The sequence below is a fragment of the Podarcis melisellensis genome (assembly GCF_964234715.1).
Source record: "Podarcis melisellensis genome assembly, chromosome: 18".
Classification (NCBI taxonomy): domain Eukaryota; kingdom Metazoa; phylum Chordata; class Lepidosauria; order Squamata; family Lacertidae; genus Podarcis; species Podarcis melisellensis.
The window spans coordinates 1,576,444-1,719,551 of NC_138536.1; the positions used below are offsets into that span (position 1 = coordinate 1,576,444).

Here is a 143,108-nt window from a genome sequence, read left to right on the forward strand (position 1 = left end):
TACGGCTACCTAAAAAGGTAAAGGTAAAGGGACCCCTGACCATTAGGTCCAGTCGCGGACGACTCTGGGGTTGCGGCACTCATCTCGCTTTACTGGCCGAGGGAGCCGGCGTACAGCTTCCAGGTCATGTGGCCAGCAGGACTAAGCCACTTCTGGCGAACCAGAGCAGCGCACGGAAACGCCGTTTACCTTCCCGCCGGAGCGGTACCTATTGATCTACTTGCACTGTGACGTGCTTCCGAACTGCTAGGTTGGCAGGAGCAGGGACCGAGCAACGGGAGCTCACCCCGTCATTGCGGGGATTCGAACCGCCGACCTTCTGATCGGCAAGTCCAAGGCTCTGTGGTTTAACCCACAGCACCATTCGTGTCCCACACAGCTACCTACCTGTAACTAATAATAATAATAATAATAATATCATCATCATCTGCCTCTGGTTCAAAGGATGTAGTGCATTGCCAGCATTTACCCATGTTGCCTTTGATTTTTTCATTTGCGATAACATGATTTTGTTGTTTTGTCGTTTAGTGGTGTCCACCTCTTCGTGACCCCCTGGACCAGAGCACGCCAGGCCCTCCTGTGTTCCACTGCCTCCCGCAGTTTGGTCAAACTCATGCTGGTAGCTTCGAGAGCACTATCCAACCATCTCGTCCTCTGTTGTCCCCTTCTCTTTGCGCCCTCCATCCTTCCCAACATCAGGGTCTTTTCCAGGGAGTCTTCTCTTCTCCTGAGGTGGCCAAAGTCTGGGAGTCTCAGCTTCAGGATCTGTCCTTCCAGGGAGCACTCAGGGCTGATTTCCTTCAGAATGGAGAGGTTGGATCTTCTTGCAGTCCATGGGACTCTCCAGAGTCTCCTCCAGCACCAGAATTCAAAAGCATCCATTCTTCGGCAATCAGCCTTCTTGATGGTCCAGCTCTCACTTCCACACATCACGACTGGGGATAACATGATAGAACATCACAAATAGCGCTTCATCATCATAATCAAATAATATAATAAACTTGTAGAATAGTGGGTAGACATGGCAGACGACACAGCGATTTCTCCAAGCAGCTCTTTATTTTGTAAGCTGGAACAGAAAACTGAACGGCAAACAGCTCAGCCGGCCGGCTTTTATAGGCAGCCGGCTGTCAACATTGTAGCAACAACAACCCAGGGTTTCCTGCCTAAAATAACTGACGTGGACCTGAGTGAAAACTATCTACAGACCTGAGTGAAAACTATCTACAGTATCCCCCTGCTGGCCCAGGGTGAAACTACACTACATAACAAAACCCAACTCAAATCAAAGCATGCTAGGAATATATTAGCATTCTTGGAGTGCTGTACATCAGTCATGGACTTTCAGACTCTGCCTGTAGTAGTAGTAGTAGTAGTAGTAGTAGTAGTAGTAGTAATAATAATAATAATAATAATAATAATAATAATATTTATTATTATACTGCCCTATTCCCCAAGGTCTCAGGGCGGTTCACAAGATAAAACCACAATGGAGATTCATTGACATTGTCTGGGGATTGTTGATGAATCCCAGGCAAAAATCTCCAAAAACCAAAAACCACTCAGTTTGGCAGCAAATGCCCCAAATCTGGCATTCCTTTGATCTGAATGTTAGACGCTTTTAAGTATTTCTAAAATGCAAAAATATACGTTTGCCGCCTGCTTTTTAGTGAATGGGAGAGAGAGACCGCACGCAAATATATATATATACTGTATCTATATAGATATATTTTAAAATCAACCTCGCAAGAAGACTGTAGGCGCGCGACTCTACATTAAAAAATGATCTATGGTCAAGCATTGGCCGCTTTGCTTTAACGCGCCTGCGCGGCGCCGGCTTTCTGCCTCATTCCATTGCCCTCCCCGTCGAAGGACCCCCGCCAAGTTGTTTTGTTTTCAAGGCGAGCGGGGAGTGAGCTGTCCTCTGCAGTGCCTGATTAATATCAGGGAAAGGCTCCCTTGAGATATAATAATGTTGAATTTCAGCTACCAGTCAGAGGAGCTGTGGCCACCACCTCAAACTCTTTAATGCAGTATTAAGGGCAGCAACACTTCACAAAATGCCTGCAAAAGTAATGCACCAGGCATAATTCCCCAATATCCTTTTGAGGTTTCAAAACAATGAGAGCAGCCAGGATCCCACCAGCCATTTCAAAAGCTCCACATTTGGAAATCGCACCAAATGAACTTGTGCAAAGTGAACCAGTTGCACTTAACCTTGTGCAGCTGGGCCACTATTTAATTTAAATAGATATTGGTGCAATACACACACACACACACACACACACCCCTTGTGCAGCTGGGCCACTATTTAATTTAAATAGATATTGGTGCAATACACACACACACACACACACACACACACCCCTTGTGCAGCTGGGCCACTATTTAATTTAAATAGATATTGGTGCAACACACACACACACAACCCCTTGGAGCTCACCCCATCATTGCAGGGATTCGAACCGCCGACCTTCCGATCGGCAAGCCCAAGAGGCTCTGTGGTTTAACCCACAGCACCACAGCAGCTAATAAAAGTTTGGGTTCTCTTTTGTTAATTAAATATTTAAATTAAATTAAATAGTGGGATTTTACTTTCTTAACCAATGTTAAACCTGTCTCCTTCTGATACCTCTCTCTCTCAATCGGTGTTAGATTTTTCTCTAAAACCTTAGTTTTTAACTTATTCAACTTGAATCCTGCAACCTGACCAAATTCTTGAATCAGTTCCAATACTCTTTTAGTACTAGATTCTGGCTCCTGTAATGTCAATACTAGATCATCTGCAAATGCTTTCAAATTGTACTGTTTGGCTCCTGTTGCTCGGTCCCTGCTCCTGCCAACCTAGCAGTTCGAAAGCACGTCAAAGTGCAAGTAGATAAATGGTCAGGGGGACCTTTACCTTTAATCCCCATGCTAGGTAAAGATAAAGGGACCCCTGACCATTAGGTCCAGTCGTGGCCGACTCTGCGGTTGCGGCGCTCCTCTTGCTTTACTGGCCGAGGGAGCCGGCGTACAGCTTCCAGGTCATGTGGCCAGCAGGACTAAGCCGCTTCTGGCAAACCAGAGCAGCGCATGGAAACGGTGTTTACCTTCCCGCTGGAGCGGTACCTATTTATCTACTTGCACTTTGAGGTGCTTTCGAACTGCTAGGTTGGCAGGAGCAGGGACCGAGCAACGGGAGATCACCACAGCACCACCCGCGTCCCTTCCAATCCCCATGTTACACCCCTCCAAACTACATCACTCATACATCACGGTTACATCATGAAAGGGGATGTCTGGTGGCCGTAATCTGAGCATCCTGGACCCTGCCCCATGGTTCCCCTTGCCCTCCACCAAACACCCATCAAGTGGAACAAAAAAGATATTTACATTTCCCTGTTTCCCAGCCAAGTTCATCACACCCTTTTGTCTTCATCTGGGTTCATTATTTCTGGAATGGCTACCTGTCTGGCACTCGGGTATCAGGATGCCAGGAATTATCACTCAGGCAGAGGGGCTGCGGAGGAGCTGAGCTCATAGGTCTATAGGAATTTCTGAAGTTTTCCCAGTGAGCCAGTACACAGATACATTGATCAGCGAATTCTTACATTTGGTATCGTGCAGCAGAGGCCCTTTGAATAGACAGGAAGAAACTGCGATGAAGTGTTTTGTGGGGACAAATCGCAAAAGTCACAAAAGCGATTGTGCTGGTTTTGGTTGTGGGTTGCATGCGCATGGTATCTGCTGGAGGGGCAACCCCCCCAAACCTATACATAAATTCCTGCAACAGTGGGAAATTCCCTTATTCCAAATAGGATCCCTTGCAAGAAAAGGGAAAAGTTGACAGCTATGGGGGGAACCGTTTATCCTAGAGCAAACTGCCGGTTTCAAATGGGATGTTAGCAGCCGGGAACCCTTGGGTCCATCTTAATATGGTCTACACTGACTGGAAGCTCTCCAAGCATTCAGGAAAGGAGTGTCTATGAGTTGATCGCGGGAACTTCTGTATTTAATAGGTCTTGCTCCCAAGTAAATGGGAGTCAGGGCTGCAGCCCTCAAAAGTCTCTTAAAATACAGATTCTTTCACAGACAAAAGGAAATCCTTCTTCTTGAGTTGCCAAATAATGTCCTGGATTAAAGCAGCGAAAATAACGTTCGGGTGATTTTTGGGAAATAAGCAAAACGAACTTTTTCATTTGTAAGGAAACGCAAAGTTGTTCGAGTTTGCTAAACTCAGCTTTGCTGAACAAAAGTGATTGCAAACAACTTCGAAATCCGGGACATTTTGCCGATTTAACAGGCTGCTTTCGCCGGTTAAATCCCAGACGCATGGCAACCTTAGATAAAAACTCCCCCAAACATTATCTACTCAGGAGTAATTCCTATTGAGTTCAATAAGTGGAATCTAGGATGGCAGCCTTTTATTCCCACCTAAAAAATAAAAGGAAGAACTCAACGTTCCCGTCAAGGTTAGGAATGAGAGGGGTGGTGGAGTGAGAGAACCAGGAAAAAAAATGCGATTTTAGTACAAGGTAGAACCTTTATTACAACTTTTTCATTGATAGGTATACAACATCTGAGAGACAGATACGGGGAGGGGGGGGGGAAAGGTAATATTGTTATAAAATGTCAAATTTATTGCTACATTACTGTTATATACAGGACAGTTCTCAAAATTCTACTTTTAAAAAAGTTAAGGATTATTTAAAAATTCCAAATAATCCAGCCAGCTGTGTTTTTTTCTTGACACTTGTATAAAATTATTATTATTATTTTTTTAAAAAATGAACACAATCCATATCTTGAGGCACTCGGAAACACAATTTAAAACCCCCGTGCTACCCCAACCCCAACCGCCCGATCCCAGAAATTTGTGATTTCAGTCCAAAAATGTGGGTCCATCCCCCCTGTGTTGCCCTCCCCACCCACCAAATACTCTTTTTTCTTTCCATTTTCCTCCTCCTCCTCCTTTTTTTTTTTAAACGGGGGTTAGGCATATATATATATTTATACCATATATATATCTTTCAAAACTATAATGTGTATCTGATTTAATAACAAGGATTCTCAGCCACTTACGTACAGCTGGATTTTACAATGTAGGCAGCAAAAGGAGGGGAAAAAACAACAGCCCATAGCGGCCCCCGCTCCCCAAATCCAAATTTCAGCTAGGCATGACTTAAAACCGCCCCCCTTGTCCATTGAAAGCAAAAAGAGAGAGAGTTTCGTCGAGTCCATTCATTTCCCATTAAGACTTAAGTCATGGCTAACTGTACCTGAATCGGGGCCACTCACCCCTCCCGCCGCCCCCCCCATGAAAAAGCAAGGATCCATTTTTATCTTTTTTTTTTAATATATATATAAAAATCCCCGATAGCAACAAAGAGAGAGAGAGAGAGAGCCCCAAAAACAATCTAAACAGGCTGAAAAGGATACACAGCCTTGCCCATCCCACCTAAAAAAATATAGCTTAACGGGAACCAAGGTACAATTTGTTCTCGGCAGTGCGCAAACCTCTTTTTTTAAACAAAAAGTTAAGATTCCCCCCCCCCACACGGTGCTGTTTCTCCTAAAACGCTCCCCACCCGGCACAAAAAAATTAAAAAATATGGGGTTCCTTTTCCCCCCTCCTGTTTTGTTTCGTTTCGCTGGTTGTCCCTTTCTTAAATTTCCTAACCCCCGCAACAAAAATAAATATCCCAAGATCATTTGGGACATATCTATATTACAAACTTTAAGAAAGAAAGGAAGAAAAAGGAAGAAAAAAAAAAACAGTTTCAAACCCGTTTTTAAGCTATCGTAGCGACCCAAATGCAGAGGGCGCTTGGGGGGTTGCAAGGAGCGGGGAGGGGGGGGTGTGATGAGAGGAAAGAGGGGCTGCTCCTCCGGCCAAAGGATCTCTGAGCGCACCTCGCGGAAACGGCAGGGTTCCTTTTTTAGATAGTTAAAACCGGTCTGAAACTGGTTTAAGAGTTTGTAGTGTAGACACGCCCCGGCCGAAAAGGCGAGCTTCTCTCCCCCCCCCCGCCTTTTCCCGAACGGAACAAAAACACAATAAAAACAGAACCAAATTGTTCAAACAAAATACAACTTTGAAAAGGAAGGGAGGAGGAGAACGTGTTTGGATCCGGTGGACTGGAAGCTTTTTTCCCCTGGGGGGGCGTTTGAACTGGAAAAGGAAGTTGTGGCGACTCTCTTTTAGAGAGAGATTTAGTCAGGGTGGGGTGGCAACGAGGAGACGCCAAAAGATATCTTGTCCTCGGCTCCTGCAAAGTTGCTTTGACCCAGGCCGACCCCAGAAAACATCCCCTCCCCAAAAAAACTCCCAGTTTGGCACAGAACCGCCAAGTGGTTCTGCCAGAAATCAGATTTGCAACAGGAGACGAACCAAGCTGGGAGATGGGTGGAAAAGGGGGGAGGACTGTGGCTGAGCGGCGGGTGGCACGGGGACACCCGCACCGCAAAAACAGGTGCCCTGTCCCCACCCTAGCAAGGACCTTTTCCCACCCCCCTGCATGGCTCTAGCAAGGACTTTCCCCCGTCTCTGCTGGTAAAGCGCCGCTCCCCCGGATGCCACGCTCTCTGCCGTCGGAGTTGTGTGAATGTGTGTGTTTCTAGCGAGATTTGCCCAAAGTCAACTTGCTGGGATATTTGAAACCTCCCAGGTTGCAGCACCCATGGGAGAGTCTCCAAAGACTTGCCACAGCCCCCCCCGGAGGGCAAATTTGGGAGGACGAGATACCAGGACAAGTCGACGCACCCTCCCGAAATCCGAGACTGCGGCGGCCATCTCCTCTCGCCGGAAATAGCGCCCTTCTCCGGAGGGGCGCAAAGTTGCTTTCCGTCCGCAAACTGGCGGGGGACTGGAAGTATTCGCCCCACTGGCCGGCAGCAGTTCATCCCGTGCTCGCAAAATGCAAAGCGGGTCCGTCTACAGTTTGAAGTCCTGTGACTTGGGGGGCTTGAGTGTCTCCGGCTTGGAAACCTTAGCGTCTCGCGCATGCACCCCGCATCCCACCGCAAAATCTCGCCGTCTCGCCTTTTCCTCGTTGCGGCTCGTTTGTTCTTCGTTCTGCCTCCGGCAGTTCTTTTTAACATTTTAAAAAAATCGCGCCCAACCTCCCTCCTTTTCCGTTTGTTCCGCGCCGGTTTTGCTCAGGTGCTTCCTTCGAAAAATGGAGAAGGAATCGGTGGGAACGTGAGCCGGTCCTCCCGTCGCCATCCTGCTTTTCAAAGACGGCGCTTTCTTCCAAAGGTCTCCGCTTCCCGCTGTCTTGAGATCCACGTCTTCCATAAAGAGGACTTCTCATTCCTTGTAGTGTCTTTGCTTTCCATTAAAGGGGGACCATAGATGGCGTTTTTTTGGGGGGTGAGGTTTAAGATGGAAGCCAAGGGCACAATATAAGACTTTTTGAGAATCGTGCGGGATGGAGGAAACTCTTCCGAATCGCTTTGCCGTCTCTTCCCCCCATCCCCTTTCAAAATTTGACAGAGACGGTTATCAATACACCCTTCGCCGTGGAAGCTCCTAGACAAACAAACCTGCCTATTTCAATTCACGTTTGTGACATTTTCGCAACACTTGCACCGTCCGTGTCTCTCCCCCCCCCCGCAATTCCGTCCTCGAATTTAGTTTCCGTTTTTGTGTTTCGTTTTCAAACATCCAGTCCTCTTAATACAAACTTTTAATATTTCTGGTTGATCTTAATTTTTTAAAAAATAATATGCAACATTAACTATAGAAACAGCAGCAGAGAAAAAGAGATAGAGGGAGGGGGGCGGAAATAAAAAGCGGTTCGATGGGGGGGGCAGAAACAAATCTCTTCGTCTTTTTTTTTTTTACACGTCTTTTTCCCTCCCCGTCGTTGCTTACAAAACATATACGCAAAAGCTAAAAAAAACAACCCAAAAACGAAACGACAAACCCCCCCAAGCTCCACAAAAGGCATTACTATGTTTGTTCTACGTTTAAAAAAAATTATTGTAACTAATGTTCTCTTTTTTTAAAAAAGAAAGAAAGAAAGAAAGAAAATAAAAATAAAATGCGTAGGCACAATTTCTTTTTGCTGGCCTTATGTGAACACAAGCCATTTGTAATGTTACACATCCCCGCAAACAACAACTCCCCCCCCCCCGAAATTCGGTAACTGAAGGATATGCACTGAAAGTTCGAGAATATAGACTTAAGGCAATCTTTGCTGTTGATTTTTTTTTTTCGTTTCGATAAAACTTGTTGCTTTTCCTTTCCTTTAGAGAGAGAGAGAGAGAGAGAGAAAGAAAGAGAAAAGTTCCTTCTAGCACGCTGAACTTTTCTCTGCCCGTTTCCCCCCCCCTCCCCCAAAAAAAGACCGCACGTCGGTATTTGAAACAGGACTACAGTTTCTGGTGCGGACAGGCGGTGGTTGTCGGGGAATGGAGGAGAGGGGGATGTGTGAGAGATCCAGCTTTCTCTTCTTCCTACAGACGTCTGCTTGCAGGGCGAAGAAAAGAAATCACCTGCGGAGGGAGAGAGAGAAAAGGTGAGAAGAGAAAGGGTGCAAAAGCCCGGAGGTTCGTCGCACAAAAACACAAGTCTCATAAGCAACGTCCGCAAACTCCACCATCCTAGGCTGCGTCCGACCCAGCCTTGAATCACTTAACCCAGGGGTCAGCAAACTTTTCCAGCAGAGGGCCGGTCCACTGTCCTTCAGACCTTGTGGGGGGCCAGACTGTAACCCCAGAAGTAAGTGTTCCAGTTTGCGACCTTTTTTTGGAAGCTGAACCTGCTCCGTTTTGAGTGCCACACTTCCGTTTTGAGCGTTTGAGTAACGTTTTGCTTTTGTGACTGTGTGGAACCCAGTTCAGCTACTGATCCATTTTACGGATCCATGGTCTCATTAGATAGTAAAATCCATGTTCAATTGCTGTGTTAGGGGTTGTTTTTAAAAGTCTGGAACGGATTAATCCATTTTGCATGACTTTCTATGGGAAAGCACACCTTGGTTTTGGAACACTTTGGTTTTGGAACGCAGTTTCCGGAACAGATTAAGTTTGAGAAGCAAGGGACCGCTGTACTTGCTTTGCACAGGAAACTACCAGAGAGATGTAAAAATTTTTCAAAAGTAGGGGGGTCCAGGGCTTAGCTTTTGGGGGAAAATAGGAGGTCCACAGTAATTCTTTTACATGATATGGTACCAGGTTTGACCAAAGCCCACTATTGAAGGACCAACCATCTCCAGAAGAAACAAATAGAGAGAGAGACTACCTTTACATGTGCCCCACGGGGTTGTGCCCATCTCCTAGACCCGGATGAGATGCCGAGAGCGCCATCTGAGGGTCCCCGACGACGCCAGACACTTTCTCCTCTTCGCGGCGCTTTAGGCAGGCTGCTTTTGGGTTCAGGTTACGTTCTGAGACGAGAGGAGAGAGAGAAGAGGAGGGGAGGAGGAGGAAATCTGGAGGTTCGGGTCCGGCAAGAGCCACCTGCAACCCCAACCCAACCCAACCCAATCTAACTCAACCCAACCCAACTCAACTCAACCCAACCCAACCCAACTCAACCCAACTCAACCCAACCCAACCATCTCAACTCAACTCAAAACAACCCAACCCAATCCAACCTAACTCGACCCAGCAAAACCCAACCCAACCCAACTAACCTAACCTAACCTGATCCAACTCAACCCAGCAAAACCCAACCCAACCCAACTAACCTAACCTAACCTGATCCAACTCAACCCAGCAAAACCCAACCCAACCCAACTAACCTAACCTGATCCAACTCAACTCAACCCAACCCAACCTAACTCAACCCAACCCAACTCAACCCAACCATCCCAACCCAACCCAACCCAACCTAACCCAACCAGCATCCAAGGAATAGAGGCAAGACGGAGAAAAGGATAAGGATTGCACAAAGTGCGAGAGGGTTGGCATCCGTGCGCTCAGCCCCCTCCCCACCTTGCCGCTCAAAAGCCGTAAGCCCCACCGCTGCACCCCTCTTTTATGGGGGATCATCTCTGCACGGACCACGAACCAGAGAGCAAGGGGAGAAGAAGAGAAGCGACGCAAAACCTGGAGCCCCAAGCAAAGGGCAGAAGGGAGAGAGGCAGAGATACTTGTGCGAATGAGCGAGCGAAAGAGCACAGACGGGAGATGTGCACAAAGCGGGGGGGGGGGGGGACGAGACCTCGGGGTGTGTGTGGGGTGAGCCCCCCGGCGCCGTACCTCGTACTTGCTGCTCCAAACCTAATATGACTTGCACAGCTTGCTGGAGGATGATGAGCTTGGTCTGCGCTTTGTCTGTTTTTAAGTGAATTTGGCACATGCGTCCCAGCTCTTTAAAGGCCTCGTTAATGTCCCGGACGCGCACCCTCTCCCTGGCATTATTGGCCATGCGCCTCTCCCGGTCCCTCAGGTCCTTGTCTTCCAGTGAGAGCGCCTCATCTGTACTGCTGGGTTCACACAGCACCACGGGGAGGGTTAGTCTGGGGAGCGGCGGAGGGACTCCGTGGGGCGGGCGGGTTCGGGGGGACGGTGCCAAGGTGGGCAGCGGGGAGGAAACGTCCATGTCAGCGGCTAGCCATGGCGGCACGGCACAACTGACGGACAATGAGGAAGAGGAGAGCCCTTTCGTTCCACCGCAGAGACAAGGAGCTGCCGAACGCTGCCCGTTTCGCAACACGGGCAAAACCAAACTCGAAAACCTTGTTGTCCCCCTATCCTCTGGGACGATACTGTTTTGGCACTTTGGAACCATGGAATCGTAGAGGCGGAAGGGAGCCCCCCCCCCAGCGGTCATCCAGTCCAACCCCCTAGCAACGTAAAGATCTCGGCTCAAGCACCCGGGTAAAGTAGGGCACCCAGTTTCCGCTCGGATAGCTCCAAGGGAGACTGTTCCTCTTGGGGTAGCCGATTGCAGAAGCGGCACAAGCAATGGGGGATGCCTTTGGGTGTTTTACACAAGTAGAATGTGTGCTTTGGACTGGGGAACTACCCGCTACTAGAACATGGGTAGGTAAGCTAAGGCCCAGGGACGCATCTGGCCCCATCGCCTTCTCAATCCGGCCCGCGGATTGTCTGGGAATCAGTGTGTTTTCACATGAGTAAAATATGCCCTTTTATTTTAAATGCATCTCTGGGTTATTTGCTGGGGCATAGGAATTGGTTCATATTTTTCCCTTTCAAAATATAGTCCAGCCCCCCACAAGGTCTGAGGGACAGGGGACCAGCCCCCTGCTGAAAAAGTTTGCTGACTCCTGGACTAGAACCTTTCTGTCTTATCCATATTGAACTTCAGTTCAAGCAAGCAAGCCTGGGGAACCACCTGCTACTAGAACATGGGAAGGCAAACTAAGGCCCGGGGGCCGTATCCGGCCCAATCACCTTCTCAATCCGGCCCGCCAACGGTCCGGGAACCAGTGTGTTTTTACATGAGTAGAATGTGTCCTTTTATTTCAAATGCATCTCTGTGTTGTTTGTGGGACCTGCCTGGTGTTTTTACACGAGTAGAATGTGTCCTTTTATTTAAAACGCATCTCTGGGTAATTTGTGGGGCATAGGAATGGGTTCATTCCCCCCCTTCAAAATACAGTCCGGCCCCCCACAAGGTCTGAGGGATGGTGGACTGGCCCCCTGCTGAAAAAGTTTGCTGACCCCTGGGCTAAGCCTTGTCCCCGGAGTCCCTATTTGGTGATGTCAATTTTGGATGTTTCAATAACAGCCCAGCCCAACTGTGCCGACCTTTGGAAATCTGAACCTCGCCGTTTGGAAGGAAGGAGATTGTCCTGCCGCCAGGGAGATTGGGGAGCGAATATCCCGGGGGGGTCTCTGTTCAGAGCTGGAAAGGGTGGGGTGAGATATGTCAAGACTGGGCAATGTCTCACATCCGCCCCCCCAACTGACAGGTCTACTGTGACTGGAGGAGAAGCTCAGCTAAGACCACAACCCTGGTTGTGGTGGTACGTCCATCCTCCAAGGTTGCGGTCCCTCCCTAAATATCCACCATAATAAGCATTGTGCGGGTTACTCGTAGAATTGTGGAGTTGGAAGGGACCCCCAGCGCTCATCTAGACTGACCCCACGACAGATGGCCACCCAAGCTCTGCTTAGAAACCTCCAATGGGAGGGAGAGCTCGCCAAATCCCAAGGGAGCCTGTTCCACTGTTTAATGGCTCTTAAAAGATAATAATAACAATTAATTATATTATTTATAACCCGCCCATCTGGCTGGGTTTCCCAGAAGAAGGTTGTTGGGATAAGTATTCGTATTATTAATAATGATCAGTGCTGTTTTTCTAGAAAAGGGTGCATGAGTTTACCTTGTTCTCTTAGAAAAATTATTATTATTATTATTATTATTATTATTATTATTATTATTATTATTTGCAATCAAAATCATCCAACACCCCTCCCATTGCAAACCACGTTTATTCTCAACATCTGCAAACTTCCAGCTGTTTGCAAGGAGCGGAATCCCACAAAAGCCACGGAAATGGCTCCGCACAACGTATGCTCTCAGCGGTTTTCTCCCCAAATTCGTCTGAAAAAGCAACTTAAAGAGAAGCCCGTCAAAGTTGCCTTTCTAGCGGAATTTCACCTGATTTGCAAGCGGGGGGGGGCAGGTTTGGAACAATTTTGACTGCGCCTATAGGTGTTGCCTAGAATCAATCTCTCCCGCCTCTTGGCATTTGATATCCGGACCAAGGCAGAAAAAACGACCTACGGCTACACTCAAAAGGTGTAAAGAGCATCAGAATTTTGATGCTGGATCCGGCCCACAAGCGGACTAGACTCCCCTCACCTGCGATGTGCAAAAAAGGGGTACCCAAGGGCATCTCCTGCATCGGACAAGAGGATGCGGACTGGTCCCATGTGGTTTAGGTAAAGGTAAAGGGACCCCTGACCATTAGTTCCAGTGGTGGCCGACTCTGGGGTTGCGGTGCTCATCTCACTTTACTGGCCGAGGGAGCCAGCGTACAGTTTCCGGGTCATGTGGCCAGCAGGACTAAGCCGCTTCTGGCGAACCAGAGCAGCGCACGGAAACGCCATTTACCTTCCCGCCGGAGTGGTACCTATTTATCTACTTGCACTTTGACGTGCTTTCGAACTGCTAGGTTGGCAGGAGCAGGGACCGAGCAACGGGAGCTCACCCCGTCATGGGGATTCGAACCAACGACCTTCTGATCGGCAAGCCCAAGAGGCTCAGTGGTTTAACCCACAGCGCCACCCGCGTCCTGTCCATGCGGTTTGCATGCTTGCAAATTTTCGCTCAAAGCCGCCTTCTGCGTTGGCCTGGGACAGGCATGCCCAACAGGTGGATCGTGATCTACTGGAAAATTGCGGGGTGTTCCTGGTAAACCTTTGACCCCTCAGAGATCTCCCCCCCCCCAAAAAAAGGGGGGAGGAAGCTGAACAACTGTGGCTTAAAGCTCAACAACAAATTTGCCTTTCGCCAGAAATGCGCAACAACTTTGGCCCATCCAACGACAATGGGTAGATCGCTGCTAGATTTTTTAATACTGCAAGTAGATCACAGTCTATTGGGAGCTGGCCTAGGAAGTTCATATTGCATTGGGGGGCAGCTGTGCCCCTACTGGAACTTGAGCGGGGCTGAATTTGGACGTGGCACAAAGCTCAGACCCGTGCCGACATCGGACTCAGAACCAGCGCTGTTTCGGAGTCCCCCTGGTTTATTTGGTGGGAGGGACTGTTTGGGGGAAAAAAAACCCCAAACCTGAAGCAGGATTTGAGACAGAAGCAGCGGAGGGGAAATATTAGAGGGGTATATTAGACGAGAGTTTGATATATATATATATATCAGCGATATATACAGCGATGCCTCGGTTTCCGATAGTCTCCGTTGACGAACGTTTCGGAACCTGAATGCCGTAAACCCGGAAGCAAACGATTCCGTTTTCGAACGTGCATCGGAAGTCAAACTTCCATTGAGTTTTCCGTTTCGAGGCTCCCCTATCGAGTTTTCGAACCCGAACGGTCTTCCAGAACAGATGACGTTCGGAAACCGAGGTACCGCTGTATATAAGGCAGCGGGAAAGGGTTCGAACGAAAACACTGGGGAGGTTGGGGGCAGGAAGCCAGCCCACGAAACTATTTAATTTGAAGTCGACTTGGAAGTAGGATAGACATTGTATTATTAAAGAGAACGCGGTGGTTTTGAAACACTAGGAATCTTAACATTTCCCTTTATTTCCAGGGGGAAGAATTTCCAGGGGAAAGGTGAGCGATGCATGCTTTTTAAAAAATAAAAAAAGGCTGCGATTCATTTTTAAAGTTACGCAGCAGGTGGAGAAAATGATTAAGTCTTTCTGTGGCTACCAAAGCGACAGGGGTCATCCGGCGAACCTTAGAAAACTACCTTCCACCATCGGCAAATCGAGACCAGTATCGTCTGCACAGACTGGCAGCAATCGTTCAGGGTTTCAGAGAGGAAGTATGTGCCAGCCCCCAGCAGGGAATCGAACCTGCGACTTTCTGCAAGGCAGCTGTCCTGCCGCTGTGTCCGTTCCCCAGAAAGCTGGATGCTGGGAGATTTGGAGAAAAGGAAGCGATTCTCCACGTAGCAACATAGCTAGCTAGACTTTGGGATGAGCTACTCCAGACAAGTTATTTTAATTATTATTAGAAAACCTGCGGACCTGAGATTACGTTCCCCGTGCTTTCCCGACTGAGCTATCCCAGCAGATGGACGGGTCTTGGGTCTGACACCGCTTACAGATCGCTCCTGATCTTCTTATAAAAAGGTAAAGGACCCCTGAACGGTTAAGTCCAGTCCAAGGCGACTCTGGGGTTGTGGCGCTCATCTTGCTTTCAGGCCGAGGGAGCCGGCGTTTGTCCGCAGACAGCTTTCTGGGTCGTGTGGCCAGCGGGACTAAACTGCTTCTGGCGCATAATGGAAACCAGAGCGCACAAAAATGCCATTTACCTTCCCGCTGGAGTGGTACCTATTTATCTACTAGTGCTGGTGTGCTTTCGAACTGCTAGGTTGGCAGGAGCTGGGGCAGAGCAATGGGAGCCGGGATTCGAACCCAAGCCCAAGAGGATCTGTGGTTTAGACCACAGTGCCACCCGCGTTCCTGGTGTTCTTATAAGGCTATTGATAACTACGAGTTACGCCGGCTGTCTATTCCTTCCAGTATCAGAGGCAGTTTTGCCAGTTGCGGAGAGCAGGTGGGGAGATTTGTTGTCAAACTCAGAGGGCTGTTCACTTTGGGGCACCTGCAAGAACAGGACTGGTAACCCAGTCCTTCCTACACTCTGCACATGCTCAGGAGACACACCCACCCAACACAGTGCAATGTGATTTTCTAAACATGTACGTGCCCTTCTAAGGAGAGACATTCCCTTCATCCCCTTCTTTTGTGTTCGTAGGGAAAGCTGCTCCTTCGACTGGGGCTGCCTGCCTGTGTCTGGACTTCAAAAGCCCACCTCTATCTGGAGGGCATGACATTTGGGACAACCGGGTCACGGGGGGGTTGGACTGGATGATCCTTAGGGACCCCCTTCCCAAATCTACGATTCCACAGGCGACCCGTCTGCGCCCAAAGGCTACAGCCGGACAGTGGGCCAAATCGGAGAGCTCTTCAGCTGGCCAGGTTTCGGCTTGGGGGACGCCAGCGGCCGACCCGTCCCAAACGCGTCGCCTTCGGGAACGTGGCGAAATAATAACTTTAAAAAGGAGGTGCGCCAGAGACTTTAAGATTCGGGGAGGGTGCGCCTGCCTTTCTGCTCGTAGGCTATTCCTTCCCCCACCCCGCTGCTGCCCGCCTGGGTTTTCCTGTCTCTCTAAGGACGCAGCAAGTACAAGGTACAGGGTTGGAACCACCGAGGGGGTCACGGCTGGGGTCTGTCTGTAGGAAAGCAGAGGGGGGTGGCAGAGAGGGTGGCGGCAGCAAACGAAGCGTATACATGAGAGAAAAAGACACCAGGGGAAACAAAATAATAGAGTTATACATGTCGCGGCAGACGAAAAGGGGAAATTAATGGAAGCTCCAGAATGGAAGGGGGAGAAGGAACAGAACAGAAGAACGGGGCACAGGTTCTGTACGGACGAAAACCAGGCGCTGCCCCCCCTGCCCGCCCACCTCTGTCGAATAGGAAACTGCATTGAACTCAAGATGCACCCATTTCGCAGATTGCGAGGAAGGAAAAGTTAAGTGCTTTCATGCATGCATGGCCAAGCAGGGGGGAAAGACATTTGCAGAGAGGAAGGGAAAGCAGCCCGACTCTCTTCCGCGGGTGCCCGCCTGGCAGAGAAGTGGGAACGCGTTTTTGCCTCTGGCCAAGCTACCCTGCCCGGCTCCCCAACTATCTCTGCGCAGATGATTTCATCCCTAACTTGGCAGCTGGGACGGAGGGACAAAGGTTGCAGAGAGAGAGAGAGGGGTGGTTTTCAAAATACAGCCGTACCTTGGACTCCGAACGCCTCGGCAGTCGGGACGTTTTGGCTCCCGAACGCCGCAAACCCGGAAGTGAGTGTTTGCAAACGTTCTTTGGGATCCGAACGTCCGGCGCGGCTTCCGATTGGCTGCAGGAAGCTCCCACAGCCAATCAGAAGCTGTGCCCTGGTTTCCGGACGTAAAACGGAGTTCCGGAACACATGTTCAAGAACCAAGGTACGGCTGTAATAATAAAAGACCAGGCTCATCTCTCCAGAGCATCTTTCGTTGGTGCAAGATGTGGGGGCGCCCGCTATGACTTGTTTAGGGAAGCTTTTAATGTTTGATGTATTCCTGTATTTTAATATTTGGTTGGAAGCCGCCCAGAGTGGCTGGGGAAGCGGAGCCAGATGGGTGGGGTATAAATAAATTATTATTATTATTATTATTAAAGCAAAAACCCAGCAAAGCTCAGACCGAGTGGCTTTCCCGCAACACAGGGGGTCCCACGTTTGAATAGGTCTCCTCTCGCGCGATGGATCTTTCCCTCTCGCACACACACCCCAAAATTTTTGCAGTGGGTTCTCCTAACTCTGGAGGGTACAGAGGGAGGACGGGGAAGTTTCACCCCACAAGAGTAAATCCTTGTGCGGACGGGAGAACTTGTTTGGATTAGCATTGTCGTTGATCAAATTTGTATTTATTAAATTTGTGGCATGTTTGTGCAGCCACCCCCCCCTCCCTGAAGCTCAGCGAATCGCCAAGGGCACTCTAGTAAGGAGGGCTACCCCCCATCCTCTGAGTCCGAAAGCCACGAGGGATGGAAATAGTTTTATTATTTATTCCTATCCCCAGTAACGGAACGAACAGCAGGCTACGCATAGGAGCTGGTCTCAAAACTCACTGCCGCAAGGCAAGAAACACAATTAAGTACCGTATTTTTTGCTCTATAAGACTCCCTTTTCCCCTCCTAAAAAGTAAAGGGAAATGTGTGTGCGTCTTACGGAGCGAATGCAGGCTGCGCAGCTATCCCAGAAGCCAGAACAGCAAGAGGGATTGCTGCTTTCACTGCGCAGAGTTCCCTCTTGCTCTTCTGGCTTCTGAGATTCAGAATATTTTTTTTTCTTGTTTTCCTCCTCCAAAAACTAGGTGCGTCTTGTGGTCTGGTGCGTCTTATAGAGCGAAAAATGCGGCATTTATTTAAAAGCAAGCCCCTGCCCTGTGCAAAAATTGGATGAAAAAAGCCAACAGTTTTTTGGGGAAAATACATAGGATTTGCTGGAAAGGTGTCCGGTGGGATCTGCGCATAACCTGCATGATCTTTCCGCTTCTCTGGAAAAACAAAAAATAAAAAACACCTCCCGTCTTTGATACGCAGCAATTTAGAGCCCCAAAGAGCTGCCCTTTAGCGCTGCAGCTTTCCACCCTCTCCTTTGCAAATCAGGTTTATTATCAAAATCTGCAGTGTTCTTCAGGGGTTTGCAACAGGCATTTTCAGCTGAATTTTGGGGGAACCGCTTGGTTTGCAAACCTTTGCAAGCCGCCGGAAGCCTGCAAATGTTGATTGATCAACCCGATTTTGCAACGGTTGGGGTGTGTGGAAGGATTCAGACTGTAGCTGTGTGTGGCAGTTTGGGACAGAAGAAAACGATAAATGCGGAAGCCCCCCCGGCAGAGGCGCGAGGGTTGACGGCATGCAGGAAGCGCAACGCTTGCTTTCCCTTATTTCCAGCGCGGGAAAACGAAAACGGGGAAAGCGAGGGGTGCGAAAAGCCAGCAGAGAGAAGCAAAACGGCGACGACGACCCGCTAAAACCCCACGACAACAGAGACCCCAAAACGGCAAAATAAAAGAAGGCGTGAGAGTTTCAAGGGGTTGGGAGGCGAGGGGGGAGAACGTCAGCAGGATTCGGAGAGGTGCGCCAGGGACGGATTCGGGAAGACGAGACAGACAGCCCCTTGCCGCTCGGAAAACGTCACCACATCGGAAGCTTCCACTGACCTCTAACTTGTTGTTCCAGATTCAGGATAACCGAGACGGCCTGGTGTAGAATGAGCAGTTTGGTCTGTGGCTTTTCGCTGTTTAGGTGGAGCTGACACATACGCCCCAGCTCTTTAAAAGCCTCGTTGATGTCACGGACGCGGAGGCGCTCTCGGGCGTTATTCGCCACCCTCCTCTCTTTCTCGCGCTCGGCTTTTTGCTCTGGGGGAAGCAGGTCATCATCCTCTTCCTCATCTTGACTGATGGTTGGAAAGGAGAAGGAGACAAGGGGGTGGGTGGGTGGGGGGCGTTTTTCCCCACGCGGGCACACACCTCGGCACCGGAACACATCGTGCACAAATAGGGGGAACGGGGATGCACAAAACACACAGGGCAACCCACCACCCGCCACAATAATATTATATATCTGTTTTGCAATAACTGGAATGACCGTAAACCCAACATTTCCCACCCACCGACCGCACTTCCCAGGGCCGGGTGGTTTGCAAAGTGTGTCCCCGAAATTCACCGCCCCCCGAAAGGAAGAAGCTGACTGGGTAAAATTGCAGTAAACCAAACGCCATAGATTTCCCCCCATGGTGTTTTGGTCACTACTTATTTTTTTATTCCTCTCCCACACTTCATATAATGTCCTTCTTACAATCTGATTTAAGAATCCTTTGTGGGATTTAACCTCGTCATGGCCTGTGTAGCTATGTACACAATAGGAGAACCCTCCAATTTATGCTTGAGCCTGCATTTTATATTCGGCGGGTTTTGTGTACAGCCGTACCTCGTTTCTCAAACGGAATCCATCCCACAAGTCTGTTGGGCCCCCAAAAACTGAGGAGTGGCTTCCGATTGGCTGCGGGAAGCTCCTGTGGCCAATCGGAAGCGGCGTCAGACGTTCGGATCCAAAAGAACATTTGCAAACCAGAACACTCACTTCCAGGTTTGTGGTGTTTCGGGAGGTGAAATGTTTGGGTCGCAAGGCGTTCAGGAACCAAGGTACAACTGTAGAAGTATTTACCGTATTTTTTGCTCTATAAGACTCCCTTTTCCCCTCCTAAAAAGTAAGGGGAAATGTGTGTGCGTCTTATGGAGCGAATGCAGGCTGCGCAGCTATCCCAGAAGCCAGAACAGCAAGAGGGATTGCTGCTTTCGCTGCGCAGCGATCCCTCTTGCTGTTCTGGCTTCTGAGATTCAGAATATTTTTTTTCTTGTTTTCCTCCTCCAAAAACTAGTTGCGTCTTGTGGTCTGGTGCGTCTTATAGAGCGAAAAATACCATATTTTTTTCTGATAGGGTTTATATGGTTTTGCCATGGCCTCTGGCTAGTACAACAAAGCTTATTTATGGTGCGCGCCCACCCCCAAAAAGCCCCCGGGAGATGCTCGGAAGGGGGGGGGTGTTTGCTTTGGGTGAAGCGTCCGGAAAATCTGATTCCCACCAGTGCTGCGGAAAGGCTCTTCCAACAGCTGTCCACTTTCCCCTTTTCTTGCGAGGAATCCTATTCCGAATAAAGGGATTTCCCTTAAAAAAAGGAAACCGTTGACAGCTATGGCTCGTCCATCCACCCTAGAATTCTCCCCCGGGACAGGAGACGGGGCAGTTACTCCCGGGACACAGTTTGGAAACCACCGAGCTCGCGGCTGCGGCGACAAATGCAGCGCCTTTTCGCCACCCTACCCAAACCGCCCATGAGCAGGGAGCAAAATACGAAACACGGACACAGGCAATAAATAAATTTTGAACACACATGCAAACATCTATAGGTTCGTCAGCAAAACGTCATCACCCCTAGAAAGCTCGGAGGGCGACGTTGCTCTTCCCCTTTTCCCAAAAAAGCGAGTCTCTCCTGGGGGTGTTGGAAGCGAGCTGGTTTCCTCGCTTTTCCATCCCTGCTCACCAAGTTGTCATCCACCCTGACCTCCCGTCTGTCAAGGGGCTTTGCTGCCCGGCCGCCCCAAAGACCTAGGATCCTGGGGGTCTCCCCATGCTGCCGCCCCCCGGAAAGGGAACAGAGAAAGGGCTGAGACCTGTTCAACGAGCACCTTGTTCGGTTCCGCGACGCCTTCAGCTCCTTCTTCTCCTCCTCCGAGTTGTCGGCCACCGACGTGTTCTCGTCGTCTTCCTTGTCCTCCCGCTTGATCTCACTGGTGCCGGACGAGACGCTGGCCCGTCCCAGGCCCCCCGTCAAGCCTGAAGAGGGAGTCAGATGGGCAAAAGTGAGAGACAAGGCAGGGGACCGGAGCCTTCGAGATCTCGGCGCGTCTGCTGCAGCGCAAGAGCTAGAAATTTGCCTTTCTTTACGAAATTTCTCCCTCCAAACCTGAAACTTTTATTTCAATGGGTTAACAGGGATGGATGTCGGAGAATCGTAGCGTTGGAAGGGACCCGAAGGGTTAACAACAACCTGTACATCAGTGGTGGCCAAACCTGGCCGTCCAGCTGTTTTGGGACTACAACTCCCATCATCCAGTGGTCAGGGATGATGGGAATTGTAGTTCCAAAACAGCTGGACGGCCAAGTTTGGCCACCACTGCTGCACATAATGCGTTTGGGGTCTAGGGACCGCAATAAAGCTCTGTGTGTTCGCCCAGCCTCGTAATATACCGATATATCGTGACATACTGATGTATCGTGACGTCCGAAATAAGGATGGAGCTACGAAGAGTGCTGTATTTACATATAAGCTAAACAAGCTATAGCCCCGCTCTCTTGGGGCCCCCCAAAAATTGAAAGGAAAATACCACTGGGTGTACATTTCCAAAATATAAGATAAAAAACAAATAGAATAAAACCTACTTACAGCAACAGTGTTTTGTATTGTGTGGGCTCCTAGGAGGTAAGAAATGGCCCCCGCCTGCTAGCCTGCTCCCTAAAATATCACCGGTTTGCTCCTTTCTATATATGGCTTGAGATTCCCATTAGGTCCATCAGTGACCATACAGCATATATTCAACACAAAAAACAGTGGCAATTTGTTGTGGACAAAGGACAGCTGGAGCTTAAAAGGTAAAGGGACCCCTGACCATTAGGTCCAGTCGTGGCCGACTCTGGGGTTGCGGCGCTCATCTCGCTTTACTGGCCGAGGGAGCCGGGGTCCAGCTTCTGGGTCATGTGGCCAGCAGGACTAAGCCGCTTCTGGCGAACCAGAACAGCGCACGGAGACGCCGTTTCCCTTCCCGCCGGAGTGGTACCTATTTATCCACTTGCACTTTGACGTGCTTTCGAACTGCTAGGTTGGCAGGAGCAGGGACCGAGCAACGGGAGCTCACCCCGTCATTGCGGGGATTCGAACCACCGACCTTCTGATCGGCAAACCCAAGAGGCTCAGTGGTTTAACCCACAGCGCCACCCGCGTCCCTTCCAATCCTCATGTTACACCCCCCCAAACTACATCACTCATACATCATGGTTACATCATGAAAGGGGGGGTCTCAGAAATCTGAGCATCCTGGACCCTGCCCCATGGTTCCCCACCTTTGAACCGCCAACCTTCCAATCGGCAAGTCCTAGGCTCCGTGGTTTAACCCACAGCGCCACCTGGGCATCTTCACCCGGTGTGCAAAACATGCCTGGTGAATTCCGGCCAATGTTTGAACAATATATCGCCCGCCCTAACGCTCCTCCTGGACCAGAACACCGATTTAGCTGCAATCCCTACAATTCAAGGCGGTTCAGATAGATGCCCCTCCGTTGCCCCGGCAAGGACGCCAGGACTTTTGAGCCCCGTGGGGATGAAAGAGGACGGTGTGGCGAAACCCGCCACTCAATCTTACCGCTGAAGGCATCTGAAGACTGGCCTCTGTTGAGGTCCGGCAGCGAGCTGGGCTGGGCTGGGAGAGGGACGTGATTGTGGAGGAGACTGGGGTTGCTGGGAAGCCCATCTTCCGAATGGCCCCCCGCCACCTGAAAGAGCAAAGGGAGAGCCACGCGTTATTTTTTAAAAATTGTTTTTATTTATACAAAGCTGAGAGTCCCATGGACTGCAAGAAGATCAAACCTCTACATTCGGAAGGAAATCAGCCCTGAGTGCTCCTTGGAAGGACAGATCCTGAAGCTGAGGCTCCAAGACTTTGGCCACCTCAGGAGAAGAGAAGACTCCCTGGAAAAGACCCTGATCTTGGGAAAGATGGAGGGCGCAAGGAGAAGGGGACGACAGAGGACGAGATGGTGGGACAGTGTTCTCGAAGCTACCAGCATGAGTTTGACCAAACTGCGGGAGGCAGTGGAAGACAGGAGTCCAACCCTGGCGTGATGTGGTCCGTGGGGTCACGAAGAGCCGGACATGACTAAACAACAAATTTATACTTCTCAAGTTTACACATTTCGTGACAGTGGGACCTTGGTTCTCAAGCGCCAAAAACCCAGATGTGAGGATTCTGGTTTTCGAACGTTTTTCAGAAGCCGAACGTCCGACGCGGCTGTCGGTTATTGTTTCTGGGGCGCCTGCGCCAATCAGAAGCCACCCCTCGGTTTCTGAACATTTCAGAAGTCAAACGGACTTCCGGAATGGATGAAGTTTGGCGCTTTTGTTTTTGCTCTTTATTTTGTGTTTTTGTTTTTGAGGCTTTTTCAGTTCCTTTGTTTTTGTGACACTGTGGAACCCAGTTCAGCTCCTGATTTTGTGACTGCGGAAATGGATAAAAGCCCCCCCATCCAAGCAATGACTGTCATCAGTGCAGGTAAAGAGAAAAAAAATGTAATTTTAATTTTTATCATCTACAATACTGTCTTATTTATTTAATAGTACAGCGCACTGATTATTGCTTTCCTTTTGTGGATCAATGGTCTCGTTAGATAGCAAAATCCATGTTCAATTGCTGTTTTAGGGGTTGTTTTTAAAAGTCTGGAATGGATTAATCCGTTTTGCATGACTTTCTATGGGAAAGCGCTGCCTCAGTTTTGGAACGCTTTGCTTTTGGAACGGAATCCATATTCGATTGCTGTTTTTGGGGTTGTTTTCAAAAGTCTGGAACGGAACAATCCATGCTGAGTTACTTTCTGTGGGAAAGCGCTGCCTTGGTTTTGGAACACTTTGGTTTTGGAACGGATTAAGTTTGAGAACCAGGGGACCACTCTATAACGGTTTGAGCAGCCCAACTTTCATTACAGGGGAAAAAGAGAGAATAAAATATTATCATATATCGGAAATCCCCCGCAAGAGCTTTCGAAACAGCAAAAGGATGGGCTGGCAGCCTTGCCCCTTACCAGATTTGAGTGCCGATTGGCGATTGGCAACACAGAGGCGGGAGGGAAGGATTGGCTGAGGCTGCCCACCGTGGTGCCATGAGCCGACGCCGCCGACGCCAGCAAGTCGTGGATATCCCTGTGGTTGCTCTGCCCCACCGCGTGGTTCCGGAGGACGTGGATGGCTTCGTCCAAGTGGTCTTCCATCTTGTTTTGCTGGGGGGAGAGAAACGAGAAAGGGTGTCAGCCAAGCTGGTTTCCTCCTTGCTCTGGAGGGTAGGACTCGAACCCATGGCTCCAAGGGACGAGGAAGGAGATTCCGACTCAACGTGGTGGGGGTTTTTAAGCAGAGGGTGGGTGCCCATCTCTCAGCGGAGATTGCTGCATTGCAGGGGGTTAATAATAATAATTATTATTATTTCCCCAGCCACTCTGGGCAGCTCCCAGCAAAATATTAAAATACAATAACCTATTAAACATTAAAAGCTTCCCTAAACAGGGCTGCCTTCAGATGTCTTCTAAAAGTCTGGTTGTTGTTTATTTCCTTAACATCTGAAGGGAGGGCGCCCCCACCGAGAAGGCCCTCTGCCTGGTTCCCTGCAACCTCACTTCTCGCAGGGAGGGAACCGCCAGAAGGTCCTTGGGAGATGGACCCCGGTGTCCGGGGTGGAGACACTCCTTCAGGGATACTGGGCCGTTTAGGGCTTTCAAGGTCAGCACCAAGACTTTGAATTGTGTACGGAAACGTCCTGGGAGCCAATGTAGGTCTTTCAGGACCGGTGTTATGTGGTCTTGGCAGCTGCTCCCAGTCCCCAGTCTGGTTGCCGCATTCTGGATTAATTGCAGTTTCCGGGTCACCTTCAAAGGTAGCCCCATGTAGAGCGCATGGCAGTAGTCCAAGCAAGAGATAACCAGAGCATGCACCACTCTGGCCAGACACTCTGTGGGCGGGGAGGGTCTCATCCTGTGTATCAGATGGAGGTGCCCTGGACACAGAACTGACCTGCGCCTCCATGGACAGCTGTGAGTCCAAAATGACCCCCAGGCTGCACACCTGGTCCTCGGGGGCACAGTTGCCCCATTCAGAACCAGGGAGTCCCCCATACCCACCCACCCAGATGGGCAGGGTATAAATAATAAATTACCATATTTTTTGCTCTATAAGACTCACTTTTCCCCTCCTAAAAAGTATGGGGAGATGTGTGTGCGTCTTACGGAGTGAATGCAGGCTGCGCAGCTTCCCCAGAAGCCAGAAGGATTGCTGCTTTCACTGCGCAGCGATCCCTCTTGCTGTTCTGGCTTCTGAGATTCAGAATACTTTTTCCTTGTTTTCCTCCTCCAAAAACTAGGTGCGTCTTGTGGTCTGGTGCGTCTTATAGAGCGAAAAATACGGTTATTATTATTATTATTCCTTCATCGGAGTGGGTTTGGACCGGATGACCCAACTTTACGATTCTAGGAGTCTACGAATCACGTCACGAGCTCCCTTTTCCGGAAGCGGAGGGGAACCGGAAGGAATCTTACCAAAGTATGAAGTGTCCCTTCATAGCCTGGGGATAAGGCACCTTGTCCGCCAGCCCGGGGCCACTGCGAAGAACCTAGGGTAGAAGGAAAAAAAGAAAATTGGTGCCAGGGGCCCAGGACAAAACACGGAGGATGCTGGCGAGATTTCTTTCTTTCGTAAAACACTTAAAACTTTAAAAAGCAACCTCCAGGCCACTTGCGAAGGCAGCAGAGCCACGACATTGTCGGTCAAATTAATAAATCAAAAGCCACAGTGTAAAACCGTGCAAAAATAATTAAATTTAATGGGGGGAGGAAGAGATTAAAATGAACGTCAGCACCCAACAGGTCTGAACGTTTTGCCTGAGCAAAGTCCCCCTTCTAAAAAGCTGTTACAGCGGTCCCTTGGCACTCAAACAACTTGGAACCCAAACACTGCAAACCCAGAAGGAAGTGTTCCGGTTTGCGAACTTTTTTCAGAAGCCGAACATGCTCCGTTTTGAGTTACAGATAGGTAGCCGTGTTGGTCTGCCATAGTCAAAACAAAACAAAAATTCCTTCCAGTAGCACCTTAAAGACCAACCAAGTTAGTTCTTGGTATGAGCTTTCGTGTGCATGCACACTTCTTCAGATACACTGAAACAGAAGTTTCCAGACCCTTCTATATAGTGAGAAGGTGGGGAGGGGTATTACTCAGAAGGGTGGTGATTGGCAGATAGCTGTGATGAGCCTGTTGAGGACTCTTAACGACTGCAATAGGTCTTACAGGAAAAAGCAAGGGGTGAGAAGGTGAAAAATGGCTTTGTCATGTATAATGAGATAAGAATCCAATGTCTTTGTTCAGACCAGGTCTCTCCATGGTTTTAAGTTTGGTGATAAGTTGCAATTCAGCAGCTTCTCTTTCCAGTCTATTTCTGAAATTCCTTTGTAGTAAAACAGCTACTTTGAGATCTTGTATAGAATGTCCTGGGAGATTGAAGTGTTCTCCTACTGGTTTCTCTGTCTTGTGATTTACAAGGGTCTGGTGACTTCTGTTTCAGTGTATCTGAAGAAGTGTGCATGCACACGAAAGCTCATACCAAGAACTGACTTAGTTGGTCTTTAAGGTGCTACTGGAAGGAATTTTTTTTCCGTTTTGACTGTTAGGCTTCCGATTTGAGTGCGGTCTGTCTGTTTTCGCTTTTTAATTTGCGTTTCTGTTTTTGCGGCTCTTTTTTTGTGACTGCGTGGAACCCAGTTCAGCTACTGGCGGACTGATTGCATGACTGCAGTACACTGTTTTTTTATGGATCGACAGACTCGTCAGATAGCAAAATCCATGTGTAATTGCAGTTTTAAGGGTTGTTTCTAAAAGCCTGGAATGGATCAGTGGCGTAGCGTGGGGGGTGCAGGGGGGGCCGGCCGCACCGGGCGCAACATCTGGGGGTTAGGGTTAGGGGGCGCAAATCCATGGGTTAGGGGGCACAAATTACTTGCCTTGCCCCGGGTGCTGACAACCCACGCTACGCCACTGGAATGGATTAATCCGTTTTGCATGACTTTTTTGTTTTTAAAGAATGTTTATTAAAGTTTACAATAATAATACAGTAAAAAGAAAAAAGAAAAAAATAAATAACAAAAATACAAAAATAAAAATGTTTAAAAAACACATAAGGTTTCCAATGCTTATTTTCATTAACTTATTTCCCAGACCTCCTCATACCTCCCTTTTTTGTATTCCAGTTCAAATTGTTAGTTCAGCAAATCCTTATCTATAAATTTTAACCTGTTTCTAAACCTTTTTCCCCCATATTCTCTTAAAGCATTACAGCTGGAAACCACTTCATTTCTATCCAACATCATTCTAACATTCATTAATTTTGCAATATTTCTGTAAATAGTCTTTAAATTTCTTCCAATCTTCTTCCGCCGACTCTTCTCCCTGGTCTCGGATTCTGCCAGTCATTTCTGCCCCGTTTTGCATGACTTTCTATGGGAAAGCACACCTTGGTTTCGGAACGGACCTCCGGAACAGATTAAGTTTGAGGACCAAGGTACAACTGCAATAGCCTTTTTCTTTTTTAAAAGCCTGCTTCTGTTCTAGGGTTGCTACATAAACCCACCACCCCCTGCAAAAATAAATAAATGCAAAAAGCTCACCTGTTATTCCCTGAGGGGAGCCCACCGGTGTGGATGGGTTCGAAGAGAAATTATTGCTAGAGTGATCTGGGGAGTAGATCTGAAAAAGGGGGAAACAAAATCATCAACAACAAAAAGGTTTTGTCTTCTTTCCGGGAGCCAGGAAAAGAATACGGGGTGAGCCCTTTTATTCCCCCCAAAAGGGAAAGCTTCTCTTAAAATTTTCGGAACTTACCGAAGCCAATGCTTTCCCAAGCGCATCTCCTGAACTTCCAGCAGTGGTTCCTCGGTTACCTAGCACAAGAGGAAAGGAGGAGGGTGAGGGAGGAGGAAAACAAGCGCGCACACGAAAGGGGAATTGACTGCAGAAATGTGGAGCTGCTTCGATCAGGCCCAATTCATTTTAAATACTCAAGCAGGGATAGATTTATTCAGTGTTTTTTTTTCCTGGGGGAATACCTCTAATCGTTTTGTGAATCTCTGTACTTTTGTCCATTTACTGTATTTATTTCCCCCGATTTGAACTATAAAAGGGTGGCTTTCTTGAGTCAAAACGAGAGTACCCCCCAAGCATTTTTTTAAGAGAACCGGATTTAGGAACACCCGTGTCCCAAAGGCTAAAAAGGGAGGTGAACATTGCGGCAAAACCAAATGAAAACTTAGGTTGCCGAGGGAAAATAGGTCTTCTTGCGATAGGAATTAACTAAAGATGTTTCACAGTCGCAATCGATAATCGCCATCATTATTACTGTATTTTTCGCACCATAGGGCACACCGGACCATAGGGCGCACCCAGTTTTTAGGGGGGGGGGAATCAAGAAAAAAAAATCCCCCCCCCAGCCCCAAAGAGCAGCGTACAGGCTGCGCACAACCTCTCCCTGCCGGAGGGGTTGCACGCGGCTATGGCACAAGCCAAGGCAGCGAGCAGGATGGATCCCGCTCCCTGTTTTGGCTTCCCCTTTAGCCCCGTGCAGCCTCTCCTTGCCAGGAGAAGCTGTGCAGGGCTTTCCTGGCTTTCCTGGGAGGTGGGGGGGATTCACCCACCTCCCGCAAAACCGGCAGAAGCCGTGCAAACTCTTTAAAGAGATTGCGGCTTCTCCTGGCTTTTCTGGGAGGTGGGAGAAGGGACTGATGCGGCCAGTCAGTCCCTTCTCCCTCCTGTGGAAAAGCCCGCAAGAGCGCACAGAGCTTGTGTGCAGCTCTTGGGGTCTTTTCCCACCTGCCTCCCCCCCTGCATTCGCTCCATAGGACGCACACACATTTTCCCTTGCTTTTTAGGAGGGGAAAAAGTGCGTCCTATGGTGCGAAAAATACGGTAGGTTGTTGCACCGGTTGTCGAGCCAATGGAATATTATAGGGAGAGAAACGAAGGTTCGTAACCGGAAATGCAAAAATAAAAGCCGAGAAAAGAGAAGAAGAGAGAGATTAATAGCCACCGGGGTTTTGCAACAGGTTCATTGTAGGGTGAGGGAGATTAGCACGTCCTGCGTTTCCAGACCCTTCACCCGTGTGTGTGTGTGTGTGTGTGTGTGTGTGTGTTTTCTCACAACAGAGCCCCTGGCCTTTCCGAGCCTTGATCTGACCACGACGCCCCTTCCCGCCCCGTCCTAGTAATCCCCTCCTCCTCATCTTGTGCAACGCGTTTGCATTTCATCCCACGATGCTTCTTTATTTTCGGGTCTGTGTATGTGTGGAATTTGCACGTTCAGAGACAAGCACCCTCCACCGTGCAAAAATAAAAACATGCATCGCTCTCCCTGCAAAGATGCCGTCCGGTTACCCCATGGCAAAGACAGGCGTGCTGAAAGCACAAATCATATTATATATACACCGTATTTTTCGTTTTATAAAATGTACTTTTCCCCTCCTAAAAAGTAAGGGGAAATGTGTGTGTGCGTCTTATGGAGCGAATGCAGGCCGCGCAGCTTTCGCTGAAGACAGGAGAGCAAGGATAGGTGCGCACCGATCCCTCTTGCTCTCCTGGCTTCGCTTCGCTGGAGAGGGGCTGAGCAGAGATGGAGAGAATATTTTTTTTCTTGTTCTCCTCCTCTAAAACTAGGTGCATCTTATGGCTGGGTGCGTGCATCTTATAGAGCGGAAAATATAAAATAAACCTTCTGTTTCTCCTCCCGCTTTGCTGGAGAGGCGCTGAGCAGAGGGAGAGAATTTTTTTCTTTTCTTGTTCTCCTCCTCTAAAACTAGGTGCATCTTATGGTCCGGTGCATCTTACAGAGCTAAAACTATGGTATATAAAATAAACCGGCTTCCGATTCCAAAGCACAGGGAGGCTGCGTGCTTGTAGCTGCCGTACAACAGGGAGGCATTAGCGTCGGACGGCCCCTAGACAGCGGCTTAGACCCAAACGCATCTATTTCCGTAGCACTAATGGCTTTCCGACACTCCCCAAGAGATTAACCTACATCCAGCAGGATAGGATGAGAAAGGGAGGGGTGGGGGGGCGGAGTGCCGGCAGAAAGAAAAGGCCGGAAGAGGGGTGTGTTTTTTTGCACCTGAGACAGGTGACGGAAGGGAAATAAACCTGCGGGGAACCTAGGTTTATAATTGCCCCCCCAAAAGATGTTAGATTGTTTTTCTGTGCCACAAGTGCAGCTAGAATTTTGTTAGCCAAGAATTGGAAAACACAAGAAGTCCCAACAGTGGAGGAATGGCAGATGAGGATGATGGACTTTTCGGAGCTAGCCGACCTGACGGGAAGAGTCCGCGACCAGAAGGAGGAGGAGGACCAGAAGGAACGGATGAAATTCAAAGACTATCCAAATATGCTAAGATAACTCAACTGGAAAAACTTGCAAATATCAGATAAGCTTAGGATTTAAATACGCGACGTTAGAGAATAATATGTTTAAAGTCAAAATGGAAACAAAGAAAGATGTTAAGTGGTTAAGCTACTTTTATGAGAAAATTGGTTTTGGAAAACGGTTACAGTGATATACACTGAAATTCAGCCAGGGGGATTACTTAACAATGTAACTAAGATTGGATCAAGTACAGTTAAGATGTATGTATGTTTGTTTGTTTAATTTTTTTTTGGAAAACCAGTAACTTTTTTGGGGGGAAAACAAAACCTGTGGAGGACCGCCCCCTCCCCGATTCCTCGCGGTCATCGGGGCAGCGGGAAATTCGGTTTTCTGATCGCGAGATTTGCCGGTGCACATTAGCAATGCTAAGCAGGGTCCGGTCCGGTTTCGGATTGCATAGCTGTCAACTTCCCCCTTTTCTTGCGAGGAATCCTATTCAGAATAAGGGAATTTTGCTTTTAAAAAGGGAAACGTTGACAGCTATGTTGGATCGTACCAGATGATATCCTAAGAGTCCCTTATCCTGACACTATGATTCGACGGTAGGCGTCAGAAGGGATCTATGGAAGCGGTCCAACCAAAACCAATTTTCTCTGTCCCACCCTGTGTCCCAAACGCATCATTGTCCTAGAGGCTAATCTCCCCTCAGTAGAAATATGGATCTGGCGCAGGATCTTGCCTTTGCCTAAACTCAAATCTCCCCGGTCTAAGATCCCAAAAGCGCCTGGTCTAAAACTTCACTCTTGTGGTTTATCACCACAACAGCTACTCACTTTGGGTTTTAGAAAAGCAAACAGACTAATTTGTCAGCGCCTAAATGATCTCGAGCGTCGGAACAACTTGGCCACAATAAGGAAATTTTGCCCACGGTTTGGCTATTTTCCACCTTCCCCTTTCGACTCTCCGGTACCCTCTCTGCATAACCGATCAATTCCAAAATATAGATGCGCTTCGACTCTCGCGAGATTGAATGTCTTGCCCTCATCTGGACTCGAGGCACGATTCCAACAGATGCCACACGAAAAATGCAAGCGCCTCCAACTTTGGCCTGCAAATTTCTGGAACGCAATCCTCGATTATCCGCAACAACAGGAAAAATGAAATAAAAAGGAAAAGGTTTGGATACGAACCCATGACACTCTCTGTCCCACTGATGGGGGGCGTGTGGCTGGAAACTCCATACTGGTTGGAGGCCGAGGAAAAGCCCGAGACCGAAGGGAGTCCGCCGTTCACTTCTCCTGAATGCATGGGGTAGTTCTGGAAGGGGACAAAGGAGTCGACTTGTTTCCTTAGTAAAATTGCCCCAGAAGATTCCAGGACATTTTAGCTGCCATTCGATTATTTTCGTCAGGCTATATCTGGGAAATTTTGTACGTACGGCCTTCTGGTGGTTCCCTCCCTGCGAGAAGCGAGGTTGCAGGGAAGCAGGCAGAGGGCCTTCTCGGTGGTGGCACCCTCCCATCAGATGTCAAGGAAATAAACAACTCTCTGACTTTTAGAAGACATTTGCAGGCCGCCCTGTTTAGGGAAGCTTTTTATGTTTGAAGTTTTATCGTGTTTTTAATATTCTGTTGGGAGCCGCCAGAAACCCAGCCAGATGGGTGGGGTAAAAATAATAAATTGTGATTATTATTATTAGTAAAGGTAAAGGGACCCCTGACCATTAGGTCCAGTTGTGGCCGACTCTGGGGTTGTGGCGCTCATCTCGCTTTCCTGGCCGAGGGAGCCGGCGTACAGCTTCCGGGTCATGTGGCCAGCAGGACTAAGCCGCTTCTGGCGAACCAGAGCAGCGCACGGAAATGCCATTTACCTTCCCGCCAGAGCAGTACCTATTTATCTACTTGCACTGGCGTGCTTTCGAACTGCTAGGTTGGCAGGAGCAGGGACCGAGCAACGGGAGCTCACCCCGTCATTGCGGGGATTTGAACTGCCGACCTTCTGATCGGCAAGCCCTAGGCTCTGTGGTTTAACCCACAGCGCCACCCGCATCCCTATCCCCCCCCCAAAAATCTGTGCCATTACCATCCTTTCGTGCTGATGAAGACTGCTGAAGTTGCCGGATTGCGGGAGAGGAGAGGATGACGCTCCCAGGATGGCCCCGTAATTAGACTGGCTGATGGAGGTTGAGGAATTCCACAAGTCCGCCGAGTTGTGAAGTCCATCTGCGAGACGAGGACAAAATAAAAGAGGGTTTCTTTTCTCCTCTCCGTTAAAAAAAATTAAATATTTATGCTTTTCAAATTTATACATTTCACTAATTTGGAAAAAAAACAACCATTGAATTTGGCATAGCTCACTCTTGCCCCCTAGTGTTGCATTTGTATATTGCGCTTTGCAACACGTTTATAAAGCGTTTTACTTGCAGCTGTGTAGCTGAGTCCAGAAAGAAAGAGATGATAGATAGATAGATGATAGATAGATAGATAGATAGATAGATGATAGATGATAGATAGATAGATAGATAGATAGATAGATAGATATAGATAGATAGAGACAGAGACACACACAGAGAGAGAGAGGCAGAAAACATTAAATGTTTGTTCCTCTTTTTCTCCATGAAAAAAATGCTTTTCAAATGCTTTTTTAAATTTTTTTTTGGAAATTACAGTGGTACCTCGGGTTAAGTACTTAATTCGTTCTGGAGGTCCGTACCTAACTGAAACTGTTCTTAACCTGAAGACCACTTTAGCTAATGGGGCCTCCTGCTGCCGCTGCACCGCTGCTGCGCGATTTCTGTTCTCATCCTGAAGCAAAGTTCTTAACCCGAAGCACTATTTCTGGGTTAGCGGAGTGGGTAACCTGAAGCGTATGTAACCTGAGGTACATTGAATTTGGCACAGCTTGCTTTCACCATCTAATGTCGCTTTTGTATTTTGTGCTTTGCAACATATTTAAAGTGTTTTACTTGCAGCTGTGTAGCTGAGTCCAGAAAGAGAGAGAGAGAGAGAGAGAGAGAGAGAGAGAGAAAGAAAGAGACAGAGAAAGGAGGGAGAGAGAGAAAGAGAAAGAAAGAGAGAGAGAAAGAAAGAGACAGAGAAAGGAGGGAGAGAGAGAAAGAGAAAGAAAGAGAGAGAGAAAGAAAGAGACAGAGAAAGGAGGGAGAGAGAGAAAGAGAAAGAAAGAGAGAGAGAAAGAAAGAAAGAAAGAAAGAAAGAAAGAGAGAAAGAAAGGAAGGAAGGAAGGAAGGAAGGAAGGAAGGAAGGAAGGAAGGAAGGAAGGAAGGAGGGAGGGAGGGGGAGAGAGAGAGAGAGAGAGAGAGAGAAAGAAAGAGACAGAGAAAGGAGGGAGAGAGAGAAAGAGAAAGAAAGAGAGAGAGAGAGAAAGAAAGAAAGAGAGAAAGAAAGGAAGGAAGGAAGGAAGGAAGGAAGGAAGGAAGGAAGGAAGGAAGGAAGGAGGGAGGGAGGGAGGGAGGGAGGGAGGGAGGGGAGAGAGAGAGAGAGAGAGAGAGAGAGAGAGAGAGAGAAAGAAAGAAAGAAAGAAAGAAAGAAAGAAAGAAAGAAAGAAAGAAAGAAAGAAAGAAAGAAAGAAAGAAAGAAAATTGTCTTTGGGGCAGATCTGGGGACCATCTGTGACCCTCCAGAGATGCTGTCGGGACTCCCAGAGCCCAGTAGGTCTTGAGGCCAAGGGCCACTTTGAGTTGCCGCCCAGTAACCACCCGAGGGCCACAAATGTCTCCCCCTCCTGGCCCCTCAGTCAGGCCCCCCCCCGACTCAGACCAGGCTCGAATCCCCATGCTCCGGAGGCCCGCCTCGCAGGGGGGTCGTACCTGGCATGTAAAAGGCTCCAGGGTAGACAGTGCTGGGGGCTTTAGATGGGGGGTAGCTGGCCGGTTCCCTGCTATAGTCGTCACCTGAGTTGGGTGGATATACCTGTGAAAAGAGAGAAAAAAAGTCGTCACCCATTTAATCCCCAGCCGGCAGCATCTGCGGAGTCGGTGCCGAGTGCGAATCCCGACCACCTCTGGAGGAACCAGTGATTCCCGGGCCAAGGAGTTTTCAAAGTTTTATTCTGTTATTATTATTATTATTATTATTAGTCCTCCCCCATTTTTCCCCCTAGAGGGCCAACCCAGCCCAATGAGCAGGGCATCAAGAACAATTTAAAAATTATTAATAATTGGTGGCTCGCGGACCTAATAATAATAATAATAATAATAATAATAATAATAAAACATCGTCTAACATTGTGTATGCCATCCAATGCCAACAGTGTCCTTCAGCTCTCTATATTGGACAAACAGGCCAGACCTTACGCCAAAGAATAAACGGACATAAATCTGACATCAGGAATCACAAGACAGAGAAACCAGTAGGAGAACACTTCAATCTCCCAGGACATTCTATACAAGATCTCAAAGTAGCTGTTTTACTACAAAGGAATTTCAGAAATAGACTGGAAAGAGAAGCTGCTGAATTGCAACTTATCACCAAACTTAAAACCATGGAGAGACCTGGTCTGAACAAAGACATTGGATTCTTATCTCATTATACATGACAAAGCCATTTTTCACCTTCTCACCCCTTGCTTTTTCCTGTAAGACCTATTGCAGTCGTTAAGAATCGTCAACAGGCTCATCACAGCTATCTGCCAATCACCCATTCCCACCACCCTTCGAGTAATACCCCTCCCCACCTTCTCACTATATAGAAGGGTCTGGAAACTTCTGTTTCAGTGTATCTGAAGAAGTGTGCATGCACACGAAAGCTCATACCAAGAACTGACTTAGTTGGTCTTTAAGGTGCTACTGGAAGGAATTTTTTTTGTTTTAATAAAACAGCTGTTTACTTTTGTCGTTTTCCTATGTTTCCTATAATCCCTAGTGCAGTAAGAGAAGACCTTTGGAGCAGGCATTAAAAAAAATTAAGTTTTTCATGAACTGCCCTAATATGGATCCTTTATGCCCTCCTCATTCCTTCTTAAATCGCACCCAGGGTGTGTGGTTTTTTTTGGGGGGGGGAAACCAATTGGGGGGGCGCATTCAGAAATGACCGATTTTGAGACGATTTTGAAAACCCACAAAACCGAAACTGGCGTCAGAGTTTCAAAAGGAGCAGAATTTAGGCCTCCGGGAAGTTTTTCAGCCTCTTGTAAAATGACGTGGATCTTTCGCTCGCTTTGCATATATCACCGGGGGGGGGGGGGGAGGGAGTGGGGAGAACGGTTCGCCGCCCCCTCTCCAAGTTTTGATGGTGACAATCTTGCACACATGCTAAACAGCCTTTTTTTAAAAATGCTATTTTTTTTATAACCCCCCCCAACTTGAATTTGCAGGGACCCAAAAACGAATAATAATAATAAACGATTCCAAAATCATACATGCCCCCCTCCAAGTTTCGATGGTGAGAATCTTGCACCCATGCTAAACAGCCTTAAATTTAAAAAAATGCTTCTTTTTTTTAAAAAAAACCACCCAACTTGAGGTGGGGACGGATTTGCAGGGAACCAGGAACAAATAATAATAATAAACGATTCCAAAATCGTACATGCCCCCCTCTCCAAGTTTCGATGATGAGAATCCCATGCACCCATGCTAAACAGCTTTAAAAAATTGCTTTTTTTAAAACCCTCTCAACTTGAAGGGGGCGGATTTGCAGGGAACCAGGAAAAAATAATAATAAATGATTCCAAAATCATACATGCCCCCCCTTTCAAGTTTCGATGGTGAGAATCTTGCACCCAAGATAAACAGCCTTTTTTTAAAAAAAAGCTTCTTTTTTAAAAAAAACAACACCCAACTTGTGGGGGTGGGGACGAATTTGAAGCAAACCAGGAACAAATAATAATAATAAACGATTCCAAAACAGTACACGCCCCCTCCATGTTTCGATGATGAGAATCCCATGCACCCATGCTAAACAGCTTTAAAAAAAGGTGTGTTTTTTTAAACCCACCCAACTCAAGGGGGACGAATTTGCAGGGACCCAGGAAAAAATAATAATAATAAATGATTCCAAAATCGTACACGCCCCCTCTCCAAGTTTCGATGATGAGAATCTTGCACCCATGCTAAACAGCCTTAAATTTTTAAAAAATGCTTCTTTTTTTAACCCCCCTACCAAACTCAAGGGAGACAGATTTGCTGGGAACCAGGAACAAATAAGAATAATAAACGATTCGAAAACCGTGTACAGACACACACCTCCAAGTTCCGATCACGTTTTTTTAAAGGATCTTGCACCCATGCTAAACAGCCTTAAAAAATATGATAATAATCTTGCATTTTATTTTTTTTAAATCACCCAATTCGAGGGGGACGGATTTGCAGGGAATAAAATAAAAATACGATCTCCCCCCGCCCCGCATTTCCCCCCCTGCAGCATGTTCTGTGTACTGGAGCGAGAGGTGCAGGGTTTTTTTGGGTGGGGGGGTGAAGAGGGAGAAAAAGAGAGGGGAGTCTGAGCGGGGGGGGGGGGGAACCATAGCCGTCTGCAAAGAATAAGAAACCCGGCAAATTGCCTTTTCCTATAATTTGATTACATAGCAGGAGCCGGGGAGCGGAGCAGGAATAATAGCTCCATACCATCTGCCAGGGCTTGGCAGGCTGCCAGATTTGCAGGCAGCTGCGCGGGGATGGGGGTGAGGAGGAGGAGGGGGGAGGCCCCCCAAAATAAAATAAAATAAAATAAGAGGGTGGAGGCAGCGGGAGAGAGAGAAAAAAGAGCAGCTTCAAAAACAGGGAGGTGCAAAGGGAGAAAACCCCAATATAAGGGGAATCTGCAAACAGATATTTTTGTGCATGCAATGGCAATGTGTCGTTGTCCCCCCCCCAAAAAAAAATCTGCAAACTGAAGCAAGGATGATTCCTTTGCAGGGAGAATAAAATAACTATGCAGTTCTCGAATCGGAGAAAGGAGAATTCTTTGCAGGCTTGCCTTCTGCGGTCTTTTTTGGGGTACCCAATAATTGACAATGTGTCCCCCTCCCAAATTCTGCAAACTGAAGCAAGGGAGATTCCTGCCCCCCTTCCCGGGGAAAATAAAATAACAATGCAGTTCTCAAATCGGAGAAAGGAGAATTCTTTGCAGGCTTGCCTTCTGTGGTCTGTTTTTGGGGTACCCCAAATGGCAATGTGTGTCTCCCCCCAAAATTCTGCAAACCGAAGCAATTATGATTCCTTCCCCTCTTCCCAGGGAAAATAAAATAACTATGCAGTTCTTGAATCGGAGGAAAGAAGAATTTTCTGCTGCCATTGCCTTCTATTGTCTTTTTTGGGGGAGGGGGATAAGATTGGGGGGCGGTTGCGGGGTTTGAGGGTTTCTTTAAGCATCCCCCCAAATTTTTTTTGCAAAATTCTGGACATATACCCCCTTCTCCATATCCGGAAAATAAAACAGAAAACTCAAGCAAAGAAGCGTAATAATAATAATAATAATAATAATAATAATAATAATAATGATGATGTATACCGCCCTATTGCTCTCAGGGCGGTTTGCGAGATAAAACTGCAACGTTAAAAACAGAAAATACGCCGTCGAAATAAAAATGAAAAACCCCAGATAAAAATAAAACACATTTCAAAGGGGACCTGGTAGAAGAGGAATGTTTTTGCCTGGCAAATCTCCCTGGGGATAGCATTTTGCAAAAGGGAGGCACCACAAAAAGGCCCTGCTCTCGAGTTGTCCCCATCTGGACCTCTCCTGGGGGAGGCACACAGAGAAAGGCATCTAAAAGAGATCTCAGGGTCTGGGATCCCTTGATCCAGAAAGGGATCCCCACTTCCCACCTTGGTCCCGATATAGAGCTTTAATTCCCGCCCCACCTTTCCCCGCCAGGTACCCTAATGTCTCCGGCCGGCCCTGCCCACCGCAAGGGCTTCCCTCTCGAACTCGCCGCGTTCCCAACGTTTGCAACCCGCCGGGCATTCGGTGACATCACAGAAGCCCGGCCAATGGGAGGCCCAGGCTGTTAGCGCCCCCCTCCCTTTGAAAAACACACCCCAGTTGCGGCCGCCTTTGCCAGAGAGTAAAACGGAAAAATGGCTTACCGAAGAGGGAAGTCCTGGAGGAACTTTCCGGACTTTTTTCGGCTGTCCGTCTGAATTTGGGGTGTGAAGAGTAAGATGGGGGGAAGAGGGGAAGAGAGATTTTTTTTAAAAAAAGCGTTAGCAAACATAATTAAAGAGCCACATTAGATTTCGTAGCGCCAGGGGTGCCTTCTGCCAACCGAAGCCCCCCCGCAACCTGCTGCACCCCAGATTTATTCATTTTTATTTCCGTATTTTTCAGTCTATAAGACGTCCCTAAGACACCCCTATTTTGGGGGGACTCGGTTTATGAAAATGGGGGGGAGATACTATCCGTGTATAAGGCAAGCCCAGATTTTGAACATTATTTTAGAGTAAAAAAACACAGTACGGTATTTTATTTATTTGTTGAATTCACAGAGCGCCCCAAACCCACAGATCTCGGGGCGATTCACAAGCAGGTTTCGAAAGATTACAAAATGCATTTTGGGGTTTAAAGGGGCTGAACCTTGCTGCTCTAAATAATCTCACCGACTTCTGTAGGAGTCAGAATATTGGGGTGTTTCTTTCCTGGGTGTGTGCGCGCTATGGGGTTGTTCTTTTTATTCTGATGGTGCAATTTTGCGGTTTTATATTCCGATTTCATTCTGCCAACCGCCCTTGAGACCCGCGGGCGGCGTATAAATTCAGTGAACAAGAATAGCCTCCGAGCCACGCACAAAGTCTGACGGGCGCAAGCCCAGAGGCCATGATCCGTTTCCAAAACGGTCCCCCGAGACGTTTCGCTCTTCCGGTTATGACCACCAAGCTCGCTATTTCGGGACGGGCTGGGGGTATTTTTAGTATTCCTGGTTTCGGTGCTGTAATCTTGAGGGTTTCATTCTCGAACTCAAGACCTGTAAGCTGCATTAAAGAGACTCCCCCCAAACACCTTGTTCTCACGGGTAGGGGCGCAACTACATGTCTCAATGGGAATCCCCCCCAAACTGCATATTGCTACCTGTGTACAGTGGGACCTTGTTTCCCAAACGCCGAAAACCCGGAAGTAAGTGCTTCGGTTTTTGAACGTTTTTCAGAAGCCGGACGTCTGACGCGGCTGTTGGCTATTGTTTCCGGGGCGCCTGCGCCAATCAGAAGCCGCGCCTCGGTTTCCGAACATTTCAAAGGTCAAACGGGCTTCCGGAACGGATTAAGTTTGGCGCTTTTGTTTTCGCTCTTTATTTTGCGATTTTGAGGCTTTTTCGATTCATTTGTTTTTGTGGCTGTGCGGAACCCAGTTCAGCTACTGATTGATTGACTGATTGTGTGACTACAGAAATGGATAAAAGCCCCCCATCCAAACAATCATCAGTGCAGGCAAGAAAAAAAATTAATTTTAATCTTTATCATCTACAATACTGCCTTATTTATTTTATAGTACAGTACATTGATTCTTGCATTCGTTTTATGGATCAATGGTCTCGTTAGATAGTAAAATCCATGTTCGATGCCTGTTTGAGGTGTTGTTTTTAAAAGTCTGCGGCGAATTAATCCATTTTGCATGACTTTCTATGGGAAAGCGCGCCTTGGTTGTGGAACGCTTTGGTTTTGGGACGGACTTCTGGAACGGATTAAGTTTGAGGACCAAGGTACCGCTGTATATCCCCGGGGTAGACTAAGGACTCTGTTGCCCCTTTCCCCCTGGGCGCTAATAATAATAATAATAATATATTTATACTCCGCCCATCTGGCTGGGTTTCCCCAGCCACTCTGGGCGGCTTCCAACAGACTATTAAAATACAATAACCTATTAAACATTAAAAGCTTCCCTAAACAGGGCTGCCTTCAGATGTCTTCTAAAAGTCTGGTAGTTGTTTATCTCTTTGACATCTGACGGGAGGGCGTTCCACAGGAAGGGTGCCACCACCGAGAAGGCCCTCCGCCTGGTTCCCTGCAACCTCGCTTCTCGCAGGGAGGGAACCCCCAGAAGGCCCTCGGGAGAGGGACCCCGGTGTCCGGGGTGGAGACGCTCCTTCAGGTCTACTGGGCCGTTTAGGGCTTTCAAGGTCAGCACCAACCCTTTGAATTGTGCTCAGAAACGTCTTGGGAACCAATGCAGGTCTTTCAAGACCGGTGTGATATGGTCTCAGCGGCCGGATAGAGGCTCCGGCATCCGGGAATATTTTAAATTTCCTCTTTTTTTGCGGGGGCACAACCCCCTTTGGGAGACGGGTCCGAAAAAGCTCGGCGCTAAGACCCCGCAGGCCAGAGCAGGCATTTAACGGAGTGAACCTGCTCTCCGCCAGAACAGGTGGATTTCATTAGTTCTAAGGCGGGGGGATGAAAGCGAACATCGGGGGGAGGAAAAGGGGCAGGAAATTGTGCAGGAGGGAGACCGTTGGGGCGGGGGGGTGTGGTGTTGCGCAGGCAGAGCGGCCCCACGCCCCTTTCCAGACAGGGAATGTTCATGGGATTTTATTATTTTATTTTTTAGCAAAAAACAGGTTTTGCAAGAAAATGCCTCTTTGCTGGGGGGCTGGGGGAGGAGGCAGGAAGAAAGGATAATAGGGCATTTTGCAAGAAAAAGCGTCTTCGCTGGGGAGGGGGGAACAGGCAGAAAAAGAATAGGTTTGGGGGCATTTTGGAAGAAAATGCGCCTTAGCTGGGAAGGGGGGAACAGGCAGAAAAAGCTAGGTTTGGGGCATTTTGCAAGAAAAAGCATCTTCGCTGGGGAGGGGAGAATGGGCAGAAAAATAATAGGTTTGGGGGCATTTTGCAAGAAAACATGTCTTCGCTGGGGAGGGGGGAGCAGGCAGAAAAAGGATAGGTTTGGGGGAATTTTGCAAGAAAATGTGTCTTCGCTGGGGAGGGGAGAACAGGCAAAAAATAGCAAAGGCTGCTGCCAGCCAGAGCTGGATGAAGCGATGTTTCGACTCGGTGCAAGATGCCTGCGCTTGCCAACTTCTGGAGAATCTTGGTTGTGTTTTTATTTCCGGAACGGCAGGTTTCTAGACCTCATTGTGCAGAGAAAACGCACTGAAAAGGGGGCCTATTGAAGGCCTGATTTTTTTTTGGGTTTTGTCTGCTTCCTCGACTACTGCCGGCCCGAAATAAAGCAAAATAACTTAGGCAAAGTTTAAAAAAAAGGGGGGGGGGAGAATGAAGCTTCCCTTTTTTTTCTTTTTTTGCACATTGCTGAGTTCTCCAGCAAGCCTCCATTCCAGAGATTCCTTTCCCGCAATGAATGCCAGATGTCTGGAAGCGGAGCGGAGCGTTTCCTGTACGCACCTCTCTCTCTGTTCTGCCCCGTAATAAATGTGGAGGGTGGGGGAATAAATGAAGAGCTGGGGGGTGGGGAAAGGAGAGCTTCTGCCAGTCCGTGCAGGCAATATTCAGCTAGATGGGTCAGTTTACAGGTCTGATTCCTGGTATCTCTAAGTAGGGTGGGAAAGGAGGGCTGCTGCCGGTCTGTGCAGACAATATTCAGCTTGATGGGCTAATGTATAGATCTGATTCCTGGCCTCTCTAAGCAGGGTGGGAAAGGAGAGGTGCTGCCAGTCCATGCAGGGAATATTCAGCTAGATGGGCCAATGTGCAGGTCTGATCCCTGGTATCTCCAAGCAGGGTGGGAAAGGAAAGATGCTGCCAGTCTGTGCAGGGAATATTCAGCTAGATGGGCCAATGAACAGGTCTGATTCCAGGCCTCTCTAAGCAGGGTGGGAAAGGAGAGTGGCTGCCAGTCCGTGCAGGCAATATTCAGCTACATGAGCCAATGCACAGGTCTGATTCCCGGCCTCTCCAAGCAGGGTGGGAAAGGAGGGCTGCTGCCAGCCCGTGCACGTACCTATGCTGCTGTCCGCCCCTCTCCGGCGAGGGTTGTTGGCGTACGGGTAATATTGCGAGCTGCCCTTCACCCCCGTCGGCGACAATGCGCTGGGGCTCGAAATCCCCATTTCGCCGGGCAGGAAGCCGGGCTGCGGGGATGAGAGAGAGAGGAAGACAACAGCGTCCGTGAAAAAGAGAGAATAATAATAATAATAATAATAATAATAATAATAATAATAATTTATTATTTATACCCCACCCATCTGACTGGGTTTCCTCAGCCACTCTGGGCGGCTTCCAACAAAACACTAAAATACAATAACCTATTAAACATTAAAAGTTTCCCTAAACAGGGCTGCCTTCAGATGTCGTCTGAAGTTTGGTAGTTGTTTTTCTCTTTGACATCTGACGGGAGGGCGTTCCACAGGGCGGGCGCCACCACCGAGAAGGCCCTCTGCCTGGTTCCCTGTAACCTCACTTCTCGCAGGGAGGGAACCGCCAGGAGGCCCTTGGTAGAGGGACCCAGGTGTCCGGGGTGGGGACGAAGGGATGAGGCCGTTTAGGGCTTTCAAGGTCAGCACCAACCCTTTGAATTGTGCTCGGAAACGTCCTGGGAACCAATGTAGGTCTTTCAAGACCGGTGTTATGTGGTCTCCACTCCCAGTCCCCAGTCTGGCTGCCGCGTTCTGGATTAGTTGTAGTTTCCGGGTCACCTTCAAAGGGAGCCCCACGTAGAGCGCATTGCAGTAGTCCAAGCGGGAGATAACCAGAGCATGCACCACTCTGGAGACACAGTCTGCGGGGAGGGAGGGTCTCATCCTGCGTCCCAGATGGAGCTGCCCTGGACGCAGAACTGACCTACGCCTCCATGGACAGCTGTGAGTCCAGAATGACTCCCAGGCTGTGCACCTGGTCCTTCGGGGGCACAGTTGTGGCCTGGTTGTGGGTGCGAGAGAAGCAGCCAGGCAGCATATGCCGTTGTGCGACCCTCGGCTCGGCTTCAGAGAAGGCCCTGTGTTTCGGCTTCCCCCTGAAACCATGAGGTCTAGCGCCTTTGGGGAGAAGCGGAAAGTCACTCTCAGTGCAGAGCTATAGGGGCAGCTTTGCTGCTACTGCGTTCGGATCCTGCCCCACATCTTCACTCCCCCTCCGCACGCCTCCTCCCTGCAAACAATCCCCCCAAAAACCCCACATAGAAAAGCAGAACATTAAAACCCGCCAGTGGCATTTATGCTCCTCCGCTTTTAAAAATTAAATTGCACCCAGGAGCCAGTCCCCACGCAGCTGTTCCGGAAACGCAACGCCGGGGGAAACCGCTGCGGGTTTTTAAGCAGCGTCTTGGTTGGAGGGGAGAGAGAGTACAGGATTGCACAGTCGGGAAGGGTCCTCCAGAGGTCCTCCAGCCCAACCCGCTGCTTTCTTGACGAAAGCATCTAAAAAGGAGCAAGGAAATCTGATTTCTCGGGTGCAAAAAAAAAAGGTGCAAAGGCCTCTCGGAGTTGGGAGTTTTCTCCGCAAACCGCTGGGGGTCTCGTAGCCGAACGAAACCTCCACATTCTGCAGCAGTCTATCTGCATAAATACCCATGAATACCCGAGCTTTTGTGCCATTTGCTGGTGGGCTCTGGGAGACCAAACGCCTGCCAATATCCGTACCGGCAAAACCCCGAACAGCAAACGGAGATAATGGATAAGTTAAAGAAGTTTTTGCTCACCTGGTTCAGAGCCGGCATGTCTCTTCCGAACGGGTAGGCGCCTCTTTCTGTGCCTTTCCCTAGAGAAAAGAAGAAGAGGGAAGAAAAAAAGAGGCTATGAGCACCCAAAACCAGGGGGTTGGATTGCATGACCTCTGGCGTTCCCATTCCAACTTTTATTTTTGAGGACAGAGCAAAGAATTGAGGGCGAACAGGCCGGTGAGCATCTGAGCTCAGGTTTTTAAGCAAAGCTTAAAATTATTATTATTATTATTATTATTATTATTATTATTATTATGCCACCCTTTACCCAAAACGTTAAAACCTCCCAAATAAATGCACAGATCAGGGCGAAATCCTGCCATCCTGGAGTCCGCACTCCTCTCTGCATTTTGAGAAATGCATTCTGCGGAATTTTTGGAGAGGTGTCCGGGCGAGACAAAAGGAGGTGTTGAAAAACACATTTTGCGATGAAATTGGGACTTAAAAATACACATTTCCGTATGGGTTTTCGGAAAGGGAAAAAGGGAAACACAGATTAATGTGGAAATGGGACAGGATGTAGTTGATAATAACAAAAACAATAATTGTACCCCGCCGATCTTACTCTCCCCAGCCACCTGCAGCAGCTACCAACAAATATAAAAACAAAATAAAACATTAAACCCTTTAAAAAAAACAAAAAAAACCCTTCCCTATACAAGGCTACCTTCAGATGTCTCCTAAAAGTTACATAGTTCTTGACATCTGGTGGGAGGGAGTTCCACAGGGCGGGCGCCACCACTGAGAAGACCCTCTATGTCCCAGTCTATTTTTTCTTGTCTCTCCCCCCCCCCCATTATTTGTTTTGGAAAAACTGGAGGAAACAGGAAAATTGGGGGGAGAACCCCACCATTTCCCCCTCCCTGTACACCCCAGGCCTTTATTTCTTGAGCTACGTCAGACGAAGGGAAGTAATAGTGCCACTGTATTCTGCTCTGGTCAGACCTCACCTGGAGTACTGTGTCCAGTTCTGGGCACCACAGTTCAAGAAGGACACTGACAAACTGGAACGTGTCCAGAGGAGGGCAACCAAAATGGTCAAAGGCCTGGAAACGATGCCTTATGAGGAACGGCTAAGGGAGCTGGGCATGTTTAGCCTGGAGAAGAGGAGGTTAAGGGGTGATATGATAGCCATGTTCCAATATATAAAAGGATGTCATATAGAGGAGGGAGAAAGGTTGTTTTCTGCTGCTCCAGAGAAGCGGACACGGAGCAATGGATCCAAACTACAAGAAAGAAGATTCCACCTCAACATGAGGAAGAACTTCCTGACAGTAAGAGCTGTTTGACAGTGGAATTTGCAGCCAAGGAGTGTGGTGGAGTCTCCTTCTTTGGAGGTCTTTAAGCAGAGGCTTGACAACCATGTCAGGAGTGCTCTGATGGTGTTTCCTGCTTGGCAGGGGGTTGGACTCGGTGGCCCTTGGGGTCTCTTCCAACTCTATGATTCTATTAAGAGGACAGCCTTACGAAACTAGACTGCCTTTTGTCCAGACGTATGGCAAGAAGGGTGTTATTTTCCCCCCTTTCAAAAATGCCTTCAGGCGTCTCCTAAAAGTTGCATGGTTCTTGACATCTGGTGGGAGGGCGTTCCACAGGGCGGGCGCCACTACCGAGAAGGCCCTCTGCCTGCCTGGTTCCCTGTAACCTCACTTCTCGCAGGGAGGGAAGACCCTGGGGAGAGGGACCCAGGTGTCCGGGATGGGGACGAAGGGATGAGGCCGTTTAGGGCTTTCAAGGTCAGCACCAACACTTTGAATTGTGCTCAGAAACGTCCTGGGAGCCAATGTAGGTCTTTCAGGACTGGTGTTATATGGTCTCCACTCACAGACCCCAGTCTAGCTGCCACATTCTGGATTAGTCGCAGTTTCCGGGTCACCTTCCAAGGTAGCCCCACGGAAAGCGCATGGCAGTAGTCCAAGCAGGAGATAACCACAATGATAATAATATAGGATAGAGAGAGTTGTGCGTTAAAATAATTCCTGTCTAAAGGGAGGGTGCCACCACCGAGAAGGCCCTCTGCCTGGTTCCCTGTAACCTCGCTTCTTGCAGGGAAGGAACCACCAGAAGACCCTCGGGAGAGGGACCCCGGTGTCCGGGCTGGACGATATGGGTGGAGATGATCCTTCAGGGATACTGGGCCATTTAGGGCTTTCAAGGTCAGCACCAACCCTTTGAATTGTGCTTGGAAACGTCTTGGAAGCCAATGTAGGTCTTTCAGGACCAGGGTTACATGGTCTCCACTCCCAGTCTCCAGTTTGGCTGCTGCATTCTGGATTAGTTGCAGTTTTCGGATCACCTTCTAAGGAAAGCGCATGGTAAGATTCGCTGCCATGCATCCTCAAACAGCCTTCCCTGGTTCCAATTTGAAGGAGAGGAGGAGCTGAGAATTATCCTGGTGTCTAACAAACAAGTAAACTGGCAAAAATGTATAAATGTATCGCTTAGGGCTGAGGTATGGCCGTAATTCCCCAGACGTAGCCAGGATCCGTCCGCCAAAAATGGCGTCTGGGCGGAATTCTTCCGAAAAGCGGCTAAAATGTCCTGGGGGGGGGGGGAACCCGGTAATAGGGCATTCCCTTATCGGAATCACTGACTTTTATTTTTTGGCAATGTCCCTTTAAAAAAGGTGTGTGTAAAAAACTTCCATTTTTCTTTTGGAGATTTTGCAAAAAACCCCACACAAACAAATGTCGAAATACAGCCACCCTACGCTTTTCCTGACGCCCACATTCCCCGACTCTCTGGAGAAGCTTAGCGTTAAGTCAGCAAGAGGTCGTGGGGTTGCAGGGTAAAATCTTTTAACTGACCTAATTCCCCCCCGCCTCCGTCAAAGCGGTTTAGGAGCTAAATTTGCCACGCGGAGGACGGCCTCTCGCAGGGCCCCCCTTATTTCTCCCTCCACTCCGTGCAAAAAAATGAACACCGCCGGGTTTTGTTGCCAGATCTTGGGCCTAAATCGCCTCTGCCTGGTGAGAGAGCCGTGAGTTTTCCCCTTATTTATTTTCTCACACACATACACACGCACCAGGGTTAAGACTAAACCATGGTTAGGAAAAGCAGGTGCAAAACGCATTTGCCCAGAGTCCCAGGGACCAGAATGAAAAGTGTCTGAACATCTATTACATTACAACAACAACCAGGGTTAACGCTAAACCGTGGTTAAGAAAAGCAGGTGGAAAGCCCAGAGCTGACGCACTTTCTCAGGGTCCCAGGGACCAGAATGAAAAATGTCTGAACATCTCTCTCTCTCTCTCTCTCTCTCTCTCTCTCTCTCTCTCTCTGTGCTAAACCATGGTTTAAAAAAGCAGGCAAAAAATCCAAAGCTAAACCGCGGTTCACAAAAGCAGGCGCAAAACCCAGAGTTGACGCATTTTTTCAGGGTCTCAGGGACCAGAATGAAAAATGTCTGAACATCTCTCTCTCTCTCTCAGCTAAACCATGGTTAAGAAAAGCAGGCGCAACAATCCAAAGCTAATCCGCGATTCAGAAAAGCAGACGCAAAACCCAGAGCTGACGCATTTGCTCAGGGTCCCAGGGACCAGAATGAAAAATGTCTGAACATCGCTCTCTTGCTCTCTCTCTGTCTCTCTCCTCTCCCAGCTAAACCATGGTTAAGAAAAGCAGGTGCAAAAATCCAAAGCTAAACCATGGTTAAGAAAAGCAGACGCAAAACCCAGAACTGACGAATTTTCTCAGGGTCCCAGGGACCAGAATGAAAAATGTCTGAACATTGCTCTCTTGCGCTCTCTCTCTCTCTCTCTCTCTCTCTCTCCTCTCCCAGCTAAACCATGGTTAAGAAAAGCAGGTGCAAAAATCCAAAGCTAAACCACGGTTCAGAAAAGCAGGCACAAAACCCAGCGCTGACGCATTTGCCCAGGGTCCCAGGGACCAGAATGAAAAATGTCTGAACATCGCTCTCTCTCTCTCTGTCTCTCTCCTCTCCCAGCTAAACCATGGTTAAGAAAAGCAGGTGCAAAAATCCAAAGCTAAACCATGGTTAAGAAAAGCAGACGCAAAACCCAGAGCTGACGCATTTGCTCAGGGTCCCAGGGACCAGAATGAAAAATGTCTGAACATCTCTCTCTTGCTCTCTCTCTCTCTCCCCTCTCCCAGCTGCTCTCTCCCCTCTCTCAGCTAAACCACGGTTCAGAAAAGCAGGCGCAAAACCCAGAGCTGACGAATTTGCCCAGGGTCCAGACTGAGAAATGTCTGAACATCTCTCTCCACCAGCTAAACCATGGTTAAGAAAAGAAGGTGCAAAACCTAGAACTGATACATTTTCTCAGGGTCCCAGGGACCAGAACGAAAAATGTCCGGATCATCTGAATATCTATTTTTTAAAACCAAACCAGGGTTAACGCTAAACCGCGGTTAAGAAAAGTAGGCGCAAAACCCACAGCCGACATGTTTGCCCCAGGTTCCAGGAACCAGAATGGAAAATGTCTGGATCCAATCATTCCGGCGCGTCCAACAGATAGACCTTGATCTACTGGTAGATCATGGGACGTCTATGGCAGATCACTAGTAGATCACTGGCTCTCCTCAAGCGCAACAACTTTAACCCCTAAAAACAGGGTTTTCCTTGCTAAAAAAAGCTCAGCAACTGTGATCCCCGAACCCCCAGATCACTGCCAGTTTTGAACTCTGTGAGTAGATCGCGGTCTCTTGGGAATTGGCCAACACTGCAATAATTGTATTAAAATGCAATTTTTTTGGGGGGGAGCGGCTAGAGAGGAAGGAGGCGAGATAAGGTGGAAGAGATTAAAGGCAGCGATTGGCGTGGTGGGGGGGCAGGCCGTGTGTGTGGGTCTTGGTCAGCCTGAACCGATTAAAAAACATTGTCCAATACGGTAGCGGATCACAACGCCAACTAGATTAGCAGGCCGGGTCTTTTCGGAAAAGGAGTTAATTGCTAGAAATAACGATCCGCCCAGGGCTTATCGGCTCCCAGACTCGTTAACCGCTATTCGCAACCCCCCACCCAATAAAATAAAACCCCAAACCCGCCGATTCGTTTGCAGGTATGCAATTTTGCAAAAGGGATGAATGGAGATTTGATTGGCATCTATTTATTTATCGGCGCGGGTGAATTAACAGACACCCCCCCTCGGCCTTCCCTCTCTCTCCCCCCCCAAAACACCCGGATTTGCAGGGATTAGCAGGGTCTCAGACTCAAGGGGGGCGTTTCGGAAGAGGGGAAGGGCAGGATGCAACTTGTTGCGGCCGGTCAAAGATGGACAAAGGTGACTCCCCCCCCAAAAATTCACTTTGGGGTTCCCCATTAGGGCGGTTCATAAAAAATTGTGGGTTTGTTTTTATATTAAACGCCTGTTCCAAAGGTCTTATTTTACTACACTAGGGATTATATAGATCTGAAATTTCATGCATATCGGTTAATATCTTGACCCCTCCTCCACTGAACTGAAATTTCGGCCTTCACGACAGGAAAACGGCAAAGTAAAGAGCTATTTTTGCGGAGGGGGAGTCAAGATATTAACTGATATGCATGGAAATTTCAGATATAGCTATATAATCCCTAGGTTTGGAGCAGGCATTTTCAATCAAAAAGTTTTTTGTGAACCGCCCTATTAAAATAATAAAATGAAATTAAATTTTATTATTATTGAATTGATTTTGGAATGAATTTATTTTAGAATGTATTTCAATTAATCCATTATAATTTTATGTTATTTTTACCGTTGTTAGCCGCTCTGAGCCCAGCTTCCGCTGGGGAGGGCGGGATATAAATTTATTATTATTATTACTATTATTATTCCCTATCTTTGTGGATCCCACGCATGTGGTTTAGAGGTTAGGGCGGCAGACTAGGGCGCGGGTTCGAATCCCAAAACTCAAGCTGTCCGGCCACAGCCCTCCCGGCTCTGTGTGCGAAAGCAGCCACCCCGGTACCGAAAAAGCTCGTTCCGGCACTCGGCACATGCTCAGAGGTGCCCTTGTTCTCCCGTCCCGTACACAAAATGAAACGCAGAGCCGACCCAGCATGCCAGAAGCGACCGCCCTCTGCAACCCCGAACACAGAAAGCCAGCTCTGGCCTGTGATGCTCGCTGTACGAAATGTCCCATTGACTTTAGTGGTGTCCGCACGGGCTGGCAGCAGCTACTGCTTTGAAAAATAAAGTTTGGGACACCCCAGCGGACATCTAGCCCACCCCGCATCGCGATGCACCTCCGGCGAGAAATTTGGGAGCAGGAAGGTTTTCCCCGCCAATGCAGCGGCTCTCACCTACGATCCCAGACCCCAGGAATGATGACGAAGATAGGCTATTATGGGATGGGAGTTCTCTGTGCTCGCCGTAGTGGGAGCCCTCGCCGTAGCCCTGCTGGAAGAAAAGGAGAAAGAAAATATTGTAGGAGCGGGTCCTTTAAAAACAAAAGCCACAGGGTGGGTAAAAATCAATGATTGAATAAATAAATAAATCGGATTTTTAAAAAAATAAATAAATCAGATTTTTTAAATAAAATGCTTTTTTTTGGGGGGGGGAAATCTTTTGAAAGATTTTCTGTTTAAGTTGCATTATAGTCCATCAGAAAATAAAGGTTTGTTTTAAGCTTTTCATGCGTGCTAAATCTCTAAGTTTATTATTATTATTATTGATTTCATTCTAAGATATAATCGTTTAACCACATCAGTTAACAAACATATGCTACAAAGTTATCGTTTTAGTTAAATAAATTGTCCAAATTGTTATTCACGAAACGATGATTTTTCTCCTTCTGATAAAGTACAGCAGAAAAAGTCGTCCGAATATACACATTTTAACTTATTAAACCTCGCCATAATTTCATAATTATCTGCCTTCTGTATTGCTAATCATATCACCAAATCACTAAATTTTTTATATAACTGTAAAAACTAGTCTGGAAATTTATTATTCCAAAAATGAAACCTCCATCTGGTTGTCAGTATTAAGAGTAGACCAGCAAGGCTGAGTCTTTCTGTAAAAAAAAATTGATTTATATCAAGTCTTACTGACTAGTGATTTGACCTGTTCTTTCTATTCTTTTTATATAGTATTGTTGTTTTATTACTATGGCTGACACAAATAAAGATTCGTTCATTCAATTGCATGCACCTCTATTTGCAACCCTCCCAAAAAAATGATTCTCAAAAAACAAGAGATTATTAATATTTTTTGCTCTATTTCAAAGTGGTTTTTCTAATTATCCTTACCCTGACTTGGTCAAATGTGGAGTTATTCTGATCTCCTGCTGTCCAGGACCCAGAGGCCGGCCGCTCGTCCAAACCTGCTGGAGAAGGGGGGAAATAAAAATTAAACAAGCCCAGGAAATTATTCTTATTCTTATTTAAAGGAATCAGTTTTGATAAGCAGTCCCATCGTACAAAGACAGTGTTCTCCTGAAGCTAAAACCGCTTTCCTTCCACAAACAGAGCAATATTTGGATGTTTAAGAGAGGATAAAGAGACTTTTTCCTGTTTTGCAATGTTCCCATGCAGGGATACTCAGCTTCAGAGCGGAACTGGATGATAGATTTTTAAATTCCATCATGGGTTGGAATTGCATGCAGAAAGTCAGGGTGTCAGGGTGGGGAAAAGGTTCTATTTTGCGTTCAAACGACAGAAAAGAGGGGAGAGGCGGGGTGGGGAGAACAGCGAACTTCCCAACTTTAGTTAAATCCATATTATTTTCAGTAGCCTTCTGAAAAAACAACACCCGAAACAAAATATTGGAGGGGGGGAGTTGCCCCACACTTAATTTGGTTAAATTGAATTTTTTCTCCCCGAATTGTTATGGTACCAGTGGTTTCGTATTCCCCCAGAAACAGACTCTTTTGGCCCACGCCCTGGGCTGCTAGCTTTCTGCCCTCCTCAACTTGCCCAGCTGGGGAGCACAACCCGACGGGCAGAGGCGAGGGGGCCGAATGGGCAGAGCCCGTGCGCCGGGTTCGAATCCCGGCGCATCCAGATCGGACGGAAAATGTCCGTGGCCCGAAAAGCGGGAGAGATGCTGCCAACCTGGAGGGACACAATGGTCTAACAGGGCAGTTTCCTACAGGAAGATGGGCCCATTTTATGGTGTTGCAGTGGTACCTTGGTACTCAAACGCCGAAAACCCGGAAGTGAGTATTCCGGTTGTCGAACGTTTTTCGGAAGCCGAACGTCCGACGCGGCTGTCGGCTATTGTTTCCGGGGCGCCTGCGCCAATCAGAAGCCGTGCCTCGGTTTCCGAACATTTCGGAAGTCAAACGGACTTCCAGAATGGATTAAGTTTGGCGCTTTTGTTTTTGCTATTTATTTTGCGCTTTTGTTTTTGAGCCTTTTTCGGTGCATTTGGTTTTTGAGACTGTGCGGAACCCAGTTCAGCTACTGATTGATTGATTGCAAAAATGGATTTAAAAAAAACCATCCAAGCAATGGCCGTCATCAGTGCAGGTGAAGAAAAAAAAGCTTTTTTAATTTTTATCATCTCCAATATTGCCTTATTGATTCTTGCTTTCATTTTATGGATCAATGGTGTCGTTAGATAATATATTTCATGTTCAATCGCTGTTTTAGGGGTTGTTTTTAAAAATCGATCCGTTTTGCATGACTTTAAGCGCTACCTTGGTTTTGGGACGCTTTGGTTTTGGAACGGGATTTCCGGAACGGATTAAGTTTGAGAACCAAGGTATCGCACTGTGCATGCATGTCTTTGATGCACGCCCCCGGTGCGAGTGTGCAAGGCTGGGTGTGCAAAAGTGCAACGCCGTACTCACACACAAAAACACCCCATTGTGCGAATCGTTTCCCGACCCCCCTTTCCATCTTATTATTATGTGAATCGCAGCCTTCCCCATCTCCCCTCACTGTTCATTTAACCAGAAACTTCTTTCAAAATTGCAAGGCTTCCATTCCGCAGCCTTTTGTGTTAATCATTTCCCTGGAGAATCGGTGTTTAATTGCTGTCTAATTTGCATAATTATGCATATTAATCTCCACGCCTAATGAATATTCATAACCCTCATTTAGATTTTGTTTCCTAATCAAAAAATAAAAAATAAAAAAATACCCCGCTCCTCCTTTTCCCCCCAATCCCTGCTCTCTCCAATGTGATTACTTTGCGGAATCGCGGTGGCGGAAAAAAAGATGTTAATGCGACTTGGGATAGTGGTTTTTTTTTCGGAGGGGCTAGCTGTGCATTCCTGTCGCCACCGACAATAACTTCTGCTCTGAAAAATGTGCCATTTAATCCCTCCCACCCCCTGGTGACCCCCCCTTTTTTGACGCTCCGTTCTAGAAGAGTTTAATCTGCGTCGGCCGAAAACGTGAAATTGACAAAACCCGCTAATAAAAAAGCAGGATTTGTGAGCCGTAGAAAAGCTTCTGTAAATCACTATACAGCCGGGTCAATGGACAGGGTCCTCTGTCCGCAAGGAGCTTACAGATCCTACATGCCGACACAGAGGACCAGTTAAAGGAGCGGGTCAAATGATAGAATCATGGAACTGTGAAAGGGAACCCCAGCGGCCATCTATTCCAACCCCCTGCAATGCAGGAATCTCAGCGAAAGCATCCAGGATAGAGGGCCATTCAAACTTCTGCTTAAAATCCGCCACCGGGTGTCAGAACAGCTCTGACTGCCAGAAAGTTTCCAGATGTTGAGCTGGAATCTCCCTTCTCATCGCTCGAAGCCACGAGTTCGAGTCCTACCCTCGGGAGCCAGAGGAAACAAGCTTGCTCCCTCTCCCACGTGACAGCTCATATTGCTATCTCCTCTTTCCCAGGGTAAACATCCCCAGCTCCTTCGACCGTTCCTCATCAGGCTCAGTTTCCAGAACTTTGATCATCTCAGTCTCCCTCCTCTGCCCACCTTCCAGCTTGTCAACATCCATCTTAAATTGTGCTGCCCAGAACTGGAAGGTGTGGTCTGACCAAGGCAGAATAGAGCGGGACTAGTAATTCTGCGTAAAAAGAAGAGACATCACCTTGCCAACAAAGGTCCGTATAGTTAAAGCTCTGGTTTTCCAAGAAGTGATGTATGGAAGGGAGAGCTGGACCATCAAGCAGGCTGATGGCCGAAGAATGGATGCTTTTGAATTCTGGTGCTGGAGGAGACGCTTGAGAGTCCCATGGACTGCAAGAAGATCCAACCTCTCCATTCGGAAGGAAATCAGCCCTGAGTGCTCACTGGAAGGACAGATCCTGAAGCTGAGGCTCCAAGACTTTGGCCCCCTCAGGAGAAGAGAAGACTCCCTGGAAAAGACCCTGATGTTGGGAAAGATGGAGGGCACAAGGAGAAGGGGACGACAGAGGACGAGATGGTGGGACTGTGTTCTCAAAAGGACCAGCATGAGTTTGACCCAACTGCGGGAGGCAGTGGAAGACAGGAGGGCCTGGCATGCTCTGGTCCAGGGGGTCACGAAGCGGCAGAGACGACTAAACGACTAAACAACAACAAAAATTAATTCCTATGATCTGGACACTAGACTTCCGTGGATGCAGCCTAGAACTTCATTAGTTTTTATTTATTTTTTCTGCTGCATCACACTGATTTATGTTTGGCTTGTGGTCCATCAAGACCCCCAGATCCAGTTCCCGGTTCCCCCTATCCTATATTTGTGGATCTGGTTCTTCTTGCCTTGGTGCAAAACCTGACATTTATCCCTATTGAAATGCACATTTTTAGCTTCGGCCCAGTTCTCCTATCTGTTAAGGTCGCCTTGAATGCCGGTTCCGTCTTTTTGCGCCCCCTTCCAGTTTGGTGTCACGTGCGAATTTGAGGAACATCAACAACAGAATATTCTCCATGCAAACGCTCACACATTAAACGGAGGCGGCTTGAAAAGGAACCGGGCACAACACACGCCGGCCAACCTTAGAGGGAGGGCACTGTGGGAAATAAAGCAAAAATGCCACTGCCCGTCTCTTTATAATGAACTAGAACCCTCGCACACAAGGCTGCTCTGATATTCAAATAAACCCCCAAACCAGTTTCGAAACTGTCCGCTGCAACCCAACAAAATCTGATGGCACGAAAGCCTGCTCCTCAATTACGATTAAAGGCAAAGGTAAAGGGACCCCTGACCATTAGGTCCAGTCGTGGCCGACTCTGGGGTTGCGGCGCTCATCTCGCTTTATTGGCCGAGGGAGCCGTCGTACAGCTTCCGGGTCATGTGGCCAGCAGGACTAAGCCGCTTCTGGCAAACCAGAGCAGCGCACGGAAACACCGTTTACCTTCCCGCCGGAGCGGGACCTATTTATCTACTTGCACTTTGAGGTGCTTTCGAACTGCTAGGTTGGCAGGAGCTGGGACGGAACAATGGGAGCTCACCCCGTCGTGGGGATTCGAACCGCCGACCTTCTGATTGGCAGGTCCTAGGCTCTGTGGTTTAGACCACACGCTAACCGTGTGGAAAATAGACAGGACACAGCAGAATATGCAAATGCATGCAACCATCGTGTGGCCTTATAACCCTTGACAGCTTCACCCGTGTCTTTTAAATTATTCCAGTTACTTGAAACATTTTAGACTGCAATGCCAATAAAGGTATTTCATTGATTGATATTATTATTATTATTGCTGAAATAAGCAGGCATGGATTATTTTCTTCCGGCATGTCTTCTCTGAATAAAAACCTAACTAGCTACATAAAGGTAAAGGGACCCCTGACCATTAGGTCCAGTCGTGGCCGACTCTGGGGTTGCGGCGCTCATCTCGCTTTATTGGCCGAGGGAGCCGGCATACAGCTTCTGGGTCATGTGGCCAGCAGCACTAAGCCGCTTCTGGCGAACCAGAGCAGCGCACGGAAACGCCGTTTACCTTCCCGCCGGACTGGTACCTATTTATCTACTTGCACTTTGAGGTGCTTTCGAACTGCTAGATTGGCAGGAGCAGGGACCGAGCAACGGGAGCTCACCCCGTCATTGCGGGGATTCGAACCGCCGACCTTCTGATCGGCAAGTCCTAGGCTCTGTGGTTTAACCCACAGCACCACCCGTGTCCCATATCTAGCTAGATGGTCCACTGTTGATAAAAATCAGTATTTTTCTTTAAGCAGAGACCAGTGAAATTAAAAAATACGATGGCTTCTAAACGCCACGTCCTGTCCGGTCAGCAGGAATTGACAATAACAGAGGGCTCCCTTTCTCCCTCCCACCCTGGCTACGTTAATAGAGTTATTAAAACGGGGGAAAGAGAGAAAGAGAGAGAGACCCCACAGATTAATTATGCATTTTAATAACCCCGATCATGAATATTCATAAAGCATTCGTGTGTTCGTGTTCTAATTAAATACGTACTAATAATATAAAATGTAGCTTGTCGGGGGGGAAAGTGTGCCCTCCCCCCAACCCCATTTAAGGGTTTTGGCGCTGCAAAACTCGCATGCAAACCCGCCGTCTACTGTTTGGAGAAAGTGGACAGACGGAGAGAGACAGACAGACTTCTTTTTCCCTTTGTCGTAAGACTCGAACTCTGGGTCAGCCAAGGAAGTTGAACGCCGGGAGGTTCAGAACAAATCAAAAGGAGGAATTCTTTCTGCAGAGTTAGACTATGGAACTCCCTGCCACAAGAGGCAGGGATGGCCAATAACCTCGATGGCTTCAAATGAGGGTTAGAAAATAGAAAACTTGGGTCCCTTGCGACTCTTAAAATTCCTGGAGAATAAGACTATCAGTAACGTGCAAATTCCATTTCAATATTCATATAGCCTCCAACATTTCTCCCCTGAAAATAGGGACGTCCTATTCCATCCCCTCCAACGTTTCTCCCCTGAAAAGAGGGACGTCCTATTCCATCCCCTCCAACGTTTCTCCCCTGAAAATAGGGACGTCCTATTCCATCCCCTCCAACGTTTCTCCTGTGAAAATAGGGACGTCCTATTCCATCCCCTCCAACGTTTCTCCTGTGAAAATAGGGACGTCCTATTCCATCCCCTCCAATATTTCTCCCCTGAAAATAGGGACGTCCTATTCCATCCCCTCCAACGTTTCTCCCCTGAAAATAGGGACGTCCTATTCCATCCCCTCCAACGTTTCTCCCCTGAAAATAGGGACGTCCTATTCCATCCCCTCCAACGTTTCTCCTGTGAAAATAGGGACGTCCTATTCCATCCCCTCCAATATTTCTCCCCTGAAAATAGGGACGTCCTATTCCATCCCCTCCAACGTTTCTCCCCTGAAAAGAGGGACGTCCTATTCCATCCCCTCCAATATTTCTCCCCTGAAAATAGGGACGTCCTATTCCATCCCCTCCAACATTTCTCCCCTGAAAATAGGGATGTCCTATTCCATCCCCTCCAACGTTTCTCCCCTGAAAAGAGGGACGTCCTATTCCATCCCCTCCAATATTTCTCCCCTGAAAATAGGGATGTCCTATTCCATCCCCTCCAACGTTTCTCCCCTGAAAATAGGGACGTCCTATTCCATCCCCTCCAACGTTTCTCCCCTGAAAATAGGGACGTCCTATTCCATCTCCTCCAACATTTCCACTAGCCATGGTGGCCTCCCCTTGCCTCCGCATTGCTTAACCGAATTGCATTCTTACATTCACAACTCCCACCTCGTCAGTGGCCCTCCTAACCAGGGTTAGAAACTCATATGCATAGCCTAGGCTCCTTAAACCAGGAGTAGGCAACCTAAGGCTCAGGGGCCAGATCCGGCCCAATCGCCTTCTCAATCCGGCCCGGGGATGGTCCGGGAATCAGCGTGTTTTTACATGAGTAGAATGTGTCCTTTTATTTAAAATGCATCTCTGGGCTATTTTAAAAAAAGATAGGGGGTGGAGACACTCCTTCAGGATATAGGGCCATTTAGGGCTTTAAAGGTCAGCACCAACACTTTGAATTGTGCTTGGAAACATCCTGGGAGCCAATGTAGGTCTTTCAGGACCAGTGTTATGTGGTCTCCACTCCCAGTCCCCAGTCTGGCTGCCACATTCTGGATTAGTTGTAGTTTCCGGGTCACCTTCAAAGGCTGCCCCACGGAGAGCGCATGGCAGTAGTCCAAGCGGGAGATAACCAGAGCATGCACCACTCTGGAAGGACAGTCTGCGGGCAGGGAGGATCTCATCCTGCGTACCAGATAGAGCTGCCCTGGACACAGAACTGACCTGCGCCTCCATGGACAGCGGTGAGTCCAAAATGACCCCCAGGCTGCGCACCTGGTCCTTCAGGGGAACAGTGACCCCACTCAGGACCAGGGAGTCCTCCACACCTGCCAGCCCTCTGTCCCCCCAAAACAGTCCTTCTGTCTTGTCAGGATTCAACCTCGATCTGTTAGCCGCCATCCATCCTCCAACCGCCTCCAGACACTCACACAGGACCTTCACTGCCTTTACTGGTTCTGATTTAAAAGAGCAGTAGAGCTGGGTATTGGGTACTGAGATCCCACCCTGGGTTGGGCTGCATGACCCTCGGGGTCCCAACTCTATGATTCCACTGCTGGTTGCTCTTGAGCGCCCCCTCCAAGGAAGCTGGCCAGAAGGCGGAAGTGCAGATCCACCCGGCCATTCACAATTTAAAACACACACACAAAAACTGCATTTTCTGTCCTTTCGCGGCTGGCCAAGCTTTTGAGGATGTCCTTCGGGGCCACAAGCGCCGGAGAATTGCGCACAGCACATGGGAGACGCGTGGATCTTTCGCGAAACTTAAAATAGACGCACGGCAGATGTTCAGCAGAGAGATCTGAGTTTTGTTCAGATTCCTGGGGTGTTTTGACCCCCCTTAAAGGGGGAGAGACCCCAAAGGCAGGTGGGGAGGATAATTTGATTTAAACGAAGGTAGCAGACAGCTGCCATGATAAACACTTCCCTATTAAGCTGCTTTTAAGTGGCTAATCGGAGCTGGAATCGGGGGGGGGGGGGAGAGAGACGGTGCCGAGCGAGATTTGGGAAGGGCGGGGGAATCAATAAAAGAAGCCGGCCGATAATTAGGTTTAGCCTTCGTCATGAGCAGCAAAGTTGTTTTCCCTCTATACTCCATCCCGGACAATCAGGTTACAATAATGATATTTTTTCCTATATCCCGTCCATCTTATTGGGTTGGCCCAGCCACTCTGGGCAGCTACCAACACGTATAAAAACGTAATAAAACACTGGACATGAATAGTAACGACGCAATGTAAAAAGCCGCAATAACTTTGACATAAACCGCTTACGGCGAACAAAGCAACATTCCACCATCGATCCGAATCGAACGGTAAACAGGAAAACGGAATGTCGGCAAATAGTAATTAAACAGGTTGCAACAGACGGGCCTCACTGGGACGCGGGTGGCGCTGTGGGTTAAACAACAGAGCCTAGGACTTGCTGATCAGAAGGTCGGCGGTTCGAATCCCCGCAATGACGGGGTGAGCTCCCGTTGCTCGGTCCCTGCTCCTGCCCACCTAGCAGTTCGAAAGCACGTCAAAGTGCAAGTAGATAAATAGGTACCGCTCCGGCGGGAAGGTAAACGGCGTTTCCGTGCGCTGCTCTGGTTCGCCAGAAGCGGCTTAGTCCTGCTGGCCACATGACCCGGAAGCTGGACGCCGACTCCCTCGGCCAGTAAAGCGAGATGAGCGCCGCAACCCCAGAGTCAGCCACGACTGGACCTAACGGTCAGGGGTCCCTTTACCTTTACCTTTAACAGACAGGCCCATATACAGTTGCAACAGAAATCATTCCATCCCCACTGGAAATCAGGTTTCTTCTCAATATTTGCGGGGTTCCAGCTGTTTGCAAGGAGCAAAATCTCACAAGAGTCATGGAAAACAAGCTGAAACTGCATCTTGAGAGCGAGACTGGAGAAGCCAGGATAAGTTGCCTTTTCGGCTGAATTTCACCCGATTCGCAAGGTTTGTTGAATAATTTCAATCGCGTCTCTGTGTACCTGGCTTTCGGCACCTGAGATGTATATTTTGAGGACAAAAACCCGATTTCTGCGATCGTTAAGTCGTAATAAAAGTGTTTTTAACATTGTGGTTTTTAATGGCTGGGAACCGCCTGCGGAGCCTTAATACAGAGGGTGGGTGATTAATTAATAAATTAATAATAATAATAATAATAATAATAATAATAATAATAATAATAAAGACTTCATCAGGCAAGGCTTTACTCCACCTGCCTTGCCCCATTCTCTAGTCTTCGCTTCTCAATTTGCATCGTTGCCGTACTTTTATGGATTGCAGTCCCGAAATTATTTCTTGTAATTGTCAAGAGTTGAATTTCTGTTTAATTTTTATACATGGATATTGTTATCCTGTACTATTCTAATGATTGCCGAATGTTACTTTTTGATGGAAGTTGCTTATTTTAAAGTTGTGTTTTATTATCACGTTTTTGCATTGCATTCAATTGTTACAAGGTATATTCTTTATTTCTTCCGCTTGTAAACCGCCTTGGGTATTGTAAAATAGAAAGACGGTATAAAAGTGATGATGATTATGATGATAACAAACATTTGCGCTTGCAAAAATGGCTGGGGAAACACAGGCAGATAAAGGTAAAGGGACCCCTGACCATTAGGTCCAGTCATGGCCAACTCTGGGGTTGCGGCGCTCATCTCGCTTTACTGGCCGAGGGAGCTGGCGTACAGCTTCCGGGTCATGTGGCCAGCAGGACTAAGCCGCTTCTGGCGAACCAGAGCAGCGCATGGAAATGCCGTTTAATTTCCCACCGGAGTGGTACCTATTGATCTACTTGCACTTTGTTGTGCTTTCAAACTGCTAGGTTGGCAGGAGCAGGGACTGAGCAATGGGAGCTCACCCTGTCACGGGGATTCGAACTGCCGACCTTCTGATCGGCAAGTCCTAGGCTCTGGGGTTTAGACCTAAAGGTAAAGGTAAAGGGACCCCTGACCATTAGGTCCAGTTGTGGCAGACTCTGGGGTTGCGGCGCTCATCTCACTTTACTGGCCAAGGGAGCCGGCGTACAGCTTCCGGGTCATGTGGCCAACAGGACTAAGCCGCTTCTGGCGAACCAGAGCAGCGCACAGAAACGCCGTTTACCTTCCCGCCGGAGCGGTACCTATTTATCTACTTGCACTGGCGTGCTTTCGAACTGCTAGGTTGGCAGGAGCAGGGACCGAGCAACGGGAGCTCACCCCGTCATTGCGGGGATTCGATCCGCCGACCTTCCGATCAGCAAGCCCTAGGCTCTGGGGTTTAACCCACAGTGCCTCCCACGTCCCACCAGGCAGATAAGCGGGCTATAAATATTATTATTATTATTATTATTATTATTATTATTATTATTATTATTAAGCACAGATTCACAAAGAAGCACCATTCAATACTTTGCTGGAAAGACGAAAAGGGGAAAACTGCACAGACCACACGACGGATTGGCAGGGCCTTTAACTCAGCAGCAAAGTCCCACCTGCACTGAAACGGCACCTACTCAAGAGTAAGGGGCCCTGCCTCGCCTGCGAGAGAACTTCTGAAGATGGGAAGAAACACCACAGTGGGTCTTTTTGGAGATAACCTTCTGAGAGAGTTGCTTGGGAGTCTGAAAGCGCAGAATCGGGCCGGGCAGCCCTAAGCGAGCTCCAAGCCAGAGGTTTAATGCAGCTGCTCGCCTGGGGCGAATCACGGATCTCCGGAAAGAAGCCGTTCACGAACTAAACCGCAGACCAGTGGCTCCCAGTGTGGGCACTGGCATAACTGGGAGGAGGGGCTGGAATTGCAAAAATACTAACTCCCGGATTCTGCAAAGCTTGCTATCGCTGGATCAAGTCCATCAGTTCCGTTGAATTAATTAAACGAAACCATTTTAATTGGATTAATGTGCAATTAAGTGCCGCTGTTTCGAATCGTATTCCGTTACGCTCTTTCTTAGCAGGGAGTATTTTCTGCATGTTTTTCACGGGATAAGGGGGCAACCGAGTACGGATTTATGGGGAAAGCTGCAATAAGGTTCTACTCGAGAGCAGACCTAGCCTCCCCGACTCGATTCCCTTTCCGCACGACACAACGCCGGCCTCCTCCCTTTGAAATCCCTACAGCAAAGTTCAGCCAAATGCCGGAGACGATATCTGGCAGCAATTTGGGCTCGGTTCCAGCGATCGGTTAGACGTACGGCTCAAAATCCCATTCTGAACCAACAGCGAAAAACAGCAAAAGACTGCCTTTTAAAGAATAAATAAATCACATTCTCATAGTGTGGAAAATAAGGTATCGCTCCCTGCAGGAATTAAAGAACCTTTTAATGAGGGTGAAAGAGGAGAGCGCAAAATATGTTCTGAAGCTCAACATCAAAAACGAAGATCATGGCCACTGGTCCCATCACCTCCTGGCAAATAGAAGGGGAAGAAATGGAGGCAGTGAGAGATTTGACTTTCTTGGGCTCCATGATCACTGCAGATGGTGACAGGAGTCACGAAATTAAAAGACGCCTGCTTCTTGGGAGAAAAGCAATGACAAACCTAGACAGCATCTTAAAAAGCAGAGACATCACCTTGCCTACAAAGGTCCGTATAGTTCAAGCTCTGGTTTTCCCAGTAGTGATGTATGGAAGTGAGAGCTGGACCATCAAGAAGGCTGATCACCGTAGAACTGATGCTTTTGAATTCTGGTGCTGGAGGAGACTCTTGAGAGTCCCATGGACTGCAAGAAGATCAAACCTCTCCATTCGGAAGGAAATCAGCCCTGAGTGCTCACTGGAAGGACAGATCCTGAAGCTGAGGCTCCAAGACTTTGGCCACCTCATGAGAAGAGAAGACTCCCTGGAAAAGACCCTGATGTTGGGAAAGATGGAGGGCGCAAGGAGAAGGGGACGACAGAGGACGAGATGGTGGGACAGTGTTCTCGAAGTGACCAGCATGAGTTTGACCAAACTGTGGGAGGCAGTGGAAGACAGGAGGGCCTGGCGTGCTCTTGTCCAGGGGGTCATGAAGAGTCGGACACGACTAAACGACATCAACACCTGCATGCCAGCCCTGCAAAGCAGACCAGGCAGGCGAGGAACCGCAGGAAGGTTGCCAAGTGAGTTGTTGGCTGGGCAGCAGATTCGAACCCAGATCTCCTTAGAGTGAGAAAGCTAACTAAGATCCGGGGGTGAGGCAGCTTAAATGGGGTCCACCCCCCACCGGGCTGCACCCCACACTGTCCGGCTTGGCCCCACCCACTGGCCCCACCCAGATTTTTAGATTTGGGAAGAAAACTTTTTCTTTTATAGGGAGGAGAAAGCCAGGGGGTGGAGGCAAAATTTGACGCAGATCGTACCAAGAACGGGAAGGGAACCCCAGAGTCATCTAGTCTAACTCAATGCAATGCAGGAATATTTTGACCAACGCAAGACTTGAACCCACAACCCGGCTCAAAACAGTTGCGGTGTTTGGGGCTGTTGAGCTTGAGGGGAAATGCAAGAAGAGGAGGCCTTTTAAAAATGGGTTGGGGGCGGGAATGACTGGCGGTTTTTGGTTTTTCGATTAAGCATTTTGTGTTTTTATATTGTGGTTTTATCCCGCGGAGCACCCTTAGACCTGCAGGGAGAGGGCGGTATGCAAATTCAACTAATAATAATAATTATAATAATCGCAATCATAATCACAGGGACCATGAGGGACATCTGGCCCCCCACGATGCAGGAATCTTTTGCCTGACTCAGGATTTGAACCCGCAACCATGAGATTAGGAGTCTCTGCCTCAAACGGTTGCATCGCTTAGGGCGTTTTAGCTTAGAGGAACCGCAGGGAGGGGAGAGGAGAAGGTACCCCCTGAAATGCAGGAATTCTTTTCCCCGAGGCAGGATTCGAACCCTTAACCCCATGATTAGGAGTCGCACGCTCTACCTGCCAAGCTCTTGCGAAGTCATGGAACCAACCTCAGAATCGTAAGGCTGGAAGGGGAATCACCCAACCCACTCCTCTGCCATGCATGGAATCTTTTGGCCCTGCGCAAGACTCGAACCCGCGACCCCAAGATGAAGAAACCCACGCTCAGCCGACGCAGCCTGTAAATATAAACCTGGCAGAGGAGGGATGGGGGGGGGGGAAAGAGATGACGACAAACGGAGCGCAGATAAGCCGGAGGGTTGAAAACAATTAAAAATAAGAAAAACTCTGCAGCCCCCAAAACACTTCCTGGCAGCTGTGAAAACAAGGTCGCCCCAACGTGACCAAACAAAAGACCTCAAAGGGGAACGCCGCTGAGAAAAAAAGGGGGGAGTTTTTTTTTAAGTCAACACAATAAAATCAATTGTGTGGTTTGTTTTCTTTTTTTCAAAAAGAAGAACGTTCACACCCAGACGGAACCAGCCATTAAATACTTGCCCATATGTCTATGCATAGATATATAAATAAGAAACAGTTTTGCAAGTTGTGTGACCTCGTTTCCCCCACCTGGATTTTTTAGAAATCCGTGATTTTAAGAACAGGGATTTTCTGCAAAGTTTTCCAGTTTGCTTTTCGAACGGACGGCTTGGGGGGACGTAAGTCTGGGGAAAAGTGGGTTGACGTTTTTCCTATTTTCAGAATGAATTATTATTATTTACAGCTGCTAAGCTTTAACCTCTCTCCCTAACTTATACCAAAACAGCCTACCTAGCCCCATACTGTCTGCACAGACTTGCAGCACCTCCAACTAAAATTCTGAATAAACCTAGTGGCAAAAAAGCAGTAAAACCACTAGCAAATGTGCAAAGCTAAGCAGGGGTCGGTCTGGTTTCAAATTGGATGGGAAACTCATCTCGGAGGGGGGGTGCCATATTTCAAGAAGTGAAAAATCTAGACACAAAAAGCTGTGCTGCTTTTTTTTTGGTGGGGGAAACGGTGGATATCGCCCAAAGAAACTTCTTTGTTGTTGTTGTTAAGTCGTTTAGTGGTGTCCGCCTCTTGGTGACCCCCTGGACCAGAGCACGCCAGGCCCTCCTGTCTTCCACTGCCTCCCGCAGTTTGGTCAAACTCATGCTGGTAGCTTCGAAAACACTATCCAACCATCTCGTCCTCCGTCGTCCCCTTCTCCTTGTGCCCTCCATCTTTCCCAACATCAGGGTCTTTTCCAGGGAGTCTTCTCGCCTCATGAGGTGGCCAAAGTCTTGGAGCCTCAGCTTCAGGATCTGTCCTTCCAGTGAGCACTCAGGGCTGATTTCCTTCAGAATTGATCGGTTGGATCTTCTTGAAGTCCATGGGACTCTCCAGAGTCTCCTCCAGCACCAGAATTCAAAAGCATCCATTCTTCGGCCATCAGCCTTCTTGATGGTCCAGCTCTCACTTCCGTACATCACTACTGGGAAAACCAGAGCTTGAACTATATGGACCTTTGTTGGCAAGGTGATGTCTCTGCTTTTTAAGATGCTGTCTAGGTTTGTCATCGCTTTTCTCCCAAGAAGCAGGCGACTTTTAATTTCGTGGCTGCTGCCACCATCTGCAGTGATCATGGAGCCCAAGAAAGTAAAATCTCTCACTGCCTCCATTTCTTCCCCTTCTATTTGCCAGGAGGTGATGGGACCAGTTGTTGAATTTCCCTATTTCCCCCGTATGTTGATTCTGCCACTGAAATCCTATGCAAAGCAGAATCTTGCATGAATCAGCTCAAACTTTGAGGACTAGAATCTTATTTTGGGCTTTGCATGCAAAGGTCTGAGGTTCAATCCTCTGGGTATAGGGCAGAAAATTAACTCAATAATTAATAATAATAACAATTAATAATAATAATCCACAGTGCCTGAAACCCTGGAGAGCAGGGAACTCTGAACTTGATAGACAATTGGGTTTGATTTAGGAAAAGGCAGCATCCTATCGGCTAGTCATGAGGACTACAATCTTAGCACGTTTTTACGAGAAGGAGCCGAGCCAAGCCCTGCCTGCAAGAGGGACTTTGGCATTTTTTGGGGGGGGTGTGAAACCAAACAAGGCAAAGGTGCTTTGGGGTGGCACAGGGTCACTATCCGCCATCCGACGGGTGACTCACAGAGCAGGAAAAGGAGATAAGGATTTGAATTGCTCCTTGCCAGGAAAGGGCCTATTCCCCAGCTCAGAAAAACAAGCTTGCCCCTGCGAGAAAGAAAGAAAAAAAGCCCTCTTTTCTTCCGTAAACAAAGTTGTTCCCTGGCGGCCACCTGCTTTAAACAGAAAACAGGGAGGTGGGAAGAAAAGGGGGGAGGCAGGCAGGCAGCCTGGGAAATCCTTTGTCTTAAAGACTGTTTTTCTTAAACTGCAGTTGCCACAACAATACCGTGAGTGCTCCTCTCTTGACTTGCAAAGAAGCTCTGCAAAGAAGCACCGTGTTCCGTTTGCAGGTCTTATTCCGTTCCCGCATTTGCACCCTGCTTTCCTGGCCCAGGATATTCTCCCTCCTTCCTGGCACATTCAAAACATTCCTGCAAGGTAGACCAGGCTGCTGACCCTGTTTTGGGGGGCCTCGGGTGCAGGCGCCGGACGAAATCCCCCCAGACAGCGTTTAAAATCCCCTTTTGCTACTGGGAATGGGTTCCAAATGCAACTTGTTGCAGGAATTTATGTATAGGTTTTTTGGGGTGGTTGCCCCTCCAGCAGATACCATGCGCATGCAGCCCACAACCAAAACCAGCACAATCGCTTTTGTGACTTTTGTGATTTGTCCCCACAAAACACTTCATCGCAGTTTCTTCCTATCTATTCAAAGGGCCTCTGCTGCACGATACCAAATGTAAGAATTCACTGATCAATGTATCTGTGTACTGGCTCACTGGGAAAACTTCAGAAATTCCTATAGACAGGTGAGCTCAGCTCCTCAGCAGCCCCTCTGCCTGAGTGATAATCCCTGGCCTCCTGATACCTGAGGGCCAGACAGGTAGCCATTCCAGAAATAACAAACCCAGATGAAGACAAAAGGGTGGGATGAACTTGGCTGGGAAACAGGCTTGCCTTCTATCACTGTGCCATTGAGAGCGTGCTCACTTATGGCTTATGTGTGTGGTACGGAAGCTGTACTACCCAGGACAGGATGGCGTTGTGCAGAGTTGTTAAGGCAGCAGAGAGCATTGTTGGCTGCCCACTCTCCACCTTAGAGCAGATTTATGCCACAAGGTGCCATAGGAAGGCACTGGACATAGTAAAAGATCCATCGCATCCTGGTCACTGTCTCTTTGAGCTCCTGCCGTCGGGACGGAGATACAGGACGATGATGACAAGAACGAGCCGTCTCAAGAACAGCTTCTTCTCCAGAGCGATCTCGGCCCTGAATGGGAAACCTGGACTTTGAAAGTCATCTAATCTTCCTTGCTGTATTATATTATATTGTTTTAATTAGTGTTTTTATAGTTGTTCTGATTTTGAGTGGAGTGCCCTATCTGGGGAGATGGAGCAGCCAAGTAATTTCGTTGTCCCTGAGAGGGGGCAATGACAATAAATATTATTATTATTATTATAAAAAAAATGTAAATATCTTTTTTGTTCCACTTGGTGGGTGTTTGGTGGAGGGCAAGGGGAACCATGGGGCAGGTCCAGGATGCTCAGATTACGGCCACCAGACCTCCCCTTTCATGATGTAACCGTGATGTATGAGTGATGTAATTTGGGGGGGGTATGGCATGGGGATGAGCAGCTAATAAAGGTTTGGGGGCAGTTTTGTTCAGGGCTTCCATCCTGATTCACCTGGTGGCAGGTGGGAGTCCTGTCGCGACAGTCTTCAATAAAGACCAAGCCTATGGTTTTCCCAGTAGTGATGTATGGAAGTGAGAGCTGGACCATCAAGAAGGCTGATCGCCGAAGAATGGATGCTTTTGAATTCTGGTGCTGGAGGAGACTCTGGAGAGTCCCATGGACTGCAAGAAGATCCAACCTCTCCATTCGGAAGGAAATCAGCCCTGAGTGCTCACTGGAAGGACAGATCCTGAAGCCGAGGCTCCAAGACTTTGGCCACCTCAGGAGAAGAGAAGACTCCCTGGAAAAGACCCTGATGTTGGGGAAGATGGAGGGCGCAAGGAGAAGGGGACGACGGAGGACGAGATGGTGGGACAGTGTTCTCGAAGCTACCAGCATGAGTTTGACCAAACTGCAGCAGTGGAAGACAGGAGGGCCTGGCGTGCTCTGGTCCAGGGGGTCACGAAGAGGCGGACATGACTAAAGAACAACAACAAGTTTGAGAACCAAGGTACCACTGCATTTACTGTATATCGCGCCCATCTCCTTTTGTGTGCTTGCCCTGAGATTCCCAGAAGTCCTTTTGTCACCTGATGATGCGTTAACAGGAAAGTTTGCTAAACTGGGATTCTGGTCCAAACTGAGCTGAGCGAAACCCCAAACGGTAGTCCAAAAAAATTAAAAATAAATAACCGGCAGCTCATTCACCTTCTGGCTTCTGGTTCTTGCGTGCTGAACTACAAATGGGTGTTTTGTTTTTAAAAAATAAGTTTACCAAATTTGCAGGGGGGCGTTGACAGAGAGGGAGAGAATTCCCCAGCCGATTTAAAATAGAACGGAGTTTAAATTTAGGTTTCGGGCCAGCTTCCTGACTTGAAACTGCTGCTCTCCGGATCTGGAATGATCATCAGGTATATGAAAAAGTCTTGGCACATTCTGAGATGCAAACTCTCGACCGAAGGAATTTGCCTGGAAGGTCCCCCGCCAAGGCAAGCTTGTCCTCCTTGCAGAAGGAACGATCCGGACATCTAAAGTGGTACGTTGGTTCTCAAACTTAATCCGTTCCGGAAATCCCGTTCCAAAACCAAAGCGTTCCAAAACCAAGGCGCGCTTTCCCATAGAAAGTCATGCAAAATGGATCAATCCATTCCAGGCTTTGAAAAACAACAATTCAACATGAAATTTACTATCTAATGGGACCCTTGATCCATAAAATGAAAGCAAGAATCAATGCGCTGTACTATAAAATAAATAAGACGGTATTGTAGATGATAAGAATTAAAATTAACTTTCCTCCCCAACCTGCACTGATGGGGGGGCTTTTATCTATTTCTGCAGTCACACAATCAATCAATCAATCAATCCATCAGTAGCTGAACTGGGTTCCACACAGTCACAAAAACAAATGAACCGGAAAAGCCTCAAAAACAAAAACGCAAAATAAAGAGCAGAAACCAAAGCGCCAAGGTTAATCCATTCCAGAAGTCCGTTTGACTCCCAAATGTTCAGAAACCAAGGCGCGGCTTCTGATTGGCGCAGGCGCCCCGGAAACAATAGCCGACAGCCCTATTGGGCGTCCGGCTTCTGAAAATCATTCAGAAACCAGAACACTTACTTCCGGGTTTTAGGAGTTTGAGAACCAAGGTATTTGAGAACCAAGGTACCACTGTACTTGAATCAGTTCTTTGCTGAGAACATTGAGGACTAGAATGTTGCTTTATCATTAGGGCTGTAAATTCGATTTTGGATGCCGAAGGTTCTAGGTTCCATCTTTAGCTGGGACTGGGAATGTCCGGCGCACGCCCCCCCCATCAGTTTTATCTTAAAACCATTCCCCATTATTTTTCTTGCTAGCCCCCAGGGTGGATTTGATTTAAATGAAATCAATTTTAATCACTAGTTAGTAAGACTTGATTTAAACCATTTTTTTACAGAATTCTTGCTGGTATCGTCTTAATATTTACAAATAGAGGAAGCTTTCGTTTCTGGAGGCAGAAAGTAAGGCTGACCTGCGGAACTCACTGCCACAGTGCAGGCCGCAACTTGCTTTTTTAAAAACCCAAGCAGAACTGCTCGCCTATCATATATTAGGGTGCGGTACAGATGTGATTTTTTGGGAGGGGGGGATATCAAACACAGGCCACCAATCTCCTCCCTCGAGAATCGCCTGTCGATGCCGCGACGAGGAAAAAAGCAAATTCCCCGATAAAAAGAATCATTCAAAACAAAAACCATGCAGAAAACCCACGGAGATTTCAAGTCAGCAGGAAAGCACAGTGTCGCCGTCATCCCCCCCAAACCAAACGCACTCACGTTCCCCATAGCAACTCCAAAACTTGGAGGCTTTACAATATGGCGAAAATCCCATTTTGAAACACAGCCGGACTTTCAAATGCAAATAGCGACAGAGACGGAACATATGGTGGAGGTTAGTTCTTATTTTTCCTAATTAAATGGCGCACTGCTGTTTTGTATAACAATGTTAATAGGGCATTTGCAAGCTTTCGGGAGGGAGGCCGAACCGTCTCTCTCTCCTCCCCCCCTTTTTAAGAGAGAGCCGGCAATTGGCAGAGAAAACCGAAGGCCGCGAGACACACACACCCTGTCCCCAATCTCCCTCGATATCAACACGGTGGTTTGGCACATTCCCAATTTAGGGGTGGTGCTGGAGGGGGAGAATAGTCCCCTCACATCCCATTGTCACTGTTTTTTGCAGACCGCTAAAAGTAACCCGCAAGGACAAACCTAGACAGCATCTTAAAAAGCAGAGACATCACCTTGCCAACCAAGGTCCGTATAGTTCAAGCTATGGTTTTCCCAGTAGTGATGTATGGAAGTGAGAGCTGGACCATCAAGAAGGCTGATCGCCGAAGAATGGATGCTTTTGGATTATGGTGCTGGAGGAGACTCTTGAGAGTCCCATGGACTGCAAGAAGATCCAACCGATCAATTCTGAAGGAAATCAGCCCTGAGTGCTCACTGGAAGGACAGATCCTGAAGCTGAGGCTCCAAGACTTTGGCCACCTCATGAGAAGAGAAGACTCCCCGGAAAAGATCCTGATGTTGGGAAAGATGGAGGGCGCAAGGAGAAGGGGATGACAGAGGACGAGATGGTGGGACAGTGTTCTTGAAGCTACCAGCATGAGTTTGACCAAACTGTGGGAGGCAGTGGAAGACAGGAGGGCCTGGCGTGCTCTGGTCCAGGGGGTCACGAAGAGGCGGACACGACTAAACGACGCAGCAACAACAAAAGTTACCCCTCCCTTTGGCAAAAACGCCCCCCCACCCCCGTCTCGCAGATTCGCATATCGAAAATAGACATCTCCATTGGGTGAATTTTCCAATTGGCATCTACAGTGGCACCTTGGTTCTCAAACTTATTCCGTTCCGAAACCAAAGCATTCCAAAACCAAGGCACACTGCTTTCCGATAGAAAGCAATGCAAAACGGATCGATCCATTCCAGACTTTTAAAAACAACCCCTAAAACATCCATTGAACCATGGATTTTACTCGCTAACGAGACCATTGATCCATAAAACGAAAGCAAGAATCAACGTACGCAATCAATCCATCAGTAGCTGGACTGGTCATGAAAATGTAAAATGTAAAAGCCGCAAAAGCAAAAAGAAAAGCAAAGCAAAATAAATAGCAAAAAGAGGCAGACCTCAACGTAGCACTCAAATCAATCAATCAATTCCTTTATTCGACCGATAGTCAGAAATAAAACACAGAAATAAAACACAACACAGAATTATGAACTAAAACATCATAGGGGTACATGAATAAGGTAGGGCCACAGCACTAAACCTCCTACAGATAACCCACATCAAGGCATTCAATTGTACGTTTCCGACGCTTGAGTGCCAGGAAAAGGAACCTAGCCACTGACAAAGTTGCCTTCCCAGAAGACCCATTCAGCAGACATGCTGCCTGCTTTCCTCTTTGTCGGGGACTAAGCTGGGGCAAGCATGGGGTTATAAGACACTGTCTCAAATCGTTGTAGAAGGGACAGCTCAGCAAAATGTGCTCTGTGGATTCCACCTCACCCAACACACAATGGCACAATCTCTGGTCATATGGGACTCCTCCATATCTTCCCCTCAGAACCGCCGAGTCAAGAACCTTCAGCCTAGCCGCGGTAAATAGTCTGCGGTATTCCACGTAGTGGACATCCGCCAGGTAGCGAGCTGGAGCAGCTCGGCACATCTGTTCCCCCAGAAACAGCCCTGGTCTCACACGGGCTATGTCCTCCTGTCTCGCAATATCCTTTAATCTTTGGGCGATCACCGCCTTTGCGTGGCTATACGTCATGGACTCTATATAAAGGGAGGACAAATTGGAAGCGTGGCACTCAAAACGGAGCACGTTCAGCTTCCGAAAAAAGTTCGCGAACCGGAACACTTCCTTGCGGGTTTGCAGTGTTTGGGTTCCAAGTGGTTTGAGTACCAAGGCATTTGGGAACCAAGGCCTTGCAAAATAAACCCCCTGCCCTTCAATTATGGGTTTCTGAAAATCCCAGATGGAAAAACGAAAGGAAATCCTGCGTAACCAGGTGTTTGGGTTAGCAGGGTGGTGAGTTGCTGTTTTGAGTAAGGAAGTTTCTCACGCAAACACTCCCTTTAATCTCGACTGGATGTTAATATTCTTTTTTTAAAAAAAATAAAAATAAATAGAGGGTGTTTCTAATCAGAGGGATTCATCTTGTCAGGGCGGCACAATGGCATCTCCCAGCTCCTGCCAGCTCGGCAGGTTTGGCAAAGTTGGCATTCTTGCAAAGCCAACGCCGAGCGAGGGCGGGGCGTGCTTGCCCTTACTCCGAATGGGCATAATTTTTTTCCCTGTCCCGTTTTGCGGGAGAACCACAAACTCTTGCTGAAATCGGGGTGGGGGAAACGGGGCCTGTTTTGTGGCAGCGTATCGCTGTCAGAAGGGACGCGGGTGGCGCTGTGGGTTAAACCACAGAGCCTAGGACTTGCTGATCAGAAGGTCGGCGGTTCGAATCCCCGCAATGATGGGGTGAGCTCCCGTTGCTCGGTCCCTGCTCCTTCCCACCTAGCAGTTCAAAAGCACACCAGCACAAGTAGATAAATAGGTACCACTCTGGCGGGAAGGTGAACGGCGTTTCCGTGCGCTGCTCTGGTTCGCCAGAAGCAGCTTAGTCCTGCTAGCCACATGACCCGGAAGCTGTACGCTGGCTCCCTCGGCCAGTAAAGCGAGATGAGCGCTGCAACCCCAGAGTCGGCCACAACTGGACCTAATGGTCAGGGGTCCCTTTACCTTTACTGCTGTCAGATGTGGGCAGGTGGGGATAGACGCAACCGTTGCACCTGATTTTTGGGCAGGACTTTCAAGGGGGAAATCTGGGTTGTTGACTGCAATCCAGCAGTGGGAGGGAGGGGGCTGATTTACTAGGGAAATTTGGAAGAAGGGTTTAAGCCCACTTTCTCCCAGAAATCGCAGCGCCAAGTCGCAAAACGCGCCTGGGGAACTCCGAGCGCCGACCAAAAGGTAAGACAAGGTTCTAGTTCTCATGCTCCTGACTTAAATAGCAATTGTGGCTGTTGCAAGGAGGGTGGCAATTTTTTATTGCGAAGACGTGGAACCCTGGGGAGTCTCGACATGCCAGGGCGGGTTGCCAAACCCATTTCATTTACCTGTTGTTCTGCGAAAACGTGCCCAGGTTCCAGCCCTCAGTCTGACTTATGCAACGTGCAATTTATGCCATTTTTAAAAATTATTTTTTTAAAAAAACCTTAACGGCCCGGAAGGGTTTTCTGAAAAACGTAATTGATGGGGTTGCAGCCAGTGCTGGCCTTACTCAAGAGTAGACCCGCCGAAAACAACAGGCGTGAGGTCTATTAACATCAATGGGTCTACTTTTGAGTAAGGCAAGCGCCAGATGCAGCCTATGATTTTAATCTTTAGATTGAGCCAACACAAAGGATGAAACGAGGTGCGTTTTTTTCACTGGGGGGGGGGCAGAGAAGGTGTTGCTAAATAATAATAAAAAAAAATTTAACCAGGAAATGACACTCACTTTTAAAGCGTGTCAACTCTAATTTGAAAAATTCCAGATTTATTCGCAATTCTGAACCAGCAACATGCTCCTCCGAATTTTGCAGCTCGTGCGAAAATGAACCGTTCTGGGGGAACCTTCACTATTTGCAGTAAATGACATTTTTTTAAAAATCTCAATGGGCAGAAAAGCATTTATTACGGAGCACGTACAGAACAGAAGCGAAAACATGAGATTGGCAGCCAGGGAACGTAGAGATCTATGGAAGCTACAAAGCTAGGTTTGCCATATTTTGAAGAGAAAAAAAGAAGACTTCTACTTTTAACCATGGGTCGCTATTATGACAACTCTTGCCCTAAATACTCTTCCTATACGTAGGGCTTCAGAAACGGCGATACACCACATTTACTTGAGTCGCATGCGCCGTCAAATCTAAAGCGCACCGCAATTTTCGCAACATCGTTTGGCCCAAAAAGGTGAGCAGTGGATTCAAGAAAACTCGGATTTGCTAGTAGCAAGTTCTTCACTTTCAACAACAACAAAAGAATACGAATAATAATACTTATTGCTCCCTTGCTTGCCACGAGAAAGTATTGCGGCTCATGTTCCCCTCTTCGGGAACATCAGTATGCGCAGAACAATTTATTAAACTGTTTTCACATGTATGTATGAATTTTCCTGAAGGACAAGGGGATGGGAACACTTGCCCTCCCAGACTCCTGCTCCAAAATCTTTGTGTCCCAAAGCACAGAGGTCCAGCTCCGAGGGTCTTCTGGCGATTCCCTCAATGCGAGAAGCGAAGTTACAGGGAACCAGGCAGAGGTACCCCTGCCCGTACGGGCCAGTCTTGACAGACTCTGGGGTTGTGCGCCCATCTCACTTAAGAGGCCAGGGGCCAGCGCTGTCCGGAGACACTTCCGGGTCATGTGGCCAGCGTGACAAAGCTGCATCTGGCGAACCAGAGCAGCACACGGAACGCCGTTTACCTTCCCGCTGGTAAGCGGTCCCTATTTATCTACTTGCACCCGAAGGTGCTTTCGAACTGCTAGGTTGGCAGGCGCTGGGACCGAGCAGCGGGAGCGCACCCCGCCACAGGGATTCGAACCGCCGACCTTTCGATCGGCAAGTCCTAGGCACTGAGGCTTTAACCCACAGCGCCACCTGCGTCCCCTATATATTATTTTAGGCATTACCAAAATCCTAGAAAGGGATGCAGAACAAGCTGGCAACAAACTTTTTGCAGATCACAGGGGAACTTTTTCATCACCCCCAGCTTCACAATAAGGGCAGAAGAGATTTATACCTAGCTGCATGCATACATATAAATATATCTTTCTACAGATATAATCCAGGCATTTTAATTTTTTGTTTGAGAGAAGAAGGGGGTGAGAGGGAGAAAGGAGTTGGTCGGAGGGGAGGCGGAGGAACCCTCAGATGCAACGCCAACCTCCCTTTTTGGAGAGAGATCAAAGAGTGCCAAATTAACAATTAAAGATGGGGGGGAATCCACAAAGAAGGAAAAGAAAAGAGGCGCTTGCTCCCTTGATATGCGGTTGTTGGTTTGGGGTTGTTGTGTTTCCTGGTTTTTGCCCAAAGGTAAGCTGCTGATTTAGGGACGCGGGTGACGCTGTGGGTTAAACCACAGAGCCTCTTGGGCGTGCCGATCAGAAGGTCGGCGGTTCTAATCCCCGCAAGGGGGTGAGCTCCCGTTGCTCGGTCCCTGCTCCTGCCAACCTAGCAGTTCGAAAGCACACCAGCGCAAGTAGATAAATAGGTACCGCTCTGTCGGGAAGGTAAACGGCCTTTCCGTGCACTGCTCTGGTTCGCCAGAAGCGGCTCAGTCCTGCTGGCCACATGACCTGGAAGCTGTACGCCGGCTCCCTCGGCCAGTAAAGCGAGATGAGCGCCGCAACCCCAGAGTCGGCGACGACTCTGGCTTCTGGGATAGCTGCGCAACCTGCATTCGCTCCATAAGACGCACACCTTTCCCCTTACTTTTTAGGAGGGAAAAAGTGAGTCTTATAGAGCAAAAATTACGGTACTTCTTGGGATCTGGTGTACGGAGGACTCCTGCTTCCAGCAATACCCCCAATGTTTGATTGTTTTTGCAATCCTTTTCATTGAGTTACCTCTACGGCGATTCCAGCTTTTTATTTCGGGGCAACCATTTCCCCCTATATCTGAGAAGAAGCAGACCCTCTTTTAGTGTTCCTAAGCCATGGGTAGGCAAACTAAGGCCTGGGGGCCGGATCCGGCCCAATTGCCTTCTCAATCCGGCCTGCGGACGGTCCGGGAATCAGCGTGTTTTTACATGAGTAGAATGTGTCCTTTTATTTAAAATGCATCTCTGGGTTATTTGTGGGGCATAGGAATTTGTTCATTCCCCCCCAAAAAATACAGTCCGGCCCCCCACAAGGTCTGAGGGACAGTGGACCGGCCCGCTGCTGAAAAAGTTTGCTGACCCCTGTCCTAAGCAAACGCTCACTGCTTCATGATGCAGGAAATTGATTTTTGGGGTTTTTTTTGGGAAAAAGTCAAAATGCTTTAACCCTGCTGCAGACAGAAAGCGGCCTCTGGCTTCCTAGGGGACCCAATTTTGGGGCAAGACAGCTACAACAGCCCCACATCCCCACTTGGCCCTTTCTCAGATAGACTGCTCCTGGTCGTGGAAGCTCCACCCAGCACAGAACAGAAGCTTCCATCAAACCTTTTGCTTCCCTTCTTTCTCCGAAAGGACGAGCGCTGCCAAGGCTAAAGGAAAGACTACAGAACCGCTCAGCCCATCCCGGAATCTCAAAACACAGCTTGGGCGGTTGCGGCAAGAAGCCCAAATTATTTTGCGAAAAGCATCAAAGCCGGGGGTTGGGGGTTGAAGAAACCTCCTCAGATGTGACAGGCTCCGGGCAGAGGGAGTGGAAAGGGGTGGCCAGTGTGTTTGTGTGTTGTGGGGGTGGAAAGAAGGAGATTAGACTTTGCTGCAACCACCTGTAGCTTCAAAATTCGCGAACGTGCACCAACTCGCCCCCACTCCCGAGACACGCACGGGCGCAGAAGTCTCTATAAACACACGCCCCATATTCAAAGCAAACCCCCTCTATCAAACGAAGCACATTTTGCTTTCATGCTCAAAAATCAAAGGACGCACGAAGTCGGGAGACCCCCAAAAATGTACCTTGAACTTTTGCACCTGCGGTTAAAAATAAAAAAAACGCAGCCTTCTAGCAAACCGTTCTTGCAAACCAGGCGACAAACCCCATTGCCCTAGACCAGGCATAAGGCAAACTCAGCCCCCCAGATTGTTTTGGGACTACAACTCCCATCGTCCCAGGCTAACAGGACCAGTGGTCAGGGATGATGGGTATTGTAGTCCCAAAACAACTGGAGGGCAGAGTTTGCCTAAGCCTGCCTTAGACCCCTGGCCCGGGATTGGTTGCTGGAAGTTGGGGGGCGGAGTCTGGCACAACCTCTGCTCTCGAAAGGGAAACTCCCCTTTCTAAAAGGCGGTCGTTCCTTCGGCTCTCGGAGTTATTCGTGGGGCATAGGAATTCGTTCATTTTATATTCCCCCCCCAAAAAAATATAATCTGGCCCACCACAAGGTCTGAGGGACAGCCCACGGCTGAAAAAAGTTTGCTGACCCCTGTAAAATTCATATTAAATTGCTGGTTTAGGGATTGTATTAAAAGTCTGGAACAGATTAATCCATTTTGCATGACTTTCTATGGGAAAGCATGCCTTGGTTTTGGAACGCTTTGGTTTTGGAACAGACTTCTGGAACGGATTAAGTTTGAGAACCAAGGTATAGCACCGTATTTGTAACTTTATGCCAAAAGCCTGCCTTCACGGATCACATTGCGCTCTGTCTGATTGTGAGTAAAACTTCTTTTTGTTACTTACAAATAAGACTACGGTGTCTTTATTCTTTTAGGAGGGGTCAAAGGGGTATCACCAGGAATAACAGAACATATCTCAATTTGGGCAAGCCAAATTAAATATGCTTATTGTCTTAAAGAGACTCACACAAGTCTGCAACCAGCTTTCTGTAAAAGGGGGCAATGCACTCTGCTGTATAAAGAAACTTGCTAGAGCAAGTTAGAAAAAGGTAAAGGGACCCCACACCTTAGGTCCAGTCGTGGCCAACTCTGGGGTTGCGGCGCTCATCTCGCTTTATTGGCCGAGGGAGCCGGCGTACAGCTTCCGGGTCATGTGGCCAGCAGGACTAAGCCGCTTCTGGCGAACCAGAGCAGCGCACAGAAACGCCGTTTACCTTCCCGCCGGAGCAGTACCTATTTATCTACTTGCACTTTGACGTGCTTTCGAACTGCTAGGTTGGCAGGAGCAGGGACAGAGCAATGGGAGCTCACCCCGTCATTGCGGGGATTCGAACCGCCGACCTTCCAATCGGCAAGCCCTAGGCTCTGTGGTTTAACCCACAGCGCCACCCGCATCCCTTAGAGCAAGGGTAATATTAATCAATATATCCTCTCCTGTTCCCCACAACATTCCCACATGTCGCCCCTCTCCAGATGTTGTGCCCGAATCCCCGCAACTTCCACCATCACCTCTGGTGCTGCTTGCATCATTTATATCATTATAAATTATTATAAAATTATTATTATTGCCACGCAGGAAGCTGGAGTGCCAGCACCAGCAAGCACAAGACCTCAGGATCCCCGTTTGTGCAACCCTAGATGACAAAAACCAGAAATACGGGGAGATAAATTCAAGCATACCTGATCCTCCGAACTGTGTGCTAGCCAGAGTCGTCGGTCTGTTTTTCCCATTGGCGACTGGCAGCGGGAACATCTGGGGAAGAAGAAGAAGAAGAGGGGGGGAAACAGCGTTAGAAACTCAGACGCCAGGCGCCAAACGGCTCCTTAAACCACGGTTGCAGTTGCAAACACGAAAATTTCCAGTTGCCATTTTGGGGACAAGGTGGCTGTAACGTCTTGAGTTTTCATCATCATCAACCTTTATTACGGTCCAGAGACCCAACAAAGCAATACACAATTCCTACAGCCTCCCTCCATGTTAAACAAGCATTTTGCTCAAAATATAGGGATCATTGGTTCGTGCAACCACCCATAAAAATTTTGCCACTGCTAATGTTCTAGCGTTTGTCCGGTCTTCCAATAGGAACCTGACATAGTGAGCCTCTGATTTTCCCAGGAAAGGTACCAGCAAGGGGAATATCAGTTCAGCCCTGGCTTGCTCATATTTTGCACAGTGCAGCAAAATATGTTTTACGGAATTGATGTCTTGAACACACGAGCAAAGTCTGTCCTGGTAGGGAACTCCTCTCAACACTGCAGAAGGAAAGACGTTTAGTCTTGCTTTGGTGAAAAGCCTTCAATAGTTTGGTACTGTCAGGTTTTTAATGTAAGGTGTTGACTTAAAGACATGCCCATATTGGGCATTAGGTCCAGTCGTGGCCGACTCTGGGGTTGCGATGCTCATCTCGCTTTATTGGCCGAGGGAGCCGGCGTACAGCTTCCGGGTCATGTGGCCAGCAGGACTGAGCCGCTTCTGGCGAACCAGAGCAGCGCACGGAAACACCATTTACCTTCCCCCCGGAGCAGTACCTATTTATCTACTTGCACTTTGACGTGCTTTCAAACTGCTAGGTTGGCAGGAGCAGGGACTGAGCAACGGGAGCTCACCCCGTCATTGCGGGGATTCGAACCGCCAACTTTCTGATCGGCAAGCCCTAGGCTCTGTGGTTTAACCCACAGAGCCAACCATGTCCCATAAGTGGCCGATAGCTGGGTACAAAATGCGCCTGGCAAATTTTGAACATCGGGAAGAGGTTACCTAGACAAGAAGAAGGGGGTGCCAGCGTGGGCGGCTACAGGTGGTATTTAACACCTCCCAAAATCTGGCACAGTTTCTCCTCTCTGGGTTTAAACACACACATATATAACACACAGAATAAGAGTTGGAAAAGGGACCCTTCAATGTCATCTAGTCCAACCCTCCTGTAGTGCGAGAATCTCAGCTAACGTGGCCATGAAACACAGCCTCCCAAATTCTGCTTCGAAACTTCTAAGGGAGGTTTTTTTTTTAAAGACTTCTAAGGAAGTCTGTTCCGCTGCTTTTTAATAGATTGGGTGGGGAAGCAAAATTAAAAAATTAAAAAAACAATGCCCAGGAAATTTCTGCTCGCCTCTAGTTGCAAACTAATCTGACCACCCCCCTTGCTTTTTTAAATATGCTAGAAGAAGAAGAAGAGTTTGGATTTGATATCCCGCCTTTCACTCCCCTTCAGGAGTCTCAAAGCGGCTCACATTCTCCTTTCCCTTCCTCCCCCACAACAAACACTCTGTGAGGTGAGTGAGGCTGAGAGACTTCAGAGAAGTGTGACTGGCCCAAGGTCACCCAGCAGCTGCATGTGGAGGAGCGGAGAAGCGAACCCGGTTCCCCAGATTACGAGACTACCGCTCTTAACCACTACACCACACTGTTACACACACCCCCAACAAGAACAAGAGTCAAAGAAGCAAAATCTATTGCTGAAAAGTCGCACAAAAAAGCAGACAGATCTGACACCAACCAGAAATTTCAATTTTTCACCTAGGGTTGAAAGCGAAAATTCGGACACAAAAGTTTAGCTTTTTTTTTTTTTGTAATGGCCAAAGTTGCAAATGAGGTTTTGACGTACGGCAACCCTAACTTCAACAACCCCCCCTTCAAAAACATTCAAATAAATTGGAAACTGCCCGTGTGATCACAGCAATACAAACAAGTTTTGGCCCCAGATCAATGAATAAGCCGATCTCTCCAACTCCAAACATACTTGCAGTCTTCCTGGTCAAAGTTTTGCAGGAAAGACCTGAGAAAATATGCATCTTTGATTGATTTTTTTCCTCTTCTATGCTTTCTATCCAATGCTGGGAAGATCTGGGAAGAGGAATGATTTGTTGTTGTTGTTGAGTCATTTAGTCGTGTCCGCCTCTTTGTGACCCCCTGGACCAGAGCACGCCAGGCCCTCCTGTCTTCCACTGCCTCCCGCAGTTTGGTCAAACTCATGCTGGCAGCTTCGAGAACACTGTCCCACCATCTCGTCCTCCGTCGTCCCCTTCTCCTTGTGCCCTCCATCTTTCCCAACATCAGGGTCTTTTCCAGGGAGTCTTCTCTTCTCATGAGGTGGCCAAAATTTTGGAGCCTCAGCTTCAGGATCTGCCCTTCCAGTGAGCACTCAGGGCTGATTTTCTTCCGAATGGAGAGGTTGGATCTTCTTGCAGTCCATGGGACTCTCAAGAGTCTCCTCCAGCACCAGAATTCAAAAGCATCCATTCTTCAGCGATCAGCCTTCTTGATGGTCCAGCTCTCATTTCCATACATCACTCCTGGGAAAACCAGAGCTTGAACTATTCAGACCTTTGTTGGCAAGGTGATGTCTCTGCTTTTTAAGATGCTGTCTAGGTTTGTCATTGCTATTTAAACAATGTAAGTGCACCTGAATCACAATGTTGTCTGTGCAAATTAAGCCTGTGCGAATTTCTAAAAAATAAAGAGCAGGCAGTCTTCTCCAACTTTGTGGGTACCATGATGTTGTGGGGGCTAAAAAGGAGATTTTGTCCATCCCTCAGATACGGCACAGGTTATCAGCAAACAGGTGGTTTGCATGGGAAATGACTGTGGACTAGAAACTTTAGCAGGCTGCGTAGGCAAGTTCAACATTAGCCGAGTTATGGCTCCAAGGGCCATTCATAGTGATTCTTTCCACTTAAATAAATTTTATTGTGGTTTATAGAGAAAAATATACAAAAGTTACTTTTATTTTCTCTCTTTTTTTAACCAAACCAGGACTTTTATATAGATACCATAAAATTACAAAAAGGGGCATAGGGAAGGGAAGAATAGAAAAGAGGTTAAAAGAGAATGAAAAATAAGATTCAGAAAGTTCCCAAAACAGAAATTCAAGCTCCCAGGAAAATATTTCAGGTCCTTCTGTAAGGGGACATTTTCCTTTGCACATATTGACCCACCTATTTAATTTATAGAGCTGCCCCAGAGCAGAAAGACCCTAGGAAGACAGTGGGGTGCAATGATTAGAGGGTCAGACTAGGACTTGGGAGATCAGGGTTCGAATCCCCTCTCCGCCAGGAAGCTCGCTGGGTTACCTTGGAGTCCAGTCGCAAACTCTTGGCATACCTCGCAGGGTTATTGTAGAGGGTAACTGGGGGGGGGGGCGAACCATGGACTCCTTGGAGGAAAAGGTGAATGCAATGAATAAACTCACACCAGTCGCAAAATGCGTTGGAGCACCAATAAAGTTGCCCGTATGAAGCATCTCTAGGTTCAGAACGCTGAGGACCAGCGCCTTGCTCAGTTTGTAGGAAAGGAGCTTGTTGTTTTGCATGCCGAAGATCCTGGGTTCTTGCCTCAAAACCTGTTGCGTAGGGTTGCCAAATGTCAAAAAACGAAAACCCGGTCGCAAACGTCGTTGAGCTTAGGGGGTTTTCTTTCCAAAAGAGAAATGAAATTTCTGAGCTATTTTTTGAAAGGAAATTCTCCACAATCTAGACTTCCAACTTTTATATGCCTGTTGTCTTTGTCCATGGAGTTTTCTTGGCAGGGATACTGGAGTGGCTTGCCGGTTCCTCCTCCAGGTGGATCACGTTTGGTCAAAACTCTCCACTATGACCTGTTCATCTTGGGTGCCCTGCTCGGCATAGTGCATAGCTTCTCTGAGTTATTCAAGCCCCTTCGCCACGGCAAGGCAGTGATCAATGAAAGTGAGAGCTGGACCATCAAGAAGGCTGATCGCCGAAGAATGGATGCTTTTGAATTCTGGTGCTGGAGGAGACTCTTGAGAGTCCCATGGACTGCAAGAAGATCCAACCTCTCCATTCGGAAGGAAATCAGCCCTGAGTGCTCACTGGAAGGACAGATCCTGAAGCTGAGGCTCCAAGACTTTGGCCACCTCATGAGAAGAGAAGACTCCCTGGAAAAGACCCTGATGTTGGGAAAGATGGAGGGCACAAGGAGAAGGGGGCGACGGAGGACGAGATGGTGGGACAGTGTTCTCGAAGGGACCAGCATGAGTTTGACCAAACTGCAGGAGGCAGTGGAAGACAGGAGGGCCTGGCGTGCTCTGGTCCAGGGGGTCACCAAGAGTTGGACACAACTAAACAACAACAAGACTTCCAACATTGGATTTTCACAGACCTTTCAGCGCTTTCTGCCCAGACACTGCTTCCGGGAACTGTAGTGTTCCGGCTACGTCCAGGAAATTCCAGACATAGGGCAACCTCTAGAGCTGCCGGTCGGTGTAAGAAATACTGCATGAGATGGACTTCCTATGTTCTGGCTTAAGATCAATTCTACCTGCGGGGCTTTAAAGCATCGAAACCAGGCCAGGCTTTTAAGAAAGCAGAGATATTCCCTGCAATTCGAGGGTTGCAAAACCAAGCCTTTAAATTTCCACTACACCGCCACCTTAAAACGCAGACAACCTCCATCCTCCCTTCTGAAGCTTTTTACGCAGCGTCAGAAAAAGAAACAGATTTGCGAACGTGCAAAGGAAACAAATGCAACAACAGGAGGCAGGAGTTCCCTTAAGTTTCTCCTTCCCTCCCTCCCTCTCTCTCTAATTTCCCATGCAGTGTGGAAAAACCACCTCTAATGCGTGCAGCGCTAGAGGACTACAGCTCCCATGATGCAGTGCGCTGAAACAACACCACATACACAGAGAGAACTGGCACAGAAATACGAAAGGAGCCAGCCAGAATCCCAAATCTACAATTCTATTCATCTAGGTAAAGGGACCCCACACCTTAGGTCCAGTCGTGGCCAACTCTGGGGTTGCGGTGCTCATCTCGCTTTACTGGCCGAGGGAGCCGGCGTACAGCTTCCGGGTCATGTGGCCAGCAGGACTAAGCCGCTTCTGGCGAACCAGAGCAGCGCACGGAAATGCCGTTTACCTTCCCGCCGGAGCGGTACCTATTTATCTCCTTGCACTTTGATGTGCTTTTAAACTGCTGGGTTGGCAGGAGAGGGACCGAGCAACAGGAGCTCACCCCGTCATTGCGGGGATTCGAACCGCCGACCTTCTGATCGGCAAGTCCTAGGCTCTGTGGTTTAACCCCGCGTCCCTCTATGCACCTAGCAGGCACCGAATTTCGAGAAACCGTGTTAATATGATGTGCAGAATTTAGCAACCCAGGTGACCCCTTGCCTGACCCAATGGACTAGAGAAGAGAAAAGAGACCGACGCTGTCAGCTGTCACTCTCTGGGTTGAGCTTTATCTCTCTCCGTGACGTGGCGCCTCTCTCTGGCCTCCTTCCAAGGCTCCTTATCTTAAAAAGTCAAGACCACACGCCCTTCCAAGGCGTGACACAACGCTCTCATCTGACCGCACGACGCCAGCCGAAAGTCTGCCTCCGTTCGGCTTCCCTCAATAAAATCAGCAGGAGGAGCCTGAGAAATGGGAGAATGCGTCTTCTTAGAGGAGGCATTCCTACTTGAGAAAGGAGAAAGCTTCCCCATATCTAAAGCCCACTTGATCGTCACCTCCTAGACCTGTTCGTCTTTGACCTCCCACTCCAAGAATTTTTAGTTTTGTTTTGTAATAACACTTTTTCTAATAATGAAGGTTCGTTTGAGAAACCTTCTTTCTTATCTGACCTGAACACTTCATGCAATTGATGGTACTGGATCCAACCCGTCAGATGTCGTTTAATTTCCTCATAATCTTTAATTACCAATTTATTGTCTTTTTCCTTAGTCAGATCTTTTTTCCTTAATCAGATCTTTCTATGTGGCCCATTCAAATTCCATATTTTTCTTTTTTTATTGTGATTGCTTCTAGAGGTGATGCCCACCGTGGTGTTTTCGGTTCTAAAAGTGAACCCTGACTATTAGGGTCCAGTCGTGACCGACTCTGGGGTTGCGCGCTCATCTCGCTCTATAGGCCGAGGGAGCTGGCGTTTGTCCGCAGACAGCTTCCAGGTCATGTGGCCAGCATGACTGAACCACTTCTGGCGAACCAGAGCAGCGCACGGAAATGCTGTTTACCTTCCCGCTGGAGCGGTCCCTATTTATCTACTTGCACATGACGTGCTTCCAAACTGCTAGGTGGGCAGGAGCAGGGACCGAGCAACGGGAGCTCATCCCGTCATGGGGATTCAGACCACCGACCTTTGGATCAGCAAGTCCTAGGCTCTGTGGTTTAACCCACAGCGCCACCCGTGTCCCGTTTTCGGTTCTAGGAGATCCTTATAGTTTATCCATGTTTTATATAATGATTATAAAGAGGAAGAATGCCTCTTTTTAGAGGCATTCCTACTTGAGAAAGGAGAAAGCGTCTTCCTAGGCCACAGGATCTGTCCCCCTACTGACGGCGCCCCCACTTCAACTCCCGTCAGAATAGCCAATGGGGGAAAAATCTGGAAAAGACAGGGATTCGCCATCCCTGATTCAAGAATCAGCATTCTGCACTCCATGCAAGAGGCATCTCTGTTTAGAAGAGGCATTCTCTGCGGAGAGATGGAAGAACAACACTACAAGTGGTCCCTTGGTTCTCCAAGGCCTTGGGACTCAAACAACGTGGAACCCAAACGCCGAAAACCCGGAAGGAAGTGTTCCGGTTTGCGGACCTTTTTTCGGAAGCCGAACGTGCTCCGTTTTGAGTTTTGCGCTTCCAGTTTGAGCGCCACGCTTCCGTTTTGAGTGCTACACCTGCTTTTGCCGTTTATCTTGAGTTTTTGCAGCTCTTTTTCGTTTTGTTTTCACGACTGCGTGGAACCCAGTTCAGCTCCTGATCGATGGACTGTGTGACTACATTCTTTATTGCTTTCGTTTTATGGGTCGGCGGTCTTGTCAGATAGCAAAATCCACGTTCAATTGCTGCTTTAGGGGTTGTTTTTAAAAGCCTGGAACGGATCGATCCGTTCTGCATTGCTTTCTATGGGAAAGCGGCGCCTTGGCTTTGGAATGCTTTGGTTTTGGAACGGATTAAGTTTGAGAACCAAGGGGCCACTGTATTTAAAAGAGGTTTTCCCTCCTGAAAGCAGGGAATACCTCTTCTAAGATCTCAGGGATGGGGAAGGGCTACACCAGCCTTTCTCAACCTGTGGGTCCCCAGATGTTGTTGAACTACAACTCCCATCACCCCTAGCTAGCAAGGCCAGAGCTCAGGGGTGATGGGAGTTGTAGTCCAACAACATCTGGGGACCCACAGGTAGAGAACCGCTGGCCTACACCCTTCCAGATATTGTTGCGGGAAAGCCTCTATTTATAAGATGCCTTCTGAGAGAAGAGAAAGCCTCTTCTTATTAAGCCAGGAATGGGAAAATCTACAGCCCTCTATGTGTCCGTTGACTCCCTCCCACCCCAGCCAGTATGGCCAAAGACCAAGGATGGTGGAGTTTGGAGTCCAGACAGGGCTCACAGCTCCCTTTTCCCAGTAGTAAACGAACAGCCTCAACACAACCGGAAGCTTATTTTAGGAAGGGCATTGGCAAAACGGGAAGGTGTGCCGAGGAGGGAGAACCAAGGGGTCTGGAGACCAAGCCTGATGAGGAACGGTCGAAGGAGCTGGGTATGTTCAGCTTGGAAAAGAGGAGACCGGAAGAGTCGCCTTCAAATATCTCTTAGGGGGTGGAAGAGGGAGCAAGCTTGTTTTCACCCGCTCCGGAGGGCAGGACTCGAACCCGTGTCTTCAAGGGGCAAGAGAGGAGATTGCGACTCAACGTCAGGAAAGACTTTCTGACAGGACGAGGTGCTCAGCGGTGGGATGGAAGGTGGTGGGGTCTCCTTCCTTGGAGGTTTTTAAGCAGAGGTGGGCTGGCCATGGATGCTTTAGCCGAGATTCCTGATTCCTTCTCTCCCCCCTCTCCTTCCTTCCTTCCTTCCTCCTTCCCTCCCTCCCTCCCTCTCTTTCTCTCTCTCCTTCCTTCCTTCCTTCCTTCCTTCCTTCCTTCCTTCCTTCCTTCCTTCCTTCCTTCCTTCCTTCCTTCCTTCTCTCTCCCCTTCCTTCCTTCCTTCCTTCCTTCCTTCCTTCTCTCTCTCTCCCCTTCCTTCCCTTCCTTCCTTCCTTCCTTCCTTCCTTCCTTCCTTCCTTCCTTCCTTCCTTCCTTCCTTCCTTCTCTCCCTCTCTCCTTCCTTCCTTCCTTCCTTCCTTCCTTCCTTCCTTCCTTCCTTCCTTCCTTCCTTCCTTCCCTCCCCCTCTCCTTCTTCCCTTCCTTCCTTCCCTCCCCTCTCCTTCTTCCCTTCCCTTCCCTCCTCTCTCTCTCTCTCTCTCTCTCTCTCTCTCCCCTTCCTTCCTTCCTTCCTTCCTTCCTTCCTTCCTTCCTTCTCTCCCTCTCTCCTTCCTTCCTTCTTTCCTTCCCTCCCCCCTCTCCGTCTTCCCTTCCCTTCTCTCTCTCTCTCTCTCTCTCTCCTTCCTTCCTTCCTTCTCTCTCTCTCTCTCTCTCCCTCCTTCCCCTACTCCGCCCCCACCCTTTCTAAGTCTTCACAACAAGGAGACCGTAGCAATTACGCGTCCCCCTTGATACTGCGACGAGGAACAAACAAGTTGGTACCCGCAACCGCTCGCCTCCTTGTGAATTGCCTCCGTCCGACTCCCTCACTCAAACACACCCAACCCAGCGTAATGCCACCGCTCCCTTCCTTCGTGTTGACACGTGCGTAAAACCCCCGCAAAAAGGCAAATAACTAGAGTCTCACTTACCATACTGAAATCCAAGAGGTCACTCAGCTCCTTGTCGGTCCCGGCTGCGGCCATTCTCTGCTGCTGGTTCATATTCCCCCCAGATTCAAACGTAGTCCGTCCTTTTTATCACAATTATTCCACACCGACAAAAAGGAGGAGGAGGGGAGGAAGGGATGGGAACAGAGAGGAGAGAAAGAAAAAGAGATCTATTAATTTTTTTAAATTTAAAATAATATTTGTGAAACGGAGGAACAAAACCACCCAGAAATAAACATTTCATTTTCCTTGTGCTTTCAAATCCAGAAGTGAGTTATTGAATGGAGAATGGAGGATCGGAGAGGAAATCGGCGGGTGCAAATTCATCCCCACAAACACTTTGATTTATTTTTTTCCAAATGTTCCACCCCCGATTTCTGGGCTAGACGGACTGTGAGGTGACGTCCACAGTTCTCCCCCCCCCAAAAAAAAATTAATAGTTTTCTCTTCTAACACACAGACAAAAACAGAAAAGAAAAACATTACATTTGACACAACACAAAAACTTAACAACAATAAAAACACACAAAATAAAAGAATAAGTTGTTTTCTTCTTACTCCCCGGTGTATTTACATTGCTGACACCCTCTGATCTGGATTTCATCATATCACATATTTAGCAGTTCCCAATTTCATATTTATAACATCAGTATCTGGCGACGTCCACAGGGGTGGGTTGCAAATATGTGAAATGAAAACAGGATTTTTATTTTTGCAGGAAGGGAAGAGAGTGGGAAAGAGAGAGCACTTCTATCCTGGGTACCTTTCAAGGCTGTGCATCAAATGCCTTTGGCCAACCTTGGAAAACCGATAAACTATCACTATTCTAGAGAGAAGTAAAGGTAAAGGGACCCCTGACCATTAGGTCCAGTTGTGGCCGACTCTGGGGTTGCGGCGCTCATCTTGCTTTACTGGCCGAGGGAGCCGGAGTACAGCTTCTGGGTCATGTGGCCAGCAGGACGAAGCAGCTTCTGGCGAACCAGAGCAGCGCACGGAAACACCGTTTACCTTCCCGCTGGAGCGGTACCTATTGATCTACTTGCACTTTGAGGTGCTTTCGAACTGCTAGGTTGGCAGGAGCAGGGACCAAGCAACGGGAGCTCACCCCGTCGCAGGGATTCAAACCGCGACCTTCCGATCGGCAAGCACAGGAGGCTCAGTGATTTAGACCACAACTAGACTAAAGGTAAAGGTAAAGGGACCCCTGACTGTTATGTCCAGTCGCGGACGACTCTGGGGTTGTGGCGCTCATCTCGCTTTACTGGCCGAGGGAGCCGGCGTACAGCTTCCGGGTCATGTGGCCAGCAGGACTGAGCCGCTTCTGGCGAACCAGAGCAGCGCATGGAAACGCCGTTTACCTTCACGCCGGAGTGGTACCTATTTATCTACTTGCACTTTGATGTGCTTTCGCACTGCTAGGTTGGCAGGAGCAGGGACCGAGCAACGGGAGCTCACCCCGTCATCACGGGGATTCGAACCGCCAACCTTCTGATCAGCAAGTCCTAGGCTCTGTGGTTTAACCCATAGCACCACCCGCGTCCCTTACTCAAGAGAGAAAACAGCATGCAAATAGAGATGCTAAAGCCTTGGGAAGGGGGAGGTTTTCAGAAAAAGAAGGGGTAGACCCAGTTTTCCCCCTCCATTCCCCCCCCCCAAAATGGGCATGAGAACTGGGGGAGCGAACCACCCCACAAACCTTCACATAACCATGCACAAAGTTTATTCTTTTGACGAAAGCAGAATGCTTTTCTCAAGTTTGTGCATTTCTGAGAGTGTCAGAAACCCAGATCTATAAGCTTGGCCCCAAACAGCTCTTAATCCAGGGATGCGGTTGCCAACACGGAATCTAAGATGGTCCTAAAGTCCTATTTCGCAAAGGATGGGCTGGCTGGGACGGATTCTCAGCTGAACATCTGGCAGGGAGTTTGGAGGACAACCTTGAACTGGGCTAAGAGGTCTGGGAACTTAAAAGGAGGGAAGTCCCTTGTTCCAAGGACAGTACGGGTATATATTGGCCTCTTCCGACCTCTTTTTCTGAATGGGGGCACGGACCATTCATAAGGTGGGAATATTCTTCCCAATGGTGAACAGGGAGAAGCGAAGTCAAGCGACCAGAATTCGCTAGGACGTCGTTCGCTGCTCCTGCTCAGGCTGCACAAAAGTAGAATTTTGGTCTCTGAAATTCATTATATAATAATAATTTATTATACCCCGCCCATCTGGCTGGGTTCCCCCAGCCACTCTGGGCGGCTTCCAACAAAACACTAAAATACAATAACCTATCAAAGATTAAAAGCTTCCCTAAACAGGGCTGCCTTCCGGTGTCTTCTAAAAGTTTGGTAGTTATTTTTCTCTTTGAAATCTGGTGGGAGGGTGTTCCAAAGGGCGGGCGCCACCACCAAGAAGGCCCTCTGCCTGGTTCCCTGTAACTTGGCTTCTCGCATGGAGGGAACCACCAGAAGGCCCTCAGCACTGGACGTCAGTGTCCGGGCAGAACGATGGGAGGTGGAGACGCTCCTTTAGGTATACTGGACCAAGGGCCTTCCATTCCAATGATGTGGATAAAATATTGCAAATAGGATTGATTCTACAGGGTGGGGTCTTAAGTGTCCAGATCCAAGGATCCCCCGATGGCGGAGACATCAGACGTCATCCTGGCCCCTGGGCGTCTTCACACGGTCGCAAGCGGCCGAAAGCAAGGTGCAAAATGCGCCTGGCAAATTTAAAACGACGCGGAAGAGGTCACCCAGAAAAAAATACACCTTGCAGATCTCCAACGCTGGCACGGACCCTGGGAAAAGGTCGCTGTGGGCACAACGTTGGAGACCCCCCTGCTCTGGCTTCTAGGGTTGTCGGACCGCCAGGTGGGCTCGAATCTCCAGGTGAGCGAGAGGGTCTTTAACAACGACAATAAAGGTATTAAGTATGTCCCACAGAGGAACTTATGGTCTTCAAACAAAAACATCTTGAAGGTCCCAGGCCACAGAGAGGTTAGGCTGGCCTCAACTAGAGCCAGGGCCTTTTCGGCTGTGGCCCCGATCTGGTGGAACGCTCTGCCACAAGAGACTAGGGCCCTGCAGGACTTGACATCTTTCCGCAGGGCCTGCAAGACAGAGCTGTTCCACCAGGCCTTTGGCCAGGGCGCAGCCTGACTCCCTCCTTTGGCAATCTTCACAGAATTCTAGCCCAATGGTTGCCATCAATTTGATTTGAATTAATTTTATAATGAAATGATTTTAGAATGTTGTACTATTTTATTGTTGTTAGTCGCCCTGAGCCCGGCTTAGGCTGGGGAGGGCGGGATATAAATAAAAATTATTATTATTATTATTATTATTATTATTATTATTATTATTATTAGGACTGTGCCTGCAGCTTGCAAGCTTCAGTGTGGATGGAAGAGGCCGCAAAGCATTGCATGGACTCTGAGAGTGAGTGGCTTCTCCCCACCACTGCCCTTCTCCCAATTAACCTCCGTCTCCAAAGTTTAGTGGATGTAGGGCATAGCTGTCAAGCGTCCCTTATTTGGCGGGACAGTCCCTTATCCCAGCGCCATGTCCCGCTGCTGTCCCTTATTGATGATGTCCCTTAAATAAGCTACTGAAGGTAACGGGGCCCTTTCTATGTCCAGCTGTCCTTTGTCAACAACAAATTGTTGCTGGTTTTTGTGTTGAATATATGCTATATGGTAATTTGTGGACCTAATAGGTATCTAAAGCCATTTGCACGCAACAAAATACGTATTTTATCAAAGTAATTGTTGATCCCTTATTTTGGCCGCTGATCCCTTATTTTCGCGGCTGCTGGTCCCTTATTTTCAAATTTGTAAGTTGACAGCTATGATGTAGGGCTTGTTCCTTTTACACATATTTGCTCGAGAAAACCTACACACAACTACAGAATCAGATAATCCTTTAATACCATGCAAACCTTACCAGTGTCAGTAAGACCACCACCCCGCACAGGAATATTATAACTATATATTCCCTGGAACACTTACGTCCAGCCGGAATGAGCCCTTAAAACTCCGATAATTGGCTGTTATCCAGAGCTGGTCCAATAGACCCATTAGAGAAAGGAAGGTATGGCTCCCTTGCTTTCAGTGGGTCTACTCAAGAGGAGAAATGAGTTGGCCACAGCCCAATACCCTATTGCAGGCACCCCCAAACTCGGCCCTCCAGATGTTTTGGGACTACAACTCCCATCATCCCTAGCTAGCAGGACCAGCGGTCAGGGATGATGGGAACTGTAGTCCCAAAACTTGGGGAATGAGCATAACTCAGTGGCTCCAAATATAGGCAGTACCAAATTCAATTCTCACCATCTCCATGTAGGGCAGGCGGGGTTGGGGGGAGGGAAGACTCGCACCCGAGACCCTGGAGAACTGCTGCCGGTCAGTGTAATAATAATAATAATCATAGATTATTTCTACCCCAGCCACTCTGGGCGGCTCCCAACAGAAGATCAAAAACACGATAAAACATCCAACATTAAAAGCTTCCCTAAACAGGGCTGCCTTCAGATGTCTTCTGAAAGTTAGAGAGTTGTTTATTTCCTTGACATCTGGCGGGAGGGTGCCACCACCGAGAAGGCCCTCTGCCTGGTTCCCTGTAACCTCACTAGGTCAAGCAGAGAGGCAGCGACTGGCCCAAAGTCACAGCCGGTGAGCTTCAGGGCCAGGGGGAGATTTGAACCCGGGTCTTTCAGTTCCCAGTAGGTCACTCTAACCCCTAAACCATACCAGCTCTCTGAATTTCCCATCATCCACTTTGGGCAGCTTCCAGTACATATGAAAACAGAATAAAACTTCAAACATTAAAAGCTTCCCTAAACAGGGCTGCCTTCAGATGTCTTCTAAAAGTCAGATAGTGGTTTATTTCCTTGACATCTGGTGGGATAGCATCCTACAGGGTGGGTGCCACCACCGAGAAGGTCCTCTGCCTGGTTCCCTGCAACCTCACTTCTTGCAGGGAGGGAACTGCCAAAAGGCCCTCGGGAGATGGACCCTGGTGTCCGGGATGGAGATGCTCCTTCAGGTATACTGGGCCACTTAGGGCTTTCAAGGTCAGCACCAACACTTTGAATCAGGGGTCAGCAAACTTTTTCAGCAGGGGGCCGGTCCACTGTCCCTCAGACCTTTTGGGGGGCCAGACTATATTTTGGAAATAAAAATGAACGAATTCCTATGCCCCACAAATAACCGAGAGATGCATTTTAAATAAAAGCACACATTCTACTCATGTGAAAACATGTTGTTTCCTGGACCATCTGTGGGCCAGATTTAGAAGGCGATTGGGCCATTTCTGGCCCCCGGGCCTTAGTTTGCCTACCCATGTTTGAATGGTTCTCGGAAACGTCCTGGGAGCCAATGTAGGTCTTTCAGGACGGGTGTTATACCGTGTAAACAGCATTGGCTAAGACAGCACTGAGCAAGGATCTGATTCAGTTTAAAGCAGTTTTCACTTTGGAAACAATGAGGACTGGAAACTTGTTTAATTTCAGGAAGAAGCGTCATGAGTACCTACTTTGAACGCTTAAGGTCCCAGGTTCTGACACCCCCCAAAAGCATCTCTAGGTGGGGCTGAGAATAATCCTGGCCTGAAAATTCCCCCAGGGAAGAGAATGCCTCTTCTCTTCTTAGAGAACGGATGGGTCCATTCAGCGATAAAACTGCTCACAGCTTTGCAAAGCTAAGCAGGGCCCGGCATGGTTTGGAATTGGATGGGAGACCGTGTCTTGAGACCCCTGGCATTGCCGTGGGCTGGGATAGATGTCCTTTGGAGTTCCCTTTCAACTCACAGGTTCTCGGTTCTTATGAAACCTGTATCCCTTCAGATGTTGGGATTTCCTCAACCACAGCCAGCAGGTCCAAAAGACAGGAGTCCAGAAATACCTCGAAGCCACCTTCCAAAAAACAGCAGCTTCCCCCCCAGCACAGAAGCTGCTCCAGAAACTTCTGGATCCGACCCTCCAAAGCTGCAATCGAGGGTTTGTTATTCGACGCTCCTTTGGTCCATAAGGTACCCGCAGTTAAGGATCGCAGATCCACCAGTTTCAGGGGGCGGTACGAGAATTGCGGTCATTTAGTCCATGGGTAAGCAACGTAAGGCCCGGGGGCCGGATCCGGCCCAATCGCCTTCTAAATCTGGCCCGCGGACGGTCCGAGAATCAGTGTGTTTTTACATGAGTAGAATGTGTGCTTTCATTTAAAATGCATCTCTGGGTTATTTGTGGGGCATAGGAAATTGTTCATTATTATTTTTTCAAAATATAGTCCGGCCCCCAACAAGGTCTGAGGGGCAGTGGCCCGGCCCCCTGCTGAAAAAAGTTTGCTGACCCCTGATTTAGTCCAACCCCCTGGCAACGCAGGAAGCTTTTGCCCAACGTTGCCCTGCGACTGCGGGTTCGAGAAACACCACGAAACTCAGGGTCACGCAACGGACAAAAGGAAACAGACGCAGAACGAAACCGGCGGAACTCCCTGCCATTAGACGTCCATTTAATGCAAAAACAATATAATAATGCATGGCGGGATATGCTTGTTTCTGAGAAAGGCCGGGGTGGCGTTGCAAGGAAATTGTACTTTGCACATGCTCTTCTGCCCACAAACATTGCTGGATACACTCACAGGAGAGGACTGGCTCACATCTCAGAGAATTACAGGAACTGGACCAGATCCCCAGATTTACCGTATTTTTTGTTCTATAAGACTCACTTTTCCCATCCTCAAAAGTAAGGGGAAATGTGTGTGCGTCTTACGGAGCGAATGCAGGCTGCGCAGCTATCCCAGAAGCCAGAAGAGCAAGAGGGATTGCTGCTTTCGCTGCGCAGCGATCCCTCTTGCTGTTCTGGCTTCTGGGATTCAGAATATATTTTTTCTTGTTTTCCTCCTCCAAAAACTAGGTGCGTCTTGTGGTCTGGGGCGTCTTATAGAGCGAAAAATACGGTATTTACTTTTCAATTGTTTTGGAAGGAAGTATATTTCCTCTTGACCACAGTGGCCACACTAAAATGAGATAGCTGTCTGTTTCTACTCTGGCCTCCCCAAATGTGCTCGGTTGCTGCAAAGTGCAAAGTCAATTTGTCGTTCTTTGTGCGGTGCAGTGGTTAAGAGTGATGGACTAGGGACCTGGGAGAGCAGGGTTCGAATCCACACTCCGCCCCAAAGCTGATGAGGAGACCTTGTCTTGGCCAACGTCTCTCAGGCTGACCTACCTCACAGGGTTGTCGTGAGCCTTGGTAAAAAGATGGGAGATAAATGTAATAATAATAAAAATGATGATGATGATGATTTAAAAGTAAAGGGACCCCTGACCATTAGGTCCATTCATGGCCGACTCTGGGGTTGCGGTGCTCATCTCGCTTTACTGGCCGAGGGAGCCGGCGTACAGCTTCCGGGTCATGTGGCCAGCAGGACTGAGCCGCTTCTGGCAAACCAGAGCAGCGCACGAAAACGCCGTTTACCTTCCTGCCGGAGTGGTACCTATTTATCTACTTGCACTTGGACGTACTTTTGAACTGCTAGGTTGGCAGGAGCAGGGACCGAGCAGCGGGAGCTCACCCCGCCATTGCGGGGATTCGAACCGCTGACCTTCTTGATCGGCAAGTCCTAGGCTCTGTGGTTTAACCCACAGTGCCACCCGCGTCCCTACTTGCAAAGCCGCTAGTCCACATTAAACAGACATTTGAAGAGTGGAAGAATCGAATGCATGTTTACTCTGTGGGAAATCCCACTGGGTCCAGTAAGGGCTTACTCCCATGTAAGCAGGCGCCGGACTGCAACACAACAACACAACATCTCCCCTGTTTACCTGGTGCAGGATTAAGCCTTGTTAAATGCGGAGGCCTTACTTCTGAGTATGCAAACCCATCCACACCAGCCATCATTTTTTAAAAAGACAAACAAACAAACCTGCTATTTAGATTGTTTGTGTGTCGTCGTCCCCAAACAAAACCCAGCTTCTGTTTTACATCACGTTTAAGAATTTAGAAGGGGTATCACCAAAAACCCCTGGCAATTTTTATGTTTTTCTTTACGCCGGCCTTCCTCAGGCCGCATTTAAAACTGAGAAGCCAACTGGAGATTGGGGAGGGGGGCAAAAAATAATGTGTTTTTAAAATCTGTGCTCAAAAGCGACATATTCTTTGCTGATCCAGAGACCTGTGTGTGTTCCTGGGTTGGGAACACAAATTTACTAGCAGGTGGCTATGTGGGGGTTTGGGAGAGAAAGAAGCAAGGTAAATATGTATCGAACCACACGCCCTTGGGGGGGTCGGTTAGGACACAGGGACCCGGGGGGCTGTGCCACCCACAGAGAATTTCGCTCCCCCATCGAATGTTTCTACAGATATGGATAGTGTTGCATGGGAGAAAAATGTAATGTCAATATTGACTGCTTCCTTGCATTCTGGGATGATTTGGGGCGGCGGGGGGGGGGGGGTCAAGTTGTGGGGAGGATTTATCCCACGCATACATTCCTCCACCCAGTGGGCAAAAACCCCATGGGCATGAGAGTGCCCAAAACAGCATATGATTCTTGCTAAGGCGTTGCTGGAAATGTGTGGGGTTTTCGCCGGTCTGGGAAGGAGACCGGGGGTCCCAGGCCTTGGAGGGGGGGGGTCCCAGGCCTGCCCCTTTTGCTCTCTGCAAACCCCACCCACCCCACATGAAAAAGGGCAAGGACGGAGCGAGACCCAAGGGGGAAAAATATGGGGGGACGACGACGACACAGGCAAGGCCCGATTCTGCTCTGCACCTGCCTCCGTACAAAATAAAAATAAAAAAAATCGGTATACGGAAAGGCCACGCCTTCGCACACAAAAATATTGTGGAATGAAAAGGGGGATTTCTACCTTCCCGGTGCACCGCCCCCCCCAAAAAGAAAAAAAACTCCCCTATTGCACTTCAACCTGACTCAGTTCCTGAGCTTTCTCCTGCCAGGGCTGAGAGTTTTATGAGTTTAGGACAAAGAGTTTCTAGCCAGTCTCACCCAACCCTCCTCCTTTTTCGACTGCATCCCTCCCCCTTCTCCCTTCCTCCATCTCTCTCTCCCCCCCCTTTCTTGTCCTCCAAAACCAATTCCCCACAGCACCCACTTTTGTAATAATATATTTTTTAAAAACCCCAGCAGGCAGGGTCGACAATACTTTGGAGCGCAATCGAAGCGTTCGCCCCCCCCCAGTGCAATTTAACACACACTCTGGGGGAAAATGGGGTGGGGGGGCGAGAGAGAGGGGACGGCATCTCACACAAAGCAGGAGAAGGGGGCAGGTCCGGCCTCGTGTGCACTCGCAAGAAAAGTTTGCAGAGAGGCACACACAAAGCTCCCTGCAGCTGCCATTCACACACAGAGAGAGAGCTTTTTACTACTGGGGGGGGGGGGTGAATCCACAGACAGGCAGACCTCCCCCCCCCAAAAAAATGAGTTTAATTCAGCAGGCAAGACACCTCTTTTGCATGCAAACAGCTGCTGTCTGGGACCCCTCCAAAATAAAAAATAAAAATAATTGCAAGTGCCACCATTGTGGTATTACAGTTCAGCCCAGAGAGATAAATGTGATCTTTCCTAATTTTGCAAGCTACACACAGAGTTGCTAAATCGGAGGATTTACGGCGCAAACCTTGCTGGTGTCCGAAAGATCAGCACATATACAGAAATACCATAAATATGTCTTTCCACGTTTAAAACCCAGGAGTGTGGGCCTGTGGTGTAGGGGAAACGGCGACTCCATTAATATTACGTCGTAATTTCACATGCACACAGAAATATAAATATATCTTCCGACAGCAACTTGTGCAAAACAAGCGTCCAGGTTGTCTGCATAGACAAGGCAGAATGAAATGTATTTTTGGAAGAGTTTTGGATTCCCTGGTTAAGACACAGACTAGCAGGAGGGACGGGAAATTTGCACACACAATGGGACTTCAGACAAAACTTAGGATGGTGTTGTGTGTGTTTGTTTGTGTGTGTGTTTGGGAGACAGAGGAAGGCAAACTGATGTCCACAAACAGGCCAAATCAACCAAGACAATTGTTTCAGACAAGCAAACACGTGCAAACAAACCCGAAAAAACATCAAGCGGCCTTTTAAGAAAACCACCAATGGCCCAAACTTCCCTGAAGTCATTTATTTTTGTCCAAAAAGCTCGGCCTTATTCGGGGAGCTCCTTCGTGAAATTAAGGATTGTTTTGGGCCAAAAGAGCAATATGTTCTATGGCTTCATTTTGCTAACAATAAGGGGAGTTGTGGGGTTGGGGGGGGAGGCAGAGAATAAAATCTGTGGTGGAAAAAGGGGTATTAAATTTGGGGAGCCTGTCTGGGAAAGGCTGGCTTGTGTACAAGGTGGGAACCTGTAAAAGAGGAATAATCTGCCCATGTGGTAGAGGCCTACCTGGAAAAAAACCCAAACTCAAGCCATTCCTAATTCTTATTTACTGGATCTTTCAGGGTCAGCGGGCAGGCGTGGGATGGTGCACAGTGGCCGGCAGAAATTATGGGACGTCGAGCAGGAGAATAAAAAAATGGGGGATTAAAACGGGAGAGATTATGATGTAACTGTATACATTACTTGCCCGAAAGCACCAGCCACTAGCAGAAAGTCCGGATAGGCAGAAGTGTATATTCGAAGGGACTGTTAAAAAAACTCTCTGGAAGACAAACTCTGGATCACGACCACTTTTGGGAACAACTCTCTGGTTGCCCCAAACTTCCCCATCAAGCCATTTGCACAGGTAAATTTGTGGGGGAAAGTTTGAGGCCAGAGAACTGTACAATTGTACAGTTTGATATAATCTGATACAGTTGGATATACCGTAGGTGGTTGTTAATGGGGTGAATTGGGTGAGAAATTTGGGGTGTCCCGTCCCCCCCACATACACCTCAAGGAAAAATAAACTCCTGGAATTCAAAAGCTGCTAGTGTAACCGGTTCAAAAAATATAAGACGACAACAACAACAACACAACACAGACAGACAGAGCCAACAAACACAATGTGGCCTGATTCTATTCCTCAAGTCCACGAGGCAGGAAAATGGGGAGGCTGGACCCCCCCCCACAAAAAACAGAACTTTCAAATAGTTCTAGATACAGTAGCAGCCCCCCAAAAGAACATTTAACTGGGAGGTGGAAAGAAGTCAGGGAGACCCCCTCTCTCTCGCCCCCCCTTCCTTTGCTTCCACTAACTTCCCGCCCCATAAAGTTTAACACCACTTCCGGGGGGGGGGGAGAAGAGAGAGAGAGAGAGAGAGAGAGAGAGAGAGAGAGAGAGAGAGAAAGGGCAAGAGAGGGGGGGAAGGAATCCCTCACCATTTAAAAAATAAAAAATAAATAAATTGTAGGGGGGGCGGCGATAGGGATGCGGGGTGAGGGTGGGGGTGGGGAGAGGGAGGGAGCCCCCGAGGAAAGTCTCGCAGAAACGGCCAAGTTAAGTTTCCACCCCGGTGGGGTCTTTAAGTCTGACCTGAGCGCGCGTCCCCCCCCCCCACAAAATAGTTCCGAGGAGGAGGGGGAGGAGTCAAAAGTGAACATTCCCCCCCTCAAATTAAAAGTAGCAGCCCTTCCCCCCCTCCAGCTTACCTGCTCAGTTTGTGTCGAAATATGGGGGGCGCGGGTGGGGTGGGGGGCGTCCGCGTCACATCCACGGCTGGCTCGCGTTGATCCCCGGGGCGCAGCCGGGTGCGCGCGCCCCGGTCCCTCTCCTAAACCTTCCTATTGTTCTCCCGGCGGCGGCTGTGGCAAGGCTTGGCGGAGGCGGCGTTTCCAAACCCCCCCTTCCCTCCCCACCTCTCTCTCTCTTTAAAATAACAATGTAATAATAATTTAAAAAAAGAGAGATACAGAGAAGCGAAGGGAAATGGCTACAATGTAGCCCCAAAAAATATAAGCAAAACAGGGAAGGGAGCAAGGAAAGGAATTAAAAAGAGAGAGGAGGGAAGGAAAGGACGGAAGGAAGGAAGGAAGGGGAAAGAGATTAAAAGGAGGAGAGAGGACGGGAAGGTTCGGGTTCCGCGCGCGCCCGTCCCGGCGCCCGGATGGCCGCGCCGAGCGTTCGATCGGATGTTTGGCCCGCGCCGAACGTTCGATCGGATGTGCCGAGCGTTCGATCGGATGTGCCGAGCGTTCGATCGGATGTGCCGAGCGTTCGATCGGATGTGCCGAGCGTTCGATCCCTTTGATGTGCCCTCGCCGACGTTCCACTCGCTTCCCGGCGGCCGCGGGGGAGGGAAGGAAGGAAGGAGGGAAGGAGGGAGGGAAGGGGGGGTGGGAAGGAAAGTAAAAGTGCCTCTCCTGGGTTTTTTCCCCCCTCCCCTCTTTTCTTTCCTCTCTTTTTTCCTTCCCCCCTTTCCTCTCTCTCTCTCTCTTTCCTCTCCCCTCCTTTCCCCCCTCTTTCTTTCTTTCTTTCTTTCCTCCGGCTCCCCCCTTTCTTTTTAGGGTTTGATCCGCTGGCTCATTCGTTGCAAGCCTTTTTGCTTCGCTTCTTTCTCTCGCTCTCCGTGGGTTTCTGTTGCTCTGCCCCCCCTCCCTCCCTCCCCCGCGGCTCGCTCGCTGGGGCAGGCAAAGGCGGACGGGCGCCCCCTTCTCCTCCTGTGCTTACACACGCATCCACACACACACACACACGCGCGTCAAGGCCTGCCTTCCCCGACGTATCCTTCCGCCGCATCAACCACCATTACGACCAGCTGCACAAGTTTGAAAAAAATAAATAAATTGGGGAATAAATAAATAAATAAATGGACGGGGTGGGGAGGGGAGGGAGGGAAGGAAGGAGTTGGGATGGCTGGTTCTGCCCACGGGGCTCCGTCCCTCCCGCCCGCCGCCCCCTCCCCTCGCCATTTCCCAAATACTTAGCAAGAGAGTGGGGAGAAATTCGGATTTTCAGCATTGTGATTTAAAAGGGGCTATCTCCCCAGAATAGGGTCTCTAGCAGGGAGCGCAAGCTTTTTCTTCCCCTTTAAGAAAAAAAAACACACACTCTCCCCCCCCCGCAGCAGATCCAAATGTATTTATTTTAATTTTTTTTAGGTGTGCGGGGGCCCATGGAAGAGATGGAAGCGGTCGATTAAATGGCTGCCCTCGTGTGTGGGGTTTTTTTTTTTGTTTTTAAAGGGGACGCAGGGCTGAGGGCCGTTGGTCCGACGCTCGCCCCCCCTGATGCCAAAGCACACTTGCAACTCTTCTTCCATAGGCAAATGGAGGGGGCGGGCAAAGGGTTCAAATAAACTCCCCCCCTCCAGTTTAATAGAAGATCCAGCAATTTTAAGGCTCTCCCCATATTAAGAACTATATATATCTATTCCTCCATGCTCTAAATTGAGAGGGAGGGGTGAGAGTAACGCCCCCCCCCCCGATTTTAACCTTCACACTTCAGGGTCAAAGGCCACCCGCTCCCCATGGCAGCCCCAAAGTAGTTCTGGAAGCCCCCAACTTTAGGTAGTTTCCCCTCCCTCACAACACATACACAAACCACACAAAATAGCCCCCATTACGCAGACCTATGGGTACCTCCTGTTTCCACCCTAAAACTCTAGGGCACCCCATCAGATCAGGGGTCCCCAAAACTGCACAGAACTGGCAGAGGTTGAGTTAGGGTTCTTTGGGAACCCCACAAAGCAGAATCTCTCAGACACCCCTCGGGTCTGCCTGCTCCTGTGTTCTGCACTCCCTGATCCCCACTCCTTGTGCTCCCCAGGGCCCCCCAAAAGTGGACTTGGGCATTTAGTGGTGACTCACAGGGCCCCACAGAACAGATCTCCCATTGCAATGTTCCTGCCATCCCTGAAACCCACATAGCAAGGCCTCTAACATTTCTCTGATGAAATTAAGGCGTCCTATTCCATCCCCTCCAACATTTATCTTGTGAAAATTATTGTTGTTGTTTAGTCATGTCCGCCTCTTCGTGACCCCCTGGACCAGAGCACGCCAGGCCCTCCTGTCTTCCACTGCCTCCCGCAGCTTGGTCAAACTCATGCTGGTCGCTTCAAGAACACTATCCAACCATCTCGTCCTCTGTTGTCCCCTTCTCCTTGTGCCCTCCATCTTTCCCAACATCAGGGTCTTTTCCAGGGAGACTTCTCTTCTCCTGAGGTGACCAAAGTATTGGAGCCACTACTGGGAAAACCATAGCTTTTACTATACGGACCTTTGTTGGCAAGGTCCTGTGAAAATAGGGACGTCCTATTCCTTCCCCTCCAACGTTTCTCCCCTAAAATAGGGACGTTCTATTCCAAAACAACTACTATTTGCCAGGTGGTGATGGGACGTTTGCCAGAGAGCATGGCATTAAAGTGGATCCTGGGCTCTGAAGAGGTTTGGTCTTTCAAGGGCTCCGTAGCTATGCATCTGCTTTGTGGATATGTGGATAATTCAATCCCACTCTTTGAAGCCCTGGGTGGAAAACCAGACAGCAATAAAGGATCAATGAAGGCCTCGCAGACGGAAAACCCAACAGAGTTGCTAGAGATGGGCAATGCCGCGGTCCAAATAGGGAAACTGAGGAGGGACGGAAACCAACATTTCTCCCCTGAAAATAGGGACATCCTATTCCATCCCCTCCAACGTTTCTCCCGTGAAAATAGGGACGTCCTATTCCATCCCCTCCAATGTTTCTCCCACGAAAAGAGGGACGTCTAAGGAAAAGTGGGACATTCTGGGATAAAATCAGAAACCAGGTGGTTGGAGAAACCCAGTTTAATGGGCGAGGTATGATTGATAAAATTATTATTAATATCGTGGAACAAGGCACCCCTGAGACCTGCGGGTATAGGACAGTATATAAATTCAATCAATCAATCCATAAAATAAAATACTCAAGAGTAGGCCCACTGGAATTAAGGTATGACTTTGTTCTATGGCCCTCAATTTAGGTTTCGGAACTTAGGTCTACGACTAAACCTTCAAAAGACTTTTCTGATTATCAGAGTTGTTCCATCCATAGCTGCCAACAAAGGTCCGTATAGTTCAAGCTCTGGTTTTCCCGGTAGTGATGTATGGAAGTGAGAGCTGGACCATCAAGAAGGCTGATGGCCGAAGAATGGATGCTTTTGAATTCTGGTGCTGGAGGAGACCCTTGAGAGTCCCATGGACTGCAAGAAGATCCAACCTCTCCATTCTGAAGGAAATCAGCCCTGAGTGCTCACTGGAAGGACAGATCCTGAAGCTGAGGCTCCAAGACTTTGGCCACCTTATGAGAAGACTCTCTTCTTAGGAGAAGAGAAGACTCCCTGGAAAAGACCCTGATGTTGGGAAAGAGGGAGGGCACAAGGAGAAGGGGACGACAGAGGACGAGATGGTGGGACAGTGTTCTCGAAGCGACCAGCATGAGTTTGACCAAACTGCGGGAGGCAGTGGAAGACAGGAGGGCCTGGCGTGCTCCAGTCCAGGGGGCCACGAAGAGGCGGACATGACTAAACAACTAAACAACATCATCCATAGCTCAGTTGGTAGAGCATGAGACTTATCAATCTCTGGGTTGTTCGTTCGAGTTCCCCCAAAATTCCTGCATTGCAAGGAGTTGGACTAAATTGACCCAACTCAACAATTCTATTGTGGGTTTTTTTGTGGGGTGTGTTATTGAGTTGTTTGGTTTTTATTTGTATGTATTTTGTGGTTTTATATTATGATTTTATCCTGTGAACTGCCCTCAGACCTGCGGGTATAGGACAGTATATTATTATTATTATTATTATTATTATTATTATTATTATTATCTCTTCAACAGTGGAATGGTCTGTAGGTGGCAGACTCTCCTTCACTGGAAGTCTTTTAGCAGAAGTTGGGTGGCCACCTGCCATGGGATTCTTTAGCTGGGATTCCTTCATTGCGAGTGGGTTGGGCTAGATGACCGCTGGGGTCCCCATTTCCAACACCACCTTTCTACGATTCTTCAAATTCCAGCGGTTCTACTGGATTGCAACCCAATAGGAATATAATACGTAATAAAAGTCAGATCAACAGAATCGGTTGCTTTCTTGCTCTCTTTTTAAAATTAAAATTATTGTGCATTCTTTAAAATTCACGTATACCGAAAAGGAAAAAAAGAATATATAGAAGCAGAAAGAAATAAAAGGGGGAACAATATTTGTCAAATGCGCAAAATTATTTAAGGGCTACAAACCATCATTTGAATAACCTATACACAAAATTTCCAAAAATATGTCAAAGAAATAAAAGGAAAAAGGAAAAAAATTGTCAAATGCACAACATTATTTAAGGGCTACAAACCATAGTTTGAATAACCTATACACAAAATTTTAAAAAATATGTAAAAGAAATAAAAAGAAAAAGAAAAAATATTTGTCAAATGCACAACATTATTTAGGGACTACAAACCATCATTTGAATAACCTACACACAAAATTAAAAAAAAAATATGTAAAAGAAATAAAAGGAAAAAGGAAAAAAAAATTTGTCAAATGCACAACTTTATTTAAGGACTGCAAACCATCATTTGGATAACCTATACACAAAATTTAAAGGAATTTTTTTTAAAAAAAAATTGCGGGGTAGGGGTTAGGAGAGAAAAGCCCGCAAAAAAAAAAGGCAAAACAAAATAGTAAAAAAAATAATAAAAAAAAATACATTGGGGGTGTGGCTCCTGAGAGTGGGCGGAGCGAGGAGGAGCCACGCTAGAAGGTGGAGAAATAGGGACTACTTTTCCTCCGGCGGAGGGACACGAGCGAGGAGGAGGTGCGCGACGCGGCCAGAGCAGCAGCAGCAGCAGCAGCGTGACGAAATGGGAGCACCGGAGAGAGAGAGAGATGGAATGATAAGGCCGCGGGGCAGGGTCCAATGGGAGGGCGCGGCGGCTCGGAGTAGCGTGAGCGCCGGCCAATGGGAGAGGCCCTCCCTGCCCTCCGCCCCTCCCCTCGGCCTGCCAGCCCTTCTTCGCCCACTGAGCAAGGGGGAGGGGCCCCGCGGGCAGCTGCCGCGATTCTTCGTTTGGCGTGCGCCGCCCGCGCCGCCTTCGCCGCCTCGGGCGTCAATTGGTTTAGCGCTCCCTCGCCTCCCAATATCCAATATATATATATTTATTATTCTACTTTAATATCCTGCAAGAAGGCAGGTTGTAGCATGTGAAAGCAGCCCTGTTTAGGGAAGCTTTTAATGTTTGACAGACCACTGTATTTTAATACTTTGTTGGAATACTTTGGGGAAACCCAGCCTGATGGGCAGGGTGTAAATAAAATATTATTATTATTATTATCATCACCATCATTTATTGGAAAAATGCAGAAGAGCTAGGGGTGAACCAATGGAGGGAAAAATAGGGAAAATATTATAATCTTAGAAAGGGTTTAAGGTCAGTGAGAAAAGAGGAGGATTGGTTTGGGAAGATATTGAAATATTTGGGTAGGTTTGAAGAATCTGGGACAATTAAAATGTTAAAAGTTAAATCAACCTTGCAAAGGGAGGAGTGTTAAGGTTTATAGAATTGTACATATGGTTGATTTGAATATGTTATTATTGATTATGTATACCCAATGTATCAACCACTTGGGGTTTTCACTGTTTGTGTTTTGGTTGTTGGTAGAATAATAATAATAAAATAATATCCTGCAAGAATGTAATCTATGCCTTGGACTTCAAGAAACGTATCTTCTGAATGTGCCAGAGTGTATCTTTTTTCATTGTATCTTTCTCATTGACTTCCAGAACAAATCTTTGGTCTAAATGCTGTATCTGTTTCCTGAATGTATCTAAATGTATCTTTTATCTAAATGTAATTTCCCCCTCCACTCTCATCCCCTAGAGAATGTACCTTAATGTAACAATCACTTCTTTCAAATGTATTTGATTGATTCAGCAGTAAACGCAACTTTGGATTTGCTGAAAGTCTGCAACTTTTGATGATTTGCAACGGGGGTGCAAATTTTAATGGCCTTGCTAACAAGAATGAATAAATAGGAATGAATGGGGAGGCTTGTGGGAATTAAACGCGTATGCATTTACCTCCCCTGTGGTTTCTGCTTCAAACAAGTCGGAATTTGAATTTTTGTTGTTGCTGTTTAGTCGTTTAGTCGTGTCCCCCTCTTTGTGACCCCCTGGACCAGAGCACGCCAGGCCCTCCTGTCTTCCGCTGCCTCCCGCAGTTTGGTCAAACTCATGCTGGTCGCTTCGAGAACACTGTCCCACCATCTTGTCCTCTGTCATCCCCTTCTCCTTGTGCCCTCCATCTTTCCCAGCATCAGGGTCTTTTCCAGGGAGTCTTCTCTTCTCCTGAGGTGGCCAAAGTCTTGGAGCCTCAGCTTCAGGATCTGTCCTTCCAGTGAGCACTCAGGGCTGATTTCCTTCAGAATGGAGAGGTTTGAACTTCTTGCAGTCCATGGGACTCTCAAGAGCACCAGAATTCAATTCTTCAGCGATCAGCCTTCTTGATGGTCCAGCTCTCACTTCCATACATCACTACTGGGAAAACCATAGCTGGTTCCCCCCAAATTCAGCAGGAAAATGCAACTAGATTTGCTCTTTGCGAATGGCAGAAAGTCCGCAAATTTTGAAGATTTGCAATGGGCTGTGTGTGGATAATTTCGATGGCAACCGTTACGTAAGGGAAGACCTGTTGGGATCAATAGCCTTCACAGAGCCGCAGAGCTGGAAGGGCGAACTAGTCCCAACCCGGAACTCGAATCCATGACCCTGAGCTTAGTAGAGTCAGCTGTCTTTGTGGATAGATTTCTACGGGTCTGCTCTTGAGTTTGACTGCAGACAGAATGCAGGCCTAAAATTCTACTTTTCCCAAAATGGCTTTTTTGAAAACAAAAATTAGCATATATTTTTTGCTTATTCAGTATTCACCTACTTAAATATAATTTATAGGAGTGGGTGTTGCTTGGATTTCTGCTTTCTATTTATTTAAACATTTTATTGGTGGTTTTTAAAACTACTTTAAAATAAGAAGGGGATAGGACTGAACTGATTCCCAATGTGATGCTTACAAAATGGGTGCATAACAACCACAACAACGATATTATTATATATATGCTTCCCATCTGACTGGGTGCAATCTGGCTGGCTCCCAACTGAATATTAAATAATGATATATAAAGTGCAAATAGAAGGGGAAGAAATGGAGGCAGTGAGAGATTCTACTTTCTTGGGCTCCATGATCACTGCAGATGGTGACAGCAGCCACAAAATTAAAAGACACCTGTTTCTTGGGAGAAAAGCAATGACAAACCTAGACAGCATCTCAAAAAGCAGAGACATCACCTTGCCAACAAAGGTCCGTATAGTAAAAGCTCTGGTTTTCCCAGTAGTGATGTATGGAAGTGAGAGCTGGACCATAAAGAAGGCTGATCGCTGAAAAATTGATGCTTTTGAATTCTGGTGCTGCAGGAGACTCTTGAGAGTCCCATGGACTGCAAGAAGATCCAACCTCTCCATTCGCAAGGAAATCAGCCCTGAGTGCTCACTGGAAGGACAGATCCTGAAGCTGAGGCTCCAAGACTTTGGCCACCTCATGAGAAGAGAAGACTCCCTGGAAAAGACCCTGATGTTGGGAAAGATGGAGGGCACAAGGAGAAGGAGACGACAGAGGACGAGATGGTGGACAGAGGACTACTAATATGAGTTTGACCAAACTGCGGGAGGCAGTGGAAGACAGGAGGGCCTGGCGCGCTCTGGTCCAGGGGGCCACGAAGAGGCGGACACGACTAAACAACAATTTTGATGGGAGAAATGTTGGAGGGTATGGAGTTATGTGACCCCGAGCCAAGGAGATAAGTCACTATACAGCCTTTAGAAGACACCTGAAGGCAGCCCTGGAATAGGGGAGGTTTTGGACATTTAATGTTTTATTATATATGTTGTAAGCCTCCTGGAGTATCTGGCGCAACTCAGGGCACTGCCTGAAAGCCTCAGACAGGGCAATATCCTGTACCTGTCTACTCTGTGGGCCTTCGTCCCGGCTTAGTATGCTCAGCACTGCATCTTTTGAATTCCTGTTTCGTTATTTAATTTAACTTTCCAGCCCTACCCGTTCCTTTCCTACGGGAGGCCCCCAGTGACAAACAAAAAACCAATCCGTCTGGCAGTTTGGGGAGGTGATTCATAGACCAGTGGTGGGGAGAAAAGAATGAAAGAAAGGAGGAGTGGAAGGGGTGGGGGTGGAGTGCAGAATCACTTCGGAGGAAAATATAGGGGGAGGGGAGAAGGCCAGAGTTGGGTTTGTTAAAGTTGTAGTAACATCCTGACCCCACCGACCAAATAAACTCTCTCGCACCCAGACTTTGCGCTTCATTCCAGAGTCAAGAAATTTCTCCCAGCCTTCGTTTATATTATTAGGGCATTGGGAAGTTCCTCAGAAGTTCCTCAGCTGCCATTGAAAGGAAAGCCCCCCCAAAGCTGTGCCACAGTTTTCTCGTTTTTTCAAAGTTTGGAAACCTCTTAACTCGTTTAGGGTTTCTCAAAGTCCTGCTGGAGGAGTGGGGTGCCAAGTGGCGTTCATGTCCCCAAAAATTGAGCTCTGGGGAGCGTGGAGGTGGAAGAATGACCTCAATGCTTCGGAGTGAGTCGCCGCGATCCGGAAAGAGATCGGGGACTCAAAAGGAGAAGCGACGGGGAACCTCCTCCCGGAGCTGGCGGTTCTGTAACATTCCCCCATGCTGAGGGCAGCTGAACGACATGCTCGCACCTGTCGCAGAGACGGAAGGGAATAGTCTCTCCCCCCTGCAGAGACTCATTCAGAGACACCGCAGGCAGCCTCCTCTGAACGGCGATCCTGCAGAGTCTCTGCAGTGGGAGGGACTGAAAACGATCCAATCAGCTCTGATGGAGGAGCCGACGAGAATTGAGAACCAGCATAGTTCAAGTTTATTGGGAAAGAGGGATCTATGCCCTTCTTAGTAATAGGAGCAATATTTGGAGCAGGGAAAAATACTGTATTTTTCTGCCTATAAGATGCCCCCATGTATAAGGTAAAGGGACCCCCTGACCATTAGGTCCAGTCGCGGCCGACTCTGGGGTTGCGGTGCTCATCTCGCTTTACTGGCCAAGGGAGCCGGCGTACAGCTTCCGGGTCATGTGGCCAGCAGGACTAAGCCGCTTCTGGCAACCAGAGCAGCACACGAAAACGCCGTTTACCTTCCCGCCGGAGTGGTACCTGTTTATCTACTTGCGCTGGTGTGCTTTCGAACTGCTAGGTTGGCAGGAGCAGGGACCGAGCAACCTGAGCTCACCCTGTCATTGCGGGGATTCGAACCGCCAACCTTCTGATTGGCAAAGTCCTAGGCTCTGTGGTTTAACCACAGCACCACCCGCGTCCCTCCCCCATGTATAAGACACCCCCTATTTTGGGGGACTCCGATTTAAGAAAATGGAGGGAGATGGCCTCCATGTATAAGATGCCCCTACATTTTTTTACATTATTTTTAAGGGAAAAAACCTAGTCTTATACACTGAAAAATACGGTAGTTGTTTAAACCACAGAGATATTTTTTTTGAGGGGGGGGGGAGGGAAGAGCAAGTCTTCGACCGACCTTGATGAATTTAACAAGTGGATTGCTTGAACTTGGTTAAAAGTGCCCCTACTTCCAAATCTTTAGCGGGGAGAGTGGATTGTTTCTGTTTTCGTGCACCAACCGTGGTGATTACAGTCTGAGAAATATTTCAAATGCTTCCTCTCCTGCCCAAGTCAAGCCCTTCCGAAATGCCGCGTTTAGAAACGTGGTCATTTGGCAACTATCTTCCCGATGAAACACCCAGCACTGATATTCCCCTTGTTTGTTTCCCGTTCTGAGCATGAGGCCTAGGGTAGGATTATATGTCCATCCGTTTTCGGATCTCCTGATGGGTTGCCAACTCCATGTGCCTCAGCCCTGCTCCTGCACCTTAAAAGCAGCAGCTGGAAACACTCCGAAATGTGTTTGGAGCTTTCCTGCCATGTCCTCCTCTTCCTTCGCTCAAAAACGGGAGAGTTGCCCTTGCAGGAACCCCCAGGCCTCCCCTTGCTAAGGTAGACTGCCTCTGTTGAGAAAGCTTTGTACTGGCTTGAAAAAGTTCCTGAGCCTTGGTTTTCCCTCTCTCCACTCCAAGTGCTCAAAAGGCTTTCCTATTCTGGGCAAAGCTGTCAACTTACAGATTTGAAAATAAGGGACCAGCAGCCAAAATAAGGGATTTTCTGCCCACAGGTATGTTCGACTTCTGAGCCCCTCCGAGCCAAAGGCAGAAAGCCCAGCCAGCAGCCAAACGAAGCCTCAAGCGGTGGTTCCCACAGCGCAGCAACCCGGCAAAGGGGATGCAGCAAGGAAAACCACCGTCACCTCTCCGCTGGGAAGCGCTGAGCAAAGGCGAGTCCCCAGGCAACGCGGCCGATTTGATTGGCACAAGGCATGCAAGCTCCACCTCCCAGTCGTTTTTAGACTCCTTATTGGGTGAGCAACGCAGCCAAGCAACTCAGTTGGAGCCTCCCTCCTCCCTGGATGGCAGGGAGGGAGGGAGGGAGAGGAGCTGCTTCCTTTGAAACCCGGGAAATTTAAGGGACATCATCAATAAGGGACAGCAGTGGGACATGGCGCTGGGATAAGGGACTTTCCCGCCAAATAAGGGACAGTTGACAGCTATGATTCTGGGCTGCAGAAGCGTATCGCCGTCTAGCCAGCTGCCCTGGCCGAGCCTCTGAGCTAGCTGTCATCTGGCTGGTCCCCTGCAATGCTAAACCCTGCAGGGTATCCTATTTTCCGGGGGGATTTGGGTCTGGAATGGAAACCGGGGCCCCAGAGGCAAGGAAAGGCAGCTCAGGACCTCGGACAGCTCCCAATGGGCTTTTGCTGTGGCTGAGCTAGAGGAAACGTTGTCTCAGCAAAAGCCCAGAAGCTCGTAAAGACGCTGGACCTTTCTCAGTGGCTCCACCATGCGGACTGGACTGTTTGCAGGATCCGAAGGGGCTGCTCTTCTGGAGTGTCAAATGACTAAACAACAACAACTGGCAAACGTCACTTGCATAGTCCCAAAAACAAATCCCAACCCTTCCCTTCCCTCCCATAGGACTATCCATGACATCACAGCAGGTTGGCCAATGACAGCTAGAGGGTTTATGAGATCAGGTGCCTCACAACAACATCACAGTAATTTTTTAATATATATTTTTAAAAATTGCTCCATTCGGTATGGAATAAGCTCAACACTTTTTCAGAAGAGGAGATCTTGGGTTGGCAAACTTTTTTTTTGGGGGGGGGGGAAGGTGCTGGGTTCCTCCTCCCAGTACAGTGGTACCTTGGTTCTCAAACTTAATCCCTTCCAAAACCAAAGTGTTCCAAAACCAAGGCACGCTTTTCCATAGAAAGGAATGCAAAACCGATTAATCCGTTCCAGACTTTTGAAAACAACCACCAAAACAGCCATTGAACGTGTATTTTATTATCTAACGAGAACACTGGTCAATAAAACGACTGCTATAAACAACTTACCGCAGTCACACAATCCATCCATCAGTAGCTGAACGGGGTTCCACACCGTCGCGAAAACAAAACGAAAAAGAGCCGCGAAAACAAAAATGCAAAATAAATAGCAAAACCAGACAGCACGTTCGGCTTCTGAAAAAGGTTCACAAACCGCAACGCTAACTTCCGGGTTTGCAGTGTTTGGGTTCCAAGTTGTTTGAGTCCCAAGGCGTTTGAGAACCAAGGGACCACTGTATGTGTCAGGGAACACATCAACATCATTATCATACATTGGATTGTTCTTATTGTTTAGTCACTTAGTCATGTCCAACTCTTCGTGACCCCTGGACCAGAGCACGCCAGGCCCTCCTGTCTTCCACTGCCTCCCGCAGTTTGGTCAAACTCATGCTGGCAGCTTCCAGAACACTGTCCCACCATCTTGTCCTCTGTCGTCCCCTTTTCCTTGTGCCCTCCATCTTCCCCAACATCAGGGTCTTTTGCAGGCAGTCTTCTCTTCTCCTGAGGTGGCCCAAAGTCTTGGAGTCTCAGCTTCAGGATCTGTCCTTCCAGTGAGCACTCAGGGCTGATTTCCTTCAGAATGGCTCGGTTTGATCTTGCAGTCCATGGGACTCTCAAGAGTCTCCTCCAGCACCAGAATTCAAAAGCATCCATTCTTCGGCAATCAGCCTTCTTTATGGTCCAGCTCTCACTTCCATACATCACTACTAGGAAAACCATAGCTTGAACTATACGGACCTTTGTTGTAGGTTTGTCATTGCTTTTCTCCCAAGAAGCAGGCGTCTTTTAATTTTGTGACTGCTGTCACCATCTCCAGTGATCATGGAGCCCAAGAAAGTAAAATCTCTTACTGCCTCCATTTCTCTACTATTTGCCAGGAGGTGATGGGACGTTTGCCAGAGAGCATGTCATTAAAGTGGATTGTGGGCTCCGAAGCGGTTTGGTCTTTCAAGGGCTCCGTAGCTATGCATCTGCTTTGTGGATATGTGGATAATTCACTCCTACTCTTTGAAGCCCTGGGTGGAAAACCAGACAGCAATAAAGGATCGATGAAGGCCTCGCAGACGGAAAACCCAACAGAGTTGGCAGAGATGGACGATGCCGTGGTCCAAATAGGGAAACTGGGGAGGGACGGAGGGAGGAATCCGTCCACCGAGCAAAAGATAATTGACAGCGCTTCTTCTCCACGCAGACCTCAAAATTCCTGCGCATGTGGGATCATGCTCCCAGCAAGCCAAAGGTGCCAAGAGGTAGCCAAGATATTGCCTGACGACGTTTCCAAGGACACAGCGAAATGTATTCTGCAGATACTCCGCTGGGAGCCTCTGAGATTGCTGGGCCTGTCTGGTTTATTGGGGAAGGAGGGAAATCACAGACTGTTTCTCTGCGGAGGGTTGATGGCGTCTAAACAGACTGAATTTGAATCCTGACAAGGCAGAAGTGCTAATGGGTATCTCAAGCCATTTGCACAGTACATTGATTATTGCTTTCATTTTATGGATCAATGGTCTCGTTAGATAGTAAAATCCACGTTAAATGGCTGCTTTAGGGGTCGTTTTAAAAAGTCTGGAATGGATTAATCCATTTTGCATTGCTTTCAATGGGAAAACGTGCCTTGGTTTTGGAACTCTTTGGTTTTGGAACAGACTTCCGGAACGGATTAAGTCTGAGAACCAAGGTACCACTGTATATAGAAAGGAGCAAACCAGTGATATTTTAGGGAGCAGGCTAGCAGGTGGGACCCATTACTTACATCACAGGAGCCTACATAACACAAAACACTGTTGCTGCATGTAGGTTTTATTTTATTTGCTTTTATCTTATATTTTGGAAATGTACACCCAGTTTTTTCTGTTAATTATTTTGGGGGCCCCCAAGAGAGTGAGGCCCAAAGCTAGAGCTTGTTTAGCTTATACGTAAATCTGGAACTGCCTTTGATCCTCGCCCAGATTTTCTGTGCCAGCTTCTCTCTCCATCCGGGCAGCTCTGCGCGATAATATTTATTTTTTAGTCATACGGTGAATCAGGCATCCCAAAACTTCTGTGGCTAACATACCTCAGCGCTGACTTCTCTCTTTTTCGGACAGATGGTCTATCTCCTTGTTGACTCGCCTCCTTTCTGTTCCCCGTACTTGATCAGCATCGCTTTCGACTTCCTTTCCGGGTCAGGTCTGAGACAGGTTTAGTCCTGTATTCTCTTTGGCACATTGACACAACAGAGACTTCCAAGAATCTCCTAAGAAGGGCTCAAGACTCCTTCCTGCGGTACTGTTTGTCCTCAAGGCTCCAAGGTAGACTGTCTTGAGCACTGGGTGCTCAACAAATGTAGCCACCATAAGACTATCCATGGCAAAGAGCCATAGTGGCTAAGTTGTACCTCTGCTTTCTGGGAATCACAAATGGGGAGTGTTACTCCCATCACCTCCTGGCAAATAGAAGGGGAAGAAATGGAGGCAGTGAGAGATTTTACTTTCTTGGGCTCCATGATCACTGCAGATGGTGACAAATTAAAAGACGCCTGCTTCTTGGGAGAAAGGCAATGACAAACCTAGACAGCATCTCAAAAAGCAGAGACATCACCTTGCCAACAAAGGTCCGTATAGTAAAAGCTCTGGTTTTCCCAGTAGTGATGTATGGAAATGAGAGCTGGACCATCAAGAAGGCTGATCGCCAAAGAATGGATGCTTTTGAATTCTGGTGCTGGAGGAGACTCTTGAGAGTCCCATGGACTGCAAGAAGATCCAACCTCTCCATTCAGAAGGAAATCAGCCCTGAGTGCTCAATGGAAGGACAGATTGTGAAGCTGAGGCTCCAAGACTTTGGCCACCTCATGAGAAGAGAAGACTCCCTGGAAAAGACCCTGAAGTTGGGAAAGATGGAGGGCACAAGGAGAAGGGGACGACAGAGGATGAGATGGTGGGACAGTGTTCTCGAAGCTACCATGGACTGCAAGAAGATCCAACCTCTCCATTCTTAGGAAATCAGCCCTGAGTGCTCACGGGAAGGACAGATCCTGAAGCTGAGGCTCCAAGACTTTGGCCACCTCAGGAGAAGAGATGACTCCCTGGAAAAGACCCTGATGGATTTTTGAAAGAGTTGGAGCTGGTGTTTATATGTGGTCCATGTTTCAGAAGCATACAGTAAGGTTGGAAGTACAAGAGCTTAGTAAACAAGCGTTTGGGTTTCCCCGCAAACGTCCCAGCCCTCAAACACCCTATGCTTCAATCTTAGAAGGAAATGTCTTGGCACACTAAATCTTGCATTTGATGGGCCTCTGATGTGATGGAAGATTTTGGGGTTGGTACTAGTGAACTGTCAGTGGCCTTGTCTGTCTCTGGTCCATCTCGTCTATGGCTCATGGTCGTGATGGGTATTGTTCTCCCTCTGCCATTGGAGACAGTCAATGCCACGGCATAGGACTCAAACCCATGACTTCAAGTGACAGGAAAGGTCCTTCAGGGGGCACAGTGACCCCATTCTGGACCAGGGAGTCCTCCACACCCACCCACCCGCCCCCTGTCCCCCCAAAACAGACCTTCTGTCTTGTCAGGATTCAACCTCAATCTATTAGCCACCATCCACTCTCCAACCAAAGGGATGCGGGTGGCGCTGTGGGTTAAACCACAGAACCTAGGACTTGCCGATTAGAAGGTCGGCGGTTCGAATCCCCGCAATGACGGGGTGAGCTCCCGTTGCTTGGTCCCTGCTCCTGCCAACCTAGCAGTTCGAAAGCACATCAAAGTGCAAGTAGATAAATAGGTACCGCTCCGGCGGGAAGGTAAACGGCGTTTCCATGCGCTGCTCTGGTTTGCCAGAAGCGGCTTAGTCCTGCTGGCCACATGACCCGGAAGCTGTACGCCGGCTCCCTCGGCCAATAAAGCGAGATGAGCGCCGCAACCCCAGAGTCGTTCACGACTGGACCTAGTGTTCAGGGGTCCCTTTACCTTTTACACCCTCCAACCGCATCACATGGAACAAACATTGCTTGAGCACCGTTGTCAGTGGACAGCAGCAAAAGTGGCCCCTGCGAGACTGGCAGAGGCGCCAACAAACTCTCTCTGCAAAGGATCATTAATTTTGCTTGGTGGCTGTTCAGAAACCTTCCTTTGGGGCTCGTTCATTATCAGCGACAGACTCTGACAGGCTCTGGGAGAACGTTGGAGCGGCTTCGGCGCTATTATAATTCTATCAGCTGAATTATGACAGTAAATATCTCCCCGTGGGGAGGAGAGGCAGGGAGGGAGGAGGAGGCACAGGGATCGATCCAACAGGCGTCTTGAAGAGTGACCAGCGGGGTCGTTTTTCCAAGAGGAAGATGTTGCAGCCAGGAGGTGTTTTTAGGAGAAAGCCTCTTCTGCCTGCAGACTGTCTGGCCAGACTGGTGCATGCTCTGGTTATCTCCCACTTGGACTACTGCCATGCACTCTCCGTGGGGCTACCTTTGAAGGTGACCTGGAAACTGCAACTAATCCAGAATGCGGCAACCAGACTGGGGACTGGGAGTGGAGACCATATAACCCCGGTTCTGAAAGACCTACATTGGCTCCCAGGAAGTTTCCAAGCTCAATTCAAAGTGTTGGTGCTGACCTTGAAAGCCCTTAACAGCCCAGTAGACCTCCACCCCAGACACCGAGGTCCATCTCCTGAGGGCCTTCTGGCGGTTCCCTCCCAGCGAGAAGTGAGGTTGCAGGGAACCAGGCAGAGGGCCTTCTCGGTGGCGGCGGCTGCCCTGTGGAACACCCTCTTGTCAGATGTCAAGGAAAGAAACCACTATCTGACTTTTAGAAGATATCTGATGGCACCCCTGTTTAGGGAAGCTTTTAATGTTTGGTTGTGGTTTTTAATATTCTGTTGGGAGCCGCCCAGAGTGGCTGGGGAAGCCCAGCCAGATGGGCGGGGTATAAATAATTTGTTGTTTAGTCATTGAGTCGTGTCTGCCTCTTCGTGACCCCCTGGACCAGAGCATGCCAGGCCCTCCTGTCTTCCACTGCCTCCCGCAGTTTGGTCAAACTCATGCTGGTCCCTTCGAGAACACTGTCCCACCATCTCGTCCTCTGTCGTCCCCTTCTCCTTGTGCCCTCCATCTTTCCCAACATCAGGGTCTTTTCCAGGGAGTCTTCTCTTCTCCTGAGGTGGCCAAAGTCTTGGAGCCTCGGCTTCAGGATCTGTCCTTCCAGTGAGCACTCAGGGCTGATTTCCTTCAGAATGGAGAGGTTGGATCTTCTTGCAGTCCATGGGACTGTAATAAATAATAAGTTATAATAAGCTAATAATAAAAATAATTGCTGTTGCACTCCAGACCTGATTCTGGTTGGCCACTGTAAGAACAGGATGACGGACTCGATGCTGGGAACCCCCCCCCCCAATTTTGGCCTGATCAGGCAGACAGACTCTTCCGATGTCCTTCTGGTCTCATTGTAGGACTCTCAATGAAATCCTGAAAGGTACCTTGGAAAGATCTCGGGTTTTTTGAGAAATAACGATGGGGAGGATAGTGAACCCTCTTCACCTCTTGGTTTCAGACGGTGTTCCCTCCTCTCTCACATGCAAATGCGCAGCGGGTATAGATGTCGCCCACAGACAGGAAGGCCCTTTCGCTCGCTGTGTGATCACAGAGGCGAAGGGGACTCTCCACCCAATGGAAAATGGAGAGAAAGGAAGAAAACCCGAAACGTTTGTTCATTCATATGAAACGGGGGAACCTCACGCCCAGAATAAAATACGAAACCTTTAAAAAACTAGGGCTGCCTTCAGATGTCTTCTAAAAGTTGCCGAGTTACTCATCTCCTTGGCACGGGGGTCGCATAACTCCATCCCCTCCAACGTTTCTCTCCTGAAAATAGGGACGTCCTATTCCATCCCCTCCAACGTTTCTCCAGTGAAAATAGGGACGTCCTATTCCATCCACTCCAACGTTTCTCCAATGAAAATAGGGACATCCTATTCCACCCCTCCAACGTTTCTCCCCTGAAAATAGGGGCGTCCTATTCCATCCCCTCCAATGTTCCTCCGTGAAAATAGGGACGTCCTGTTCCATCCCCTCCAACGTTTCTCCCCTGAAAATAGGGACACCCTATTGCATCCCCTCCAACATTTCTCCAGTGAGAAAGGAGGGAGCCATGCTTGGGAGAGAATTCTGCAATATGGGGGCAACCGCAGAAAAGGCCCTGTCTTGCCTTGCTGCCGGTACAGAAGTACAGTGGTACCTTGGTTCTCAAACACCTTGGTTCTAAGACACTGAAATCTTGGAAGTCAGTGTTGCGGTTTTCAAATGTTTTTCAGAAGCCGAACACCCGATTTGGCTGTCAGCTATTGTTTCCGGTTTGCCTGCACCAATCAGTTTTCAAACATTTCGGAAGTCAAATGGACTTCTGCAACGGATTAAGTTTGGTGCTTTTGTTTTTGGTCTTTATTTTGCCGTTTTGTTTTTGAGGCTTTTTCAGTTAATTTGTTTTTGTGACTGTGCAGAACCCAGTTCAGCTATTGATTGATTGATTGATTGTGTGACTGCGGAAATGGATAAAAGCCCCCCATCCAAACAATAACTATCATCAGAGCAAGTAAGAAAAAATAATAATTTGAGGCAAGATTTTTTTTTTAAATTCATCATATACAATACTGTCTTATTTATTTTATAGTACAGCACATTGATTCTTCCTCTTACAGTGGCGTAGCGTGGGTTGTCAGCACCCGGGGCAAGGCAAGTAATTTGCGCCTCCTAACCCGTGGATTTGCACCCCCCAAACCCGTGGATTTGCGCCCCCTAACCCTAACCCCCAGATGTTGTGCCCGGTGCGGCCAGCCCCCCCTGCACCCCCCACGCCACGCCACTGTCCTTTTATTTTATGGCTCCATGGTCTCGCTAGCTCGCAAAATTCACATTCAACTGCTGTTTTAGGGGTTGTTTTTAAAAGCCCGGGACGGATTAACCCGTTTTGCATTCCTTTGTATGGGAAAGCGGCACGTCTTGGTAATGGAACGCTTTGGTTTTGGAATGGAATTTCCGGAACGGATTAAGTCTGAGGACCGAGGTACCGCTGTACCCATTGATGACACATGTTTAAAGGCCTGAACAAAGAATGCTTTCACCCAGCTCTTGAACTGCTTCTCCTTTCTGCAAACTCCCCCCCCCCCCAAAAAAGTGAGGTGGCACCCATGGCAAGGAGGGTTACCCACACCTAAATTTAGAGGTGGGAAAAGGCAGTTGGCACTCCTGCCCACCCACCCACCGTTCCCTCGAGCAGCGGTGGAGAAACGAAAAGAGAAGCGACCGGGTTTTGCGTGTGTGTGTGTTGACGGGGTGTGTGTGTTTGTGTAACCAGAAAGGGACACTGACACCTGCAAGAGACCAACAAACTTTCTACCCATGTGGAACCCTTCTCTTTCCATCTGAGGTTAACCACAGGCTTACCTCTCCAGGCTGCGTCTTCAGCAGAGCTTTTTGAGCCTTTCTCACGGAGCTGGTGCCCAATTTTCGTATAAGCTCAGCGAGCTCTAGCTCAGGGCCCCGCTCTCTTGGGGGCCCCATAAAAAAACTTAAAGGGGGAAAAAAAACAACTGGATTTAAAGGGGGAGAAAAAGAACTTCAGCTCCTCAGAGTACAGTGGTACCTCGGGTTACATACGCTTCAGGTTACAGACTCCGCTAACCCAGAAATAGTACCTCGGGTTAAGAACTTTGCTTCAGGATGAGAACAGAAATCGTGCTCCGGCGGTGTGGCAGCAGCTGGAGGCCCCATTAGCTAAAGTGGTGCTTCAGGTTAAGAACGGACCTCCAGAACGAATTAAGTACTTAACCCGAGGTAAAAGGTAAAGGTAAAGGGACCCCTGACCATTAGGTCCAGTCGTGGCCGACTCTGGGGTTGCGGCGCTCATCTTGCTTTATTGGCCGAGGGAGCTGGCGTACAGCTTCCGGGTCATGTGGCCAGCAGGACTAAGCCTCTTCTGGCGAACCAGAGCAGTGCACGGAAACGCCGTTGACCTTCCCGCCGGAGTGGTACCTATTTATCTACTTGCACTTCGAGGTGCTTTCGAACTGCTAGGTTGGCAGGAGCAGGGACCGAGCAACGGGAGCTCACCCCGTCATCGCGGGGATTCGAACCGCCAACCTTCTGATTGGCAAGTCCTAGGCTCTGTGGTTTAACCCGAGGTACCACTGTATAAATGAAAGGAATGAAACAAAAACATTTGTTTTCCAACCTGATCTAACAGAAGCGATCCAAATATCCATGCATTTCAGGCAGCAGTGACTGTGTTCTCAATAGTCATAGGGACTAGAAACTTGAGTCGCACCTTCTCTTGCAAAAAGTTAAAACCAAACAAGCTATAGCTTAGGGCTCCACTCTCTTGCCCCTCCCCAAAAAAAATTAAAGGAAAAAAACAACTGGATGTACATTTCCAAAATATAAGATAAAAAGCAAATAAAATAAAACCTGCATACAGCAACAGTGTTTTGTGTTGTGTAGGCTCCTGTGATGTAAGTCATGAGCCCCGCCTGCTAGCCTGTTCCCTCAAATATCCCTGGTTTGCTCCTTTCTATATATAGGGTGCCGACATTCTGCATGGACCGGTTGCAGGGCAACATGGGCAAATGGCTTGAGATACCTGTTAGGTCCATCAATTCCCATATAGCATATATTCAACACACACCAAAAGCGACAATTTGTTGTTGGGCAAAGGACAGCTGGACATAGAAAGGGCCTCATCAAACCTAAATCCGGCCTTGATTTTGGGCATGGTTTGTGGCACAATCTGGACAAGAATAGCCTAACTCCTGTTGTCTATGCTCTGGTAACCTCAAGGTTAGATTACTGCAATGCGTTCTTTGTAGGACTGCCTCTGAAGATGGTTCGGAAACTTCATCCAGTGCAGAATTCAGCAGCCAAGATGACAAGACGGCTTGAGCATATTGCACCGATCCTGGTTCAACTGCACTGGCTTCCGATTAGTTTCCGGGCTCAATTCAAAGTGCTGGTTTTGACCTGTAAAGCCTTAAGCGGCTCAGGACCGCAATACTTCAAGGACCGCCTCTACCTGGACCCTGAGATCATCTTCTGAGGCCCTCCTTCATGTTCCTCCTCCTTGAGAGGTACGGAGGGTGGCAACACGAGAACGGGGCCTTCTCTGCAGTGGCTCCCTGTCTGGAACGCTCTCCCCAGGGAAGTTCACCTGGTGCCTTAATTATACACCTTTAGGCGCCTGGCAAAAACGTTCCTTTGCAACCAGGCCTTTGCTTGACCTGACTGACATCCTATATAAAACATGACTCTTTTTTGGTGTGTGTGTTTGTGTGTTATTGGGTTACTGCTCTTATTTTGATTTTATACATCGCGATCTTTTCTGTGAAGTGCCCTGAGACCTCTGGGTATAGGGCGGCATATAAATAGACAGCACCTTAAAAAGCAGAGACATCACCTTGCCAACAAAGGTCCGTATAGTTAAAGCTCTGGTTTTCCCGGTAGTGATGTATGGAAGGGAGAGCTGGACCATCAAGAAGGCTGGTCGCCGAAGAATAGATGCTTTTGAATTCTGGTGCTGGAGGAGACTCTTGAGAGTCCCATGGACTGCGAGAAGATCCAACCTCTCCATTCGGAAAGAAATCAGCCCTGTGTGCTCACTGGAAGGACAGATCCTGAAGCTGAGGCTCCAAGACTTTGGCCACCTCAGGAGAAGAAAAGACTCCCTGGAAAAGACCCTGATGTTGGGAAAGATGGAGGGCACAAGGAGAAGGGGACGACAGAGGATGAGATGGTGGGACAGTGTTCTCAAAGCGACCAGCCTGAGTTTGACCAAACTGGGGGAGGCAGTGGAAGACAGGAGTCCCAGGCATGCTCTGGTCCAGGGGGTCACAAAGAGGCGGACACGACTAAATGACTAAACAACAAATAAATTTGATAAATAAATTCAATGCATGGGAAAGTCTTTGCTTTGGGTGCCAGTGACGGCTTCGCATGGGGTTCCAATGTGAATCCTGCCTTGGCTGCCAAAGACCTGGGAAGATGGAAGGAATCTCGCCTGCTCCATCTCTCCATCTGAAGACAGAACCAACCAGGGTGATTTTCCTGCTCTTTCTCTCTCTCCCCAGCAAACCTTTCCACCTCTGTTGGCAACAGCTGCAAGACTTATGGAGTCCCTCTTTCTCCCTCCCTCCTCATCACACATTGTTCCCTTCCCTTCTTCCCCTCTTTCTCCCTCTCAAGTGTGATTTCCTCATCCTTCTCCCTTCTCCCTTCCCACCGGCCACCCTTCCCCCTAGAACAGAGGCAAGCTCAGCCCTCGCCAGGGTTGTCTCCCTTTCTGGCTGACGTAGGGAAAAAAACAGGGAGCTGAAGATGTGAGGTAGCAGCTGCGAAGTGGCACAGAGCCAGCACCTCGTTGGTTCTGAGCAAGACTTTGTCTTTCGGGAGAAAAAAGAAGGAGACGGAGGAAGAGAGAGGATGAAGGCCATACCGAAGGATCTCTGCTCGCCAGCTAGGTTCCTTCTCAGGCCGAAGTTTCTGGTCTGCCTTGATGCAGGGCCCATATTCCATCCCCTCCAATGCTTCTCTCCTGAAAATAGGGACGTCCTATTCCATTCTCTTTAGAGAAGCTGTTCCAGTTTCTGATTTTATCCCAGAATGTCCCGCTTTTCCATAGGACGTCCCTCTTTTCAGGGGGGAAACGTTGGAGGGGATGGAATAAGACGTCCCTATTTTCAGGGGAGAAACGTTGGAGGGGATGGAATAGGATGTCCCTATTTTCAGGGGAGAAACGTTGGAGGGGATGGAATAGGACGTCCCTATTTTCAGGGGAGAAACGTTGGAGGGGATGGAATAAGACGTCCCTATTTTCAGGGGAGAAACGTTGGAGGGAATAGAATAGGACGTCCCTATTTTCAGGGGAGAAACTGTGGAGGGGATGGAATAGGACGTCCCTATTTCCAGGGGAGAAACGTTGGAGGGGATGGAATAGGACGTCCCCATTTTCATCAGAGAAATGTTGGAGAGAATGAAACACAACACAACACAACACAACACAACACAACAACCCCCCTTCTTTAACCAGGGAAGCAATAATTTTTACCCCACTTCAGACTTATATTCCACATTAAAGGAGTTTGCTGCACAGAGCTGGAGAGGCGTATGGCTTTGCAAAAGGGGCAAAGACCAAGGGGAAGCCCTGGTGAGAGTCACCTGGCAGGAAAGATTTGGCCCAGAGGGTGGAGGTTCTCACCCCCTCCATCCCGCAACTGGGTTGGGGGAAACCCACTGTGCCTTCCAAATTAGCATGTAGAGTCTCTGGGGGTGCCGCCAGCTCCCCCTTCCTCTTTCTAAGCAGGGCTTCCAGAACAGCGTCACCCTCTCCCCAGAAGAGAAATTGTCACAGAGGAAGGTGAAACACTTCTCTGACAGCAATGGTGTGTAAGGGACAAGGCAGGGTCTCTCTCCCTAGCAAACAGGTCCTGAGGTGTATACGCACTTGAACTTGACATGGAAATCCTGCAAGTAGGGTGCTGTAGGCTGGCGGCAATTCCTCACCACCAACATTATCATTATGGAATGGGGCGTCCCCATTTTCACCGGAGAAGCGTCGGATGTGTGAGATATAAAATTAAGACAGATTGATTGATGAGGAAAGAGATCGATGGTAGATGAGGAGGAAGAAGACAGAAGAGGGAGATGGATATAGATCGATGGATAGGTGCCAACTCCCTGGGTGCCAAGAGTCCCCACAAAATTCTCCATGCAGGGGTCACCCACAAATTTTGGTGCACACCTCTCCTTCTCCTCCTCCTCCTCTCTTCTTCTTCTTCTTCCTCCTCTTCTTCTTTCTTCTTCTTCTCCTTCCTTCCTTCCTTCCTTCCTTCCTTCCTTCCTTCCTTCCTTCCTTCCTTCCTTCCTCTTCTTCTTCTTCGATCGCTCGTAGCCAAGTAAGATTGTCTTCCATAAACACGGTTTTAACAATGAGTCCATAAGTGACTGTGGAGGCCAGTTCTGGATCCACACGTCCTTCCATGGCGGGGACATAGGTTTCCGGGCAGGAGTTGATCATGGTGTGGATTTGCCAAGCGTGCCTTCCTCTTAGCATGTTTCTCCCTTGTGTCCTGAGTTCAAGCGTCTTCAAAGCCCACAACACGTTCGTTAAAGGCTGTTCTCCAACTGGAGCGCTCGCAGGCCAGTGTTTCCCAGTTGCCAGTGTTTATACTACATTTTTAAATATCCCTGTTATGATTGAAAATTATTTTGAAATAACTTAAAGAAGAGACTACAGGAGACTCTTGAAAGTCCCAAGGACTGCCAGAAGATCAAACCTCTCCATTTTGAAGGAAATCAGCCCTGAGTGCTCACTTGAAGGACGGATCCTGAAGCTGAGGCTCCAAGACTGTGGCCACCTCAGGAGAAGAGAAGACTACCTTGAAAAGACCCTGATGTTGGGAAAGATGGAGGGCGCAAGGAGAAGGGGACAACAGAGGACGAGATGGTGGGATAGTGTTCTTGAAGAGGCCAGCATGAGTTTGACCAAACTGCGGGAGGCAGTGGAAGACAGGAGGGCCTGGCGTGCTCTGGTCCAGGGGGTCACGAAGAGTCGGACACCACTAAACGACTCAACAACAATTACAGTGGTACCTCGGGTTATAGACGCTTCAGGTTACAGACGCTTCAGGTTACCGACTCTGCTAACCCAGAAATAGTACCTCGGGTTAAGGATTTTGCTTCAGGATGAGAACAGAAATCGTGCTCCAGCGGCGTGGTGGCAGCAGGAGGCCCTATTAGCTAAGGTGGTGCTTCAGGTTAAGAACAGTTTCGGGTTAAGAATGGACCTCCGGAATGAATTAATTACTTTACCCGAGGTACCACTGTACAACATTTTTAAAGATATTCCTTGATACAGTCTTTAAACCTCTTTTGTTGACCACCAGCATTGCATCTGCACAACATGACCCTGGGCACCCACCATCACTGGTCAGAGGTGGCACTCCTGAAAGACGGACAGATAGAACAGGCCAAGGTGTGGCAAAATTCAGAGACGCAACGAAGGACTACTGCCATGCGCTCTACGTGGGGCTACCTTTGAAGGTGACCCGGAAACTACAACTAATCCAGAACGCGGCAGCTAGACTGGTGACTGGGAGTGGAGACCACATAACACCGGTCCTGAAAGACCTTCATTGGCTCCCTGTACATTTCCGAGCACAATTCAAAGTGCTGGTGCTTACCTTTAAAGCCCTAAACGGCCCAGTATCCCTGAAGGAGCGTCTCCACCCCCATCTTTCTACCCGGACACTGAGGTCCATCACCAAGGGCCTTCTGGCGGTTCCCTCACTGTGAGAAGCCAAGTTACAGGGAACCAGGCAGAGGGCCTTCTTGGTGGTGGCTCCCGCCCTGTGGAACACCCTCCCACCAGATGTCAAAGAGAACAACAACTACCAGACTTTTAGAAGACATCTGAAGGCAGCCCTCTTTAGGGACGCTTTTAATGTGTGATGTATTACAGTATTTTAATATTTTTTTGGAAGCTGCCCAGAGTGGCTGGGGAAGCCCAGTCAGATGGGCAGGGTTTAAATAATAAATTATTATTATTATTATTATTATTATTATTAGATGGGTGCAACAGGAGAGAATAGCGGTGGGATTTGGAGAGGCCTGTCTCAGGGCTGTGCGGAAGCGCTCACAGTTTCGCTCTCTCTCACACACAGACACACACACAGACACACACACACACACACACACACACAGTCTCTTGCACCTGTCATCCCCTTTCTCCCCCCCTCCCCACAACCACAGCTGCTCCACCATAGGCAGCCCCACAAGTTCCTATTTCCCCCACCTATTGTAAAAACCGAACCGTTTCGCTCTCGGAGGAAGAGTCGGGCATGTGTCAATTCTGCAATGCGTCCGTTCAGCCCAAACCTTGCACTTCCTTGGGGTCCAGCCGAGCCCCAACCCACAACCTTCTTTCTTCTGTTCATCGGCTTGCCCTTTCCTCCACCACCTCGTGGACCCCCCCTTTCTCCCTGGGCTGTGAGCACGGGCGAAATCTCTCGCCCATCTCCCAGCAAAGGAACCCATAACTTGATACGCCAAGGCAGCTGCCTTGCATATGCCAGACAGAAGATTGATGGCTGGGTGGCGATGGTGGGGGCAGGGCAGGGGATTTGGGGGGCGGGGGAAGGGCTGCGGCTTGGGGACGGACACACAAGACCCCTGAACATTTCCAGGTAGGTCTGTCTGAAACCCGGGAGAGACACCGCTGGCGAGTGTAGACAATATTGAACTTGACATACCAGCGATCTATTGTTGTTGTTGTTGAGTCATTTAGTCGTGTCCGACTCTTTGTGACCCCCTGGACCAGAGCACGCCAGGCCCTCCTGTCTTCCACTGCCTCCCGCAGTTTGGTCAAACTCATGCTGGTAGCTTCGAGAACACTGTCCCACCATCTCGTCCTCTGTTGTCCCCTTCTCCTTGTGCCCTCCATCTTTCCCAAAACCAGGGTCTTTCCCAGGGAGTCTTCTCTTCTCCTGAGGTGGCCAAAGTCTTGGAGCCTCAGCTTCCGGATCTGTCCTTCCAGTGAGCACTCAGGGCTGATTTCCTTCAGAATGGAGAGGTTTGATCTTCTTGCAGTCCATGGGACTCTCCAGAGTCTCCTCCAGCACCAGAATTCAAAAGCATCCATTCTTCGGCCATCAGCCTTTTTTATGGTCCAGCTCTCGCTTCCATACATCACTACTGGATTTCCAGGTAAAGGTAAAGGTAAAGGTACCCCTGCCCGTACAGGCCAGTCTTGACAGACTCTGGGGTTGTGCGCCCATCTCACTTAAGAGGCCAGGGGCCAGCGCTGTCCGAAGACACTTCCGGGTCACGTGGCCAGCGTGACATCGCTCCTCTGGCGAGCCAGAGCCGCACACGGAAACGCCGTTTACCTTCCCGCTGGTAAGCGGTCCCTATTTATCTACTTGCACCCGGAGGTGCTTTCGAACTGCTAGGTTGGCAGGCGCTGGGACCGAGCAGCGGGAGCGCACCCCGCCGCAGGGATTCGAACCGCCGACCTTTCAATCGGCAAGTCCTAGGCGCTGAGGCTTTAACCCACAGCGCCACCTGCGTCCCCGGATTTCCAGGTAGGTCTGTCCAAATCCCGGGAGAGACACCGCTGGCCAGTGTAGACAACTTGATGTACCAGCGATCTGACTTGGTATAATAAGGCCATTTCCTAGATTCCGATGTGGACCAGCCCATTTATTCAAAACCATGAAGACTAGGATCTTGCATTCATTCCAGGAGAAGGACCAGGGCCTGGTGCTTGGATCCCTGCAGGAGGCTGCAAGTTAAATTCCTGGCATCTCCTGGTACAGATGTTGATCTTAATCATGGTGATTCCCTCTCTCTCAGGAGAGAATGCCTCTTTTGAAAAGAAGAGGCATTCCTCCGTCTCTTGCATGAAGTCAGAAAATGCTGCTTCGCCTACCAGGAATGGGAGAGAACATCTGCAGTCCTCCAGATGTTGCCAAACCCCAACTCCCAGAATATCTGACCATGCGGCAGCTAGACTGGTGACTGGGAGCAGCCGCCAGGACCATATAACACCGGTCCTGAAAGACCTACATTGGCTCCCAGGATGTTTTTGAGCACAATTCAAAGTGTTGGGGCTGACCTTGAAAGCCCTAAATGGCCCAGTATCCCTGAAGGAGCGTCTCCACCCCCATTGTCCAGCCTGGACACCGGGGTCCATCTCCGATGGCCTTCTGGTGGTTCCCTCCCTGCGAGAAGCCAAGTTACAGGGAACCAGGCAGAGGGCCTTCTTGGTAGTGGCGCCCTTCCTGTGGAACGCCCTCGAGGAGATAAACAACTACCTGACTTTTAGAAGACGTCTGAAGGCAGCCCTCTTTAGGGAAGTTTTCAACGTTTGATGTTTTATCGTGTTTTTAACATTCTGTTGGGAGCCGCCCAGAGTGGCTGGGGACATCACCATACGTTTGACATTTAAGGGCCATGTGAGCTAGAGTTTCCACCAGGTGGGCATCGCAGATGGGCAGATCCTATCTCCTTCTGCAGAACCCACAAACCTACCCCAAAGGAAGTTCTAGAAGGATTAGAATCGAACCTAGCCAACGAAAAGGCCCTTTTTTCTTGCAGATTGAACAGAAATAATTAAGACTGAATTGAATCATGGAAACTGGAAGGGAACGCAAAGGTCGAAGGGGGCAGGTTCTCCGCCCTGGGGTGTTTTTAAACGGAGGTGGGGTGGGTTCTCGGGTCATGACCCCTGTGTTGGAGGGGGTTGGTCTAGATGACCGCACGGGGTCCCTCCCCGACTCGACACTCCTGCGGTTCTATCGCCTCGCCATGTGCAGCCTCACAACATTCTCCACGTGTGGTGATTTCCAATGTTCTGAGCTCGTGACTGTGGTGTGGTTTTTTCCAGGGGGTGGGGAGGGAAAGAGAAGAGACGAGAAAGCTCTTTTATTCTCGCCCCCCAAATCGCCGCACGTACTTCGCACCTGAGCAGAGAGGCAAGCTGTTCCTCTTAGGTTGTCCCTCCCTGGGAACAACGACCCACCCCCCGAAAAAAAGCGGGCGTCGAGGGCACCCCATCTCCGAATATAAACCTGCCATTCCGGTGCTTGGTTGCCTTTTCCTCCCTGACAATAGAATTCATTATGATGGAAATATCCTCCAGAGGACTGCAGCTTAATTACCTCCTCATTTGCATTTTTGCATATTAATGACTGCAGTACTGCTAATTTTTTTTTTTTTTTTTTTTGCTGCAGTGTGTTTTTCCAAGACGAAGACGGAGTGGAGTTCTTTGCGGGGTCCTTGTCTTCAAACGTCCTCCATTTTCTTCCCTTTCTACAGATGGCGGCAGTTTGGCCACCGCCCCCCCAGGACGAAAAAGCCCTAGAAAAAGGGTTGTCCTGAGTAAACCATGAGGATCTCTCTTAAATTCTGCAGGTTCAAGTGCAGACGCCAATTTCTTTGGCGGCTGCAAAACGTTTTGGCTTTTCTTTCCCATCAACACTGCCCCCCCCGCCTGTGACCTTTGCACCCCCAGTACTGCTGTCCCAAAACCTCCTTCCTTTCTTCAGCGACTTTGCCCCTTCCTTCCGGCTGACTTTTACGCCTGCAGCTCCCAGAATCCCACAAACCTCCTCCTCCCTCAGACAAAGATGCCATAACAATAATTTTAGGAATAATAATTTATTACTTAGACCCCACCCATCTGGCTGGGCTTCCCCAGCCACTCTGGACGGCTCCCAACAGAACATTAAAAGCACGATAAAACATCAAACATTAAAAACGTCCCTAAACAGGGCTGCCTTCAGACGTCTTCTAAAAGTCAGGTAGTTGCTTATTTCCTTGACATCTGGCGGGAGGGTGCCACCACCGAGAAGGCCCTCTGCCTGGTTCCCTGTAACCTCACTAGGTCAAGTGGAGAGGCAGCGACGGACCCAAAGTCACAGCCAGGGAGCTTCAGGGCCAAGGGGAGATTTGAACCCGGGTCTCTCAGTTCCCAGTAGGTCGCTCTCTAACCCCTAAACAATACTGGCTCTCTGATTTTCCCATCAGCCACTTTGGGTGGCTTCCAGTAGATATAAAAACAGAATAAAACTTCAAACATTAAAAGCTTCCCTAAACAGGTTTGCCTTCAGATTTAGACGTTCAGATAAGTCAGATAGTTCATTTCCTTGACATCTGGTGGGAGGGCGTTCCACAGGGCGGGCGCCACCACCAAGAAGGCCCTCCGCCTGGTTCCCTGCAACCTCACTTCTCGCAGGATGGGGACCACCAGAAGACCCTCAGGAGAGGGACCCAGGTGTCCGGGTTGGAGACACTGCTTCAGGGATACTGGGCCGAGCCACACGTTGGGGTCTCTTCTGAATCAACGGCTACGTGGTTCTCTGATTTCAGGCCGGACAGCTGCTGGAACCAGTCTTGGTGCTCCGGAGAGTTTTGTGACACCGGCAAGTCTCGGAGGCCAGTGGCGGCAAATTGCGGAAAGGGCCAACCACAGGGTGAGAAAGGAGTCTCCGCGTCCTTGCCATCGGTCTCCATTGTTTGGCAAGCGGCTTTTTCAGCTGGTATGTCACAATCCATTACTTCCGCCCGAGGAAGCCCAACCGCAGCCTTCGGCCAAGGCAGACACTGCGCTCCAGGCAGAGCCTTTAACTGAGTTTGACACCAGCCCAGATAAAGTTCATGGTGGCAAGGGGCATTTGGGTGTGTGTAGGGGGAATAAACAGGGATGCAGGTGGCGCTGTGGGTTAAACCACAGAGCCTAGGGCTTGCCGAGCAGAAGGTTGGCGGTTCGAATCCCCGCAATGACGGGGTGAGCTCCCGTTGCTCGGTCCCTGCTCCTGCCAACCTAGCAGTTTGAAAGCGCATCAAAGTGCAAGTAGATAAATAGGTACCGCTCTGGCGGGAAGATAAACGGCATTTCCGTGCACTGCTCTGGTTCGCCAGAAGTGGCTTAGTCCTGCTGGCCACATGACCCGGAAGCTGTACTCTGGCTCCCTCGGCCAGTAAAGCGAGATCAGCGCCGCGACCCCAGAGTCGTCTGTGACTGGACCTAATGGTCAGGGGTCCCTTTACCTTTTTAGGGGGAATGCAAACCTAGACAGCATCTTAAAAAGCAGAGACATCACCCTGCCAACAAAGGTCCAAATAGTTAAAGCTCTGGTTTTCCCAGTAGTGATGTATGGAAGTGAGAGCTGGACCATCAAGAAGGCTGATCGCTGAAGAATTGATACTTTTGAATTCTGGTGCTGGAGGAGACTCTGGAGAGTCCCATGGACTGCAAGAAGAACAAACCTCTCCATTCGGAAGGAAATCAGTCCTGAGTGCTCACTGGAAGGACAGATCCTGAAGCTGAGGCTCCAAGACTTTGGCCACCTCATGAGAAGAGAAGACCCCCTGGAAAAGACCCTGATGTTGGGAAAGATGGAGGGTGCAAGGAGAAGGGGACGGGATGGTGGGACAGTGTTCTCAAAGCGACCAGCATGAGTTTGACCAAACTGCGGGAGGCAGTGGAAGACAGGAGTGCCTGGCGTGTTCTGGTCCAGGGGGTCACGAAGAGTCGGACATGACTAAACGACTAAACAACAACAGGGGGAATTTGCAGTCAATTTCAGGCCACTGATTGCACCTGACCAGCTTTTTCTCCCCATTCCTCATTTTTCCATTTTCGCCACATCAAGCAGTTGTTCCCTTGCCTTTCCCGCCCCACAGTTGTCCATGCGACGGTCACCTCCAGGCTTGACTACTGCAATTCGCTCTACGCGGGGCTGCCCTTGAAGCTGTCCCAGAAACTCCAGCGGGTGCAGAATGCTGCAGCGAGGCTCCTAACGGGGTCTCTGCCATGGGAGAATATTCACCCAGTGCTTTTCCAGCTGCACTGGCTCCTGGTGGAGTACAGGGTCAGATTTAAGGTGCTGGTCTTGACCTTTAAAGCCCTTCACGGCCTAGGACCCTTGTATCTACGGGACCGCCTCTCCCGGTATGCCCCACGGAGGACCTTAAGGTCCATAAATAGCAATACCCTAGAGGTCCCGGGCCCTAAGGAAGTCAGATTAGCCTCAACCAGAGCCAGGGCCTTTTCAACACTGGCCCCGGCCTGGTGGAACGCTCTGCCTCATGAGACCAGGGCCCTGCAGGATCTGATTTCTTTCCGCAGGGCCTGTAAGACAGAGTTGTTCTGCCTGGCCTTTGGCTTGGGGTCAATTTGATTCCCTCCCCCTCTTTCTTTTTTCCTTTCTCCTCCTGTGATGAGGCTGCATTTTAATGTTTTAATGTTGCATTTAACCTTGTTTTTTAAGTTGTATTTCAATCCATCTGTTTTTATTATTGGTTGTTAGCCGCCCTGCGCCCGGCCTTGGCTGGGGAGGGCGGGGTATAAATATTATTATTATTATTATTATTATTATTATTATTATTATTATTATTATTATCATCCCCCCCCAGTGATCCCTGGAAACCGTGAAAATAGGGATGTCCTGAGTAAAAGTGGGACATTCTGGGAGCAATTCAGAAACTGGGATAGCTTCTGTAAATCCGGTACTGTCTCTGGAAAATGGGGACACTGGGAGGGTCTGGAACCTAGCCCAAGGGCCGTGTAAAAGGAAGCCAAGGGCTGCTGGTTACCCATCCCTGTTTGAGTTGATGATTTGTATATGTTGAGCTACAGGGCTGGGTCTGTCCTTTTTATTGGGGGTGGCGGGGGGGTTGGAGCATCCTTCCGAGCCAAGCAGGACCCACCCCAAGGCAAATCAGCCCCCACACCTACCAAACCTGGACCTGAGAGGGCGGCTAGTTTCAGACATTTCCCAGCAAAGAACAAACAGCAAATGATAGGCCCCGTATAGTTACTCTCACGTTTCAAGAGACAGCCGACAGAGGTTGCAGGAAGCAAGGGAGAATTCCCTGCCGGCCAAATCCCAGCTTCTTTTAGGTGGAAACCCCCAAACTCCCTGCACCTCCCTGTCCCCAAATCCCCCCCCTCCCAGCCTTCAAAGAACTCTTCCCAAATCATCAATGAAGCTCATCATGAGAAAGTCTATTGTGCCACCTGCCGGCAGTGGTGCAGAATGACACCCCCTTCTTCTTCTTCTTCTTCTTCTTCTTCTTCTTCTTCTTCTTCTTCTTCTTCTTCTTCTTCTTCCAGTAAAGGTAAAGGGACCCCTGACCATGAGGTCCAGTCGTGGCCGACTCTGGGGTTGTGGCGCTCATCTCGCTTTACGGGCCGAGGGAGCAGCGTACAGCTTCCGGGTCATGTGGCCAGCAGGACTAAGCCGCTTCTGGCGAACCAGAGCAGCGCACGGAAATGCCGTTTACCTTCCCGCCGGAGTGGTACCCATTTATCTACTTGCACTTTGAGCTGCTTTCGAACTGCTAGGTTGGCAGGAGCAGGGACCGAGCAACGGGAGCTCACCCCGTCCTTGCGGGGATTCGAACCGCCAACCTTCTGATCGGCAAGTCCTAGGCTCTGTGGTTTAACCCACAGCACCACCCGCTGCCTATTATTACAGTAGCCTACACTAAAAAAAGTTGGTTCGCCACAAATCTAACTCAATGGTGTAATGTTGGGAAATGTCAATCGCTTCTCCTACCTGGGCAGTTATCTTTCCACAAGGGCCGACATTGATGCCGAAATCCAGCATCGCCTGAGCTCTGTGAGTGAGGCTTTCTCCCGATTGAAGTGCAGAGTGTTTGAGGAGCAGGACATCTGCAGGAAAGCCAAAATGCTTGTGACATAAACAGAGTTACAGTGCTTTTGTCCTTTTCACTTGTTTACAAAGCTATTGTACTACCAACCTTACTGTATGCTTGTGAAACATGGACCACTTATAAACACCATCTGCAACTCCTTGAAAGATTCCATCAACGGTGTCTTTGAAAAATATTACACATCACTTGGGAAGACAGACGAACTAATGCCAGTGTACTGGAAGAAGCAAAGATCACCAGTGTCGAAGTGATGATTCTTCAACATCAACTTCGTTGGACTGGTCATGTTGTGCAGATGCCTGATTATCGTCTTCCAAAGCAACTACAGTGGTACCTCGGGTTAAGTACTTAATTCGTTTGGGAGGTCCGTTCTTAACCTGAAACTGTTCTTAACCTGAAGCCCCATTTTAGCTAATGGGGCCTCCTGCTGCTGCTGCGCCACCGGAGCACGATTTCTGTTGTCATTCTGAAGCAAAGTTCTTAACCTGAAGCACTATTTCTGGGTCTGTAACCTGAAGCGTCTGTAACCCGAGGTACCACTGTACTCCATTTCCAACTTAAAAATGGAAAGTGTAATGCTGGTGGTCAACAAAAGAGGTTTTAAGACTGTCTCAAGGCAAATCTAAAAAAAATGTAGTATAAACACCGACAACTGGGAAACACTGGCCTGCGAGAGCTCCAGTATTGTTGAGAGTATTGTAGATGATAAAAATTAAAAACAAAACAAAAAGCTACCTGCACTGATGATAGTCATTGTTTGAATGGGGGGGCTTTTATCCAACATTTCTCCTATGAAAATAGGGACGTCCTATTCCATCCCCTCCAACGTTTCTCCCGTGAAAATAGGGATGTCCTAAAGAAAAGTCATAAAGGATGTCCTAAAGAAAATCAATGACAAACCTAGACAGCATCCTAAAAAGCCAAGACATCACCTTGCCAACAAAGGTCCGTATAGTTCAAGCTTTGTTTTTCCCAGTAGTGATGTATGGAAGTGAGAGCTGGACCATCAAGAAGGCTGATCGCCGAAGAATGGATGCTTTTGGATTATGGTGCTGGAGGAGACTCTTGAGAGTCCCATGGACTGCAAGAAGATCAAACCTCTCCATTCTGAAGGAAATCAGCCCTGAGTGCTCACTGGAAGGACAGATCCTGAAGCTGAGGCTCCAAGACTTTGGCCACCTCAGGAGAAGACTCTCTGGAAAAGACCCTGGTTTTGGGAAAGATGGAGGGCGCAAGGAGAAGGGGACGATGGAGGACGAGATGGTTGGACAGTGTTCTCGAAGCTACCAGCATGAGTTTGACCAAACTGCAGGAGGCAGTGGAAGACAGGAGTGCTTGGCGTGCTCTGGTCCAGGGGGTCACGAAGAGTCGGACAAGACTAAACGATAAAACAACAAAGAAAAGTGGGACATTGCAGGATCAAATCAGAAACTGGGATGGCTTTTGTAAATCCGGGACCGTCCCTGGAAAATAGGGTCACTTGGAGGGTCTGCAAACTTGGATGGCTTTAACAGAGAATGGGACAAATTGTTGGAGGAGGAGAAGGCTCTCAATGGAGGCTGTACTCTGCTTCTAGGGTTGGAATAATAGAATCATAGATTCTTTGAAAAGGAGCCAAGGGTCATCCAGACCAACCGTGTGCAATGCAGGAATCTCAGCTAGAACCTCCCTGACAATTGGATCTGTCCAGTCCTCTCTCAAAACCATTCAGGTGATTGGCTCCTGCGGCAGCGAGTTCCGTAGTTTAACCAAGTGCTTCATGAAGAAGGACTTTCTTTTATCCGTCTCAAACCCAGGGCCGGATTTAGGTTTGATGAGGCCCTTCTGAAGGTAATGGGGCCCTTTATATGTCCAGCTGTCCTTTGCCAACAACAGATGATCACTGGTTTTTTGTGTAGAATAAATGCTATATGTTCATTTCGGGACCTCATAGGTATCTCATACCATTTGCACATCACAAATGATGTATTTTATCAAAGTCATGGTTGAACTGAAATACAATTAAAGGTAAAGGTAAAGGGACCCTTGACCATTAGGTCCAGTCGTGGCCGACTCTGGGGTTGCGGCACTCATCTCGCTTTATTGGCCAAGGGAGCTGGCGTACAGCTTCTGGGTCATGTGGCCAGCTTCTGGTGAACCAGAGCAGCGCACAGAAACACCGTTTACCTTCCTGCCAGAGCAGTACCTATTTATCTACTTGCACTTTGACGTGCTTTCGAACTGCTAGGTTGGCAGGAGCAGGGACCGAGCAACGGGAGCTCACCCCGTCGCGGGGATTCGAACCGCCAACCTTCTGATCGGCAAGCCCAAGAGGCTCAGTGGTTTAACCCACAGCACCACCCGCATCCGAAATACAATTAAGAAGAAGTATGTTAATAGTGAAATAATTATGAAGCTCTAACTTAAAATGATTTTTGATTCATAACAAACTTAATAATGCAAACACATTGTCATTTGGCAAGAACAAAAGTTCCTTTAGAAACACAATTTGGAAAGACTCATAATCCAGTTCCTGCTATTACATGAAATAATAACAGGTGTAAATAGATGATGCAAAGTACTAATAATGATAAATAGCAGAATGTAGGCACCCTATATATAGAAAGGAGCAAAGCAGGGATATTTTAGGGAGCAGGCGGGGCCCATGACTCACATCATAGGAGCCTACACAACACAAAACACTGTTGCTGTATGCAGGTTTTATTTTATTTGCTTTTCATCTTATATTTGGGAAATGTACATCCAGGTTTTTTCCCCTTTATTTTTATTTGGGGCCCCCCAAGAGAGTGGGTCCCTAGGCTAGAGCTTGTTTAGCTTATACATAAATCCAGCAATGGTCCCAAACCTTCCAACGTTCTGCTTCCTTCAATGTCTGCTAGTCCCAGTGTTAGGAAAAAGGGTGCAATGCAACGATTTGCCGCTAAAGGGCGGCAGATGCCCAGAAAATAAAACTGCATAATAAGTCGAAGTGTTGACTCTGGCCGAATTGTTCTCAGAGTTGTTGCTGTTTAGTCATTTAGTCGTGTCCGCCTCTTTGTGACCCCCTGGACCAGAGCACGCCAGGCCCTCCTGTCTTCCACTGCCTCCCACAGTTTGGTCAAACTCCAGGGAGTCTTCTCTTCTCCTGAAGTGGCCAAAGTCTTGGAGCCTCAGCTTCAGGATCTGTCCTTCCAGTGAGCACTCAGGGCTGATTTCCTTCCCAATGGAGAGGTTGGATCTTCTTGCAGTCCATGGGACTCTCAAGAGTCTCCTCCAGCACCAGAATTCAAAAGCATCCATTCTTCTCAGAGTTCTCAGAGTAGACTCCCTGAAATGCTTTTGTATTAGGGGGTGTCCTGAAGTAGAGGACCTTACGCATTATATCTGGCACTGCCCCTTATATAATGAAGCAGGAGAACGATTTTTAGCACCTATAATGACACGGTCCCCTCTGACATGATTTTATATCTCCTTGCAGTATGTGACCTGGCGTGTAGCACTCTTTGCAACTGCTGCTAGGAAAATTAGAGCAAATTATATAGCCAAGATAGCCACCAACTGTAAAGGAGGTCAATTTATTGGACCCTAAGCTATATTCTATCTTTATCACCAAACTCCGAATATAATTGCACATTGTATTAATTAATATTAGGAATTGAAGAACCTTTTAATGAGGGTGAAAGAGGAGAGCGCAAAATATGGTCTCAACATCAAAAAAACGAAGATCATGGCCACTGGTCCCATCACCTCCTGGCAAATAGAAGGGGAAGAAATGGAGGCAGGGAGAGATTTTACTTTCTTGGGCTCCATGATCACTGCAGATGGTGACAGCAGCTAGGAAATTAAAAGACGCCTGCTTCTTGGGAGAAAAACAATGACAAAGCTAGACAGCATCTTAAAAAGCAGAGACATCACCTTGCCTACAAAGGTCCCTATAGTTAATGCAACAACAGCAGCAAGAATACTCATCGCAAAGTACTGGAAGACACAATATTTGCCCACCTTGGAAGAATGGCAGATGCAACTGATAGACTACATGGAACTGGCAGAAATGACTGGCAGAATCCGAGACACGGGAGAAGAACAAACAGAAGAAGATTGGATGAAATTTAAAGATTATCTGCAAAAACATTGTAAACTATTTGAATGTTAAAATGATGCAGGATATAGAGATAGTGCGGCATTAGTGACAAAGTTGAAAGGAATGTGCAAAGATGTTTCATAAGTAACAAGTAAAGAAACATAGCAAAATTAATCAATGACGGGGGGTTAGAAGTTAAGTGGTTAGTAGCGGCAATGGTTAATTTAAAAGAAATTAAGTAACATTATAATCAGTCAAAATAATGGAAGAGTTTGCTGAAACTAATTTGGAAATTGGAATACAGAAAAGGGAGGTGTGAGGAAGTCAGGAAAGTAAGGTACATGAAATTAAGAATTGAACTTATATATTTTTGTTTGATTTTTAATGTGTTATATTGTTTATTGTCTGTTATTGTGTTGTTTTGTTTTGTTTGTTATGATAAAATTTGTTGAAACCCTAATAATTTTTTTTTAAAAAGAAACAAAGGTCCGTATAGTTAAAGCTATTTCTGGGTTAGCAGAGTCTGTAACCTGAAGCGTATGTAACCCAAGGTACCACTGTACACAGATTTATTAGTTGATAACATGGTAGATAGATAATGTAACGGCATGTATAATTTTATAACATGCAGAGAGTAATATGTGCTGAGTCCCTCTCTCTCTCTCTCTCTCTCTCTCTCTCTCTCTCTCTCTCTCTCTCTCTCTCTCTCTTTCTCTCTTTCTTTTTTCTGCCCGTCCTCATCCTAACCCCCTCCACGTGGCGCCCACAAACTCCAGCTGCCTCGCCACCTCGTAAATGATCCCCTCCAACCCCCCTCCCAACATCCAATTTCCGAAACGGTGACGTCCTAAACGGAAAGGTCGCGCCAAGGAGGGGAGAAGATCAAGCTGAAAGGTTGAGAGGTCAGAGGTGGCAACCCCGGGTTCACCAGATGCCAGCAAATCGTTTAAAGTGGGTGGGGTGGGTGGGTGAGGAGCAACGTTCAAGTCTCTGGGCTCATCCGTACGGTCCTCGAAGGTGGGGTGGAAGCATCCCATAATTCGAGCCGTCCTCCCTAATTCCCCCAGACCTTGTTCTCCTCCAAATGGCCACTGCTGCACATTTCCCCCCTCCCTCGAAGTGGATTCCCTCCAACTTTCAGAGCAGGGTTAGGGTAGCAGGAGAGAGAGGCAGCGGTTGTGCAGTGGTTAGAGCGCCGGATTTGGGCTACGGAAAGCCACACTCATCCCATGACGCTCACTGAGTGTGGCCTTGGAAACTGCCTGTCTAGGTGGTTTGGGGGATTAAACGAGGCAGGGGATAATAATAATAATAATAATAATAATAATAATAATAATAATAATAATAATAATAATTATACCCCGCCCATCTGGCCAGGCCTCCCCAGCTACGCTGGGCGGCTCCCAACAGGATATTAAAAACACAGTAAGACAGCAAACATTAAAAACTTCCCAAAACAGGGATTGCGCTAAGGGTGGCCAAATTCTGGTCGACTGCCATAAAACTTAGGGAACAAGCTGTGCTACCATAATGACTAAGGCCATAAATGACAATTTTAGGTTATATTTTAGTGATTAAGATTTAACTTATATATATTTTTAACTGCTGCTATAAAACCTAGGGCTTGCCGATCAGAAGGTCGGCGGTTTGAATCCCCGCAACAGGGTGAGCTCCCGTCAGTGGCGTAGCGTGGGGCGTGCAGGGGGGACCGGGCGCAACACCTGGGGGTTAGGGTTAGGGGGTGCAAATCCATGGGTTAGGGGGCGCAAATTACTTGCCTTGCCCCGGGTGCTGACAACCCACGCTACGCCACTGGCTCCCATTGCTCAGTCCCTGCTCCTGCCAACCTAGCAGTTCGAAAGCACATCAAAGTGCAAGTAGATAAATAGGTACCACTCCAGCGGGAAGGTAAACGGCGTTTCTGTGCGCTGCTCTGGTTCTCCAAAAGCGGCTTAGTTCTGCTGGCCACATGACCCGGAAGCTGTACGCCGGCTCCCTCAGCCAATAAAGCGAGATGAGCGCCGCAACCCCAGAGTTGCCTGCGACTGGACCTAATGGTCAGGGGTCCCTTTACCTTTACGCATCATTTTCCTTATAGCTGATGTGTAATGTTCGCATCAAGCAGTAGGGGGTGCAGCCGGATAGGTTTCTGGGTTAGGAAACACTTTGATCAGGAGCCCTTCGTCTTTTTGGGGACTGTGGGGAGAAAGGGCGTTTGGCAACATGGGTTTGCATGCGCGACGTGCCCATATCACTGGATCCCAGGGGGGCCGACCAGGGAATAAGAGCATCCTAACCGGGACAGCCTCAAATATGGTTCTGCTCCATCGTTGGCACGGCAAACATTTGAAGGTGGCAGTCGAAGCTCAGCCGGGCCCCCCTTGAAAAAGGCTCTTGGGTGGGCAAGTCTAGGACTGTTGTTTAGTCGTTTAGTCATGTCCGCCTCTTCGTGACCCCCTGGACCAGAGCACGCCAGGCCCTCCTGTCTTCCACTGCCTCCCGCAGTTTGGTCAAACTCATGCTGGCACCTTCAAGAACACTGTCCCACCATCTCATCCTCTGTCGTCCCCTTCTCCTTGTGCCCTCCATCTTTCCCAACATCAGGGTCTTTTCCAGGGAGTCTTCTCTTCTCCTGAGGTGGCCAAAGTCTTGGAGCCTCAGCTTCAGGATCTGTCCTTCCAGTGAGCACTCAGGGCTGATTTCCTTCCGAATGGAGAGGTTTGATCTTCTTGCAGTTAATGGGACTCTCAAGAGTCCCCTCCAGCACCAGATTTCTGGACACCCAATGGACTTTCCTGGGGAGAGAGGCTGGCTCAGCCTTAGTCCCATGCTGCAGATGGAACAACCGAGGCCGGCGAGGAAGCAGCGAGCTGCTTGATTTAAGGTTGGGTCTTTGCGGCTATCGGAGACTAGCCTGCTCTGGGCCCACAAAGTTCTCCTTACCTGTGGTTCCTGCATTGCAAGGGGGTGAGAATGGATGAGCTTTGGGGGGTACACTCCAATTCCATGTCTCCCACCTGAACTGTCCAAGCACCCTCTCCCTTCCCCACCTGCTTGCGTCAACCACTCCGACACATCGCACAGTGGGTTGGGGTGGGGGGTGGGATGGATGTCCGTTGCCTTGGCAACGGGAGCTGGTCAGCATCTTAGTGACCTCAGAGACCTTTTCTCTGCCAGGGTCAAGAAGGTCAATAGATTGCATTCAAATGAAAAAGGTCATTGCAGAATGCCGATCGATTGGCACGTGTGGGAGGGGGAAGGGGGGAGGAGGAGGAGGAGGAGGAGGAGGAGAGGAGGAAGAAGAAGAAGAAGAAGAAGAAGAAGAAGAAGAAGAAGAAGAAGAAGAAGAAGAAGAAGAAGAAGAAGAAGGAGAAGGAGAAGGAGAAGGAGAAGGAGAAGGAGAAGGAGAAGGAGGAGGAGGAGGAGGAGGAGGAGGAGGAGGAGGAGGGCGGCAGGGAGAGAGGGAAGGAGAGTTAGAGGAGATGAAAGAGGCAAGGGCAGCCCTATTTGGAAAAAGCTGTGGGTCACCTGGGCTGTGGCCAGCTAACCTCAGAGTAGACCCACTGAGGTGACTGGTATCCTTGCATTTTGATGGGTTGATAATCCAGCCAAGTTATACTGGACGTTTCCAGGAGTCTGCTCTGAGAATGACTCTCATTGGGTGCAAAAGAAGAGGAAGGAATAGGGGCTATTTTGGGGGGACAGGGGGCAGGCAGGTGTGGGAGACTCCCTGGTCCTGAATGGGGTGACTGTGCCCCTGAAGGACCAGGTGTGCAGCCTGGGGGTCATTTTGGACTCACAGCTGTCCATGGAGGCACAGGTCAGTTCTGTGTCCAGGGCAGCTGTCTGTCAGCTCCATCTGGTACACAGGATGAGGCCCTCCCTGCCCGCATACTGCCTGGCCAGAGTGGTGCATGCTCTAGTTATCTCCCGCTTGGACTACTGCCATGTGCTCTGTGTGGGGCTGCCTTTGAATGTGACCCAGAAACTACAACTAATCCAGAATGCGGCAGCTAGACTGGTGACTAGGAGCGGCTGCCGAGACCTCATAACACTGGTCCTGAAAGACCTACACTGGCTCCCACTACATTTCCTAACACAATTCAAAGTGTTGGTGTTGACCTTGAAAGCCCTAAACGGCCTCAGCCCAGTATACCTGAAGGAGCGTCTCCACCCCCATTGTCCACCCCAGACACCAGGGTCCAGCTCCAAGGGCCTTCTGGCGGTTCCCTCCCTGCGAGAAGCGAGGTTACAGGGAACCAGGCAGGGAGCCTTCTCAGTGGTGGCACCTGCCCTGTGAAATGGCCCAAGAGAGTGGGGCCCTAAGCTATAGATTGTTTACTTTATATTAGTCCTGCTGGCCACATGACCTAGAAAAACTGTCTGTGGACAAACGCCGGCTCCCTCGGCCTGTAGAGAGAGTTGAGCGTGCAACCTCAGAGACATCTGCGACTGGACCTAACGATCAGGGATACCTTTACCTTGGGTCACAAACGCTTCAGGTTACAAGCGTTTCAGGTTACAAACTCCGCTAACCCGGAAGTAATACCTTGGGTTGCGAACTTTGTGTCAGGATGAGAACGGAAATCGTGCAGCGGTGGCAGCGGGAGGCCCCATTAGTGAAAGCACGCCTCAGGTTAACAATGGTTTCAGGTTAAGAACAGACCTCCTGCACGAATTAAGTTCTTAACCCGAGGTAGGTAAAGGTAAAGGGACCCCTGACCATTAGGTCCAGTCGTGGCCGACTCTGGGGTTGCAGCGCTCATCTCGTTTACTGGCTGAGGGAGCCGGCGTACAGCTTCCAGGTCATGTGGCCAGCAGGACTAAGCCGCTTCTGGCCAACCAGAGCAGCTCATGGAAACGCCATTTACCTTCCCGCCGGAGTGGTACCTATTTATCTACTTGCACTTTGAGGTGCTTTTGAACTGCTAGGTGGGCAGGAGCAGGGACCTAGCGACCGGAGCTCACCCCGTCCTTGCGGGGCTTCGAACTGCCAACCTTCTGATCGGCAAGTCCTAGGCTCTGTGGTTTAACCCACAGCGCCACCCGGGTCCCTTAACCCGAGGTACCACTGTACTTAAATCCAGCACTGTGCATAAAGACATCTGTGCTCCCACCGTGTTTTATTATCATTGTCAAGCGAAGAGGAGACAAATATCCTTTCCCTTATTCCACCATTGAAAGATCTTGCTCTTTACTCCCCATCTGTGGGGTGTTGGGCAACTATCGGGGCGATTCCTGGCCGGGGTCCCTCTTTGACCGGCGCGGTCGATCCTCAGACAGATTCCTTGCCTTGCCTCATGCGCTATTTCATGCCCATCGATTTCTCCCGGAGTAAATGAGTTTGTATGGATCATTCAGCAGCGAGGCTGAGTCTGTCCATTGGTTTAGGGCAGAGAGAAGGGGAGAGAGGGGTGTGGTTTGGGGGGGGGAAGAGAGAGATGGGAGGCTGAGGAATTTGACGGTGTGTCTGGGTACGCATGTATTGGGTACATATGTGCAGGAGGCGAGCATAGAGAGGAGCATGAAAGCTGCGTTGGAGCATATGAGAGAGAGAGAGAGAGAGAGAGAGAGAGAGAGAGAGAGAGAGAGAGAGAGAGAGAGAGAGAGAGAGAGAGAGAGCTGAATAGTCAGGATCAATGTTCGGGGTGTGAAGTGAATTAATGGAAGTCACGTAGCCTGGGATGTTAGAAGAAGATGGAGACCGGGAGAGACTCCCTCTGGGACATGGCTGTGGCTAAATCCAACCCGACCAGGGCAAACAGGAAGAAGACAGGGGGCACTGCCCCACTGCGCAAATTTAATATCTGAACCAGATTCCCATTGGGTGCAGGGTCGGCTTGAGGTTTAGAGCCACGAAAGAGCCAAGGCTGTAAATTGGGGGTGACAGGGTGGCGTAGAGACCAGTGCTGGATTTATGTATAAGCTAAACAATCTATCTATCTATCTATCTATCTATCTATCTATCTATCTATCTATCATCTATCTATCATCTATCTATCATCTATCTATCATCTATAATCTATGTCAGTATCAGATTTACGTATAAGCTAAACAAGCTATAGCATAGGGCCCCACTCTCTTGGGGGCCCCGCCTGCTCGCCTGCTCCCTAAAATATCCCTGGTTTGCTCCTTTCTATATATAGGATGCTGATATTCTGCATGCAGGGCCACATGGGCAAATGGCTTGAGATACCTATTAGGTCCATCAATGACCATATAGCTGCATATATTCAAAACAGAAAAACAGCTGCAATTTGTTGTTCGAAATTTAAAGGAAAAAACCCCTGGATGTACATTTCTAAAATCTAATCTAATCTATCTATCTATATCTATCAATATCTATCTATCTTCATCATCTATCTATCTATCTATCTATCTATCTATCTATCTATCATCTATCTATCTATCTCTATCATCTATCTATCTATCATCTATCCGTCTATCCATCTATTTGTCTATCTATACTATCTATCTATCTATCTATCTATCTATCTATCTATCTATCTATCATCTATCTATCTATCTATCATCTATCTATATATGCTATTGTTGAATTTACGTATAAGCTAAAAAAGCTCTAGCTTAGGCCCCACTCTCTTGGGGGCCCCCAAAAAAAATTCAAAGGAAAAAACCACTGCATGTACATTTCCAAAATATAAGAAAGAACAAAATAAAACCTTACCTACAACAACAGTGTTTTGTTTTGTGTAGACTCCTAGGATGTAAGTCATGGGCCTGGCCTGCTAGCCTGCTCCCTAAAATATCACTGATTTGCTCCTTTCTATATATAGGATGCTTACATTCTGCATGTGCAAATGGCTTGAGATACCTATTAAAAAGGTAAAGGTAAAGGTAAAGGGACCCCTGACCATTAGGTCCAGTCGTGGCTGACTCTGGGTTGTGGCGCTCATCTCGCTTTATTGGCCGAGGGAGCCGGCGTACAGCTTCCGGGTCATGTGCTTTCAAGGTACAGCTTTCAAGGTCAGCGCCAACCCTTTGAATTGTGCTCAGAAACGTCCTGGGAGCCAATGTAGGTCTTTCAAGACCAGTGTTATATGGTCTCGGTGGCCGCTCCCAGTCCCCAGTCTAGCTGCCGCATTCTGGATTAGTTGTAGTTTCCGGGTCACCTTCAAAGGCAGCCCCACGTAGAGCGCATGGCAATACTCCAAGCAGGAGATGACCACAGCATGGACCACTCTGGCCAGACAGTCTGCGGGCAGGGAGGGTCTCATCCTGCAGACCAGATGGAGTTGCCCTGGACACAGAATTAACCTGCGCCTCCATGGACAGCTGTGGGTCCAGAATGACTCCCAGGCTGCGCACCTGGTCCTTCGGGGGCACAGTCACCCCATTCAGGACCAGGGAGTCCCCCACACCTGCCCGCCCCCTGTCCCCCCAAAACAGTCCTTCTGTCTTGTCAGGATTCAGCCTCAATCCATGAGCCGCCATCCGCCCTCCAACCACCTCCAGACACCCACAGTGTCCGTAGAGCATGAGACCTTTAATCTTAAGGGTCGTGGGTTTGAAACCCACAGTGGGCCAAAACAGTCCTGCGTTGCAGAGGGTTGGGTAGATGATCCACGTAACGTGCTTCCAACTCTCCAATTCTGTGATATCGAGGAGGGCTACTTTCTACACTGCACTGGCCACACAAGCAAGAGGAATTTGCATTGGTTCCGGGCCAACATTGTTGTTGTTGTTGTTGAGTCGTTTACTCGTGTCCTCCTCTTTGTGGCCCCCTGGACCAGAGCACGCCAGGCCCTCC

The 143,108-nt window shown here is 48.6% G+C and overlaps 1 protein-coding gene and 1 long non-coding RNA gene across 10 annotated transcripts; one reads left to right on the forward strand and one right to left on the reverse strand.

The window, feature by feature from the left end:
• Positions 1–7,993: 7,993 nt before the first annotated feature.
• Positions 7,994–98,436, reverse strand: TCF3 (transcription factor 3). 9 transcript variants are annotated; one of them, XM_081895562.1, is made up of 20 exons: positions 98,266–98,436; positions 86,671–86,771; positions 77,728–77,800; positions 50,671–50,747; positions 49,723–49,819; positions 43,458–43,516; positions 41,763–41,892; positions 37,961–38,010; positions 33,743–33,845; positions 31,999–32,138; positions 31,107–31,233; positions 27,393–27,451; positions 27,179–27,257; positions 25,061–25,134; positions 23,558–23,752; positions 22,126–22,255; positions 20,395–20,542; positions 10,192–10,415; positions 9,230–9,374; positions 7,994–8,481 (listed from the first exon to the last, which is right to left on the reverse strand). In XM_081895562.1, exons 2-19 carry the CDS (start codon positions 86,740–86,742, stop codon positions 9,232–9,234), a joined length of 1,980 nt encoding a protein of 659 aa, XP_081751688.1. In that variant the 5' UTR covers positions 86,743–86,771; positions 98,266–98,436; the 3' UTR covers positions 7,994–8,481; positions 9,230–9,231. The 9 variants fall into 9 exon arrangements, with proteins under 9 accessions (XP_081751688.1, XP_081751687.1, XP_081751685.1 ...); XM_081895561.1 differs by having other exon boundaries at positions 10,192–10,418; XM_081895559.1 differs by having other exon boundaries at positions 10,192–10,418; positions 20,380–20,542.
• Positions 98,437–98,559: 123 nt separating this feature from the next.
• On the forward strand, positions 98,560–99,401 carry LOC309361020. Its single transcript, XR_014164301.1, has 2 exons — positions 98,560–98,735; positions 98,786–99,401. It is a non-coding gene; the product is annotated as an uncharacterized lncRNA (long non-coding RNA).
• Positions 99,402–143,108: the final 43,707 nt, after the last annotated feature.

Coding starts and splice junctions, on each gene's coding strand:
- TCF3 (XM_081895555.1), bottom strand. CDS start 86,742: ATGAACCAGCAGCAGAGAATGGCCGCAGCCGGGACCGACAAGGAGCTG. Junction 77,801..86,670: donor ACCTCTTGGATTTCAGTATG/GTAAGTGAGACT, acceptor CTTCTTCCCCAG/ATGTTCCCGCTGCCAGTCGC. Junction 9,375..18,362: donor TCTGGAACAACAAGTTAGAG/GTCAGTGGAAGC, acceptor CTCTCGTCTCAG/AACGTAACCTGAACCCAAAA.